At 39.8% G+C, this 144179-nt stretch overlaps 1 protein-coding gene across 1 annotated transcript; it reads right to left on the reverse strand.

Moving 5' to 3' along the window:
• Positions 1–45566: 45566 nt before the first annotated feature.
• On the reverse strand, positions 45567–90807 carry MALSU1 (mitochondrial assembly of ribosomal large subunit 1). Its single transcript, XM_044064619.1, has 4 exons — positions 90188–90807; positions 75344–75525; positions 70567–70648; positions 45567–45791 (listed from the first exon to the last, which is right to left on the reverse strand). The coding sequence occupies exons 1-4, from the start codon at positions 90483–90485 to the stop codon at positions 45631–45633; spliced, it is 723 nt and encodes a 240-aa protein (XP_043920554.1). The 5' UTR covers positions 90486–90807; the 3' UTR covers positions 45567–45630.
• Positions 90808–144179: the final 53372 nt, after the last annotated feature.

Below are 144179 nucleotides of genomic sequence, written 5' to 3' on the forward strand. Positions count from 1 at the left end.
TATATGGGCAGGGAATCAAGGCATTGATACCATCATTGTTTCCATTTCTGTAATCCTTCAATTCTTATCAGATTTATTCAATGCTGGTTTAAGTTACTCTGCAGTCAAGGTACAAGCAGGATCAATTTCCAACTTCATAATGGCATTGACACATTTCATTGCCTCTCACAAGTTATGCAAGCCTGTATTCACAGGATCGTTTCTCCTAGGCCCTCCAGTAAGGACCCATTTCCACCTTGGAACCTGAATTTTGTCCTAGAAGTGTTGACAAAAACCTTTTAAGCCAGCATCTCTGGCATAACTAATTAATTTCCTGGAAAACTGTTCTTAACAGCCATTACATCTCAAAGAAGAATTTCAGAACTACAAGCCTTGTCTATGAGTCCTCCATAATTTATCTTTTACACAGAGGGAGTATTCTTCAGGACTAATCTTTTTATTCCCAAGATTGCTTTGAAGAACAAAAAACAGTATATACACTTGTCTGTCTTCTCTCTCAATTGTTTTAGGAAAGCACATTCTTCATATCTTAGATTTTCATAGACAGCTGAGACTGTCTCCACAGAACAGAGTCCTTCAGAAAAGAAAGAATTTGCATCTAACAAACTAGATTGAAATCTGTCTAAGATATGAAATTTGTGCTGCAGCAACATGGTCTACATCTTTGTCAAACCAATCACGAAAAAGTAGATATAATTTCCAGACCCAGAGCTTCCTTTAGAGATAAATTTATTAGGGGTATTCTGTTATAATGCCACACAGAATTTCAGTTAGCTTGTGTTTCTGATCCATCAGACTGGAAGGACTGGGTGAATAGTATACAGAAGTTATGTACTTAACACTGGATCCTTTTTATGTTGGCATGTCTGATAGGACTTCCTTTCCACTGTCCTCTTCCAAATGGTCAGTTCTTCCTGCGGATCTGCCAGGCTATCCTGAAGCTCTTCTGCCCAATGCTTTTATATACCTCTAATATTTTGTAATCACATAGCATTAGTCAGCAAACTTGATCTGAATCTAATTAATCTTAAAGGAGCTTGAGGCATTGTGCACTAACAGGGCAGTACTGGATCTGACAAGTGGCCTGGTATCCATCAGTCATCCTGAAAGGGCCTGGATTAAAATGATCCAGTTATAGTAAGTACATAAGTTCTGTTTTCTAGTGCTTGCTGTGAGTATGTCTCCATCATGGATGTAAGTGTTGCAGCTGCTTAGTCATCATTTAATGTCTTCAAACATTGTTGCTTTATTCATGAGCCCTGAATTCTGGCATGTTTTAGCGTTATCAAGGTCAGACTTGTGAGCTTTCACGTTTTGTCTTGTCTTTGGCTTTGCCTTAATAGGATGTTTTTGTAGCGCTTGTGATTCTTTCCCCACTGATGCACTCAACAAGAAAGACTCTCAATATCCACACAACAGATGGGTTCAAAGCATATCACTTGATCTTTGAGGCTGTCATCTGTGAGTGCTAACTACTCCTGCCCACCTGTCTGTGTTTAGACAGTCTCTCTCTTCCCCCATCCCTGGCTTCTGTTGGAGTTTCCTGTTAAATGGGAAAGTGTATATTTTATATAGTCTTACAGCTTTTTTTTTTTTTTTAGTTCCTGTCTTGCATACTGATTATATGGTACAGACAGGCAAACTGGTAGGCACAGAAGCTTGGTCTCCTTTCCTAGTCCAGCATGTGCACCTCAAGTAGGTGATGTGGAAAAAGAGCCTGTCTGTATATAGAAAGAGAAACTATCTCAGCTGTACAACAGCAAAGGGGGCAACTGTTATACATCAGTTGATATGGTGAATTCATCTCTCTCTCTTACACTTCTTCTTTTTTTAGAATTTTGGATATTGATAAAAGCAATAACATTGGCCAAAAGTAGGGAACTGCTTAGGCAAGGCATAACTGGACTGACATCTGTCAGAAGTGAGTAAGGTTTATATCTGTGGAATTCCAGGTGTGTTCCATCAGACAGGACTGAGTTACAAAGTGTCATTATCTACTGGTAGCTCATTTGGAGGGGAGAATCAAAGCGGGTTGAAGAGGAACACCAAATTGACTGAGTGGAAACCTGAGGAGAGGATATTGTAGGGTCGAGTCAGACTGTAAATGGAGGAGGCAGGAAAGGAACAGTCATACTACAGGGATAGCTAAAATTGGCAGAATACAGTAGTTAGAAGTAAAGTAACTGGATTAGGGGCTAGCGCAACTGACAGGGAGTTGAACTTGGAATCTTTTTACAGACTGAATATAGATGAGATTTTTTTAGGGAGGGAGTTTAATTTTTATTGGAAGAGATCATGTAGCATTGAAGGGAGTTTCCATGCCATTCTGAATGTGAAAAAAAGTTGGTAATGTAGAGCAACAGAATACTAAAAGTGCAAAAAAGGACTGAAAAGAGGATGGGGGCTGGTAGACGCAAAGAAAACACTGGGATGAGAGAAATGAGTACATCTTTAAGGAATGATACTAAGCAGAATTGTTTATTTAATGGCTAGAGAGGTGTGTAGTTCTAATCAAAAGGGGAAAGAAGTGAAGCAGATGTGGTGGGATGGTATTAAGGTAGAATGGAGGAGAGAGATCATGCTCAAGGTAAGATGGAGCAAGAGTTAAGAGCCCTGGAATGGGAATTGGAGGAAGTGCAATGGGGAAGAAGGGTAGAGCATTAGAGGAACAGAGCTGCAGGCACAAATGAAATGATTAGCAACCACTTGAGCACATTCTGAATCTGGGGAGTAGAGTGGCAGAATGGTGGGTTAGAGAGGTTACGCAGGTAAAGCTCCTCATATTGAGGGAGAAGGGGTCATAGGGTTGAACAGATGTGTGCATGGGTTGATATGGAAAAGGGGATGTAGTGGAAGATCAAAAAAGCTATTTTGGCATGATTTGTGGACTTTTATTAGGATCTATACTGCTCCAGGAAACAGATTTGAGAAATTGGACAAGGAGAATAATGGTTTGAGAGGGGGTGTCAGCAGTCTACTCTGTATTTAGTTCATTTATTTTATTAGTCAAACTTCTAGCATTAGCATAATACACTTTTAGTAACCTGGTTGTAGCTAACCTTAATTCCTGGGTAAAATCTAAAAAATGTTTCACTATATCAACCAATTTCAATTTCAACAATTTACCACCTAAATAATTAAAATGATAGCTATCTTGCTCAAATAAACTTGTGTTATTCACAAAATCATCCCAGGAATTAATTAAATCATTTTTATTTTGAATACACCAGTTATGCAACCATTTGTTGAGGAATGTTGCTTTTGTGAATTAATAATCTAATAAGGCTAGTGAGGGGTAACATTTCTGAAAAGCAAACTTTGAGTTTGTTGTTTAAGCAAACCTCTGAAATACTTTCAACTGTTCCATAAGTGTGAAAGACTGGGGTCATTGACAGATCATTTACATCTGCATGCATAATTACTGAGCAAGAAGTAGATTTTTTTCTCTATTGGTTTGATAAGGTATGTGTAAATATCTTGGAATTTACATCCCCCCTAAACTAGAAACTGTTATTCTCTCTGTCAGTACAAATAAATGGTCTTATACTTTTCCTAATCATTGAGTCACCTATAACTAACACACCAGCAGAATGGCTCACCATACCCCCCTATAAAGTTATCCTTAATCCATGTGCTTGTTAAGCACTAAATAATATTGTACAAGAACATTTTCCAAGTCAGTCATTACAATCCAATGACCAAAAACTCCTGTCTGTCCACAAATCTATTGGACATTGTACTCGTACCATGTTCCTAAGGCCTGGAACTCCTTACTTCTATCTACCCGGTCAATACTCTCCCTCCCATCCTTCAAAACCATTCTGAAAGACTTCCTAGCCAAAGCTTGCACTGTTTTTGTTCAACACCAGGGCAAACTATATCCCTAAATGCAAACAAATACCTATTCATACCTTACATCTCTGTATTCTCCCTCCTTTCTTTTATCAGTTTCTCTCCTCTGGCTTTCTATCTAAATATACCATTAGCCTGCTTTTCTCTCACTTTGTATTGCAATTCTGTTTGTATTATACTAATGTACTTATGATCTTATGTAACATGTGAATGTCATTCTTAAAATGTTTTACAATACTTTGAAGCTTTGCTTCCCAGGACTCTGTTGAAAATGGTCTCCTACCCAGTCAGATTTCCTGGTAATCAAATGTCTAAATAAATAAATAACAAGTTTTACCTCTGTCTCACCCCCCCCCCTTTAAAGTAGTAGCAGGGAAAGAAACTTTGTAATGAATAAAATAAAATACAATGAAACTTAATGCGCGCACAGTCTATTGTGCTTTCCATTCTTTAGGCTAGAACATATCGATTCTTTTACATGTCGTGTGAAGGTTGTTATCTTTACATGCTCTTGTGGGTATCTGGCATATTGTAGTCCCTATTTTTTGGAGGGCGTCTGGAAAGATGGTCTCATTTTGCTCATTAGCCCTGAGGGGCACATGGGTAGACTGGATAGTGTTAGGTATTAGGTAAGTACTTTTAAAAGCTAAAGAGCTACTTTCACTGATTAGAATGTCATTTGGTAAACAGAACGTCCAGTGAACTCTGCTTTTAATATATGAAGTTTAGACTAAATTTGCTTATCTGTATATTTGCCTCCTGACATGATATGGTGTCAAAATGCGTGAAGTATGTGGTACAGTGAAGAAAGATGTCTACAGAAATGAAGAAATAATTTGCTGTCAAGAGTATTTTGAACAAGAGAACTACAATTCTCAGCAGAAGCGTCACTGCACCCTTCGTGGAATACTTGCGCTGCAAGCAGGGAAACTTGATTGGAAGCAGTAGCTGTGGGTCTAGAAATTTGATATCTCATTGCAAGCAGATTACCTTAGAAATATGAAGGGGGTTCAGTCTGCTGCAGTCGTGTTTATTACTGCAGAGGAAGCCTGTCTTATTTTACTTCACAAAGATACCAATTCCAGCCCAAAGAGACAAAACTTCATTATATGTTTTGCTGTGTAGCAGACAAGGTTATACAAAGACTATAGCGGCACATCATACTGAAATGAAGACCAGCCAGACTCTAAAATTCTTAAGGAGCTGCATGATTGTGGTTTAAGAAATGAAACTAGGGGTAAGTAGTTAGACCTAACTTTATCAACAAACTGGATGTGTGCAGAGCAAGTGAAATCACTAGTGTACAATTAAAATCAACTGATAAAAACAGAGACTTGACAAATATTAAGGGAAAAATGAGAGAGCAAAGCAAGATGTGTTGTAAAAGTAATGGAAATTAAAAAAGCAGTAGGGGAAAAGTACTGTAACAAAAGATCTAAGTTGAAGCCAAAGAAAGCATTGTCGCATTAAAATTCAACTTGACTGTGGATGTACCTATATTTATAAAAGGAACAGTTGTTGGGCTTTTAATTTTGCAAAATCTCTACTAGAAAAGTGGCAATCTAAAATGCGTAAATGGAAAAAACATGGTAAAATGAGCTTGCAGGTTAAAATAACATAAATGAACCATTTGTATTGTTGAAGGGAAGACCTACAGTGAAATCAGAAGGTACATCTGGAAGCAAGAGTGTAAGGCTCATTGATAAGACTTAATGGACAGTAGGTATTTCATTTAAATTGGATACAGAAGCAGAACACAATGTCATAAAGTACTTGATAAAGCTATAAGTCCATTGTTGGTCTTTTCTTGTCACCAGATAGTAACATTTAGGTCCGAAATGGCTGACATGCGTTTGCAAGAATAAAGTGTCCAGTCATCTTTATCAAATATTTGCCCTCAAATTCTAATTTTGGAGTCATGTAACTTATGCTTTTAAGAAGTTAGTAATAGTGAAAGAATTCACATGGTGAAAGCAAAGACGGTATTTGTGAATGATTTTAAACACATGCTAAGTGTAAAGAATCATTCAAACTGTCCCAGGGAAATATCAGGTATTGTGTGAAGCCGTTGTGGTGATATCCTGCATACCACTACTGATTTCTTCACAAGCCTAAGAAGCTTGCTAGAATGAATTTCATCTACAGGTTAAAGCTGGTGCTGAACCACTGACCCCTCCTTTCAGAAAAGTATCATGCAATAAGAGTCAAAAGACTTGGGGAATAACATGGTTTCTGTAAGAAAGAAAGAAAGAAAGAAAAACTTCACATTTGTATTGATCAAAAAAAGATCCAAAAACTGCAAAACCACATATCCTTAATTTTTCGCTCACAGTCTCTCCATTATTCAAGCATGCAGTCACTATTCCTTCACCTAAAGTCCATGCCTTATCTAATTTTAAAGACTACCAACCTATATTTAATCTCTACCCCTTTACTAAGGTATTTAAAATGTTATATCAGCAACTGTTCAAACATATAAATAGTTGTGGACCTCTCTGTGAAAAATATCATTTCAGGAACTCTTTCAGCACTCCGCCATCTTATCAGCTACTGATACCAGTTACACCAAGGTTGACAATGGAATCATAAGTGCTGGTCATAACTCTCAACTGTCCAGATTTTTGTCTCATATATTTGGTCTGTTCCTCGTAAATGTTTGGTTTTCTGGTAAATCATTGGCAAATCATGGAGGACTGAAGTCAGACAAAATGATATACTTTTGAGTTTCAGACTTAATTAATGATCTATTAATGAGGGCTCAAACAACAGAAGAGCATGACAGAGCTACTAAACAGACAAAAACAGTATAACTTTGAGTTAAATAAGAGCAACTGTGAAATCAGAATCACAAGCCTGAAAAAAAATGGTCTACTTTGTTTTGTTGAATCTCATTTCACTGAATTTCATTTCACCCCGACCACTTCACTGAAAACTCAAATTACTGAACTTAGTATATATGGCTCTGTGCAGAGTACATTAAGGCAAATAAAAGGTATATGCCCTTTTCCCCACTGTAGTGCAATCTTGGAGTTAGTATATATAGTTGGGGGGGGGGGTGGCATAGCACCCCACCTTGTTTGTTTTATATTGTATTTTACCAAAATCTTCATAACAATACATTTTATACAACAGACAGGCATAGTTTCAACACCAATGACTAACTCTCTCCAGAAGACAACACCCCTTAATTATATATACTGACTCTAGGATTGCACTACAGTGAGGAAAAGGGCATATACCTTTTATTTGCCTTACAGTACTCTACACAGTGCCATATATACTAACTGCAGTTCACTGAAATGAGATTCAGTGAAATGAGTTTTTAGTAATTTGAGTTTTCAGTGATGTGGTTGGGGTGGAATAAAATTTAGTGCAATGAGATTCAATGAAACAAAGTAGACCGGAAAAAACATGGGTCATATTTTAGTATCACAAGCTCTGAAACCTGATTCATTAAAAAAAAAAAAATTAAAAAATAATAGTTATGTAAATCCCAAGCTCAGAAGACAAGCAACGATTGTAAAAATATCTAAGAGTATTGGTATCTTGTAAAGTTTATACCTAGTAAGTCTGAGATAATGGCTATAAAAAAGTTGTTAGAGCAAGATGCAACCTGTAAATTGGGGTATGATTTAGATAAGTTTATGAACTTAGAAACACGTCTTTATTAACATGAACATACTGTGATGTGAATAAGCCACTTGATTAAAGTAGATGTATGTCAGAATGGTATTAGAGTTTGATCTTCCAAGAGAATAGACCAAGTGCTTATTGGTCAAGGGCATTTACAGATGCATGAATGAGATATGCTCATATAGAAATGGAGCTTCTAGCAGTAGTATGTAGGAATGAGAAATTATATGAATATGTTTATGGTAAAGAAGTTCAGGTGGAAACAGCCAAAAAAAAATCCTTGCAAGGCATATTAAGAAAGTCTGTACAAGACACCTAGAGATGGCAAAGAATGTTTTTTGGTCTTGCACCCATGACTATCTAGTCACCCAACCCACCATGTTCAATAAACATGTCCATTCCTCCTGTCATGTGCCAGGAGTGGTGATGTCAGAGAGGGTGGGTTTTTGGAATATGTCATTCTTTCCCATGTCTGTCAGTAATTCAAGGGCTGCAGGTGCAATTTGAATATGCTGATGTATCACCCCACCTCTGTGGAAGCTCTGGTCCACCCCTTCCCCTCCTTGGACTACACTACCTTCACGTCCATGTCCTCTACCACAGTTCATATGGCAGGAACATCCTGGTGAATGACATCCCCTGGAATAGGCGTATACATCCCTCCCTGCCAGTGCAACAGATACCCAAGCCACTAGTAGTTAGGGATTTATAGCTCTGTGCCACTATGGTGCACAACTGCAAAGGATGTTACTTAACCAACAGAAGTCTTCTCTTTAAGTGAGAGACAGACCAGGCAATAAACTACACATAGCAGATATACTGAGCAGAGCACATTTACCAGAGAAGCATAAAAATTGTTGGAAGAAAATATAAAAGAGCTACAGAAGTATATTGGTATCAATTTAGAAATACATCATCTAAGAGCTGTTGCAATGAAAGGATGACTTGAGGAAGAATCAAAAAAGAAAGGAATCATTCTTTACTTTCAAGAAGAAAACAAGTTTTGTCTAAGTCTTGAAATTAAAAGCTTATTAAGTACTTTCCAATTATCTGAGGAAACAGATGTTTCAGGTGATACATGCATCCCATCTGAGAATATTAAAGTACAAAGAAAATCAAGAGAGGGAATATTTTGGCCAGGTAAGGTAACGGGTTATGCCACCTACAATGTATACTGTAATAGTACAACTGAAGACATGCTAGTATACCAGTTTGTCCATGAGGTTGAACGGGAAAATTGTTTTTATCCCATGTCAAAGAAGCCACATATATCATGTGTGTGTGTATATGGAGTAATATTCTAAGTTATCTGAAATAAAATTACAAACACAATAATGAATTGCAGTGTATATTCTCAAGTTGAGAGAATGGATAACTGATGTTCTTATAAGCTGCAGCTTTCTACAATTGGCAAAGTCAGTAATTCAGGTTTGTGTATCTAGAAGATCTAGAAGTTTGTGTATCTAGGGAGATCTAATATGTTCTCGTGCAGTTGCCATTTTCCTCATTCCAAAGACCAGATGAAGAAAACTGTCCGACCATTGAAGAATCTCATAAGACAGTACTGTAGCAAATTCCTCAAGGTAAAAAACATGGGCTAGGCTAGACAGAAATGATATTTCATATGAAGACACGCATTTAATTGAAAGTTTTGATATGCATCCAATAACAATTTCAGCTAATGCACCAATAATAACTAAAATAAAAATGCAGGGTAATAAAATACAAATGAGACACTTGTGCCTTCCCAACAATCTGTTAAAATGAGAGGATTTTAAGGAATGGGGAGTAGAAATTATTTGGGAGTTTTTAGGGAATATAGAAATTTCTTCTGAAAATATAGCTAGAGAGTGGGATAAAATTAAAGTGGAGTTTAAAAATAGGGTGGAAATAAAAGAAAGACAAATATGGTTAGGAAATAAGAATTATTTAGAGAGACTGTCAAAGGTTAAAGTATTGCAGAATAATGTCACAGAACAAGAAGAGGAGCAATTGCAGAATGTTAAACAGAAAATAAGGGATTACCTTGATAATATGCATGAGTTTAAAAAAAAACTGCTATTAAGCAACTGTTTTTGATAACTTCAGAGTAAAAAAAATTTAGCACAACGATTGAAGCAACAGAAAACAGACAGGGTTGTCACCAAGCTTAGGGAGCTTATAACAAGGGAGATGAACAAAGATCCTGTAGTGGTACTAGAATATTTTGGAAATACTTTTATGAGACTCTGTATAAAGCAGAGAAATATGGAAAGCAATAAAAGGTAAAAATGGAAATGTTTATGGAAGAATTAAACATGCCAAGGTCAGAGGCAGTTGACACTCAATTACTAACGTGGGATAGGAGGAGATGAGATAAAAATGGAGAAGTATAACCAATCTACAGGAAAGACCTCAGAAATAGTGGGTATTCATGTGGAAGTCTAGAAGATAGGGAAGAAACTGATAAAGATCTGGAAAATTTTCTTTAATAGTATTTTAAAAGGAGGAGAAGCACCAACATCTCAGAAGAAAGTGGTGTGGCTGTAATAGCTAAAGATGCTAAAAACCCATCAAATCCAGCTTCATATAGGTTCATTTCAATTCTAAACCATGATTATAAAGTGTTTGTCTATAATGGCTAAAAGAATGGCAAAGGTGATGCTGAAATTAATAGATATGGATTAGTGTGAGTTTGTGGATGGGATGCAAACGTTTGGCAATATTAATAGATCAATGATGACCCAGAGGGAAGTAGAACGTAAGACGATACCACTGTTTTTGGTGGGTCTTGATCCAGAGAAAGCATTTGACAGAGTTGCTGGGATTTTATGAGTAGGGCAATGGAAGCATTTGCATTCCCTGATAAAATTATAAAGTTAATTAGGAGGATATATGAGAGATTGCAGGCAAAAATTAAATTGGGTGGGTTCCTCTCTGATAAGTTCTGATTCAGCAGAGGAACCAGGCAGGGTGTCCTCTTTCCCCTTTGCCAATGGTTCTAACTAGAATTGAAATAATGTTGTGTCTTTTGGCTTTTCCCGGTTAGGGGTTGCCATAACTAGAAGTGAAATAGCAAAGAAAATAAGGGGCTCAGAAATTCAAGGATATAACTGGTATGGTAGTCAAGAAAAGTTGGCTTTATCTGCAGGTATTATTTTATACCTGATAAAACCAGAAAAGGACATTTCGGTGTTGTAAAACATTTTGAGATAGTTTCAAGTCTTTTCTGGATACAAAGTTAATGAAAATAAACCAAAGGCAATAACTGTAAACTATGTGCCCACATATGATTTGATTCAATACCCATATTTATGAGGACATTATAAAATGAAGTACTTATGAGTATGGATTAAAAAGGATTCTGTTATGGCAGCTAAGGATATGTGGGAAAAGAGTAAAGAGAAGATAATACACAAGTTAATAAATTGGAAGCTGTTTTATGAACATAGATAGCAAAATAAATGCAGTCAAAATATTTTTAGTCCTGTTAGCTTTATACAGAGGTCAGGCTTATTTTTATCAACCAGAGGAGAAGTTGTGGATAGCAGTTAATAAAGAGCTGAAGTATTTTATTTGGGAGGGGAAGACGCCAAAAGTCAAGTGGGATAAGTTGATCCTTCCAGTAGAACAAAGTGGTTTGGGATTATCGTATTGAACAGGTATTTCATTGCTACACAGTTAAGGCTCCTATATTATAGCACAAGCAGAAAGCTATAATTCAAAGTAAAAACATATGATGATTTAATGGGGGGGCTCAAGAAATAAGGAGAGACTGGGATATTGGATGCAGATCCTTAAGGAGAGTAACAATAACCATATATAATATTATATTTATGAAGTAGCAGAAAGTATTCTAAAAACTAAGCCAAAAAGGAATGGAGAAAGGAGATTCTTCTGATAGGGATGACTGCGATTAAGGATACAGGCAATAGACAGGGGGGGGGGCTGGAATTTGCTTGAGAAAACTATCAAAGGAACCAATATATTGGGAGCAAATAATTAGAAAGGGAAATGCAATGGAATGGGAAGAGGCCAAGAATTTATTTGGACTGCAGGCTAGATATTGCCTTTCCTATCAAGGATTGCTATCAGAGTATAGGCAAAGATAAAGAAATAAGGAGATCTTAAGTGAAAGACCAGCACTGGTAGAATTTTTAGTAGACTCTAGAACAGAAGCTACTGTTAGAAAATGGATAATTAGTAGATCATATAAGAATCAATCAGAGGAGGTTAGAATGGATTGGGAAGATAGATTGGATAAGCAATTCAGAAAGAAACAATGGGGATATATATATGACTCCCAAATATGCAACATCTATGAGATTTAGGTTCTTTGCTTACATAGGTATTTTTATACCCCACATAAACTCCAAAGAATTTTTCCTCATAGCAAATGTTGGAGGTGTGATGAGGAGGAAAGAAGTAATCAGGAACATTTTTTGGGAGTGTAATGAGTTGGCAGACTTTAAAAACTGGCAAAAATGTCTTGTTTCTTCAGAGGTGCTTTGTCCTCATACTGCTGCAGTTTCACAGACTTTAACAATTCCCTACAGACTACTCTGTCAGAAATACTGGGTGATCAAATTGTTATAACTAAGGGAATGATTTCTGAACTATGATACAGAAGCAGAATTGCTTAGATATGGTAAGGCCTTGCTGAGTCTAATTATGGTGACTGCCAAAAAAGCAATTACTAGAAAATGGAAATCAGTCTAAACCAAGCCTACTAGTAGTGAATATAGTAACAAAGACAAAACAGCTGGAAATGGGATTTTTAGAAAAGGGCAGGAACAAATTACATGTAAATTATGGGAACAACACATGCAGAATAATATTTTGGAGGAGGAATGTTTAAAAGAAGGCAGGATTTGAATGAGCCATGTTATGTTTGGCTGTCAATGACTGGACAGCTTCTAAGTGATGTATAACGTTTGCAGCTAAAAATCTGTTACTATGGCTTGTTTTCCTTTTATATAAATGTATGATTGTCTATGTCATAAGTAATAATGTAATAAAGATGTTTCTTGTTTAAAAAAAGACAGTGCTATAGCAAAAGCTATAAGCATTGTCACCTTGCAGTTCTTGACTATAGGACTACTCCACTGCAAAGGATTTAGTTTCTCGCTCTTTCATCTGCTGTTGATTAGAACTGAAATAACAAATAATTTCAACATCATGGATATCTGAGAATGAGCATAATTAATGTAAAGAAAATATTGGAAAGAAGTCAGCAGTGATAGCCATGCTATTGTGATGGGAACTGCAGAAAACTGACAGCTTTATAGGTTGGAGACAGTAAAAATTCAAAAGCCATGGAAACATTGGCAGTTTAAGAATGCAGTAGTTGATAAAGCAACTGAACCAAGGTCTGGGTAATTTCAGAGGAAGATTACTGTAGCTATCTGTACTGGACAAGTATATTGAAGATTAATTTCCAGAAAGATGACTGTCAGGGATTCACCCTGCAAATGTCTAAGCATAATGTAATAAAAGTCACAGGATATGTAGATTACTTGTGTATCCAGAGAAACAGCTAATTTTATAAAGAAACTGCAGGACCTCCACAGAGATTTTCTTCAGTGGGGAGTATCAAAGTGGGACTATCAGACATATTTTTGATTCTATTAAGGACCTAAAAGCAAAGGAGGTCACTTCTTTATATGAACCACAAAGAAGTTTTTGACATGGTTTAAGTAGTCCCAACACTTAAAAAAGGAAAGATAAACTAAAAAGAAGTACAACCTTAACTTTCAGTAAAGATATGAGATTAAAATGATAATTTTTGACAACTGGTCCATTTTATCTAGGAATAAACTGGTGAGCAAGCTTTTGGATCATGGATCCTCATTTGTTTTCAAAAAAGGTAGGAATATTAGGTCTTATTTAGAAGGGATGCTCAACAAGGACAGTATGGGGAGGCTTGGTACCTCTAAATGTGGGCCCCCTTTCTGTACCTTTTGTGAGTTCATGAGCTGCAGAGATTTTTTTACATCTGCTGCAGTACAGGTTAGAAATTCCACAGTAAGGTGGCTGTGAACTATAACATTGAAAAGATTGATTACAGAGCCCAGTGCTCCAAGTGTCAGGTTTTATTTTATGTAGGGAAGACTATTTCTCAGTTTAAAAGGAGGATAGCCCAACACATCTCTGAAATTAGAAATAGACTAAGAAAGAATCTCTTGGAAAATGCAGCACTGAATCACCAGGTCATTCTTTTTTACTTTTCACATTTTTGACATGATTAGGATGGTTTCACTTAAGGGGAGCTATAATGCCATTCTCAAAAAGAAGCTGGAATTATAAATTTGCCTTAACACCTACAACCTGCCTGGACTCAATTCTGCTTGTTCGAGTAAATGCATTTTTCAGCTTAGGAAACTAGACTACAAATTATTTCATTAATGTTTTTTGACATGACATGTTTGCTCCTTTCTTCACTTTTCCTGGACAATTTTTATGCATGTGTTTTTGATGGTTTCTGCTTGTTTAAGGCTCCTATATACAGGACTACTGCTATGACATATGCATAGTCATTTGCATTGTTTCCACACATTTTCTTGACTGTTTTTTTCCCGTTTTTAGTCTGTGATTGTTTTTATGGATGCTCAGTTTTAACAGTGATCTGATGAAGCCCTATGGGTAGAAGCACTTTTGTTTGTTTTAATACACTTATAATTACACTTTTTATTTTGATTGTATTTTATCTATTGTTCTTTATATCACATTTTTTCCAAGGTTAATATAATGGGTGCTGTTTTCTTGATTCATGTGCCTGTTGTCACACACATACATGCACACACACAGACACCCTTTTTAACTTCAGCTCCCTGATTTTTATTTTTTTTAATAGTTTTTTTAGTTTATCACTCCTTTTCGAAGGATCTTGTCACCACCTTGGTGCTAAATAGCCTTTAGTGAAGGGAGGTTTGTGACACCTTGCCCTTGTTTGGAGACAGACTAGGAGCTAATTGCTTGTTCTGCACTTCATTTTATGTTGAACTTTGTTTTATTAGTACTCTTTCTGTTTCTTATTTTAGTTTGGATTGCAACAAATATCTTGTGTTACATCAGGCTAGATTTTAGTCCTAGGCTAGTCTCATTACTATGTATGAGGTTGCCAGTCGTGATTTATGATCATTTGTGCTTTTATGTATCAATATTAGTTTTCCACGTATTAAGCTGTTATTGAAAAATTGATCTGATGAAGTCCAGTTGGTGGATGAAAGTGCTTAACATGAATTAAAGCTGAATTATTCCAGTAACTAAGACTATTTGAGTTTGTTTTTTCAGTACCTTCATAGAAGACGTATTAGCATCTAAGGTTTTGAACTGTTTATTACTGTTGTTTAATACTGTAATGCTCAAGTGTTTTTACTTTTCATTTTTCACAAATAACAAGGAAGTGAAGTCAGTCTTCTGCCTTAACATTGGGATCAGCAATATCCTCACATCTGTATTCTGGTTCAACAGCTGCACAGAAAGATTTCTAAAGTCCTGTTTCCAAATAAAGCCGAAGAGCATATATCCAGTATATTTACGGGTCTATATTATAAGAACAAATGTTCACAACCGCGAACACCTAAATAGCGACACATAAATGCCGAACTCCAAAAATAGTGAAGTATGTCAACATCGAAATCCGGAACTCTGAATGTATTTCTATGGCCAGCAGAGTGATTGTGGGGACGAGGAAATATATCCTTTCCCCACTGTAGTGCGATCTTGGAGTTGCTATATTTAAGTAGAGGGGGTGTGGTGGGTGTAGGGGGGCTTACCCCCCTGCAAAAGTATGTTTAATGAAGTTTGTTTATGTAGGTTTTGCTTATCTGTATGGCACTGTTGTTGGAAATGCATTTGGTGTTCTGGATTTTGATGTTTATGTCCGTCGCTAATTTAGGAGTTTGGCGTTTATGTGTCACTGTTTAGGTGTTCGCAGTTGTGAACCTTCAGTCTTATCATATAGACCCATATTTGCAGATGTGGTAGACTTTATGTGGACAACAGGTATATGGTTTGTTGTAAATTTTAACATGATTCTGCGGACTGAATATCTATAAACCTGCAAAACTTTAGGAGCTACATGCTAAAAACATAGCCTGCTGAGTCTGCATATTCAAAATGCTTTAGAAAATAAGCATACTGCCACCAGTGGCAAATAGAACAAATGCATGCAACTGCAAAGCAAAAAAAAAAAAAAAAAAAAAAAAAAATGTTTGCTTTATTCACATTCGTTACCAGGAAAGTCTGACTGAGACAAAAAAATGTCAGTTTTAATTGGAGGCCCGGGGAGAAAAACTGCCACTACAGTAAATAATATACAATAAAAAAAATCAAAAACTTGTAAATACACAAATAAAGAAATTAAAAATAAGTATAAGAAAAACAAATTAAAAACATACAAGAATCAAAACGAAAATATACAAAAATCCAGAAATGAAGGTAATTTTCATTGTAGAACTATGGGATTTTACATAAGTAAGTTAAATCATGCAAATAATTTAGAAATGTACATCAAGTCCTAGATGAAAACGAGCCCTAAGAGTAATAATCCATCTTTGCTTTTTGGTACTTAGTATTTGTAGTTGATCCTGTTTTATGAATATCTTTGGTATGAACCTTATCAATACCATAAAAACTATGTCTTGCCCCCAGGATGTTAAAGAGAATGTTTTTATAGACATTAGTAATTATTTTACATCTGCTACCACTCACATGTCCAGATATTCATTATTCAATCATTCTAGAAGTCTTGTCTACATAAAATTTTCGGCATGCGCAGGAGTGATAAGGAAGTAAAGTACAATAAATAAGTTGACTTTTATGTCTCACGTCTACCAGTTTGTAGCCCTCTCTGATAAATTGATCCTTATTTCTTGAGAGCAAATATCACAATCTGCTTGTAATGAACAAAGAAGTTTGATTAAAAAAAAATGCAATTTTGGTATATTTTTAACGTAAAGGGGTGGATGGCAACTTATAGCCATTAATGAAGTCTTATTGAATGCTTTTAAAAATAAAGCATTATGAAGACATTTATCTGATTGCCACATTAAGAAAAGAAATCTCATTTAAATGATTAATCATAAATTCAGTACCCCACCTGTTTTGAACTTATGTAGCTCAGATAGATGAGAGGTCCATACTAGGCAGCAGTCATCTAAAAATCTATGTCCCATGTCCCTGGCATAGAGAAAAAGATTATGGGTGGTATTATATATTAGCTGTTCTTCAATATACCCCATGAAAAAATGTGCATACATGGGTGCAAATGTAGCATCTATAGTTAGATCACATACTTGTAAGGGACATTGCTGGTCAAAGCTGATCTAATATATATATATATATATATAAACTCTGTGGAGTCTTTTATCCTAGCTCTCATTAAGCCTATTAATGGAGACATAAATGTAGCTAGAAAAATAGAGGGGGTGGGGGCTCTGTCAAAAATCCATTTCCAAGCATAATACATGGTCTTTATGAATTTTAGAAAGAATGTAAAAATGCTGACAGTTGGCTGCAGTAACCATTAGTTCTGGCTGTGCAGTAAGAAATAATACCTTCATCAACTGCCAATGACAAAGAAGATCAGTTTCTGTGTTGAATTTACTAATATAATCTAATCATCAACATCCAGTTGGTTCATATTGCCCCCCCCCCCATAACAGTCTTAGTAGTAACTATACCTCTCTTCTCTGACTGGGGGATATATAGTCCTTATCATTATCTATATCGGCCAAGGACAAAGCAATGCTAATAAAATTATCAGATGAAGCACCATGTTTGGAGCTCACATATCCAGAATTTCTTTTTTATTTTACTTATATTTTCTTGTCATTTTTTGCTGCCAGATGAAATATGTTTTCTCTATGTAAACTGTTGGTTACATTTATAGTTATTCAAGTCTCAGTAATATTTTTAATTTAACCAGAGAGTGTAACCAAGTTTTACAAGTAGCATCTTCTATGCTGGCACAGTTGCTTAAAGACATTTATGATAAACTTGTTACTAAATGACCACACCTTGGCTGGATTAGGTTAAATTCTACTTGTAAATTCAAAAAGAAATTATTTTTTGTCATTCACAGTTGGTAAAAACATTGTTTCTCAATCCATGGCTATTGAACTAATGGATCCAATGTTGTCCATTTTTGTCTGATTTAACCTTTGGGATTTGGATCCGACTCGGATCCAGCCTTGGCAACTTCAAACCTTTGTCTCTGACTCCTCCCCTACCCATAATTCTTTCACCACTGTCAAATTACATCAAATCTCCTAAGTGCAGATATCCTAAGGCCATGTTGCATAATATGTATAATATGTACACACATTGTGTTTCCTCTACCAATGTTAAAATACTGATTTTCTGTCTCATTACATGTATCTGTAACAATTTCTTGTATACTGTTGAATTCACTGTTATATTGCTTGTATATTAAAGTACGTAACTTGGAGAGTTTCTCCCCAGGCGTCCACTGAAAATTTGTTATTTTGACCCAAATGGACCATCCTGGTAAACAAATGTCAAATAAAGTAAAATCTCGTTTGCAGCTTCAATCGAACAGTCACAGAGGCTCTGAGCTCGTGTTTGGGGATACGTGATTTTTTGCTTTCTCTATTTCCAATACCATTAGGAATGTATTTCTTATTTTTATTATAACCTTTTATCTTCTGTATTTGTTCTCCCGTAACATAAAAACAAAATTTATTCCATTTACTTTAATAACTTTCTTATCATAGTTTTTTTATAGGCCAACTTTAGCTGTAGCTTTTTGTGCTTACAGTTAGAGTAGGTACTAATATTTGAAATTTGTAGCATGTCTAGACTTTCTTAGAATGTTGGGTAAGTTTTAAGAAGTGTGGAAAACTTGGCCACAAAATCTCTCCACAGGACCCCATTCCCTGTGCATATACTGTTTGGGAGTGGAGCACTTAAATATTGAAAGTGAAGCCTGCATTTTATTTGGCCATAAAGCTCTTTAAGAGCAGAAGAGGAAAACTAATTTTAAAGAGACTAATTCCTTCTACATCACGGTCTTCAGTAGTTTCTACCACATCTTTGACTCCAAGGGAGAAAGATAAGGAAGCTTCAAAGTCAAATGAGTCCGTTAAAGATAAGACTCTCAAAAAGGGTATTGAGACAGCCAGAAAATAGTTACCAGATCCCACAGCCTCAACAACTCCAGCACTGAAAATACCAGGCACTTTGAATCCAAGGCCTCAGATCTGCTCTCCATCTAGGCTTTTCACTCTGGATTTGATCACTCCTTGGCTCCAACCCGCTATTCTGCAACAACTATCCAGGGATTCTTAAATTGCTTCTTCCAAGTCTGCCTATTCTTTCAGGAGTGTCACTATCAACATCGACAAGATGATGTGGAAATTCCTCAGGACACAGATACAGTTGGGGGCCCTCACAGCTCCATCTCCTCTGACAGAGATGGGAACATCGCCATTGACCCTTACCTGTTTGACTGTGTTGCAGGTCTGTCCTTTTGAACCAAAGTCTTGGATCTGAAAAATCTCAGGAGCACCTTTGTCAATGCCGATAGAGCCATCCACTTTGGCCCCAACTATGACCCAGTCTCTATCAACTGTGGGGCTCTCAGATTGAGGCATGAGTCACAGCAAAAGCTTTGGAACCAATATCTGGGGAGAGGCTTCAACTCCAAAGTCGTCAGAGCTGTCTCTTCTTCTCAGAGTTCTCAATAGCAAGGCTCCAATGTCAGCCTCGGAGCCAGGGAGGGTTGGGGCTTCAGGGTATCTCTCTGTACCAGCTTTTAAAGAGACTTCCTCAGCTCCTATCTCTTCCTTGGACTTTGAGGCTTTCCACTGGGCCATTCCGCATTTAATAGAACAGGTGACTCCATCCCTTTTGGATCCAACCTGACCTCAAACATATTCTTCTCTGAAATCCACTCCTCCTCATTGACAGGGATAGTCAGTCTCCAAAAGTCTTATGCAAGGAAGAGCTCTCATTCTGATTCACACCCATCATGAGATATTCCCCAATGACAGGTGCATAGAAAGCAGACATGCAAATGGAAGCACTTGGATTCATCACCAGAATCTATCACATAAGACATGGATTTGGAGGAAGGGGAAGGTTCCCTGAAATTTCCCTTTGGAGAAATTTTAGAATTGGTCAAACAGAAAGGGGGTTAGTTTACAGGTATGCCTTCCGAGGTAGAATCCATGTTCCTGGAGGCTTTTGGCACTGGCTCTTCTACATCCTGTGTGGTCCCTCCCCCAACACTCTTATTGATCTAGTGGCTCAGAGAGCCTGTAAGGAACCTGATACAGCAGAGTCTATACCAAAGAAATCTGATAGGGCTCTGGTGGCAACAAAAAGACTTTACTGGAGCAAGGGTTCCCCCATGGATGCCATGGTTGTAACAGCTGCTACAAAGAAGGAACTCTCAGGGGAGAGTTTGTCTGCCCATCCCCTCTAAAAGGGAGTCCAGGGCCTTGGACAGATTTGGAAAATGGACATATGCTTCAGCAACCTTTTCACTGAGAGAGCTGAACTTCATGGCCCATATTATTTAGATCCAAAGAGAACTAACAAAGGAGATTACCAATTCTCTTTCAGGTAATTTGCCAATGGTTATCCAGAACATAGTGGAATATTAGCTTTCTACCTTATCATCTATTTCAAATGTCTCCTTGCATCTGTTTTCAAATGCAACTGATAGGACAGTCAGGGCAGCAGATACTGATATAGCTTTACAAATTCATGCCTGGATACAATTGTGTGATTTTGTAGAGGGATTTAAGATGACCTTCATTATACTTCTTTTGATGGTACTACATTGTTTGGCCTGAAAGTTAAGGTGACACTGATGAGAAGCAAATAAGATGGTAAGACTCTTTCTGTCATTGGAATCCATTTCTCCACTCCTCAGAGAACCTTCTCCATGAATCAGGAGGGAAATTGTAGTTCCAAAAATTCTAAGGTCCTACCCAGGATACTTCTTCAGGCAGACCTCCCCATGGCAGAGGAGGTAATTTCAATGAATGTCATCCAAGAGGCAGAAATGCACCACAAAACCATGGATTTTGTTGACTCTTTTTAGTAATCCTTCTATCACCCCTGAAGGCTTGTCTGACTGCCGCATTCTGGAGGCAGTTAGGGACACCTATCCCTACACCCTCAAACCTGATAGGCCATCACTTCAGATTCTTGCGTGTTAAGGATAATAACCAGAGGATACTCAGTCTCATTTCTAACAATGCCTCAGGCAAAATCAATGATTCACCACCATCCAATCAGCTGGAGTCCACAACAGCAGGAGGCGGCAATATGTTGGAAACACGTGTCATCCAGCAGCTCCCACCAGACTAAACAGAAGCTGGTGTTTACTCCAGGTTATTTTTAGTTCCAAAAATGACAGGGGACCTAAGGCCAGTGCTGGACCTATCATTTAATCAATATGTGAAACAGACAAAATTCTGGATGATTACAGTTCAGTCCATTTTGCCACTACTCAGAAAGGACAAGTGGATGTGTTCCATCGATCTCTAGGATCTAGGACTTACCACATACAGACACTCCAAGAGATTTCTCCTTTTCATGCTGGGAGCGAATCATTTTCAGTTCAGAGCTCTTGCCCTTTGTACTCATCACAGGCCCCCAGTGTTTATCAAATGTATGGCAGCAGCAGTAACAGCTTATCTCAGACTGAAAGGGCTCCAGGTGTTTTTGTACTTAGACGATGAGCTCCTCACTGCTCTGGCCAAGGAGCTGTTGCTTCTCCAAAAGGACCTCTTATGCCAACTACTACACCTTCTGGGGATTATGGGCTCCTTGCTCCCAACTCAGAATTTAGAATTTATTGGATGACACCCCACTTCCACACACAATTCTTTCAATCTGACTAGTAGCATCACAAATATTAAACAATCCTTCCTCTCCAGCATCTAGGGCTGATGGCTTCAGCCAGAAGTCTTGTTTCTGTGTCCAGATTTTATATGAAGATTCTGCAGTGGACCCTCTTAGTCCAGTGGTCACAACATCATCACCCCGTCAACACCCCAAATCAAATTAACTTCAGTTTGCAGAACTCATGTAAAATAGTGGATCACATCATCAGCACTGACAACTGGTCATTTATTTTCTCCAGTAGTTACCACACATGGTTCTGTTTTAGGGTGGGAGAGGCATTATTAGGAAAAAATGTTTCAAGATCCATTGACAGTGTTAGAAACCAATCTTCACATTAATGTCCTGGAAATGAGAGCAGTCCTATTAGCATTGCAGGCATTTCATGACTCTCTTCCAGTGGGTGTGATTGCAATCCACATATACAATATGTCAGTGGTCTGGTACATCAACAAAAAGGGGGAACCAAGATCTTACTCATTGTGTCAAGAGGCCATGAGTTTGGCAATGAGTGATGTTTTCCCATTGCTTTCTGATGGTAAAGCACATCCAGGGAATTACCAATGTACAAGCTAACAAATTGAGTAGGTGTATTCTCTTGCCTCGTGTGTGGTCCCTTAATACTTAAGTAGTGAATGAAATCTTCAGTCACTGGGGCCAACCTTGCTGTGACCTGTTTGTTTCCTACCGGAGCAATAAATGCAGCAGTTGCTTTGCCCTGATCCTTCCAGAGAATTAGACACTGAGGGATGCTCTGAACTACAGTTGCCCCATCTCCTTTATGCATTCCCTCTAATTATGAAATTCAGTCAGAATGCTAGGTGGATCAAGGCCAAGGTGATCCTCATTGTCCCATACCGGCCTGGGCAAGTCTGGTTCACATATCATTGGTCTCAACTGCTCAGTCCACCCTGGACTCTAGCTCACAGGCCAGATTTGATCTCAACCTTCCAGGTATCCTCTCTCAGACCTAGACTCCCTGAAATTAACCACATGCTTACTCCAATTCTAATGATGGCAGGGATGCCAGATTTTTAGAAAAATGTTTATATTCTTTCTGCTTCATAAAAATCTAGCACTAGTAAAGTGTATCAAACAAATGGAAATGGTTTTCTTTCTGAGCTATGGAGAAAGGAGTAGAACCTTTCTCAGCTCACCTTCCCTGTATTCTAGAAATGCTCTATGAGCTATTCCAAAAAGGTTATAGTTTTTCAACAATCAAAGTTCAACTGGCATCCATTTCCAGTTTTCACATAGGCTATAACAAAACTCCTATAGCTTCATTAAAGGTATCTAAGGCTTTCTTTAAGGGATTGTTTCTTCTTTGCCCTCCAATTTGAGATCCTGTTCCTCCATGGGACATCACAGTGATGTTTCAGGCTATCACACAGTCCCCCCCTTAAGACAGCAGGTTCAGTGACTCTTGAGTTCTTGACATTGAAAATTATCTTTTTGGTGGCAATCACTTCTAAAAGGATTTCAGAACTTCAAGCTCTCTCATATAAACCCCCTCACTTGGTTTCTCATAAGGACAGGGTTTTTCTAAAACCAAATCCATCTTTTATCCCTAAGGTGAATCAAGAGTCCAACATAAATTAGACCATCAGTTTGCCAGTATTATTTCCAAAATACTCTAATAAAGAAGACAATGCATTGCATTTCCCTGATGTTCATAGACAACTTGGATTTTATTTACATAGAACTAAGGACACTAGAAAATCAGACCAATTAGTTATTGGATTCTCTAAATCTAAGCAGGGACAAGGAGTTGGAGTTTTCAAAATCACCCTTTCAAGATGGCTATCAAACTCTATATACTTTGTTTATGAAAGATTGGGTCTAAGCCTTTAAAAATGACAACTCATTCCACAAAAGCAGTAGCAACTTCTGCAGTTTTTCAACATCAATTTCCAACTAATGAGATATGTGCAGCTGCTAAATGGTCTACAGTGCATACTTTTGTGTCACACTATAAACTAGATGCTCAATCTGGAGCTCGTTCCTCCTTTGAAGCTACTATTCTCAAGAGCATTCTTCCATAAGTCCACTCAGGAAATCATGTAGCTAGATATTCTGTCACAAAAGTTGAATCAGATGAAAATGGGTAACGGATATGAAAGTTATGTACTTCTTATGATAGAAAATATATAAAAGAAGAATCCAGGCCACCATTTTAAGGTGAAAAGTTCTTTTATAACAACCACAGATGAGCACTTTCGTCTACTAACAAGACTTCTTCAGATAAATACACAAGTGTTACTAATTATATATATATATATTTGTATAAATACATACTAATTAGTATTTAAAGAGACCACATATCTTTAAAAATATTACACATCACTATGTTCGTTACTTAAAACAAGACATATACATGTTATTCATGCTTAGTAACCAAATACATTATAACAAAATATGTTTTAACTACATTTCTCATAACACCAAAATTTATTCAACATATGCATTATAAAAGTATTTAAAAATTGTAAAAAACTGTGTAAATTAGTATATCAATGCAGAAAATCAAACATTTTCTGCTTTAGCTATTAAAACTGGTTTGATTGTTACATATTCATTTAGGCCAGGTGCAATAAAGGATTTCAACCTAAGCTGCCATTTTAAGTCTCTGTTCAACAAAGAATTTTTAATATCCCCACCTTTGAAATTATTTTTTACAATAGTGTCAATAATACCAAATTTAAATCCTTTAAAGGAAGGGCATGGTAGAGAATGCTTAAACAAGGCACTGGTCTCTTTTCTAGTTCTTATACTGATGTTCATACATTCTATCTTTAAGTGCTGTTTTAGTTTTTCCTATATAGAATGCATGACATCCTCCACACATGGCCATATATACTAACATCCTAGTTTTACAATTACCCTTACGAAATCTAACTAGACTGCTCAAACCATTATTTAATCTTACCCACTCTTCTTTGAAAATAAGATGACATAAACTACAATTACCACACAAAGTGGTAGCTTTATAAATTGTAGTTGCTTTGTCAGCCTGTTCAAACATTCTTTTGAAATTTTTCAACAGGATACCCTCTTTCCAAAAAGCTTTTTCCCAAGAAAATCAACTCACTAATCAAGTCACTAAACTCAGAGGTCATTCTTGCTACTCTAACAGCCTGACCCTTAATAAGGCTTCTTTTTTGTACCTGGGGATGGTGACTGGTGTAATGCAGGTAACTGTTGCACCAAGTATTTTTTTCGATAAATTTTGGATTGTGGTTGTTATAAAATAACTTTTCACCTTAAAACGGTGGCCTGGATTCTTCTTTTATATATTTTTTACTTGGTTTGATTTATTCCTTTGCGGTCTGTACTTCTAATGATAGAGCCATGTTGTCCTGTTTTCATCTGGTTCAACATTCTTTCCACCATCCCCCTTCCAGATTATCACTGACAGCTCTTGGGAGAACAGGTAGCATGTATAGGAGTTTACTTGTCTCTAACCTCATCAGGTGGGTTAGCATATTTTCCATTTGGCATCCTTTTTCTTTCCTTCTTATTGACCTGTGTTTATCTATCTGTAATTTTATTACTTATTAGGTATATTTTTACATGGGGCAAACTTGATCTGAGGTAATTTGACAGTGGCAAGGGAAGTATGGGTGGGGGAGGAGTCAGAGCCCTCGATCTGAAGGTTCGAAGTTGCCAAAGCTGGATCCGAGTCATAAAGGCCAAACCAGACAGAAATAGTACAACACAAATCTTTCTTTATGGTAAGTACATAACTTTTATTTACTGCACCCAAATGGGACTACTTTCTCATTCCTTCCTAAAATTCATAATAGCACGACAAGTCCCCCCAGGCGTATCTATTATGTCTGGCCTTTTCCAGCTAAATTTCTGCCTCCATTATTAGGCTTACTGAGAGCTACTTTAAGGAATCTACACTGTTTTTATGTGTATTAAAACAGAGCCAGATTGGTTAATTTGCACATTGGATGTGAAGTCCCTTTATTGATTTATTATTTATTTTACATTTGTCAACCAGGAGTGTTTGGGCTAAAGCCCTTTTTCAGCAGAGGCCTGGGGAGAAAAGCTCCACGTAGTTTGGGCTATACCACATTGGACTGGTTTAGATTTTTAACATATAACAAAACAACGCTGGAAAATAGCCACCAATAAACAAAATTGGCTCCATACTCCTAGAAAAGCATATATTCTGTATAAAAAAAAAACAGACGTCCAGGCAAATAAAATGACAAACAGAACTTTAAAAAATACGTACCTACCACAAACTTGGAACTTCTTCAGAACAATGTCATACCCAGAGTCACTTGCTTAAATGGTTAAAAATGACTTAATCAGCTATTAAGTAAAGGAAATTAAGATGGCAATTAAAATGAATCTTATTACCTTTATATTTTCTTAAAGGCCAAAGTACCCCATTTACCTTTACACACAGAAAAATATTCTTTTATACAATATCAGGTATACACTTAGATATACATACAAAAAAAAATATATAAGCACATATTATAAAACAACTTATGTAACAAGTTATGCAAGATAAAATTTCCAACAAAATAATGCAACTAAAAATGCAGTTAGTTTAGAAATTCAAAGTCCTCCAAGTCATTAATACCTGGTGGTAAGTGGGATTTTAACTTAATTATCCAGTAAAATTCCTTAAGTTCAAGAAAAAGTTCCCACTACCCTCCTCTTGAATTCAAAGGTATTACTTCTAAAATACCAAATCTAAACTTTGTAAAACCTGGACATTGTAAAGAATACTTAAATAGAGAGTTATTGATGTTCTTTTTAGAAATTGCAATATAAATCAGTCTTTTAATATTACAGTTGCCTTTAGTCATTTTAACTGTGCAACCTACATCTTTTAAGAACATACTGTCCTTGCCCAAAATGTAGGGACATTGTCTACAAGTCCCACATTTTGTTGTGCCCTTAATATTTAAAGTGCGGTGCAAATTGATATTCTTGAATAAAGTTCTTTCCGGTCTTATACACAAAATGAGGTTCAACACCTAAGGTCTTAAATGCATTGGAATTGCTTTTAAAACTAGCCAATTTCTCAAAATAATGTTTCTAATCTCCCTCTCCCCTTGACCACATGAAATAACCATGTTGTTGGTATGATTGGGGCATCTGTTTTTGGTGCACGAGTCCCAATACTTAATATCACCTTATAATGGTTTAAATTTCATTCCCCAACCCACTAATATTTCCACTTTTATGTTACTAAGCAGATCAATAGAATAGCCCAGGGGAAACATTAGTAATTTTCTCCATCATCATGTTCAAAACACATTCTTGCCACTAATTGCCCTTTAAAAATATTCCTTTTGGTGTGCTTAGGATGAAAGCTCTTAAAATCTAAATAGTTGTTAGAAAAAGTGGGTTTCCTAAATATTTTTGAACCAAAGGAATGGTTAGCATAATCTTTATATATCGTGACATCTAAATAATCAATAGAATGTTCAGAAGCAGTTGTGGTAAATTTAAAAAATGGACACAAACTATTCAAAATAATCCACAAATAACAGGGGTTAATTAGACAATTCTCTCCATAAAACAAAAATACCATCCGGGTATCTAAAATAACATAGCCATTGTGAAGACAGAACTGAGGACATGCTAGAGATTTAACATGCTAAGAATTTTATAGCCCCGGCTTTAATACTTTTTTATGCCTGATAGAACATGTACTAGCAACACTTTTTTTTTTACTTTAACCAGCAATGTTACTTACAAGTACATGGCACAGCTACAGGTGCTACATGTTTCTTCTATTTAAGCAGATTAGTTCATGGAGTATTTCGAAGATGAAGTAATATAGGACACTAGTGATAATTCACTTCTCTACATCATGGAAATGTGTAGATTTCTAAATAACTACTAGCTGCTATGGACCTCTCATCTAAAAGTTACAGGAGTTTGTTCTTTACCGAAATAACAAGAGAGCTATTGAATTTGCAGTCAACTATCATTTGAATGAGATTGTTTCTGGACATGACAAACAGAAAACAAATCAGATGGATGTCTATACTATTTTATTAAAAAAACCCATAAGAATTCATTATAAGCTACAAGCTGCCATCCACTCCACTATGTGTTTATCAAAACTGCAGTTTCTTAGAATCATACTTATTACCAACAGATTATGATATTTGCTGTCAAGAAATGAGGATCAATTTATCAGGAGATACAAATTGGTAGACATGGCACGTGGTAAACAACATGCTGATACGAGACCCAGATGTCAACTTATTCAGTAAACTTCACATTTAAAAAATGATAACTTTGAACTGTCTTTTCTTACTACTTTTGGTAACAGTTCTTATGTCAAAAGTCTGTTAATTATTCTTGGTTAATGCCCCAAGATGAAGCTGAAATTAGTAAGTTGTTACCCCAGTTCTGCCATTGTGTGTATAAGAGAAGTGACAGTGGAAGAATTTCTTAGTTCACATAAGATATTTCATTGGCACCAAAAAAAAAAACATAAGCAGCATATTAAATGACTGTTTTCTATGTGGAAATTGTGCTTTCTGCCAAAATGTTTTTAAAACTAAAGAATTCACTTTTATGAATTCTCACAAAATGAGCATGCATACTTCTCAACTGTCCAGATTTTTGGTCTGTTCCAATTGTTCTTTTCTGGCTAATCACAAAGGACTGAAGTCACTAAATAATAACATTTCAGACATTATACCATTCAGAAAATGCATGCTAGTACAAATCCTGTCATTCCAGCAGCTTTCTAAGTTTATAAGAACAATATTTAAAATATGTCCCTATTTGTGGGCCTTTGTCCCACCATTATTTTAGGTTTTGTCCAGATTTCTTGTGCTAATAGGTTGAGAGGCATAATATTGCAAGTTTCATTACATGTAGAAGTGAAAATATTATTTAGCAGTCTGCACATACCTGGCATTTTATGTGGTTACAACTTCTAAATTTCCTATGACCCAAAGACAGATTATTACTCATGCCCCCCCCCCCCAAGACTTAATTAGTATTTCTAAACTTTTTGTTTTGCAGTTGCATGCAATTCTTTCCATTCACCACTAGATAGGAATACACTTATTTGTTTAGGTTATACTTTGACAATAGGAATCATTTATATTTTTTAAAGCATTTTGAATGTGTTAAATTTTGTACATCTTTGCAACAACAAACTGAGGAACCAAACCAGCAAATAGAGCAAGCTTAACTTGTGGAATATTGTTCAACATGTGGTTTTTGAACTAGTAAAATGTATTTGTACATTGTGCTTGCTTGTTCCATTTGCTGGTTTGGTTCTTCAATGTGTTGAATTTTGCAGGCTGGTTTTTAACATATGCATCTTCTGTTTTTAGTTAACATGGTTTCTAAAGTTATGCAGATTCCAAGTACTATCATTAGTATAAATGCATATTTCCTATTTATTTAGTAATGTCATTTTTATCATATAATATGCAACTCTATTAATTTGTTGTTGCCTATTTTCTGGTTTGGTTTAAAAAGTTCAGGGTACAGCCCAATAAACTCAATATAGAAAGGATCATTCTGAGGTATATACAAGTGCATGAGGGAAGGAAGCTCATCAAAAGAAACTAAGAGTAATGCTACCCAACGCCAGAAGTCTAAACCTCAAGATGCACGCACTCGAAACTCTCCTTAGCATGGAGAACATCGATATCTGTGCAGTAACAGAAACCTGGTTCAAGGCTCCCGAGAACACCCCAGCACTACCAGGTTATACCTCACACCATGCTTTTTGGCCCCAAAACTTGGACCAAACCACAAAAGGAGGGGGAGTATCAATATTCGTCAAAGATACCCACACCTCCAGGTTGGTAGCACAGCACAAAGCATCAGAGATTATCCATGTGCAACTAACTGTGGGTAAAACTGCCTTCCAGTTTATAGCCTGCTACAGACCACCCTCCCAAACACAGGAACCCCACTTGGCCTTCCTGAGAATACTGGAAAATATGAAGGTCTCTCCAAACACCATTATATTGGGCGACTTCAACTACCCAAACATAGACTGGGAGCATTATTCTAGCTTCAACACCCTAGCCCAAAGGTTCCTAGAATTTATAAACTCAAATGCTATGGAACAACTTGTTACCACTCCCACAAGAGGGGAAAACATACTGGACCTGATCATCACCAACATGGGGACACTATGCTCCAGACCAGAAGTGTATCCCTCACTGGTAAGATCAGACCATAAACTAATCTCACTGGATATTCACATCCTGACCCCACCCCCTGCCCAGAAAACCACAGTGAAAAACTTCTCTAAAGCAAATTTCACATGCCTCAAAACCGAGGCGAAATCCTTCAAAGCCCCCGGGCCTGTGGAAAATATGGCCCAGACCACGGAATCCTTTATAAACGCATTCTATGAACACCTTCAGGAATGCATGGATCATGCAATCCCAAATAAAACCAAGACCCAATCCTCCAAAGGCAGACATCCTGTCTGGTGGACCCCAGCCATAAACAAACTATACAATAGAAGGAGGAAGCTACTACATGATAGAGCAAAATCCCAAAAAGGGAAGGCATCTCTGATCAGTATTAGCAAAAGAACTACGAGCACTCATAAAATCGTCTCTAAGACCAGCTTTGAGAGAAAATTGCACAGGACACTAAGGATAATCACAAGGCTTTCTTTAGTTATGTTAGGAACCTGGGTAGGAATTCCCAGATATGCTCAGAATTAGTCCAAAATGACAAAAAAAAAAAAAAAAACACCGAGCCCACAGACATTGCCAACATCCTAGCTGACAGGTTCAGTGCAAACTTCTCCCCCCCTCCCCACCAAAAGGGCAAATATCTATCCCAACAGAGTGCTGCCCCCCTGACATCTCAGATGCTCAGGTAAGAGCCGCCCTCTCCAAAGCAAAAAACACAGCATCAATGGGACCAGATGGTGTCCCGGGCTGCATCCTACATGAACTCCAAGAAGAGCTAAACCCAAACATAAAACTACTGTTCAATCTTAGCCTTACTACAGGATATGTACCCAAAGAGTGGCGTACAGCAACAGTGGTCCCTCTCCACAAAGGTGGTGTCTCAACGGATCCTGGAAACTATCGCCCCATAAGCCTGACTAGCTTGGTCTGCAAAGCTATGGAAAGGATCATCATGGACCTCATAAATAAAGATATTGGGGACCTACAGTCACTGGATCCTACCCAGTTTGGCTTTGTTAAGGGCAGATCCTGCCTCTTAAACCTGGTTGATTTCTTTGAAACAGTCACCAAGGCCATTGATGAGGGGAAGGTGGTCCACACAGCCTACCTGGACCTCGCAAAAGCCTTCGATACAATACCCCACTCGGGCATTATAGATGAGCTCACCAGCTTAAATATAAACCCCTATGTCACTAGATGGGTTGCAAACTGGCTCAAGGACAGAACCCACATGGTTAGAATTGCTGGAGCGATGTCAGACTCCAAACCAGTTACAAGTGGCATCCCACAAGGCTCAGTCCTGGGACATCTCTTGTTCGGTATATATTTCTCGGCGGTACAGGCCAACACGGAAGGACTATGGCTGACCAAGTTCGCAGATGACTGCAAACTGGGCGCCATAATCAACTCTCCAGCCGACACAAGCATCCTCCAAAAGGGCCTCATAGAAACAGACAACTGGTGCCAGAGCCATAGCCTCAAGCTAAACGCCAAAAAGTGTATAGTCATCCCCTTTGGCAAAAACAAAGTGCCCACAAATTACCACATAGGTGGTAATCCATTAAGTACAGAAGTCATTAGGGACCCATGTTGATAGCAATCTCTCATTTGACAACCACATGGCCAAAGTGGTTAGAAAAACATTTTATATAGCCCACCTAATCATGAAGGGATTCACATCTAGATCAGGGGAGGTCATCGTGCCTCTTTACTCATCCCTCATCAGGCCCATAATTGAGTACAATGCCCCTTTTGGGATGTACCTTACCAGACACCTGCAGCAACTGGAAAGACCCCAAAAGTACCTCACCAAGAGGATCAAAGGGCTCAAACAGATGCCATATGCTGCCCAGTTAAAGAAACGCCAGCTCTACTCAGTGGCATACCGCCTGCTCAGAGGCGATCTGTGCCTGACGTATAAAGCCATGTCCAACCCGGAATTAATGGACATGCTGCACCTCAGAAAATCCAAATCCCATCGAGCTACGCACTCGAGAGACTTGAACCTCAGCACTGAAATAAATAGGACATGCTGGAGGGACAGATTCATAACCCAGAGGCTCCCTTCACTCTGGAATAAAATCCCAGTCCAGGTTAGGCAGAGTCCCACATTGACTCTCTTCAAGAGGAATCTTGATGAGTGGATGGGAGATTGTAGGTTTACCCCAGCTATCACTTCTGTGTCACTGTTAGACAGAGGCACAGTATACTAACCTCAAAAAAAGGCATAGCAAAATTAATTTAAAATGGGTGGCAAAAGCCAAACACACTCTGGCTAGGCTTATAAATGCCCTAGGGTAGATAGCCTAGTATGAACCTATGAACGAGCCCAACATATCCTTTTCCAATACTGCTACAGGCGGTCATTCAACAGTTTGAAAAATCAAGGAGCACTTCCACATAATCCCAGTATTCTGAGTAGTCTACTATAGGGGGTTTAGTCTAAACTACCAAAATAAGAAACTCCTGGGTTCAGAAGGAAGAAAGTGCATTACCATTCATTTACATTTTATTAGAAACTAAACTGTAAAACCTTTGAATTTATATGATTACATACACACAACATATATACTTTTGAGGACATAAAATGAAATATTTAGATTTATGGATTAAAAAGGATTGTTATGGCAAGGGATATATGGGAAGAAAGTAAACAAAAGAGGATACAAAAATTGAGAAACTGGAAGCTACTGATTATGGATATGGGATGGTAAGATATCAGCAGTGACAGGCCCTTCCCATTCCACTCTGCAACTCAGGTTTTCCACTGACTGGGTTTGGCTTTACTATTGGTCACTCTTTCCAGGTGTTTTCCAACAGCTTAGAAGCTCTGGATGGGCTTGCAATTTTTGAACTGTAGGCAGTCTGCAAGAAATCTCTTTCCATTTCAACAACATTGCAATCTTTGCTAAGTTAGAATGCTATAAATTATATATTTACCACTCTGGGTAGCAGTTGGCTAGCTCTTACACAGCATGAATGCATGCACTGATCGAGTAACACACCTTTTCTGTTTGTAGCCTGCTTTGCTCCCCCATTGCCCCTTATTCCCCAGCCACCTCCTGGACTGTCTAACTTTACACAGTAATAACAGATGATGCAAATGCTGACTGGGCCTACATCTGTCCCCTTAGTATAAACAATCTCTTTTGGTTTACACAACTTATACTAAAACCACTGGAATCTCCATGTTTGGTTGGTTACTTACAACATATGCTGATTATAAAAATTCTTTGTGCACTTCTATAGCTGGGTACATTTTAAATGAACATTTCAACTACACACCTTTAACAGCTTAAAGTAACTGGACCCCACTAAAAGTATTACGACTGGATGACACCTTTACTTAACTGGACCCCACTAAAAGTATTATGACTGGATGACACCTTTACTTAACTTTAATAATATATTTCTGTCAGTTCTTAACTCAACAGCTCCAACCCAGAGAAATAAAATACTCTGAAGCACCTTAGTTGATCTAAGTGATTAGACAGCTAACGCATAGCAGACAAAATGATGGAAATAATAAATCTATAAACAACTCAAAGTTTAAAACATTCTGCAGAAAAATAAACCATCCTTCTTTCATAATATTCAAATTAAAAAGAGACTTAGTCCTGAATACTGTGCTGCAACAATAAACTTAGTAAACCTGGCAAGAAAGCCATCCCTAATACACTCCCCTAGGAGACCGACTTTAATGCAACCTGCACACTTAATACAGTTTACAAAATGAACTACCGCCCATATAAAATAATTCAGGCAAAAAGTATTAAATGCCATCAAAAGCAACTGCAATGGTAGCTTTAATCTAAAGCTTATCAATGTAAGCCACAGAAGAAAACTTGTACTGAAAAATAAAGCCTGCCTCCTTTGCACCTGATCAAATTCCTCTGAATATCCCCAATAGCAACAGATGCTACATCCTACCCATTTGCAAAACTAATCAACATATCTGTTTCTGAACAATACATCCCCAAACTATGGAAACAGTTCTATATTATTCCTCTCTACAAAGGTGGAACACAGACTGGACCTGTCAAAACTACAGACCAATTGCTATCCTACTGTCCCCTCCAAAATCTTAAAAGTGCTCATTGATAGATCACACAATAACTTTCTGTCACAAACATAACAGGGATCCGAGTCAGATCACTGTACAGAAATTTCTATTAAACATACGAACAACCTAAAAATAAATACAGAGCTCCTTATCTTCTATTTCTAGATCTGTCCACAGCCTTTGATACAATCTTCATACCTTACTGCTTCAAAAACTAGCAGAAATGGATATTAGTCCCAACACCACTTAACTGGCTCAAAAACTATCTTCATAACAGATAAACTGTAATATATAAGGGGGTTGGCTCTGAGGCCGATGTAGGAGCCAAGCTCACCTCCACCAAAGCCCAGAGAGCCAAGTTTGGATACAACAACTGACCAGAAAGTGTCTGCTCCTAGACTCCTCAACTTCAGACTGAGCAGAGGACATTGGGGCCGAAGATCCTGGGATAGGTGTCAGTTCCAGACATTCTGGCTCAAAATCCAGGATTGGCTTGGAGGAGGAATCGATGGTGAAAGTGTAGGCTTGGTCAGTTCCAAAGCCCTCTGGGTTGGATCAAAAAATAATTTGGCAAGCACTGGTGTCTTCAATAGCATCCACACCATGCGATCCACATCATCATCAAAGAGGCCCCTGGAGGATTGAGAGGAAGGAGCAGATCATCTAGATTCCTGTAGTAAAGGTGATCTTAAGGTTGGAGATACCAGCTCCATACCTGAAAACCCAACAGTTCTGAAACAAAAGGAGTCGGGGTGGAAGGCTTCTCAGGCCTGACACTCTCTAGGTCCGAAGATGAAATTTTTTGTCAGCTCCAACTGAGCCTCCGAAGATGAGCTTTTTCCCAATTTGTCTGATTTAGACGATAGAGAATGGCCTAATTTTGAAGGACCCTGACCTTCATCAATAGCCTCTGAAAAAGATGTCTTCAAGAGTACTTTGATAATTTATTCTCTCTCTAGCAGTACCCTATGGCTAAAGGAGTGGTATATGAAGGTATACTGCTCTGTATGACCCATCAGTAATGGACATCTTTTGACTGCATTTTTCACATTTTTTAAACCCTGAGGCTTTACTATCTTTAGAATGCTTAGTAGAAGTCTCCAAAAAAAGGCAACAACAAGAAGGTAATAAACTACTAGAAGTACTACTTTTTTTTTTTTTAATCAACAAGCACGTATAAAGGAGACAAAAAAATGCCTTCTAAATTAAACAGGCAAAGGCAGCCCTCTAACTCAAATGGAGCTTGCCTAGTAAATTACAGAGGAATGAAAAGATAACATCTAAAGTCAAACTGCTCTCCCACTTAAACGAGCCTACAAGTTAAGATAAGGGAATCGCTCTAGAGAAGATAAGATCTACAGTCAAACAGGCTCTCTAACTTTAATGAGCCTAAAAAATTAAACAGAAAGGAGCCATCTAACTAAAAACGAGCTTCGGAGAGGAGAATTTAAGCTGGGATAGGGGGAGAGAAAAAAGGCTTGAGAGGAAAACGAAGGCCAACAACAGAAACAAATACACTTAACTACTCAAATACTGCCTATATAATAAAAGTAATTAAAGCACAATTATTCCAAAAATTGAACAAGAGTCAGTATGAAAGCACCCAATCTTTTTTAGCGGCAAACGAGATCTGGGTAGCTTTCTTAGGGGATGATGCGATAAGGTTACAGCCACTAACTAATGGAAGACCTCGAGCTTTTGTACAGGGCCGAGTTGGAACCGAAGATTGGTTCTGAACCCAACCAGTTAAGAATGAAGGCGAGATAGGAGAACATCACATCAGATCTTTTCCTCCTTTGAATCTACCATCAGTGGCATTCCTCAATATTACATCTTAGGATCAATGCTGTTTAACATAGTTATTAAAAAAAACACACACCACACTCCAAAATGGCCACTCGGTCCAATAGGCTAATGGCTCCAGATTTATCTGTACATCTATCATCATCTATGACCTCCAACAAATTACACAGCCAAAATCTCTACAGGTTAAAAAAATGGGTTCCTATCACATAGTCGAACTTGTACAAGTTCAAATCCCATATTGTCAAGACCATAAGTTCGAACTTGTACATGTTCAAGCATTTAAACAGAAATCTCCATAAGGGGAGGTTTCCATTCATTTCAAAGTGGTGCGATCTCAGAGTTGGTATATTTAAGTAGCAGGGGGTGCAGGGGGGCTTGCCCCCCTGCTTACAACAGTTTATTTTTTTACTTTTTTTTACCACTAGTCAAAGTTTTGTAACTTGGAATGGAATGATTCGAACATTCTGTGTTCGAAGTTATAAAACTTTGATTATGTGATATAGACCCTAGAAAAATAGCTAACTCATATTTACTTCTAAACCCCTCCCCCCAAAAAATATTAATGTATTTTGATGCTGGCACATCATTAACACTAAGTTCACCCTTACAAATTACCTCTTTTGCCAGTACCCCTTGAACAGGTAACCCATGCTAAGTTACTGGAAATAACCATAGCTAACAAACTTAAATCTGGCAAGCACATTATAATATATCTAAACCTAACAAGACGTGGTAACTTTAATGCAAGGATGCACTATTAGTTATCAAAGCAAAGTTACATCATAACCAATAAATGCAATAAAAGAGTTAGTGCCCACTTAGAATTTTTTGTTCTATGACAGAGTACCTTCTTGCTTGGATAACAGACTAGGTGCTCCTCAACCCCTACTTGCTAACACAAGATAGTTCCAGACCCTTCTTCTGATGCACTGTGATCATAATAAAATGTTTAGTAAAGTCAGGAGCAACCAATACTGAATCTGAACATATGGTAGCTTTCAGCAGATTGAAAGGTTCATCTCCTTCTACAAATTTACTGCATGCTTGCAGTCATTTCATGTACTGAGAAAATGTGTTACAGAATAGGAATTAGCCAAGCCATTGTGATAAAGCATACAGTAACAAAAGTGTATGCTACTGTATAAATGTTTCAACAATAAAATGTACAGCACTTTGCAGGGAAAGTATTTACTGGCAATGTTATTATGAAATGTACATTTTTCTCCACTCTTGAATATAGCATTCATATACCAGCATGTAACACATTGTAAATGTGTAATAATCAGGGATTAAAAATATGTTAACTATATTGAAACTGGATGTCAGTTGGGTAAAGAAGTCTGGGCTTTATCCCATCATGCCAAAGATAATACTCATAGGAAAAAAATGGTTGCCACAAAAAAGCATGAAGTCAGAATATATAGCCACCATTACCTCTATAAGTGACAAGACCAGTCTATAGGCAGAGGTTATATTATCAAACTGCCAGGTCAGACTGAATAGGTATTTGAGATAAATAGTAGAATGTATAGGGAGAATATTCAACCGTCCGTTCAACTGTTACTGTGAAAACATGAACAGCCATTATTTTTGGTTTGCTTACATACAGTGGAAATAAAAAGTTTACACATCCCTGTTAAAATGCCAGGTTTTTGAGAAATAAAAAAATGAGACCACAATAAATCATTTCAAAACTTTTCCCACCTTTAATGTGACCTATAACCTGTACAATTCAACTGAAAAACAAACAAATCTGTTAAGGGGAAAAATATATATATATATATATATATATATATAAAAAAGGTACAATAAGCTGGTTGCAGAAGTGTGCACACCCTTAAACCAAGGGTCTATATCATGTGGTCAAAAGCTAATAGCGAACGACCACAACTTCGAAAAACACCAGAACTCTAAGTTTATTGTGGGGTTGCACAACAGTTTAGATAGGAGTAGTTGCCCTTTCCTCACTGCAGTACAATCTCGGAGTTGGTATATTTATTTAGCAGGGAGTGTGGGGGGCAATTGCAACTTTTGAGTTCCAGTGTTTTTGAAGTTGTGGTCATTCGCTATTAGCTTTCGACCACGTGATATAGACCCTTAAAACCAATACTTTGTTGAAGCACCTTCTGATTTAATTACAGCATTGTCTTCTTGGGTACATACCTGCCATCAATTAAAGAGACTGATTAATCCCAAATAAAGTTCAGCTGTCCTAGAAGGATTTTCCTGACATTTACTCAGTTGCCTGGTACAGCAAAAGCCATGGTTCACAGACAGCTTACAAAGCATCAAAGGTATCTCATTGTTGAAAGGTATAAAGCATCAAAGGGATCTCATTGTTGAAAGGTATCAATCAGGAGAAGGGTACAAAAACATTTCACATTGGATATACCATGGAACACAGTGAAGACAGTCATCAAAAAGTGGAGAAAATATGGGACAACAGTGACATTGCAAAGAACTGGACACCCCTCCAATATTGATGAAAAGACGAGATGAAAACTGGCCAGGGAGGTGGTCAAGAGACCTACAGCAACACTGAAGAAGCTGCAGGAATTTCTGACAATTACTGGTTATGTACTACATGTGACAACAATCTCCCGTATTCTCCACGTCTGGGGTAGGGTTGCAAGACAGAAGCCTTTTCTTACACAGAAAAACATCCAGGCCAGGCTACAATTTGCAAAACAATACATCAAGTCTCCCAAAAGCATGTGGGAAAATGTGTTATGGTCTGATAAGACTAAGGTTGAACTTTCTGGCCACAATTCCAAAAGGTACGTTTGGTGCAAAAACAACACTTTGCATCACCAAAAGAACACAGTCCCCACGGTGAAGCATGGTGGTGGCAGAATCATGCTTTGTGGTTGCTTTTCTTCAGCTAGAACTAAGGCTTTTGTCAAGGTAGAGGGAATTATGAAGAGTTCCAAATACCAGTCACTTTTGGCCCAAAATCTTCAGCCATCTGCTAGAAAGCTGAAGATAAATTTCACCTTTCAACATGACAATGACCCCAAATGTACATCCAAATCAACAAAAGGAATGGCTTCACCGGAAGAAAATTAAAGTTTTGGAGGCCCAGCCAGAGCACAGACTTAAATCCAATAGAAAATCTGTGGGGTGATCTGAAGAAGTTCGTGCATAACAATCTTGACAGATTTGGAGTGCTTTTGCAAGGAACAGTGGGCAAATATTGCCAAGTCAAGATGTGACATGCTGACAGACTTCTACCCAAGAAGACTGAATGATTTAATTAAATCAAAAGTTGCTTCAATGAAGTATTAGTTTAAGGGTGTACACACTTATGCAACCAGCTTATTGTACATTTTTAATTTTTTATATTTTTTCCCGTAACAGATTTGTTTGTTTTTCAACTGAATTGTACAAGTTATAGGTCACATTAAAGGTGGGAAAAGTTTTGAAATGATTTATTATGGTCTCATTTTCTTTATATCACAAAAAACTGGCATTTTAATGGGTGTGTAAACTTTTTATATCCGCTGTAACTAAAGGAAATAAGACCAAAAATAAACCATTCACTTTTATGAATTTTATTCAAATAACTTATTTTGCACATCCATTTGAAGTCTTTGTTTACTCTGCAAATGTAATATCTGTGCTTGTGACTGAGCATCAATTTTCTTGCACAAAGATTCCAGGGTAAATCAAGCCACAACCATTCCCCAATATCATTAGCTAAAACCCTAGCAAATCAGCGGAGGATATAAAGTAAAGGCATGCTGGATTCTGCTCACTTAAAATAAAAATCCACTTGACTGGCTCTGAGACACAGAGGGATGGAGCACTGACTTTCACAAGGTCGATCTAGGTTCAGGTAGAGCACTGTCTTTTATAAGATCAATCTAGGTTCAAGTAGCAACTCAAGTGCTATACAAGACAGGCGAAGAAGGAGACAAGAGAAGAGGTGGTGTCTGCTCAACTCCCCAAGATTTCCATTAATGAATATCCAGTGAAGTCCAGGGATCTACCAGAAGCCATGTACTCAAGCTGGGAGGGTGGGACTGAGGGGGGGAGTTATGTCACCTGGTGAAGATAACACAGCCTCACACTGCACTTAGTGCAGGCTCCTTCCCTGACTGCCTGCAAGATACACACACGCGCAAACACAAGAAGATGCGAGGGCTGCATAAAAAAACACCATTCCCATTATGTAAAAGACAGCAGCACTCACGGTATTGGACTTTCACCCAGAAAAGCCACAGGACTTGTATCCACGGCGGAAAGAATGGGCCGAATGACTGACTGGTGCAGGATTGGGTAGAGTGGCAGCAAAACCAAAAAAACCAAAAAAAATCTTGTTTGACTTCACGAGTAACAGTGGAAAAATGCAGAAAGACTTCCAGAGAAATGAGTTAAAAACAAAATTAAATATATTATGACCTAAAATTTAATTTGACTTCAACACTTGTCTAATGTAATATTCATTTCATATAGAACAGAGTATCCAATAAGTTCTGTACACTGTATTTAAAATAAGAACACTTATGTGGCTTCCAGCAAAAAAGAGGAAAGTGACATAACCTGGCTGTCAGAGGATTTAAAAGGAAAAGATCACATTATTATGCAGCATGGTGTTTGTGTAACATAAAACAATGTATTTCAGAAGAATAAATTTAAAGAACCACCATTGTCAGAAACTGAAAAATGTGGTTATTAATACAAAACTAACATCCTCATATCATTCTGGATGGTCACTATTATAACATTTGCTTTATGTTAAAACTGCCTGATGGGGCTGTTGTACTGATACATTTTATTAGTCAATTAAGCTTTTTTCTCCCACAATGAAATTTCCCCGCTTTTGCATCAGACCATTCATTTTGTACTATGAAGGCTGCTTTATTTAAGAATTTCTGGAGATGGTATTTGAAAGGTTTTTTTTTTAAATCATTGCATCTTTTAGTGTAGATTTGCCATCTTCTAAACAGATTTACACGAGCCTTGTTCAGCTACAGACGGAGATTGCTGCAGTCCTTACATATGGGTAGAATCCCAAAGCAGAGGTAAGGGAGGATGGTAAAACTATAAAGCATTAGGAGCTGCCAACATGCCCTGTAAAATTGCAGTGGCAAATCCAGCCCTAGATTTAGAGTAAAGTGGAAGGTGGTAATGCTTAGAGAAAGTATGCACTGAACTCCAAGTAGCTGCTTCCAAAATATCTTTAGTAGCCACCCCTTAAAAAGCTGTAGAAGTGGCAGTAGCCCTAGTGGAATGAGGCCTAATCCCAGCTGGAATCTCCTTACCATGATGGGAATAACAGAAAGCAATACAAAACCAATCCACTTAGAAATAGTTTGTTTTGAAACAGGTTTGCCCTGAGAACCCAAAGCAAAAGAAACAAACAACTGCTGAGACTGCCTGAACCCTTTAGTTCTGCTCAAATAATATCGCAACTGTCTGTGTATATCCAAAGTGTGCAAAATCCTTTCCCTTTATTTTGGGGTTTGCATAAAAAGTAGGCAAATGAATAGTTTGGTTTAAAGCCACACTAGAAACCACTTTAGGCATAAAAGAAGGGTTAGTACGCAAAGACACCCTATCCTTGTGGAAAATTAAGAAAGGCTCAACTGCCATAAGGGCCTGTAATTCAGAAACCCTTCTCAGAGGTAATGGCCAACAAAAAAGCAGTCTTCCATGATAAATATTTCAACTCTGCCGATGCTGCAGGCTCAAAAGGTTGTAGAGTGAGTTCCTCCAACACAAAATTGAGATCCCAAGCAGGAGTAGGAGCTCTACGTGGGGGTCTTATATTCTTTGCCCCTCTAAGGAATTGCTTAAACAAAGGCTGAGAAAATAATGGTGGGTCACAGTCATAGTGAGCAGAAATTGCTGCAGCATAAACCTTTATAGAGGAGAAGGACAAACCTTTGTCCAATAACTCAGTAAGGTATTGAAGCGCAACACTTAAATTAGGTTTAGAAACATCAAAGTCCTTTGCTGTACTCCAAAATAAAAATCTCCTCCATTTATCTGCGTAAACTTTCCTTGTACTAGGCCTTCTGGCCTCCAAAATAACATTCAAAACTTGTTGTGGAAGCTGAGACCCTCCAGGGTTTAAAACAGAATATGCCAGGCTGTCAGATGTAGAGAATGAAGTTTGACATTGAGTAAATGACTGTTCTCCTGAGACAGCAGGTGAGGAATCAAGGCAAAGGCCATGGAGGCTCCTGTACCAGACTTCTCAGTAATGGGTACCAGTGATGTCGAGGCCAATCTGGAGCTATTAAAATCATGTTTGGCTTGTCCTGTCTGACCTTCAGCAGTACCTTTGGGAGGAGAGGCAGAGGTGGAAAGGCATACACGTGAAGATTGCTCCAATTGAATGAGAGAGCATCCACTTTCCAAGCTGTGGGATGAAACCTTTTGTGCAAAACTTTGGCAGCTGGTAATTTAGTGGAGAAGCGAACAGATCTATGTCTGGAGTTCCCCATAACACTGTCAATCTCTGAAATACATGAGGATCCAATTTCCACTCGTGGGGATCCATAATTTGTCTGCTCAACACATCTGCTAAGGAGTTCTGTGCTCCTGGCAGAAACCTTGCCTGAAGATTTAGCTGTAAACTGAGAGCAGTCTCCCACAAAATCATTGCTTGTCTGCATAGAGGATAAGAATGCGTTCCCCTTGCTTGTTGATGTACCACATGACAGTTGTGTTGTCTGTTTGAATCAACACCTGTCCTGGAAGAAGTAAATCCTTGAAAGCTATCAATGCAAATTGGACTGCTAACATCTCCTTCAAGTTGATATGTAGATGTTGAAGTCTGGCAGGCCACGTGTCTTGTACCCATTTTCCATTTAGATGAGCTCCCCAAGCTTTGTCTGAGGCATCTGTCGTTAAAATCTGACTCGCCTCTGGCCGGGTCACAGAGAGTCCCTTGTTTAGGTGACATTCCTGAGCCCACCACAAAAATTCCTTTTGAATGCAAGGTATTATCTGAATGACAGTGTCCAAATCTTGGCAGTGCTGTGTCCATACATTCTTGAGATACCATTGTAGCTTCCTCATATGCAGTTTGGCATTGGGAAGTACCAGAATACAAGATGCCATGAACCCCAAGGCTTGAAGGACTGTCCTTGCAGTCAGCCTGGACTGACGAGACAACTGGTGGAAGTAAAGAGAAAGATTCTTTTGTTTGTCCGGGGTGAAAAAAGCCATCTGGGATGCTGTATTCAGTCTCACACGCAGAAAGCACATGTCCGGAGAGGGTACTAGACTGGACTTTATTTCGTTCACAGAATACCCCAGGCATCTTAACACTGCCATCACATACTGTAAATGATGAAGAAGTTCATCCTTTTCTTGGGCCAGAATCAGGCAATCGTCCAAATAAGGATAGATCTGTATTCCTCTTAGCCTGAAGAAAGCTACCACTGGAGCCAGAACCTTCGTGAACACTCTGGGCGCAGTAGATAAGCCAAAGGGCAATGCAGAGAACTGATAATGTGAAGTCCCAGCCCGAAAACGCAGATACTTCCTGCAACTGGGCCTGATAGGAACATGAAGGTAAGCCTCCTTGAGATCCAGAGTCACCATCCAGTGATCTTTGCCCAGCAGAGGTAAAAGCTGTTGTAACGTCAACATTTTGAACTTGGGAATGTCCAGATATGTGTTGAGGATAGATAAATCCAAAATTGGTCTCCACGTGTTTCCTTTCTTTGGTACTAGAAACAGGCGAGAATAAAATCCTAGGCCCACTTCTGGCAGAGGGACCGGTTGTATGGCCCCTATTTGAAGTAGTAGAGAAATTTGTTTGCAAGCCTCTAGTCCTTGCTGAGGAGGAACGTCCGGCATGCCTTTGAAAGGAGGCAAGGTATGGAAATAAAACTTGTAACCCTGGTGTATGATATCCAATACCCATTTGTCTTGGGTAATCAACATCCAATTTTCCTTGAAGAGTGCTAACCTTCCTCCCAAAGGTGCTGCCAGGCAAGAAGGATCTGGCAGCTGAAAAAGTAGGTCATTGGGCCTGTTTACGAAAGGACTGGCCCCTGCCCTCACCAAGATTGTGCAGGTGAACTCCTGTTCTAGGCCTGAAAGAACTCTGAGCTCTGCTCCTACCACGTCTTCTAGATCTACCCCTAGACTGAGAATCATAAGAAGGATACGCCCACCTCTTAGCAGGCCAATTCCTACTAAACTTCGGAGGCTGAACTTGCAAAAAATCTTTAACAGCCTGCATAGACTTAGCCTTGTCTTCCATTTTCTTCAAGACTGACTCCACAGGTGAACCAAACAACACATCAGACTGCAAAGGAGCATCCAAAATCCTTGTCTTAACATGGTCAGATAAATTCTGATCCTTCAGCCAGGCGTGCCTGCGAAGAACTGAGCCAGTGACAGCCACCCTAGACGAGGCCTGCACAGCATCAAAACCACACTGTAATGAATGCTTACCCACCTGTTCAGAGACATGCACCAAATCTTGTAATTCTTTACACTCAATGCCTTCCGTATGAGCATCCACCTTAGACTTCAATTGAGAAAGAAGAAAGTTTTGATATTTCAACATATGAAACTGGCAATTCAAAGCCCTCATAGCTAAGGTAGAAGATGTATAGACCTTCTTTCCCCATCTATCCAAAGCTCTGGCTTCTTTATCTAGAGGAACCGGATTTTTTACAACAGAGGCCTTGACACCCTTAGGTCCCTGACTAATAGTTTCTGGGTCCGCCCTAGGACTCTTATAAAGATATTTATGAGCCACAGGCACCCTGTAATACCTATCCGGTTTAACAGGAGCAGGAGGCAGAGAATCAGGATTAAGTGAAGCCTCTGCAAACACATCTTCCACAACATCCAGAACAGGGGTATAGCCAAGAGCCTATGCTGGGGTAATAGCAAAATCTCCCTAAGCCTTTTCCTAGAATCAGAGAAGTCCTGACCTTCCCACTTAAAATGTTCCCTCATAGAATGAAGTGTCTCTGAAAAAGAAAAATCCTCTGGAGGAGAAGCAGAAGGAGTGGAATCATCTGCATCAGAATCAGAATAAGGAGAGTACTCCTGCAAGTCTTCAGCTGAAGACTCTGAAACATCCAAGCCTGCTCAAAACTTCCCAACTCTGGCTCCACCCTAGGCCTCTTATCAGGAGGGGGCAAAGAACCTCTAATCAGAGTAATCAAATCTTCTGCCATTTTAAGCATGTGCTTCTTAGGCACAGACCCTGCTGAACTAGGAGTGACACCAACAGAAGCTAAAACTGGCCTGCCTCTGGGAGAAGCCTTGGAAACAGAAGGAGAAGGCCTAACCACCCTAGGAAGGGAGGGGATTACAGTAACTTGAGAAGCCCCTTCAGCCTGACCTGCCTCCCGAGAGACCACCTCCTGCAAAATCAAAGTCTCCCCCTGAGACTCCAGAGAAGTCTCTGTCGGAACCACCGGTTCCACTGAAGCCTCTAAAAAACCGGCGTCCGGAACGGACGACTCATCTTGCCTGGGTTTAACTGCTTTGTCTTTGCGCTTCTTCGCAGAAGCGGGCGCCGGAGAATCCGACGGCATATTATAATTGCACCGCTTCCCAAAGACCAGCCTAGCACAATCTAACCTTCGCTTAATAGTGCGTTTATTGAACCTAGCACAAAAGCGACACCCAACAACGACGTGCTCAGGCCCCAAACAAGGAATACACAAAGAATGATAATCCCTATGCGGTATCTGTTTCCCACAAGAAATACAGTTATTCACTTTTTCTGACATCCGGTAAAACACTGAGGCAAGAAAAAAACCGAAATATTCCCCAACGGGGTACTTAGCCAACTTGGATTCGGTCTGAAACTCTGAATTCGAAAAATTTCAGAACGCCGAACGGCACTTGCAACGCTGCTTCTGCATCGGACCATGCGGCAAAAAAGACTGAGGAAATGACGTCGGTCATACGCTTTTGTACCCTGACGTCCTGATGTCAGTTTTAAGCGCCTTGACCGACGTCAGCCTAATACTTTGGTATTCGGGCCGACCGAGGACAGCGGACTACCCATATGTAAGGACTGCAGCAATGTGAGATGAAGAACATCTTACTGTTTATGAAAAAGTCACTTAAAGATTAGCTTAAGTAAATTACACAAAGATTAAACAAGGCTGTTTTGTTTTACTTACTTCAGAACTGAGTACATGTACACTAACATCCAACATAAGTTTATTGTCTTCCTGGGTTAAAAAAAAAATCAATACTTCCGTGCGTTCTTTTTATTTGTTTGTACAGTAAAAAAGCATATGCAATAACATTCATGGTGCCTTATTCTTTCTGCGCTGTTTGGAGTTCATACATAAAATCTGTGGGCAAGGTTTCAGGAGTTATCTTTGCCAGCTGATCATCATATGAGTGTAGAGTCCATAACTTCTCCAATTCGTAAACCTCTCTTGTTTCTGGAAGCATGAAATGCACTACAATGTTTCCTGAAATAAACAGGAAATGAAACAGTTTATTTCACAAAAATAATATTGTCTCTGTCTATCAAATTCTACACTACTTCAGAAGGCAGCCAGTTGCCTTTATCTATCTGTAAAATCTAAATCAAAAATCACATGGACTACATATACAAAATTAATTTTCATAATGGTGGTTGTTCAAGCAAGCCTCCGACAATGATGTGTGTATGACAGGAAGAAATTATGGGGTTATGTGCTCACTTTGAGTAACAGTTTTTAGTTACTGTTTTATGTTTCTTACCTGCATTTTACACCCTCATGCACACAATACTGAAATAAGAATACAAACCAAAAAAAAAAAAAAAAAATTTGCAATAAGACAATAAATAAATAAATAAATAATGCAGACAGTAATACGAGTGATTAACAATGGTTAAAATAGTGCTTCTGCTTAAATTTATGAGGCTAGTCTACCATATTATCATTAAATGTCAACTCAAATAAAAATGCCTTAAGAAATCTGCAGAAGCAGGCCAAAGTACAGCACTCCTGTAGCCCACCATGGTAGCAGATTCTGCAGGTACACAGCTCGATAAATAGAACAGTGACAGGTAGACGTCTCCAAACACAATTGTGGAACCACTAGCAGTCCTTGGAAGGCACAGTGCGATGGACTGGATGGCCAGTATGACACTACAAGCTCCTTTAGATAAGTGGGATCCAAATCATGGATGGACAAGCATACCAACACTAACATTTTAAAAACTATGTAATAAGGAACCAGGAACCAGTGTGAGCTCTGCAGAGTAGGCACAGTATGTTGGTAAAGGGACATACAAGTAACTAGCCTGACTGCAGAGTTTTGCACCAATAGCAAATTGTCAATCTGGGTGTCAGAAGTCCCAGACAGAAGGCATTGCAGTAGTTAAGGTGAGAACAGGCAAGAGCATGGACAGTTATCAAGAGATTCATCTACCAAGACTAATTAGCTTGACTCTGGAAATATTCCAAAGATAGAAAGAAGATGATTTAACTAAGAAACCACAGAGTTCACGATTCCAGAAAACCAAACTAAGAAAACACCACTGGAATAGCCAAAGACAAAGGTCGACCAAACTTTAGCATAAACTTGTGTTTATTGCTCGCTTTCGTCAGAGACTTCTTCAGAAAAAAACAAACAGATACATTAACTCTCTAGAGATACAAGTTTAAGTAGGCAAAATCAATAAAAACTGCACTTCAGTTATGACATCATTAAAATCAATTAAAGTAAAAACAACCAGTATCACAAAATCTTTTTTTAACATACACCCTACGGTGTTTTAGAAAACATTTTATATTCACAGCCTCATTCAATCCTGGTTCCTGATCAAAATTTAATGTAATTTGCCACAAAGCTTCTCTTTGTTCTAAATGAGTTTTAAAATCACCACCCTCATATCCAGTTCCTTTTGTTCCAATACTGAAAAGAAAAATTTGTTATAGTGAGGGCATCTTAATGTATGCTTATAAAAAGCACTTTTAACATCATCTTTTTTATATCATAATAATACTCCCTAATTCTAGTATGTAATGTACGAGTGGTCATCCCAATATAAAAGGCACCACAATGGGAACAACCCCCAATATAAATCAACCCTTTGCTTTTACAATTAAAATGACCGGGAACTTTAATAGTGTAAGGCAAGTGTGCTAGACTAATATTTGGTCCTTTCAATATATACTTACAGGTATTACAGCAACCACGTTTAAACATACCTAAGGCTCTATTAATCTTAGCTGACCAATTACAAGTTAGTACTTCATTTTTTTCAAATAGAAATTTTAAATTACAATGTTTCTTAAACACATAAAAAGGTCTAATACCAACGACCTTAAAAAGATCTTGGTTTCCTTCCAAACTTTTCCAATTTTCCTTAATATTTTGAATGAGCCCTGAAATCACCTGTCATGTCCAAATTACAATATGTGTGCTTTTCATTGGTTTTATTACTAGTATTATTAACAAATGGAACAATAAGAATAGGGGAATAATGTGACATCCTTTTGGTAATAAACTCAGCTGTGTTTCTTAGCTGTACCTCTTGATAACCCCTTTCAAGAAATAAACGAATAATGAACTCTCTATATCTAAAAAAATGTGAATTTTCACTTGTCATATGGTTTGCTCTTATAAACCGTCCCTTTGGAATATTTTTCTTCATAAAAGAAGGGTGTAGACTCTGGTAATGTAAGTAACTATTTGTAAATCTGTCCTTAAGATGTATTCGACTGACAAACCTATTCAAACACAAATCCCATTCAAAGTTAACATCTAAAAAATTAACTTTCAACCCCACATCTCCAAGAGTGAATTTCAAAAACTCAGAGCCCTGATACAAGGCTCCTACAAACTCATGGACCCTATCTAAATTACCTTCTACTACAAAAATTAGATCGTCCACGAATCTTTTGTAAAACAATAGGGATGAAATAATTGTACAAAATCTGGTACTCCCACCAACCCATTCCCATGAGTTTGTAGGAGCCTTGAATCAGGGCTCTGAGTTTTTGAAATTCACTCTTGGAGATGTGGGGTTGAAAGTTAATTGTTTAGATGTCAACTCAGAATGGGATTTGTGTTTGTATAGGTTTGTCAGTCGAATGCATCATAAGGACAGATTTACAAACAGTTACTTACATTACCAAAGTCTACACCCTTCTTTTATGAAGAAAAATATTCAAAAGGGACAGTTTATAAGAGCAAGCCGTATGACAAGTGAAAATTCACATTTTTTAGATGAAGTAGAGTTCATTATTTGTTTATTTCTTGAAAGGGGAAGAGGTACAGCTAAGAAACACAGCTGAGTTTTGTTATTACCAAAAGGATGTCACATTATCACCCTATTTTTATTGTTCCATTTGTTAATAATACTAGTAATAAAACCAACGAAAGACACACATATTGTAATTTGGACATGACAGTTGATTCAGGGCTCATTCAAAATATCAAGGAAAATTTTTGGAAGGAAACAAAGATCTTTTTAAGGTCGTTGGTATTAGACTTTTTTTGTGTTTAAGAAACATTGTAATTTAAAAATTGTATTTGAAAAAAATGAAGTATTAACTTGTAATAGGTCAACTAACATTAATAGAGTCTTAGGTATATGTTTAAATGTGGTTGCTATAATACCTGTAAGTATACATTGAAAGGACCATACATTAGTCTAGCACACTTGCCCTACACTTTAAAAGTTCCCGGTCATTTTAATTGTAAAAGCAAAGGGTTGATTTATATTGGGGTTTGTTCCCATTGTGGTGCGTTTTACATTGGGATGACCACTCGTACATTACATACTAGAATTAGGGAGCATTATTATGATATAAAAAAGAAAGATGTTAAAAATGCTTTTTGTAAGCATACATTAAGATGCCCTCAGTATAACAAATTTTTCTTTTCAGTATTGGAACAAAAGGAACTGGATGTGAGGGGTAGTGATTTTAAAACTCAATTAGAACAAAGAGAAGCTTTGTGGCAAATTACATTAAATTCTGATCAGGAACCAGGATTGAATGAGGATGAGACTATAAAATGTTTTCTAAAACACTGTAGGGTGTATGTTAAAAATGATTTTTTGATACTGGTTGTTTTTACTTTGTTAATTAATTTTAATGTCATAATTGAAGTGCATTTTTATTGGTTTATTTTGACTATTTAAACTTGTATTGTCTAGAGAGTTAATGTATCTGTTTTCTTCTGAAGAAGTCTCCGACGAAAGCGAGTAATAAATGTAAGTTTACGCTAAATTTTGGTCTACCTTTGTCTTTGGCTATTCCAGAGGTGTTTTCTCATGATTTAACTAAGGCTGAAACCAGGTCTCTGAATGTCAGTTTGTTAACCATTAACACAAGTAGATCATGCACTTTATTTACAAACTCAAGCCTGTTGCCATCATAAAGGATAACATTTTTTTAAAGTAGCAAGAAATGACAAGGCCTTGGTTTTAGAAATTCCAGGTTTCAACTAATGTTTAGCCATTGATGAACAACCATTATACCACTGGTAAGAGAATACACACTTGCTGTCTTATCCTGAGGGACAAGAGGAGAGGTACAGCAGTGTGTCACCAATAAAGCAATGGTATGTAAACTTCTCTCTCTCTCTCTCTCTGTAATAAGGTCTCCTAATAGAAACAAACAACATGAAAAACACAAGACGCAAGACCTGCTGTATCCCAAAGAGTATGGGGCTGAGGACCACAGACCACACTCTGAATATGACTTAAGAGGTAGAAGATAAACCATTCATGGTCTATACAGGATAAACACTAGGTGGATCCTTACCCATCTGATCAAGATTTCATTATCAGTAATGCTAAATGTATCAGACACAGCCTGAAGAAGTAGAACAGAGTAATGACACTGGTTACTAGCCAACAGGAGCTTATTCATCAATCTAATCAGAGCAGTCTCATTATTTGTTGAGAGTGACAGAACAAAAGCCAGTGTGACATGGATCCATAAGCCCACTGATCATAGATAACGCTCTTAATAATTTTACTCAAGAAAACGTTTCAACATTGGATAGAAATTACCAAAGACATTGCAGAGTCCAAGGATGGTTTCTTTGGGATTTGGGCTGCTAAAACCTCTCAATATATACGAAAAAACCCACACCACCAGAAGAACACCAACATTCAATAAATTATTGGACTCAGTACATCCAGGCTAACTAAAACCAGCCTAGGTGAGCATGGGCCAAACCTGGAAGTCATGGAGAACATGCTTGAAATCACAGTCAATAAGATACCACAGTCAGCAATATAAATAATTCCTAATGACTTTATTAACTTTACATATTGCAGTTACTGATTATGGAATTATTAATGACTGAGAACTAAGCATGCCACTGCCTTCTGAAGTTCCACCACTGCAGTATAGCAGTCAGCATGACAGTTCTATTGCTCGCCAAAGAACAGAAATAAATCTGCTCTGCAGGCTACAGGGCTGAGATGAATGAAGTGAACACCACTACTCTACTGACATATCCTCCACGCCTCGCATGCCTCCAAGACCAGTGTGATGGGCTTCACATCACAACTACAATTCTTAGGTAAAAAAAAAATGCAAATATTGACCTAGAACAGACTAGTGCCCACCAACACCACCGTTAACAAAAATTTGCTCCCTACTCACCTCTTGCAGTTCACCACCCCCTCACAGTACAAATAATCAGTGCAGACTGATACAGGGAAATGCCCAGTTCTATAGTAAAAGTTACATGCACATCCAGGACAGCCAAAAGGAGCATGCAACTAAACCAAAGGTGCTACACACAGCAATGGTGGATCTAAAAGTAGAGCAGTAGGAATACATTGGTCTTCTTTCCTCTCCTGTGCTTACCAAATCCCACCCACATTACATAAAGTAGAGACCAATACACAATTATATTCAGTAGTGCAGAAAGGTACACGTTACTGGACCTTACTGCCCATGACTGCAGCTGAAGTTAAGTGTAAGAGTGACAATAACAATAATAAAAAATCTCTGTCCACCTACTGTAGTTATCACCTGCACCATTAAGACCATTATTCCACAACATAACACAAGCAAAAGCATTGTATTTAGGACAGCCAAAAGGTACATGCTCCTTGATCCAAACATTGTCATCTTTTTCCCAAACACATCTCCTATACATCCTCCAGACCTTCCCTCTGCAGGCCTCCTGTCCAACATGAACCGTTCTCATACCAATACATAAACATGCAGTTAAGTTTCCCTCCCTGGATCAAGGACTGTTCTCTTTCTTTGGGAGCCAGATGCATACTGACAAACACACCCACACACTCACACTCTTATTTGTTTTGTAATTATATTATATATGACTATGAACAAATGCAGAGCTCATAATATTTACTTATACAACTTAACTGCGGTAGACATTATGATTCCAAGTTTTCAGTGTAGCACTTGTGCATCTGAGAGAATGGGATTCTGTCAGCCAACAAGATTTTGCACAGTAAAAGTGATTTTTACAATACTTGGAATAAAACACTTAAAATGAGTACTAAAAGTTTTGTCTCAAAATATTATGATCTGCTAAACTCATAATTTCTGTGTTTAATCTGATGAGCATTTCCTAAACTACAACATTTTTATATCAAGTTTGCAAAATCAATGCCCACTCCTTAACTCAACATGTAAACTTGGGGCAGGAAACGTCATTTTGCTTAGTGACTGCAAAATCACCTTTAAAGCTGTGAAATGACACAAGTTCATGTAATTTCATGCCACAGACCTAAAAATGAGCTGAAAAGCTCTGCCATAAAATATTATTGACAGCTAAATGTATTTAAATCTGGATTTAATTGAAAAACTCTACCTCATAACTATTAAAAGTTGAACATTTCTTCACCAACAAAATGCTGTTGATGGAATCTCATGAACTTCATGATATAAACCCCAAGATGTATATTCTGAAAGTTTGCTTCAAAATACTGCTGACAGCCAAAGTTATGAATTTGCTTTTATATGTTGAATAGTTCACCACAACCTTTATTGAAATTACATCCTGCACCACATTTAAAAAATGCCATTAGTGGGATCTTACTTCATGAATATCTTGCACTCTCCTCACAAAGTTCTATCGCAAAAGGTAGTTTCATGCAGAAAATGTAAATTTGCACAGCAAATGCAGAATTAACTTTTTAGGATGGAAAGTACAATTGTGTAAAATCTTACCTTAATAGTAGATGTCCCTCTCTTCACTGTTGCAGTACTCTTCACCTTGGGGATCTCCTGCAAAGGATGGCCCCAACATCTGGCCAGTATAACAAGGCCTTTAGATCTTGTATGCACCATACATCACACACATGCTCCCCATACAGGACGTGGGGCATAAAGGTGATGCACAGACACAGTTACCCAGAAATTAATTGCCCCAGTACAGAACAGTTTCCCATAGGACAAAAGGAGGTTATGCACATTTCAAGGGAAAAAAGTAGATGGAAAAGGAGGATCCATTGGCCAGGAGGGTAACCAAATCAAAACCGAAAAGAGAAAAGAGGGACGGAGGGAGGGACCGAATATTGCAACAGTGAAGAGAAGAACATCTACTATTATGGTAAAATTTTACATAATTGTACAAAGTCCTTCTGTACCACTGTTGCAGTATTCTTCACAGTAGGGAGAGTGCAAAAGCTCAAGAAAAGGAGTGGAAGGTGGAAGGCTGGGAGGACCCCTCAACAAACTCATGCAGGATAGCCCTAGCAAAACCTGCTCTGTCCCTAGCAATCATATCTAACCTATAATGTTTAGTAAAAGTATGCACAGAGGACCAAGTAGCAACTTCAAGGATGAAATTGGAGTCCAAACCCTTGAAGAAAGCACCAGAAAAGGCAGCAGCCCTAGTGGAATACGCTCTAACTGAAAAGAAGACAGACACTTGCCATGAAAAGAATAACAAAATGAAATGGACTTGGATATCTAGGAAGAGATGGTTTGCTTGGAAAACAGCCAAACCCAAAGTCCTGGGATGAAAAGAAACAGCTGGTCAAACTTACAAATGGTCCTAGTTTTATCCAAATAATACCAGAGTTATCTGTGCAAATCCAAGGTATGTAGGACCTTCTCAGTAGCAGACTGTGGAGAAGGAAAAACTGAAGGGAGTTGTACTGCCTAACTTAAGAACAACTCATTAGCAACCCTGGGCATAAAAGGATTAGTGTGAAGAGATGCACTTTCTCTATGAGAAACGCAAAAAGGAGGAATATCTACAAGGGCCTGAAGCTCAGAAACTCTCAGAGCAGAATGAGTAAACAACAAGACAGTCTTCCAGGAACAGTGTTGCAAAGAAGCTGAAACTGCAGGCTCAAAAGGAGCCAGAGTAAATTTTTTTTCAACACAAAACTAAAGGTCCCAAAGAGAGGAAGCGGCTTCCTTGGGGACCTAAGCTGTAGGATGCCTTTAAGAAACTGTTTGACCTCAAAACAAGAAGCCAAAGGAGGATTCAAGGGCAGACAGGCAGAAATAGCCAAAAAATGGGCCATCACAGAAGAATAGGCCAAGCCAGATTGGAGCAACTCGCACAAATATAGGAAAGAACCAGAAGGACCCCCACTGAAAAAGAGTCCTGCCTACAAGCTTGGCACTAGACAGAAAATCTTTTACATCTGGATATACAAGACTTTCTGGTTGTGGGTTTTCTTGCTTCTTGTAAAAAATGCAGATCCTCAGAAAGATGTGCCTAAAAGGGATTAAAACCCAATCATCCACAGTGTCAACTGAATAGTGGACAAGTGAGGAATGATGAGTTACCCCTTGTTCTGTTTGAGGAGGTCCAACTGATGAGGTAACTTGTGGCGATTTCCCTGGCTAGATGCATTAACAGGGGGAAATCAGTGCTGCCTTGGCCAAAAGGGAGTCACTAGTAAGATTTTCAGGGAGTCCAGCTGAATCTTCTGCAGGACTCTTGGAAGTAGAGGAAGAGGAGGGAAGGCATACAGAAAGATCCCCCTCCAAGGAAAAGAAAGGGCATCAGTCTTCCATATCAGATGGCTGGCACTCTGAAATAGAAAAGAAGGAGCTGGCTGTTCAGATGGAGGCAAAGAGATCTACCTGAGGAATACTCCACTGATGGGCTATGTCCCGAAACACATCTGTAAAGCATCCACTCGTGAGCCTGTGTTTTCGACCTGCTCAAAGTGTGTGCAACTAGAATGTGCACTGAAGGAATATACACTACCTTAAGAGTTAGCTGACAACTGATGTTCAGACCCCAGGCCTGAAGAACCAACCTGCAAAGAAGGTAAGACTTTGTTCAACACTGCTTCTTGACAAACCACATCATTGTGGTGTTGTCTGTGTATACCTTCAGGGGGCTGGAGACAGCATGGGGTGAAAAGCCTGAACAGCCAAAATCAGAACTCTCATCTCTTTGATGTTGAGTGGTCTGACCTCTGATGGTGGTCGGGGCCAAGAGACCCTAAACTTTCATGAGACCACAGGAGGCCCCACACACAAGTCTGAAGCATCAATGAACAGTTTTTTTTTTAAAGCAAGAAGCATCTTTATTAAACCATCACTTTCGACATAAGCAATCATACATTAATATAAATAAAAATGAACCACACCGACACAATCCAAGTTGCAAGCATTTTACATCAAAAACTATAATGACACACTCCCAGTTGCAAACATTTTACATCACTTATAATACCCAATCATTTCCATTTTCTAGTTATTGCTTTTTTGGCAGCCACCATAATTAGACATAGCAAGGCCTTACCATGTCTAGGCAACTGAGATTCTGTATCACAGCCTCATAAAAATCATCTCCCTCGTCAAACCAATCTGCCCACCCAGCATCTCTGACAGTGCATTCCGCAGGGAATCTTTAAAATCCGCCAACTCACTGCACTCCCAGAAAATATGTTCCCAATTACCTCTTTCTTCCCTGTCACACCTCCAACATTTGCTGTCTGAGGAAAAATTCTCTGGAGTCTACTTGAAGTATAAAAATATCTATGTAAACATTTCCAAGCAAAAATTCTAAATAGTCTAGATTTTGTTGCATATTTGGGAGACAATATATCCTCCCATTGTTTCTTTGTGAATTTCTCATCCAATCTCTCTTCCCAAGCCGTTCTAACCTCCTGTGATGGATTCTTATAGTTATTATGCAATATTTTATATGCTATACTAATTATTCCTTTTTTTAATGGTAGCTTCTGTTCTACATTCTACTAAAACTTTTACCAGTGCTGGTATTTCATTTAGGACCCCCCATTTCTTTTTGTCTATACTCTTGATATCAGTCCTTGACAGGGAAAGCAATCTCTAACCTGCAGTCCAAATAGATTCTTGGTGTCCTCCCATTTTATCATCTTTCCCTCTCTAGTTATTTGCTCCCAATACCTTGGCTCCTTTGCCAGTTTTCTCCAATAAATTCCAGCCCCCTCCTTCCCACTATTTATATCCCTTAATTGCAGTCATCCCTATCAGCAGAATCTCCTTTCTCCATTCCAGTGTTGTCTTAGTTCTTAGGATACTTTCTTCTACTTTATAGATATAATATTCTGTATGATTACTTTATTCTGCTTAAAGGCCTGCATCCAAAATCCCAGCCTCTCCTTGTTTCTTGAGCTTCCCCCCGGTTTCATCATCCCTTTCCACTTTGGAATATAGCTTTCGGCTTGTGCTATGTATAGGAGCCTTAACTGTGCAACTCTGAATTACCCCTTCAAATTGGGTAATCCCAGTCTGCCCTGTTCTACTGGAAGAATCAGCTTATCCCACTTGACTCTTGCCATCTTCTGCTCCCAGATAAAGTCCTTCAACTCTTTATTAACTACTATACACAAGTTCTCCTCTGGTTGATAAAAATATGCCTGACCTGTGTATAATGGGACTAAAAACATTTTAACTGTTTGCATCTTACTATCCATATCCATATAACAAAGCTTCCATTTTCTCAGCTTTTGCATTATCTTTTGTTTAATCTCTTCCCACATATCCTTAACTGCCACACCAGAATCATTTTTAATCCATGCTCCTAAGTACTTCATTTCATCATGTTCCCCAAAACATGGACATTGCTGAACAATTCATATGTGGGTACATAATTTACCATTATCAGCTTTGTTAATTTTGTATCCTGAATATCTGAAACCATCTAAATGTTCCGCAACACTGTTATGTCTCTTTCTGGTTTTGTCAGGTATAAAATATCATCTGCAAATAGAGCCAACTTTTCTTGACTACCATATCAATTATATCCTTGAATTTCTGAGTCCCTTATTTTCTTAGACAATGGTTCTAAACATAATGGAAATAAAGGGGAAAGAGGACAACCCTACCTGATGCACCTGCTCAAGCAGAGATTATCAGAGGACCCCACCCACTTTAATTTTCACCTCTTATCCCTCATGTATCCTCCTAATCAACCTTATCATTTTTTTCAAGAAATGTAAATGCTTCCAGTCCTGCTCATAAAGTCCCAGCTTACTCTGTCAAATGCTCTCTCTGCATCAAGACCCACCACCAACAATGGTATTTTTTTTACATTCTGCTTCCCTCTGGATCATCAATGTTCTCTTAATGTTGTCAAATGTTTGTCCCCCCTTCCACAAAACCACACTGATCCATATCTATCAATTTTGGAATTACTTTTGCCATTACAGAAATTAACACTTTGTAATCATTGTTTAGTACTGAAATGGGCCTGTATGAAGCTGGATCTGATGGATCATTATCCTCTTTAGGTATTACAGCTATCACTGCTTTCTTCCAGGATGTTGGTACTTCTCCTCCTCTTAAAATACTGTTAAACAAAACCTTCCAGATATTTTAGTTTTTTCCCTCCTAGCTTCCAAACATTCACAGGAACAAATGAGCCTCATCTACCTCTAACCTCGGCATGTTTAATTCTCCTATAAACATTTCTATTTGTATCTTTTCTTGATTTCCATATTTCTCTGCTTTATACAAATTTTCATAGAATTTTCAAAATATTTCTAATACCTCTACAGGATCTCTTGTTACCTTTCTTGTTTTAGGGTCCCACAGCCCTTTCCACTTTCTGTTGCCCGAGTCGTACTAAAATATTTTGTGCTCTAGTGTTATCAAAAAACAGCTGTTTAACAGCAAGAGGTCTAAACTCATGTACATTATTGAGGTAATCCCCTTTTTCCCCCTTAACATTCTGCAGTCAATCTGCTTCTTATTCAGTGTGATTTCCCCTTACTCTGCAGTACTATGATTGTCAGTCCCTCTAAATAATTTGTTACTTCTTATCCATAGCTCCCTTTCTTTTGTTTCCACCCTATTTTTAAACTCCACCTTAATTTTATCCCACTCCCTAAATATATTTTCAGAAATAATTTCTATTCTTTTGAATAGCTCCTGAAAAATGTGCACTACCCATTCCTTAAATTCTTCTCTTTTCAACAAATAGGTGGGAAAGTACCAGTATCTCATTTTTATTTCATTATCCTGTGTTTTATTTTAGTTATTTTTGGTGCATGATCTGAAATAGTTAGTGTGTGTGTGTATCAAGGCCTTCAATTAAATGCACATGTTCCTTTGAAATGTAAATTGTCTAACCTAGCCCAGTTGTTATATCTTGGGGAATAATAAGTAAATTCACTCCAAATTCCTTTTACTGAATTCACATCTTCCATGCCAATTATTTTCAAAAATTTCTTCAAAACTCTACCCTCCTTTGTTATACTTTCCCTTCTGCCACACATCTTCACTGCAGAAAATCAAATTCCATTAGTTCTCCTAGAATTTTCTTAAGCTCCATTACAGCAGTTTTAGCTTGAATATAAATAAAGGCCAGTGTAATCCTTCTCCCTTGCCAGTAACCCCTTAGCACTACAAATTTGCCATTATTATCTTTTTTATCACATTCTTTCACTACTGGTTCTCCTCTTCAATTAATATAAATGCTCCTCTTTTCCTTTGTCCTAGACATTCAGCTGAATAACAATCCTGAAAACTTTTCTTTGTCAAATTCACATGTTCAGTTCTTTGTTTCCTGTAACATAGCTATTTGCACTCTACATTTTAATATTTTTTTTTGTATTTATCTGCGAGATCATTCACGTTTAAAGATATTACAGAAAACATCACTGTATTAAAAAAATTCTTCCCACCTTTTATGTACAACACCTTTTTTTGTTACATGTATACACTGTGTGGCAAGTTGAACTTTTATACAGTTATTTCTTGTCATATCCATTTGAGAGTATGTCACATCTTACAAAATGTTTTGTTTTACTGAAAGCACTCAAAAGAAAAACAAACCCTCAATAACCCCTAAAGCCTATTAATTGAATACTATCACACACAACTTAGTACATCTTCAAATATTGAAGTTTTACCCTTCTAGTAGGAACAAATGTCCCAAACTGACAGCTACATTCACACACTTGAGTTAACTTAAAAGAAAGGTTATCCATGTTATTATCCATGTTAAGACACATGGTGCTGTGCTTCTGCTAAGTGCTAACTGGTTTTGTCTTATCTTTACAGCTCTCCCAGCTGGGAAAAGCCCAGAGTGCTTTCAGAGAACATAATCTCCTAGCCAGTTTCTCTCCACCCCCCCCCCCACAGCAAATCACTCTCCACCAGATTATAACCAATTTCTCTTTATTAGCCTGTCACCATGGAGACATGAGAACCAGACAGTAAATTTCTCTTTATCAGACTGTTTCTATGGAGACATGAGGGCCAGATACAGAACTTCTACTACGTATACATTCACTTATTAGAAAAAAGCCTCATAATATTATTCAATATTCTTTTCCATTTACTTGCTTTCTCTTTTAACACTGGTTACTAAATCAATCTAAGGTCTTTAATTCAGTCATTTCGCATGCAAGAGTGAAAAAAAGCACATTAAGTTTTCTTTTGCCATGCTCTTTTAACCAGGCTTTTTTTTTTTTTTTTTTTACATTGCAGTACCTACATTTCTTAAAACTGAACAAAAAAGAAGAGAGAATGGAGAAAGAAAGGAAAAAAAAACAGCAGTAGCTATTTACAATCCACATTGCACTTAAAAATAACTGAGAAAACCATATTTTATAGCACCCACACAAAACCACACCACAAAAATAGTATTAAGAAAAAAATTAACTCCCCTTCCTGAAGAAACAAACTCCCCTTCCTGAAGCATTTTTCCAATATTAATGACATGAAGTAGGACATATATTTTAGAGTTCTCCAAAAGTCCAACAAATTCTGAAAAGGTCCAATATTTTCAGATTTTCTTATTCTGTCATATTTTCACAAATATGATTAATGCATTGTAATCCACATTAAGTTACTGGTTTACTGTTCATCTCCAAAGTACTCTCTATTCTTCTAGTACTCCTTTCCTTTCTCCATCCATTCATTCATGCTCCTTTCCTTTCTCCAACATTTTCCATTGAAACAGTGAAAAAGGTTTCAAAGGTACAGTCTTCTCTGTGTTTTTTATTACCAGAAGAACAAGCAGCAGAATATCCTCCTGTTTCACTGCTCGGTTTTTGTTGGACAAACTTTTGTATTTTCTCCTTGGCATGTACTTTTATCAAAAAATGATTTTGTCCCTCCAAGGAAGAATACTTTGAAAATAGCTGGGTATAGCATTTTAAATCTCACAGCTGTCTCGACAGTCCCTGAATAGTGAAATTAATTTACTTCTCTTCTGCCTGGTGTACAATGCATAATCCTTCTATACACACACACACACACACACACACACACACACACACACACACACACACACACACACACAGTCTCCCACTTTTAGTTTTTTCTCCTTCTGCCACAGTTTTGTCAGAATCAACTCCTGTTAGTAGGATTGGCATCTTTACTACTAAAGGTCTAGGTTGCTTTCTCATAACCAGGTTTGGAGAATACACATGATGTGCCCTGTCAACTAACAACAACTGCTGTGGAATACCAGTCCAGTTGCTTATTTCTGCTTTCATAAAATGAATGCAGTCTGTTCCTTCCAGCTTCTCTGGTATAGCTGAAAATCTCAGGTTTTCCTATGTGCTCTGTCCACTAATTATATTATTTTTTTGAAACATCTCTTATTGAGCAGTACATTCAGCCAGCTTTTTCTTCATTTCAACCTCTGATATTTGCAGCTTTTTCACCTCATCTGGATAGCTACAGCTTCTTCCATTTTTCCACCCATTTGTTGTTTTTGTTGATATACTCTATCAGTGTTTCCTTTATTTTAACCAGGTCTGTGTGCAGTTGTCTTGCATCTTCCTGTAGGCTACTGGAAGTCATGTTTGGAAGTTGCATTACTTTTTGCTGAACAGCTGCAGAACTTTCCCCAGTCAGTGTGTCTTCCTCACTTTTTTGTAGCCAGTTTTTTCCAGGTGCTCTGTATTTATTTTTCGTGGCATTCGGGAAGTACACTTATTAGTAAGTTACTGAAAGTTACCCATAAACACAAAGGTTTACTAGCCTTCTCCGTTGTATTTCTATTTTCACACTGGGAGAGCTAGAGTTAAGCTGTTACTCAGTGTGCAGCCATCCTGATGAACAGTTCTTGAGAAGGAAGGACAGGCCTGGGTTGAGGGTAAGTTGCTGAATCCACCACTTGAATTCCCGCCTGATACAATTTATTTATTTATGTACATTTGTTGACCGAGAGAGTCTGAATGGACACAGGTCCATTTTCAGCGGAGGCCCGGGGAGAAAAGCTCCACATCAAGTATTATTTGCATTATACAGTTAAAAAACATAACATTTAAATATAGACATTAGTCCAGTTAAGGAAGCAAGACAAGAAGAAAACAGATTTAAAACAGCTGTAGAACATAGTACAATTTTAAAATATGGTGACATATACTAAAGCCCGTGGTGGTGGTGGTGCTGTGGTAGCGTTGTTGCCTCACAGTAAGACGCTGTCCAGTTCGATTCTCAGCTAGAGCGTCTTCTGCGTAGAGACATGCGCGAATAGGCGTTCCTTTGTTGAAGGTTGTGCGTCAGGGCTGGTAACTCGGCACATAAAAAAATCAACTACTAATCATTAGTGGACCGGAGTTCCGCTGTGGCGACCCCTAACCGGGAAAAGCCGAAAGACACAAACAAATACTAAACATGGTAACAAATGTAGTTGAGATTCATCAGTGAACAATTGATACAATCTGTTTTTGTGGTACATAACAGCCATTAGCAGTTGCTGCTACAAGAAGTTAGTATTATGTGGTAGGTAGCCTCGGAACATGAGTAGCCAAGCTTGCTAAGAGTAGGTTGTAGGGGCTGAGAGAGATAGTGGGTGGGGGGAGTGGATGGTATTAGAGGGGGGGGGGTTGCAATGGCATATCTAGCAAGTTTTGAAGTGTGATTTTAGTAAGGATTTAAAGTGGGTGCAAGAAGTTACCGAGGTAATTGAGAATGGGAGGGAGCTCCAGAGTTTGGCTATAGTGCAGGAGATTAATGCTTCTCCAGCAGAGTTAATGGCTCTTGTGACCTGTAGGAGGTTTTTGTGGCTGGATTTTAGTGTTCTCGTGGTTATGTAGGGTTGGAGTAGATTCTGGAGGGATGGGACTTTTTGTGGTTGATTTATTAGTTTGTGGGCGAGTGTGAGTTGGTACCATTGAAGGAGGTGGGGCAGCTCTAGCCAGCCCAGTTCTGCTAGTGAGAGGCAGTGGTGAGTATGGTAGGAAGCCCCTGTGGCAAATTTGGCGATTTTGTTGTAGCAGGTTTCGAGCTTATTTAGATCGCATTGTCTAAGGTTAGCAAATATTGGATAGGCATAGAGTAGAGTAGAGATAAGATGGGAATTTGCTACCGAAATTTTAGCTGCTTTGGTAAGTAGTTGCCGATTTCTATATAATGCTCCTAGTTTTTTGTGCACTTTTTTAATGGTCATGGAAATGTGAATGTCAAAGTTCAGTTTATTGTCTATTTCTACTTCTAGTAATTCGGTGTGTTCTGTAGGATGGATGGTGGTGTCTTTTGCTGTGATGTTAAAGTGAGAGCTGTCTAGGGTACGTTTGGTGGGTTGGAAGATTAGTAATTTTGTTTTGATTGGGTTGAGTATTAGTTGGGCATCGGATAACCAAGTTTCAATAGAAGAAAATGCTTTCGTAAAAAACTTCCTCAGAATAAAATCATTTAATACAACTTCCTTGTTAAATACCAATACATAAGTCAGGTGATTAGTTAAACAATCAAATATTTAAATGCAAAGAAACGTGTAAGAAATATTTTAAAGACACAAAATACCAAATAATGTTTATTTTAAAGCAAAATGAAAATGAACTGACCCCCCATCTTTGTTAACATTTAATTTGCGTTGTTTCAAAAAACACTTGACATTGGTGGCTTCGTTAAGACCAGGGGCAATATCAGATTTAAGTTTAATCTGCCAATAGGTCTCCCTTTGTAAGAGGTAATTCTTGAAATCCCCTTCCCTCATGTCCTTATGACACACCTCTAATACAGAAAATAAAAATGTACTAAAAGAAGTACAAACCAAGGAATGCTTGAAAAGAGCATTGTTTTCATCTTTGGTTTTTATAGAATATACATGCTCCCTAATGCGGGTCTTTAACTCCCTGGTGGTCATCCCTATGTAAAATGCCGTACAGGAGGAGCATAAGGCAATGTAAATAACCCCACTAGTACAGCAATTCACATACCCAGGAACCGCCAGAGTCCTGTTGGATGTACTCACACAAATGTAAGGAACGATCGATATAAATCTGCACATATTGCATTGATTGCACCTGTACATACCTTTCTTATTAGACACAAAATTGGAAATCTTTCCCTGCTGATTTTCCAAAATCCGTTTTAAGTCAGTTCATTTTCATTTTGCTTTAAAATAAACATTATTTGGTATTTTGTGTCTTTAAAATATTTCTTACACGTTTCTTTGCATTTAAATATTTGATTGTTTAACTAATCACCTGACTTATGTATTGGTATTTAACAAGGAAGTTGTATTAAATGATTTTATTCTGAGGAAGTTTTTTACGAAAGCGGATAATAAACGGTTATACGCTATTTTGGTGCAGTGTCGTCTTGCCTGTTCTGTGGACTGGTTTTGGACTTTTCTTGGTTTTTAGAAGAAAATGCTTCCTGTGTGACTTTCTGCAGTTCTGGTAGGGAGTGGGCTGTGCAGATGATGGTTGAGTAATCTGCGTATTGTATGATTGTGCCATGTCTTGTGGCTGAGGCTAGATTATTGGTGAAAATAGAGAAGAGTAGGGGTCCCAGGATGGACCCTTGGGGAACTCCTATGGAGACTGGTAGTTGGGGGGATTGGTTGTCCTGTCAAACAACTGTTTGTTGGCAGTCAGATAGGTAACTCTGAAACCAGTTGACTGGTTGAGAGAAGGATAGATTATTGAGAAGAGAGATGAGTTGTTTGTGTGAGACCAAGGAATATAAGAGGCACTCTGAAATCTAGAGGGTGGCAATGCTGAAGCCAAAATGACATGAAGTACCACCGAAGCTTCCACATACACAGTCTGGCAACAGGAAGTATTGGAATAGAAAAGGCCTCGAATCCCAGGGCCAAAAGAAACTCCCTGACTGAAATGGCAGTCAGAAGAGACCGAAAGAAAGCTGCAAGAGAAAAAAACCTTTGGAGGTGAAAGAGAGGCCAGCATTGGCACTGTTTGAATCCTGCAGCCCAGATACACGTGATCCTGAAAGGTAAACAGAACAGACCTTTGGAAGTTGATAGTGAACCCCAGACTTTATAGGAGAGGTATGGTGAAATCTAGAGCCTGTAACAGGCTACTCAGAGAAGATGCCTAAATCAACAGGTTGTCCAAATAAGGAAAATTCTGAATGCCATAGAGCCTGCAAAAGGCAATCACAGGAGCTAGGCATTCTGTGAATACACTTGGGGCTGTAGATAGATCAAAGGGCAAAGCATAGAACTGAAAATGATACACTTGGGGCTGTAGATAGATCAAAGGGCAAAGCATAGAACTGAAAATGAAAAGAAGAAACAGAGAAACATAAAAACTTCCTGATAAGAGACAGAATAGAAATATAAAGGTAAGCATCCTTAAGATCCAAGGAGACCAAAAAAGCCTGGATCAGCAACAGAGGAAATAGTGTCTGAAGAGAAATCATCTGAAAGGAAGGAACTTGCAGAAAGGTGCTGAGCAAGGAGACATCGAAAATAGGACTCCAAGTGCCCTCCTTTTAAGGAACCAAGAACATTCTGGAGTAGAATCCCTTTCCTACTTGGGAAGGAGGGAGGGACAAGCTGACTAGTCTTCTAGTCCACCAGGGACCATAGAACCTCTAAGTAATGAGGAAGATGCTCTTTAGGAGGATGAGGAATCCCACAAAAACTATGGAGAGGCTTTCACACCATGAAGTAAACCTGATAGAAAGAACCCAAGAATCTGAAGTGATGAGTTGCTAGTTTGGAAGACAGATGGAGAGCCGAAGGGACAAAGGAACCTAGCCGAGGTTTGGGGAATGTCAAAGGGAAGCAGGCTTGTCAGATAAAGGAAGCTTTTGGGCCACCAAAAGCTGAGAAGACTTAGCAGGAGGAGCTGGCCTAATACCCTTCTTACCTTTAGTTACCTGACAACGCTGCCTGTGGGGGGGGGAAGCAGATCTAGTACGAAAGTTCCTCTGGAACTTAGGGACGGGGACACAAAAATATGTTTAAGGTTGTGCAAGGCTTTACCTTTTTCTTGAAGAGGGTTAAACATAGCAGTGGCAGTCCCGAAGAGATTTTTATTATCCAAAGGCGCATCCAGCAACTTAGCTTAATGTCTTCAGGTAATGACTGTAGATGAAGCAAAGAATAATACCATATGACAGACCCAAAGGAAGAGGCTTCAGCAGCATCATAGCTGCACCTGAAAGAGTGGTGAGCCACCTGAGAGGCAGAACCCAAAATAGAGACAGTAAAGGACTTTCCTTCAGAATCGGGGAGTTCAGACATAACCTGACAAGCCTGCACAATTAAGGCCAGAGTATATCTGGTCATGTGGGTCTGGGAATTAATGGCCTTAAAGGCCAAGGTGGAAGCAGTATAGACCTTCTTTCCAATCTTCTCCATAGCCCTACTATCTTTACCTGAAGGCAGGAGCTTGGTAGAGGGGAAAAAACTTAGAAGACATGTCAGGGAAGACAGACACCATAGCAGGATCAAAAGGAGATGACAATTCTCAGGAACCTTATAGAACCTGTCAGGTTTCTTAGGAGCAGGGGACTGAGAATCAGGAGTCTTACAGGCAGCTATGTCTAAACAAAGCAGCCGACAGGAGATACTGCGAAGGTTTAGGAGAGTCCACCTGCAGCAATTCATAATACCTCTACTGGATATCAGACACCTGAGAAGAATTCCAATTAAAGTTTTCCATTATTCTGGCTACTATGTCCCCAAAAGACAGCTCCTCAAAAGGAGATTCAGGGCTAATTGATTTCTATTCATCATAGCCATAAGCCAAGGCAGAAGGCATCTGGGAAGAGTAAGACAAAGAACCCTCATCAGATTCAGAATCCTCATCCGAGGAATCAGTTTCATTAGGCCTTTTAGAAGGTGCTGAAGTCGAAGAGGGAGTAGGCACAGAAACCCCTTGAAGAGGCTTCAGGGCCATTAAGACATTGAACAGGTCCTTAATAACCTCCTGCCATTCCATATGAGGGTCCTTGGGGTGTACAGAAGAATGTTTAGTCTTCTGTTTTTTTCTTGGGAGGGACATCAACCCTAATGGATATCTAAGGTTCTGACCCCTGATGAAACTCAATAAGGGTACCTGGAACCCCTTCCCTGACCAGAATCTGTGGAATCCCTCTAGGACTCTGAGATAAACTGTGGTTCACTCTCAATGTCTGAAGCAGACACCTGCAAAACCTCAAAGGACATGTGAAAAGAAGGATCCATGCCGGCTTCTAATGGGATTGTCGCACAGAAATCCAAAGTCAACACCAGATGGTCTACAGAGCTATCACCCACATCTAGTGAGATGTCTAGTGCAGGCTAGACAGCCAAAGAATCCAGACGAGATTTCTTGGCCGCCTTCTTGTTTAACGGAAGTACCTCAGGGTTAACCGATTCTGCCATGTTACCATAGGCTTTTTAAGCCGCTGGTTCTCGAAACAGATGGCCAGGGAAGACAACTGGCTTCAAAGAATCTTGGCAAAATGCTTTACAAATACTAAAGGAGGTATGGTTGTGGAAAGCACCCAAACAAAACAGATACTGTTTGTGACTATCCTTATGGGGAATTGGCCTCCCACACTGACATTTTCCCTTCCTGAGTGACACACTCCAGGTAACCAAAGGAAAACAAGACTAACAATAATAAGAAAAAAAAAAGACCCCCAAAAGGGGCACTTATCTGATGGCTAGGGATTTCAGCCCAGCAAAGGACACTCAGACTGGCGATAAAGAAGTTCTGAGTAACCGTGTCCATGTGTCACCTTTATGCCCTACATCCTGTGCGGGGAACATCAAAGTGTGATGCACTACACCATACAAGATCTAAAGGCTTTGGTATACTGGCTGAATGTTGGGCTATTCTTGGCAGGAAATCACCAAGGTGAAAAACACTGCAAGAGTGATACAGAAGGACATCTACACAATTGCTGCTTCATATTTTATAAACACATATTCCATAAGGTAAGAGCATTATGGAATTTTTTCTTCACCAGAAATTTTGCTAACTACTCAGGCTGAGTCTGGGTTTTTGCAACTTAAATACATGTCAACATTTTTATGCCAAATATACAAAAGGTCATCTACTTGGACCAAACCCCAAGATTAACAGTATTGTCCCTCTGCATGTCTTCCCACCTTCCAAAAATCCATTTGGTATTTGTCGTCCAGGATCACCATCTCCCACCTTCCAAATTCATAACTGTCTGTCTGCTGTCAGAGGTTGCCTCCCACGTCCTAAATTTTCTTACATTGCTTACTAAGGCTACCCTCCTCACCTCATGACTCCGTGTTAACTGCTCATCATTTAAAGTACCACAGAGGTTAGTGTTGGTGCCTCTCAGCTGCAAGTGCAGGGATTTGTCATTAATCCAGTAACGGTCTCTGCAGTTTTCATGTTCTCTTGCTGATCAAGCGGGATTCTTTGGACTACTCCTATTTTCCACCCATCTCCCACAGATATCCTGGTTGCCTAGCTGCTCTAAACTGTATGAATGTATCTCCCACGTTTGTCCTTGCCCTTACGGCCAGTGTCAAGTAGATGAAAGGAATCTACAAACTCAGTCTGACCACAAAAGTATCAAACATCTGTGCAAAATCCAAGTGTGTTAAGCTGTAGTACAAAGATTTCTTCTTAACAGTCTACTGCCAAACATTTAAGGAAAAATGACTAAAACATAATAATTGGCTGCAGTATTAGTAAACATTAGTTATAATGACAGTGCTTACTTACTAACTGGTGCAAATGTTTGTGATCCTGCTTTTCATTACTGATTCAAGCAGTACAACATTTTATTTGGGGGAGGGGGGGGCATGCGCAACTAGTACACAAACGTAAGGCACTACAACAAATGAATGCCATCTTCTATTGTTCACGTGACTGTAAAATGAAACTCATATCCAATTCTGCAGTACATAAAAATACATAACCAGTTTTACAACAAATTTTGGGATGTCACAGTGGCTCAATTCTGGTATAGCCTGTCTTGCCGTTAAACCTGTGACAGTTGAGCTTTCAGACAATCTATATGTACTCTGATGACATGCCTTGATATATATGTGCACTGTTAGAACACAAGTGACATTACAAAATTTAATATGGCCATGCCTTTGCTCCAGCGTACAGTATTTTTGTTTACACTTTACTACATGTTATGGACAAATGCACCAGCACACAGGAATAAAGCTTTTACAGAGTTTCTAAATAAGGATTTATGGCTGATGCTTCCTTCAGTAAGAGTAGAAATAATAAAAGTTCAGTTCATTTTTGTGTCTCTTTGAATAACTCAGTACTAGAATGCAGAGAGGTGTTGATGACGTATGGATACATTGTTACTTATTTACTAGTCTCTGCAATAATGGGTTATTTGCAGCTGTTATAAGCATTACTAGACGCAGAGTTTCTGCTGCAAGTACACTGCACAAAACACAGGGAAGTCTGTAACACTGTCATTTCACTCTGACAAGTGAAGCTTGTGTGTTTCCAGAAATATGAACACGGGGAGAGAAAAAGTTAAAACTATGGTCTGTTTTAGTGTGGCTTTTACTGACGTAACCTGCCATAAGCAGGCTGAATAATGCAGCACTTTACTGGAAAGCCAATGTGATTGATTCTCGCTAACAATACCATCATTTATCTCCCTCATTCACACCTACAGTTCTGCAGTTCCACACATTACAATTATGGCCCTCAGACTTTTAACAGGCACCAGCATACAATGCTGTATTACTGCAGGAAGCACTGTCTACAGTACGGATGTGCTGCTCGGTGTGCAATCAACACAAAAAGCAGTGATATAAATCTTTAGGTACAAAAATGACTCAGACATGACTTTGTCAGAAGAGACATAACACAGTACAATAGACAAATGTTAAATTATGCACACAAGGCAAATATTAAGTGTGCACAGATAATTTATGCATCATCAGTCTATTTTGATGCATATGGGCCTACACTATATCTTGCAAATCTTGGCAACCCAGGGACATATGCAAGGGATTCTGTCTGTGGACTTCAGCTCTGCATTTAATACAATTCTGGAATTTGGTTTCCGTTCCTGTTTCCACCTGTTAATGGATCACCAATTTTTTAACCAATAGGAAACAGGTGGTGAAACTCGGGAAATTTACATTAATACAGGTGGCCCCCAGGGATGTGTGCTCCACCACTGCTATTCTCCCTCTACACTGACTGCACCTCTAAGGACCCCTCTGTCAAACTAAATACGCAGATGATACAACTATCATTGGGCTCATCATGAATGGTGAGGAGTCTGCATACAGATGGGAGGTTGAGCAGCTGGCCCTATGGTGCAGTTAGAATAATCTGAACTGAGCACTCTTAAAACTGTGGAGATGACAGTGGACTTTAGGAGTGGTACTGCAATATTATCCTCCCTCTTTATATTTAATACTGCTGTGTCAGTTGTGGAATCCTTCAAGTTTTTGGGATCTATAATATCCCGGGACTTGAAGTGGGAGACCAGTGTAGGGTCGATCATAAAAAAGGCACATCAGCGAATGCGCTTTCTATGACAGCTGAGGAAGTTCAACTTCCCACAGGAACTCTTGATTCAGTTCTATACAGCAGTCAGAGTCTGTTCTTAGCTCATCCATAACAGTATGGTTTTGATCTTTGTCTAATCATGACAAAAATAGCTTACAGCGAATAGCCAGGTCTGCCGAAAATATCACTGGTGCTAGTTTGCCCTCCTTACTGGACCTGTACTATTTTAGAGTCATGAAAAGGTCAGGGAAAATCATCACTGACCCTTCACATTCAGGCCACCATCTTTTTGAACTACTGCCATCAGCCAAGCGTTATAGATTAATACACACCAAAACAAGCAGACATAAGAACAGTTTTTTCCACAGGGCATCAAGTTCATAAATGGTTAACTCAGCTTATTAAGCTGGAGTATTCTTTTTCCCAAGCCTATGAGGATTCTGCAGTATTGTTTATATATTGTTAATACTTGTTTCTTTCAGAGTTTATTTCAGTATTTCTTGCACTGAGCTGCACTTTGTACCTTGTATGTATATGTATATTTACTTGTTTTGTCTTGTTCATAACAGTTGCATGTATGTTGTTTGTCTTGTTCTTGGACAGTCACTGAAACCGGAGTCAAATTCCTTGTATGTGTGCATACTTGGCCAATAAATGTGATTCTGAAACAGATTCCCTGATGTCTGGAATGCCATATCTCTCATAATGTCAACATTTTACAGGATTCTCATGGCAAGGTAGTACCCTCATGGTATAAGACAGTTCTGGAAAGAAACATCAAACAGCAGAAGCCTGGCCTGCAGTAATAGACAATGTTCAAGACAGCAGTAATTCAATTAAGAATGCAGTATTTCTTTGGATAAGATGCCTTTCATTACCATACCAGGGAAAGACTACCTTGTAATACATACCTTCAAAACAGAAAAACTGTCAACATATTGCACCACTCTTACAGCTAATAGTGTTAGCTTTTCAAATACACACAGGTGAATAAATGACAACAAACGTATGAAAAAGCAGAAGACAGTGTCATAAAAAAAATCACAAGCAGGAAACAGAATAGTCACTACAATAGATATGTCTGCCCCTCAGGAGGCTGCATGCTTGCATGGGCTACAACAAATGGGATTTGTCTAACTACAACTTAGCATCAAAAACGACTTTACCAAAATCTATGCACATCCAATCATCAGAGTCCTTTCCTTCTATCTGCACATGACGTTCTTCTGGATTCTTCATGTATTTATACTACAATAAAGTAGAAAAACATTGTTTTTAAGTACTGTTTGAGTCGTACTACAATAAAGTAGAAAAACATTGTTTTTAAGTACTGTTTGAGTCAGGCTTGCTTTAATCACCCTTATAACTATTTTTCTTAAGGTGGGCATTGACATAGTGCAAATTAACTTACATTATTTTGTGCAAACCTTGTAATATGAGAGTACAAGCATGCGTCTCACAAACCTGCACAACAAGTGCCTCTTATTGAAAATCATCAGTAAATATAAAAATAATAGCACAAAGCAGTGGTGCGATCAGTACTACTGTGTGGTACAGAAACAAGAGCAGTAAAGGCAGAGCAGATGAAGAAACTAGAGCTGATGGAGATGAATTGCCTGAGATGGGTGGTAAGATGCACATTGTGGGACAGATGAAGAAATGAGGATATCAGAGCAGAAGCCTAAGTAGCTCCAGTTGCATAGCAGGTCAACGAGAACAGAGTACAGTAGTTTGGTGACATGGAGAAAAGCAGAAGACAATCTGGTGGGGAAGATTTGGGACATACAGGAAGGCAGCGAGAGGAAGCAAAGGCGTCCAGCAAAGCGATGGAGGGATTGTGTGACAGAAGACCTGTGACCGTCAGACATGACTTTTGAAAGAAGTTAGGAGAGTTGCATTGAATCAAGAGAAAGATGGGGACTGCTGACTCGGCACCCCAACCCCATGTAGAAAATTGCAAAAAATGGTTTGATTATGATGATGACTTTGGCAGAACTGTACACCGGTTCAGGGCTACAGTTGGTATAAAAGCACAAAAACATTAACTTTTACTAGACTACACTATTACATAGCCAGACAAAATAATTTAACAAGTGTCCACAGGTCAAATCCACTGTTAAAGACCATTTAGTCCAATATTCCATTCCCTGTCTCCAACCAACCTTTTTAGCTCCATAATATTCCAGAGTCCCACAGTTTTCTACTGAAGCCACAAACTGCTGGTGTGACTGGGGATGTTTGCTAGCTCCTTGGCAAACAGCTTAGAGTCTGTGTGGGATGACCCTTACTTTCCTAACCTTAAATTCATATGAGACATGTCCTTTTCCTAGCTTTAAATACAGGAGATAAAACACAGGCCCAGACAAACCATTCAAATGAAAACCATGCCAATATGGTTTTCAGTCTTACTTTAAAAAGTGTCTAAGCCATCCAACCACTTTTAATCTAGGGGACGTTGACCTTTAACTAGTGACCTCTAGATATGCTTCTTAACTAGTGACCTCTAGATATGCTTCTTTCTCAAGCAGTGACTTCCCAAGCCTCAGAGGTGGCACCTCCAATCTGTACATATGCTTCAACTGGCTGAAACAATGCATAACAGAATTTCACTTGGAACCCACACCATACAGGGGATGGATTACAGACAGCACCCCCACCCACCCTCTATAAACATGAGTCTATAATCATTTTTGGTCTTTTTCTTCATAAAAAGAGACAACCTGCAGGCATCTGTCAATGTGCCTTCGTATTTCCTGCAAAGCTATCAAAGGATCCTCATGAACTAGTTTCCTCTAGGACCCTAGTAAACACAAGCAGTTATAAATCCTCTGGTCCCCTCAGACTAAATAAAAACCCATTCAAACTCTTTACAAAGAAGGCAAGAGGTCTCACTTGGAGTGTCCCATGTAATGTAACACCATTTTCCATGATCTCAAATAAAACTAAGTATCCTTACCAAGGAGAATCTGGCATGGGAATACAGCAATCAAACAGGGAATCTTGAGCCCAACGCACACTTTCAACCATATAACTTTTATGTCCTTTTATACAGTCAGTACACCAGATTCATAATGTTCCTTAATTAGGTTGTTATACAGCAGACGTTAAAACCAGGGAGCACCAATTCATCCTTGCCTGCTATTGACTTACTCTGGCACCAGTTCCCCTTAGGACAGAATTGCCCCATATAAAGACATTTATCCGATTAACATAGCCACCCGTTCGGTCAGAAAGCACGGCATATGGGCCAGAGAAACACTGAATGCACACATCGTAAATGTCTACCTCAGATGACATGCACATTCAGTTGTAAAAAGGTCCCTTCTCCATTGGATTCTACCCCATGAAAAAAAGGAGATGAAAAAACAAAACAACTACTTTACACACAAAAACATGTTCTATGGAAGAAAACATGGTCCAAGCCAAGGGATACAAGACTAACGGTGTTTGATACACACAAGAATCAAAAGTCACATCTTATGAACAGAGGTAATGGCCAGCAGAAAGAGCACTTCCCAATAACCAACTTTAATACAACTGAGTTTACAGGCTCAATAGCAGATGAGAAAACAAGTCAGCCATGAAGTTCAAATCCAGTGGAACTGACGGATTCTTCAAAGTTGGATAGACATACAGAACTCCTTTAAGGAAGTGCCCGACCAGCCAGTGCTAGGCCATAAACTTGTCCTCCATATAGTCATGATGATGAGAAACAGCTACAACACATGCACCCTGACCATGAAAAGGTCCAAATTATAATAGGTGTCTAAGATAAGTCAAGATAATCAAAAAGCTGGCTGAGTAAGGGGGTACACGGTACTGACCTACTTATACTGAGACCTTATGTCTACTTCAAGCCACAGCCCTGCTGTAGAATGCTTCCTAGGAGCCTCTATAACATCAAAGAACCCAACAGGCAAATATGATGGCATTAAGCAGATACATTAGAAGCCAGGCTGTGACTGTGAAGTGAAGTTGACTGTTGCCTGAACTGTAGGGAACACCCTTGAGTAGGAGTGAGATTCTTCTGCTGCTGCCAAGTGCCTAAAACCTTGGGTCATTCTTCAATGACCTTTGCTACAAGATGTGTTATTAGTGAAAATGCATAGAGAAATGTTCTACACCACAGGATGGAAAATGCTCATACTACTACCTTCCTTGCCCTGCTTGACTGGACAGAAGGGAGAAAATGTTAAAACTTTCCGGCGTGCCCCAATTCTGGAAGACCTTAGCCAAAAACATCTCCAGGAAAGGACAGCAGGAATGGTTTGGAAAGTACACAAATTCATACATTTTAAGAACATGACTACAAAAAGATTGCTATACATCTCATGATAACTCCTGAACACAAGGTACAACCCTGTGACCCTTGTGTTTGACTAGACAAGGGTAGACCCAAAATGTATGCTTATTTTTTTAAGGCTATCAGGGCTAGGAAGAATGATATAAGCTTCAACTAAATGATATGGAGAATCTTCTCCAGTGGCTACAACTCAACCTACATTATGTGGAAGCTGAGATGAGCACCCCAGCCCATAAACACACCATCCTTTGTCACAGTCTGTGACATGTTAGGCTGCACAAAAAAAAAAAAAAAAAAAAAGCTAACAGAAGACTGCTGAGAAATGACCCCATTTCATGGGCCCAGGAAAATTGGTCTGGCAAGAGAAGACAGTATATGTGAGCACATAATGGGCCCGATGTCACTATTGCATCAAAATCCACTGTAACAACTGCATCCTCAGGAGTTCCAATGGCATAGTGAAGACTGTGGCAATCAAGCCCAGAAACATAGCACGATCTAAGTCCAGATGTTGGGCTGTATCCTCACGTAGGTAGCCAAAGATATGAATTCCTGGACCCTCACTAATGGCAAGGACGACTGACACTAGAGATTATCAAACTCTGTGTCTATAAAAGCAGTTTTATAAGCAACAGTGACCACCAAAAAACTGTAATCAAGGGAGTATTTATTGTAGGTATGTGTCCAGAAACCAGCCATCCAGGTAAGGGAACACACACATTTTTCTCCTGCATTGTTAAGCAACAACTCGGTAAATGATAGGTGCTGAAGGAAACCTAAATGGCAATATTTTGTAATGAGGTGATGCCTTTACAGACTGAACTGAAAAAAAATCTCTGCAGTTGCCACATCACATAATGATATACCAAAAGGCATCCCTTCAGTCTTCCTTGACTCTAGAGTCTGAGAGGTCCCCAAGCTTTTCTAAAACTTTGTTTGCCAAGTGACACGATCAGTGACTCAAACTACCAGGTGAGGAGCCTAGCATGGTAAAGTGTAAACTCTTGCAACATCTGTCCACAATACTAAACACCTTGTTATCTGGCAAAGTAGTGAAGTGTTGTGGTGACTGGGACCTATACAAATGAAACAAGTTATAAAATAGCAAGATATGCAAGCAGAAACTACAACAACGTGAAATACAGACACACGGATAGTTCCAAGAACAGTAGATGCAACAGGGCAATTAAAAAAAAAAATCACACATACTAAAATAAACCTACTACCAAATGCATTTAATTCTGTGCAAACTCGAGAAGGAAGCAGTTCTGGATTCGTTATGGGTGCTGACAACAGCACTCTTAGTAAACATCAAAGAATGAGGCAATACTAATTTCAAGAACTTCAACAGTATCCTGACTTAGGATTGTGGTGCATTCCTGCCAATATAATAGAAAACTTAACCATATGTAGATATTAAAATAGGAGCAGAAACAGCCAAAAACCAGTACTCTGAAGGGTGTTCCTCTAAAAAATTGTCAACAGTAAAGAGATTAAACCAACCATTTCTATGACATAATGTAACAGTCTCAGTCTACAGTTTATTAAAGACATCTGCTAATTTTAGGAAATTGACTTCTTTAAAACATATGCAAATTCAATGGCGTTTTCTCACTGCCTTAAAAATACTCAGAACCTACCATTTTTAATGTGTAGTGTGCCATAGCTTGTAGGTGTCTTGTTGATGTGCCACTCGCTATCACAAAATAATCTGTATACGTCATTTCAGGTGGCAATTTAATAACACAGATATCTTTAGCATTTTCTTGGCGCAACAGGGCAACCACAAGGTCAATGTTGAAAATATGACGCGGAATGGTACCTACAATAAGAACAGGTAAGTTTGGTAAACAACTTGCATCATATTCTAATTAACTCTGAAAAGTGAGCCAAGGCAAATATACACCAGCGTCAGTTTCATGTGAACTCTGCAAATACAACAGGAGCTACACTAGGTGGGCTAATTTACGTAAAATTACATACCTCAGTCAAACAGTAGCTGCAGGTTAATTACAGTACATAAACAATGTAATATAAAAGGACAATTAACCTATACATGTGCAATAGCAGCTTTTATAAGCCTGCCTTGTACACATTTTTCCTATACTTTACTACATGCACTTTCAATTACATTCAGTTTCTAAAGAGCAGCTTGATGTCACATTTAAATAGATACATGCTATACTCTAGCTCTTCTCTCTCTTTTTTATTTATTTTTGGGACTATCAAGTCTCTCTCAGTATGCTGAAATGATCTATTTATTCCTCCAGGTTGCAGACACTAACTGCTTTGTACTGCCTTCACTTGTCACTGGGAGTAGTGCTGTCATACTGAAGAGTTCAGGATTTTTTCTCAGCCCAAACATTCTGCCCACGTGCTGATATTATTGCATGTGATGCTAGGTGGACAATGGCAAGTAACCTCGAGTTTATGGCCTACAGGACAGTTTTATGTCTTCTACATCTTTCCTTCTCTGCAGACGGTCTTCTTTCTGAGCTTCAGTGAAACATTTCCACTAGGGAGATGAGCAACTACCCCCCGGGAAGGCATGCCCGTCTTCCCTGCCTGCGATGTCAAGCACCCAAATCAAGAATTTCACTCAGTTTACTTGAGTTGAAGCCCTCTATGCAATCAATTCAGCTCCATTACTTAATTTCTTAAAAAAACATAAAGGAAACTCTGTTACAGTCTGCATGGTTGGTCATCACTCAGTAAACTCAAGATTACAAAGCCCACTGCAAGACACACTTACGTTAAGCATATTCATCCAGCCTTTAGATATTCTACTGTCATATTGCTTCTTTCTACCGGACTTGAAAAGTTTGTTCAGGCAGAAAAAAACATATAGAATATACCCTAACTGTCATAAAACTGAGAAGGTATGCTGCAATGAAATAAGAAAATATGGAATTAAAAACATTTTATAGCAGCAAGCAAGCTTAATCCTGGAAGCAGCTTACCGAATCCACCTTTGGAGGCTTTTCTTTCTGCTAACAGCTGCCTACCACATAACTCTCCTTTAATCCATACCTTAATCCTACACCAAGTGCCACAATTATACTACAGATTTATGAAAAAATAACTTTAGATAATTTTTTCTGACTTACGGTGCTTACAGTTTAAGAATAGCACTGCTCATGTAAAATAATGACTTGACTGATCTCCCTCTCACTTTCACGCACACACACACGACACACTTCAACTTTTTATTTCTTTTAAATGTTTATGTTCACTAAACAGCAAAGTGAGCATAAGATAATAGTGGCCTTTACGTTCATTTCAGTCCAAGCTCCAAGGCACATTAATATCCTGCTGTGAAGCATCAGTTTAATTTGTCAGCAGGCATTAACTATAGATTAACATGCTGCTGGAGAGAGTTTGTTCTCCAGTCAGAGTTTAATATATGACTTGCCCGTTTCTCTGATGTTAAATGACCATGAGCCCCCCCCCCCCCCCCCAGAAATGCCTGTGGCTCCAGGTTTCACTGTTATTTTTTAATCATCTGAATTGAAACATCACTTATGACATATGCAAACATGCATTTATATAAATGAAAACAAATTACACTGACATATTCATCATCATCAACCTCATTCCCCCCCATAATCTACATGGGATTGGGGTGTCGTGTCAACTGTTGCCATCTCTCTCGATTCAATACCACTCTCCTGCCTTCTTCGACATTCGTGCCTGACTGTCACAGTCTTCTCTCACACAATCCATCCACCTCTTTGCTGGACACCCTTGTTTCCTCTTGCCTTCTTCTTGTCTGTCCCAAACCTTCTTCACCAGAATGTCTTCTGCTTTTCTGCACATGTACCCAAATCACCATAATCTGTTCTCTTTGATCTTTTCTTCAATTGGAGCTACTTTGGTTTCTGCTCTTATGTCCTCATTTCTTAGTCTGTCCCAGTGTGCATCCTACCACCAGTCTCAGGCACTTCATTTCCATCACCTTTAGCTTCCTCAACTGCTCTTCCTTTACTGCCTAGGTTTCTGTACCATACAGTAGTACTGGTCATACCATTGTTCTATACATCATACTTTTCAGCTTGTTTGGCATTTCTCTGTCACATACTACACGTGACACCCTCTGCCAGTTGGCTGCAGACCTTCTGATTCTAGCTTTGACCTCCTCATTCAGACCTTCCATCTCCTCAACCACCCCTCCCAGATACTTTAAAGCGGTTAACCTGTTCCTCAATCTTTCCTTCTATTTCCATTCTCATCTTCTTTTGAACTCCACCATTTCCTGTCATTACAGCTGTCTTATCTGCACTCAGTTTCATCCCATGTGCCTTCAGTTTTGCATTCCATTCCCCCAATCCTTTTTCTGAAGTTCTTGCTCAGTCTGCCTATAAATACCACATCGTCTGCATATAGCAACTTTGCTGATCTGTCCTCAATGACCAGTTTGCTAATGTAGTCCATCACCAGTATGACTAGTAGTGGGTTCACAGCTGAACCATGGTGCATATCCACTCCCTTTGGGAAACCCTCTGTGAGACCGAACATCGTTTGTACACTAGTCATTAGGTCCTTAATTCTACCAATGTTTCTGGGACTTTGAACCACCGCAGGGCTACCCAAATCAGCTTTCTTGGGACCGGTCATATGCTTTCTACTAGTCTAGGAATGCTCAGTTCGACTTTTTCCTCATCACTAACTTCTTCTTAGCTATCTGTGTCACTTCAAACATTGGGTCAGTTGAGCAGTTCCGATTCAGATCAGGGTGCAGCACATCTCCCATATTACTTTCTACTCTTCTGCATATTCATTTATCATTCACCCTCTCCAAAACTTTCATGCATCATTACAGGAGTCTGATACCTCTGTAGTGCCCACAGCTGTGAATCTCCCCTTTTGTTTTTGAACACTGATACTAGTATGCTTATTCTCCAGTCATCTGGAATACATACTTCTCTCCACGCTGCTAGGAATAACCTCAGGAGCCATTTATCCCCATCTCATTCAGCATCTTTATTACATCTGCTATGACCTCTTCTAAGCCTGCTGCTTTCCCTGACTTCATTTTCTGTAGTGCTATTCTTACTTCTACTATGGTGGGCTCCTCCTCTTCTCATTGTAGGCTGTTGTCTGGGGCGGTATAGCTTCTGTGGGGTTTTCTTCATTCAGAAACTAAAAGACCACAGTGAAGAACTTCTCAAAAGCCAACTTCACACTTCTTAAGACTGAAGTGGTATCCTTCAAGGTCCCTGGGCCAGTGGAAACCACAACCCACACTGCTGAATCCTTTACAAATGCCTTCTACGGACACATTCAAGAATGCATGGATCATGCAATCCCAAATAAAACCAAGACCCATTCCCCCAAAGGCAGAAGCCCGGTCTGGTGGACCCCAGCCATAAACAAACTTTACAACAGAAGAAGGAAGCTACTACATGACAGAGCAAAATCCCTAAAAGGGAAGGCATCTCTGATCAGTACTAGCAAAAAATTACAATCACTCATAAAATCATCCAAGGCCAACTTTGAGAGAAAAATCGCAAAAGACACAAAAGACAATCACAAGGCCTTCTTTAGCTATGTTAGAAACCTGGGTGGAAACTCCCAGATATGCTCAGAGTTAGTCCAAAATGACACAAAATACACTGAACCCACTGACATTGCCAACATTCTGGCAGACAGGTTCAGTGCAAATTTCTCCCACCAAAAGGAGAAATAACTATCCCAGCAGAGTGTAGCCTCCCTAACATCTCAGATGCCCATACACAAGCCTCTATTACTTACTTCTTTAAACTCCCAAAGCATAGTCAACAAAATAGCAACCCTCCATGCCTGGCTCACATATAATAAACCTGACATCCTATCTATCTCAGAAACATGGCTAAAACCCTCTATAAAAGACTCCGAAATAATTCCACCTAACTACTCTATCATTAGAAAAGACAGGTCCCATAAAAAAGGCGGTGGTGTAGCTCTCTTATTTTCAACATCCTTGTTAATTACTCCCTATGACAAACCTATTCCACAATTCAACAATGCTGAAATACTCCTCACCCTCCTACAAGTCAACAAGCATAAACACATATGTCTTGTATCTCTCTATATCCCCCCTGGTGACAATATCTCTATATTAGAAGACATCCTCTCTTGGCTCTCCAACAACATTAGTAATGAAACCATAATTTTAGGCGATGTAAATATCAGTTGGACCTCCATTCAATCTCCAACCAACCCCCTTAACATTAACCTATATAACTTCTCCCAGCTAATCAACGAAGTAACTCGTCCATCTAAAAACCTTTCCTGTGGCAGTATATTAGATTGGATCCTTGTCTCACACCCACACTATCACTCTGACAGCGGTACTCTTCCCGACGCTCTAAGTGATCATTTGCCCATCTTCACTTAGACTCCCCTGCATCTCTCAATTCCCCCACACTTATATTACTACCCGCAACCACAAAAATTTCAACCCAACAAACTTTTCAAATTCTCTAAAAGCGATTAATTGGAACAATCTAAAGACACTATCCTTAGATGATGCAGTCTCCCACTTTAACTCTACATTCTTAAAGATACTTGATTCCCAAGCCCCCTTAAGGACAAAGCGAATAAAAATAACTCTGCCCCTGGATTACCAAAAATACATTAGCAGCCATGCCTCAGAGATAAAGCCTGGGCACTTTTCCAGAGAATTAAGACCCCCAAATTCCCCATTGTATATTGAACACTGCGGAACAAAGTTAAAAAGCTTACTATCTCTGACAGACAAAATTATTTCTTTACCCTTCAAAACAATAATAAAACAAATCCACAGAGATTCTGGAAAGGAATCTCTACCCTCCTTAACCCTAGCAAACCACACACCCCACCCCTGATCCAAATGCCCCAGACCTAGACTTGGCTACTCAATTTAACTCCTTCTTCATTGACTCTATTAGCAAACTAACTTCCTCTTTTCTACTTCCACCTTATCATCCAATACCCCTCACCCTCTCCCGCAAAAACCACCATGCACTTCTCTTACTTCCCCATTCCCAGCTACTAACTCTTCACCTACTCTAACTTCCTCATCATCCTTACCAGTATCAAATACTTTCTCTCCCACTCTGCTCCCTTCTCATTAAAACCTATACCCATTTCTACAATAAAGAAACTCCTTCAAAATTGAAGCCCGGCACTAATGCACCTGATAACATCCCTCATACTTCCTAAGCATAGCTGCTGATGGAATTGCCTATCCCATAAGCATTCTCATCAACCGCTCAATCCTGGAATGTACAGTGCCCCAACTCTGGAAACAAGCCTTCATCATCCCTCCATAAAGGTGGAAAAACTGCAGTGTTAACAACTTCCGCCTAATTGCTATCCTGTCCCCATTTCTAAGCTACTAGAAAATGTGTCCAACTTCAACTACTACCATATCTTTTAGAAAATAACCTTCTTACATCTACACAACATGGCTTTAGGCCAAACCATAGCACCATGACAGCCCTCCTCTCCTTTCTTGAAACCATCAATAAAGCACGCGATTCCGGGAAAATTGTCTCCACCCTACTACTTGACCTTTCTAAGGCCTTTGATACTATCTCACACAGTCTGCTCCTAACTAAACTTTCCAACCTTAACCTTTCTCCCTCCTCTATAAACTGGTTCTCCAGCTACCTATCAAACAGACACCAAGCTGTAAAATGGAAAAAAGCCACTTCCTCTTTTCTCAATACCCCCACCGGAGTTCCCTAAGGCTCCATACTTGGTCCTCTTCTCTTTAACATATTTATAAATGATTTTCATAAATCTATCCCATATGCTGACGATTCTACCATTATTTGCTCTGCCTCATCTGTCCCTAAGCTTCTAAAGCTCACACAAGAAGCTTTCTCAATTACTGAGCATTGGATGAAAACAAACCACCTAGCTCTAAACGCCTCCAAAACCAAACTCATGGTATTTACCCCCTCTAAAACTACTCCCTTCAATACAAACAATTTCTTGATTATAAGTCAAAACAACTCAATTCTAGAACTAGTGTCCGAAACTTAAGTTACTTGGTGTCCAAATTGACAACCAGCTTAATTTCAACTCTCATCTTCAACTAAATATTAAAAAAACCCACCAAAAGCTGGGTATGCTCTACCGTCAAAACCATTACCTCACAAAGACCTCTAAAATCGCTCTCTCCTCTTCCTTTCTTATTCCCTCCCTGCTCTATGGCTCACCTCACCTAACAAATCTTCAGTCCTCTCTAAAGAAACAACTTTCCTCTTGCTACAATAAGATCGCCAAGTTCGCTAGCGGCCACAGGTCATCAACCCACCACTGTTCCTCTCTCCAAAAACTAAACTGGCTTGAACTTCCTCATCAGCTCAACTACATTCAGCTCACCCTAGCCCATAAGCTCACAAATAACCCTCTCTCTGTCCCTCCCTGTCTTCTGCTTTTAAGTTACATCTACCAGACAGAGTGTTAAGGTCTAACAACCAAAACCTACTAGAAGTACATAAACCAACACGTCCCCCAGGCAAATACCTTCTATCCTCTAACCTAGCCCGTCTCTGGAACTCACTCCCACCATCCATTCGTACCACCTCTAATCTTTATACATTCAAAAAATCTCTACACACACATCTAAAGTTGCAATGGGAATGTTCCTGTTCTCATCCATCATAAAAATATGGAACTCTTAATCCTTCATCCATTCTTAAGCTATTCAACAAAGCCTACTTAACTTATCATTCCCTTCATAACTACATTCATTTATAACAAAACAACTCTACCTCTCTAAAGTCATTACACAACTCACATCTATTTTACCTATTTCTATTACACTGTATTATATGAATGTTACCTCAAATGCAAAATCAATGACTGTATCCTATTTTACATTTGTATAAGTATCTAAGCTATCTATTGTTTATTCCTGCCCTCTGGTTTGCTTTAAGGGCTTTTTAAATTGTTTGTACCTATTTTGTGTGTCTGTTTTTTGGAGCTTTTCTCCCCAGGACTCCATTGAAAACGGGTTCTTTTAGGCCCAATGGACTATCCTGGTAAACCAACTGCAAATAAATAAATAAATAAATAAAATAAATAGGTGAGAGCCGCCCTCTCTAAAGCTAAAAACACAGCATCAATGGGACCAGATGGTGTCCCGGGCTGTGTGCTACATGAACTCCAAGAGGAACTAAACCCACACATAAGGCTGCTGTTTAATCTTAGCCTTACTACAAGATACGTACCCAAAGAGTGGTGTACGGCAACAGTGGTCCCACTTCACAAAGGCGGTGCTTCTACGGACCCTGGAAATTACCGTCCCATAAGCTTGACGAGCCTGGTCTGCAAAGCTATGGAGAGGATCATTATGGAACTCATAAACAAAGACATTGGGGACCTACAGACATTGGATCCTACCCAATTTGGGTTTGTCAAGGGCAGATCCTGCCTTTTGAACTTGGTCGACTTTTTTGAAACAGTCACTAAGGCCATTGACGAGGGTAAGGCAGTTCACACAGCCTACCTTGACCTTGCAAAAGCCTTTGACACAATACCCCACTCGGGCATCATAGACAAACTCACCAGCTTAAATGTAAACCCATATGTCACGAGATGGGTTGCAAACTGGCTCAAGGACAGAACCCACAGGGTCAGAGTTGCTGGAGCTACGTCAGACTCCAAGCCAGTCACATGCGGTGTCCCACAGGGCTCAGTCCTGGGACCCCTCTTGTTCTGCATTTATTTTTCCGAGGTACAGGCAAACATAGGAGGACTGTGGCTGACAAAGTTCGCAGATGACTGCAAACTGGGCACCATAATTGATACTCCAGCGGACACAAACATCCTTCAGAGAGGCCTCATAGAAATGGATAATTGGAGCCATGGCCTTAAGCTGAACGCCAAAAAATGTATAGTCATACCCTTTGGGAAAAACAAGGTACCCACAAATTACCACATAGGTGGTAATTCATTAAATACGGAAGAGGTAATCAGGGACCTAGGGACCCAGGTTGACAGTAACCTCTCATTTGACATTCACATTGCCAAAGTGGTTAGGAAGACCTTCTATATTGCCCACCTTATCAGTGCGGAATGGGGAAAATATGTTCCTAGTTACCTCTTTCTTCCCAGTCACACCTTCAATATTTTCAGTCTACCTTTAGAAAATCCTTTGGAGTTTGCTTGGGGTATAAAAATACCTAAGGAAACACTTCCAAGCAAAAATTCTACATCTTCTACACTTGGTTGCATATTCAGGAGCCATACACATATCCTCCCCCTTTGTTTCTTTGTTCATAGGTTGGTACTAGGCTATCAGCCCTAGGGCCTATACAAGCCTAGCCATAACAATTCCCTGGCTATTTCTTCCCACATTATTTACTTTCCTGGACCCCTGTCTAGCAGAGCGACTGACGTGATCCCTGGGGTGAATTTCCTTTCTCCCATCCAATCGTCAAGGTTCCTCTTGAAGAGGTCCAAAGAGGCACTCTGCTTGACATGTATGGGCAATCTATTCCAGAGTCTGGGGAGTCTCTGGGTCAGGAACCTATCCCTCCAGCATGTTTTGTTTATTGTGATGACAAGGTTTAGATCCCTGGAGCGTGTAGCTTTGAGGGATTGGGATTTCTTTAAGTGTAGCATGTCCAACAGCTCTGGGTTTGACATGGCCTTGTATGTTAAGCAGAGATCGCCTCTGAGTAGACGATATGCGACAGAGTATAGCTGGAGTTTTTAAGGCGGTCAGCGCAGAGCATCTGCTTTAGGCCTGTGATTCTTTTAGTGAGGTATTTCTGAGGCCTTTCCAGTTGTTGCAGATGTCTTGAGAGGTACATACCAAATGGGGCGTTGTATTCTATAATGGGTCTAATGAGGGATGAGTACAGTGGGACAATGACCTCCTTTTTTCTGGATGAAAAGCCCTTAGTGATGAGGTGTGCCACATAGAAGGATTTCCTGACTGTTGTGGCGATGCGGTTATCGAAGGTGAGACCACTGTCCACCTGTGTCCCTAAGTCTCTTATCACACTTTCTGTGTTTAGTGTACTGCCATCTATATGGTAATCCATGGATACATGTTTTTTCCCAAAGGGGATAACAATACATTTCTTGGCATTGAGCTTGAGCCCATGGCTCTGGCACCAAGCATCTGTTTCTGTAAGGCCCTTTTGTAGAGTATTCACATCATTTGGGGATTCAATAATGGATCCCAGTTTGCAGTCATTTGCAAACTTTGTTAGCCAGAGTCCCTTAGTGTTGACCTGTACTTCAGAGAAGTAGATGCCAAACAAGAGCGGCCCCAGGACTGAACCCTGAGGTACTCCACTTGTCACTTGTCTGGAGCTGGATTTGGAGTCGGCTACTTTTACAGTGTGGGTTCTATCAGTAAGCCATTTAGCAACCCACTGGGTGACATAGGGATTAATGCCCAACTTAGTAAGTTTATCTATGATTCCAGAGTGGGGGATGGTGTCAAAGGCCTTGGTAAGGTCTAGATAGGCGGTGTGGACCACCTTACCCTTGTCCATGGCTCTGGAGACTGATTTAAAGAAGTCAATCAGGTTCAGGAGACAAGATCGGCCCTTCACAAACCCAAACTGGGTGGGGTCCAGTGTTTGAACGTTGCCAATGTCTTTGTTTATAAGTTCCATGATAATACGCTCCATTGCCTTGCAGATAAGGCTTGTCAGACTGATGGGACGGTAGTTTCCGGGATCCAAGGTGGATCCCCCCTTGTGGATTGGGATAACTGTAGCTCTGCGCCACTCAGTGGGCACGAAACCTGAGGTGAGGCTATGATTAAACATGACACTTGGGTGAGGTGCCAGTTCATATTGTAGTTCATGTAGTACACAGCCCGGGATGTCATCTGGTCCCATGGATGCTGTATTCTTGGCTTTAGAGAGTGCGTTTTGTACCTGTGTGGCCGTTATTACTGGAATTTGTCAATCTTCCGGTATTGAGATGGGCCATTTAGGGGGTGAGAGGGGGGTGAAGTTGGCACTGAATCGATCTGCCAGGATACTGGCAATATCCTTCAGATCAGTATATTTAATGCCATTCTGTTTTAGCTCAGAGCAGATCTGAGCATTGCCATTTAGATTCTTGACATATTTATAGAATGCTTTGTGGTTGTCTTTGGAATCTTTGGCAATTTTATCTTCATAACTAGCTTTGGAGGATTTTATGAGGCATCTCAGTTTCTTACTGAGGCTAGTAAGGGAGTTTTTTGCATCCTGGGATTTTCCTCTTTTCTGCAAAAGTTTCTTCCTTTTGTTGTAAAGTTTGTTTATGGCGGGGGACCACCAGATTGGCTTCCTTTTTTTGGATGAGAGCATTTTGGTTCTATTTGGGATGGCACAATTCATGCATGAGTGGATGTGCTCGTACAGTGCCTTAGTGTAGGATTCAGCAGTTGAACTTTCAGTTCCCGTCTGCATGGGTGTCATGAAGTTTGTCACTTCTGGCTTGAGTAGCATGAACTTGGCTTTGGAGAAGTTTTTTATGGTGGTTTCTTTACTGGGGGGTGGGGGTGGGATGTGGATGTTAAGGGTGATTAGCTTATGGTTAGACCCGACTAACGAGGGGGTGACCATAGGTATGGAGCATTGATTTCCCATGTTGGTAATGACCAGGTCTAGGATATTGGAGCCCCTGGTGGGACTATGGATTAGTTGATCCAGGGCGTTGGAATTTATGAATTCCAAGAACCGCTGCAAAGGTGTTGGGACATGAGTAGTTTTCCCAGTTAATGGCAGGGTAGTTAAAATCACCCAGTATTAGGGTGTTTGGTTCTATCTTAATATTTTCCAGTATGTTTAGAAAGGTGTAGTGAGAATCTTGGGGTATGGTGGGGGATCTGTAGCAAGCTACAATTTGGATTGCAGTCTTACCTAGTGTTAGTTGCACTTGGAGAATTTCATACACATTGTGTTGGCCAACTAGCCTGGTGGTGTGAATATCCTAGGTGAATATTGACACCCCTCCACCTTTAGTGTTTAGGTCCTGGTTTGGTGGCCGAAAAGTGTGGTAAGAGTTGTAGCCTGGTATTGCAGGGGTGCTCTCTGGAGCCTTGAACCTGGTCTCAGTTACTGCACAGATATCGATGTTCTCCATTTTTAGGAGTGACTCGAGAGAGTGCATTTTGAGGTTTAGACTTCTAGCATTGAGTAGCATTACCTTCAAATTTTGCATGCTTGTATCGGTTACGGTGGTGGTTTTGTCCTTTGAAGTTTGCCTAAAAAAGGCACTATAGGGGTGGCAAGAGCCTTAGCCAGTAACCTGAATCCCAGGGGCGACAGGTGCAGACCATCTCTGGCAAAGCATCGTGGTCTGTCAATCATGTCATCCCAGGCAGACAGATACTGGATCCCCTTTGAATGACACCATAAGCTTAGCCAATTGTTGAAGTCAATCATTTTATCCTTATATTGTGGTATCATTCTGGGCGAAGGCAGGATGCTACTCAGGGCTAGGGTCATACCTGCCTGGGCCACATGATCCGAGAGCTCTTCCATGTCTCTTTTCTTGTAGTCCAGGGAGGTACGTCTCAAGTCATATTTGTACCTGTTGTGGAGTGACTTGAGTGCATGCGTTATGTGGCGGATCCTGGCACCAGACAGGCAGCTGACTGTAATTTTCTCCTTATTTAACCTGGTGAGAGGGACATCAGTGTGCCGGACTATAGAGTCACCTATGACTAAAGTGTTAGGTACATTGTCTTGCCTTAGGGGCTGTTGCTGGGTGGCACACTGGTGTTGTGAACTATGTGACACATTGGTTGTGATTGGTGTTTGTTTGCATTTCAGCTTCAGAGGTCTTTGTTGCTTGGGCAGGTTACAGTTAAGGGCCTCTGCATATGTGGATTTAGTGTTGCTATATGTGGGTGTTGGTGGTGCGGGTTTAGAAGGGCTATGTGTTGCTTGAGGTGTAGTGTGGGTGTTAACCTTCTCCTCTTGACTGTTTAGCACAATCTTGGGTGGAGAGAGCTTTGCTTCCATTTTGGCTATGTAAGTGCATCTCTCACAGGTTGTAGTGTTGGGTGGTAGGAGGAGAGGGTTGTCTGTGTACATGAGGCAATTGCTGCATTGCCCCAGTATGCCCAGATTCACCAGGTGGACAGGAGAAATCACCGGAAGCCGACCCTTGGACATGTCTGGTTTGGGGCTTTTTTTTTTTTATTTGTAAAGTATAAGAGCTGTTTCCTTAGCAAGGTACTTTGCAATTATAGGCTGTTTAGTGCCTACTATTAATGTATCCTTGTGAATTGCTTATTCAGTCTCTCTTCCCAATCTTTTCTAACCTCCTCCGATTTTAGTTGTTATGCAACATTTTACATTTCCTACTAATTTAGTTTTTATTGTTTAGTAATTCTGAGAACCTCTTGGCTGTGTAAACTACCATGGGTGGAGAAAAAATTTAACACTATCAAAAGATGATGATCACCCACTGACTGCAATGGTAGCAATAATTATGCTGGTAAGAGCAGTGAAGATCGGCAAAGACGGAGGTGGGGTGCTTGTGTTAGTGTATGCATGTTTGTGGAAGTATGTGCGTGAACATCCTTGTATGTAAGTGTCTAAACAAGTGTGCAAGTGTATTGGGGGGGGGGGGGTGCATAAGCCAACAGTATAAGCATTACCACAGTCACAGGTCTGGCAATGCTAATGGTTAAAAAAAAGCTTGATTCAGAGACATGCTATTGAACCAATAATGAGATCTTTCATATTAAGGCCATAGTGGATAATGTGATTCAGCAACAACTAATTGTATAAACTAGCCTACCTGTAGTTGGTAATTTACACAAGATGTAGGATTTGTTTTTTGAACCGCAGTTAGTGTCCATGGCAGTAATACCTATTGATTAGTGGTTACGTTATACATTAATCTTGCTCAAACTGCAAATTCATCCCTGGTTTATCACCAAGTTCTCAATGATAGAGGCAACAACTAAATGTCCCAACACATTTTTGTTGTTCTGCCTGTTATTTACACACAAAACATAACTAAAAACTACCATGGGAATGTAAAGCTAGACATCTTAAGAGCCTCAGAAATAATAGCCTAAGTACTTATGAACTATGTCTGAAGGTGAAACTATATATATATATATATATATATATATATATATATATATATATATGACACTGCTTAAAGAAGCTGAACAGAGAACTCTGTGCACTCTATTACCTGTAGGTGAAGCTATATACTTCTGAACAAGCACAGCCAACATAAACTCAATTTACTGTTTTGTAAATAAACACCCAGGTGTTTGGGCTAAAACCCACGCAAAATGCATCTAAAAAGGAACAGTCAGACTAGTGGCACAATTCAGAACTTCTAGATCTGTAGATCACTTTGGGAGAAGCCAAGAACAGCAGGTTGCATCCTACACTATTTAAATATGCATTAAAACAAAGAACTCTGGATCTGCAACGGCCAACTGAAGGATGAACAGTAAGGGAGATCTCTGAAAAACACAAATTGTAACTATAGTTTCCTGGCAGGGCTAAAGCTCTTTGCACAATTTTAAGTGTACAATCACAGTGACACCAGGAAAGACAATGCCACAGCCCATCAAATTCAAGCCAATCTTTTACTCCACCCCAGATCATGCAAGAGGTTCCACCCCTATAGAGCAGCTGCATTTGCCCAACACAGTAAAAAAGCAATTTTGAGGTACTATCCCCCCCACCAATCACTCAGACAAGCACACAGTCGAAAGGCTAAAATTTCCAGGGGGAGAGGAGGGGACGGGCGGGTAAATATTCTGGTAAGAAAGGTTACCATGTGAATACCACTACACATGTAGAAATTCACCTTCCTCTTCTACGAGGTAAATCAGTAATCTGAATGTAGTGTTATGTTGTTTTGTACTAAAGTGACGTTCAATTTACTTGCCCACCATTACAGAATTCTAAAATTATAGCGATGTTCAGTTTATCTTTCTACATACAGTTTACCTATAAACACGTAGTGTTATAGTGTTCTCTACTATAGTTTTAATTTACTTCTCAGCCTTGTAGGTTCAAACAATGACGCTTAAAATTAGATCGAGCAGTTATAAAATAGTGTATCACCGTTGCAAATTAGCAGAAGAAACAACAGTATGACTAAAGCACAAGACAAGAAATATGGCAACAACTTACAAAATAATACTTTTTCAGACAGTTATACAAACGTTGCTTGTTTGGAAAGTTTGCCATGTTAGCTAGCACTTGTATACAACTGTATTATAGAAAATGCATACATCAACATACCTCTGTAATATACCACTGCATTTTTACCTAGCACGTCGTTATCAGAAATGTTTCAACTTAAAAAAAAAAAAAAAAATGTTTCAACTTTAGTTTTGCTCTTTCAATAGCTTTCATTGTCGCTTTCTTCATACCTACCACGGGATGCCCCACATTAAACGATTGGTTAATAAACGCATAAACAGACACTTTAAGTTGTCCAGATAGTGGCTGCAAATTTCATCAACCTTGTAAACAAATGCAAAACAGGCAAACGGATGAACGTTCACCTACCTGCATTTTCATCTACGGATTCCAGTGCCTGCTCCTTGACTTCATCTACCTGCAAGTTGTTACTAGAGCCAGAAACCGGTCCATATGTTGTAGGAAACAATATGTGATTGACTGCAACTGGTAGAAAAACTGCTGGTTTACACATTCTAGTACTTAAGATGAAACTAGAATCATTTAATGATAAGCTGGAAAAAGATGTATTCATCCATTTGCGTACGCATCTCTGCCTGTACAAAGAAGACAACACGGTAGCTCCACAGGAGAATAACCGTTGTATTGGTTTTAGCAAACTCCTCATATTTAACTGAAATATTTTAATACATGTTTAATATAATGAAGGTCATACAATATGTCACTGCCTTCTATAACACAAACACAGCATGGTACTGAGTAATGTGGTCTTATAGTACGGGAAGGAAAACAATTCCACGTGACCAAAATATAAGGTTGAATAAGCAACTCTCTAAATGTAAGTTACGGAGTAGTTCATGAGAAGCATGATTCTGCAATAACAAAGAGATTGAAAATATTCAGATGACAAAAGCATTAACCTGTAGTACTCACGCTTAATAGTCCCTCCAAAATAAAATTAACCCCCTAATATATTACAGCTACCCCAGCAACCATCGGGCGAAAGGCAATAACCAACCCTGGACAGCATACGTCACGGGACATTTGCGTCTATTGGATAAAAGTTTCGCAGACTTTTCTTTGCTTAGGACGTGTGTGTCACGTGGCAAAACACCAGACTAACAGATATTCATTTTAAGGGGAAAAATACCACACAGATTTTGAGTGAGTGTTGGAACCTCAAACGGCTTAACATAAATCGAGAAACAGCGATAATAAAGGGGTTATGACTCGCTGTTTGCGGAGGAGGCTCGAGCTCCTTCTTTGACTAACTGCAGCAATATTTGCGTCAACTTAAAGGGCCAGTAATAACAATGTGAATATGTACCTATAATTAGGATTGTAGTCGCCATGTGGATGTGTAAAATAAATAAACTACCAACTTAATCACAATTTGCGTGGTAATTGACCCCAAAACGCCATCAGTAATTTAAAGAGCTGAAAAATAATAGAAATGATGTGCTATTAAGGCAGAACATTACATTGTCAGACAAGGCAGAGCAAGTTGTACTGTACTGTTTACGAATGGTATTTACTTCCTACATACGTTTTCATTTATTCAGGTTTGTTAACAGTGAAAGTGATGCGAGTGAGTCGTATTCCCCGGACCATAGTTCTCATGGGTATTCAATCACAAGCTGCTAAATAAATCTAACTTAAATGAGGGCTGTCTGCCCACAGTGCAATGAAAAAGTATTTGCCCCCTTCCTGATTTCTTTACATGTTTGTCGCACTTAAATGTTTGAGATCATCAAACAAATTTAAATATTAGACAAAGATAACCCAAGTAAACACAATATCCAAACTTACATGGTCCTATGTGAAGAAGTAATTGCCCTCCCTTGTTAAATCATGAAGTAACTGTGGTTATGCACAATTTCACTAGCCACACCCAGGCCTGATTACTGCCAGACTTGTTGAATTAAGAAATCTCTTAAATAGAATCTGACAAAATGAAGTAGGCCAAAAGATCCTAAAAATGAAGACATCATGCCACGATCTAAAGAAATTCCGGAATAGATGAGAAACAAAGTAATTGACATCTATCAGTCTGGAAAAGGTTACAAAACCACTTCGAAAGCTTTGGGACTCCAGCGAACCACGGTGAGAGCCATTATCCACAAATGGAGAAAACATGGAACAGTGGTGAACCTTCCCAAGAATGGCTGGCCTACAAAAAGTACGCCAAGAGCGCAGTGACTACAGCCAAGAGGTCACAAAAGGACACAGAACAACACCTAAAGAACTGCAGGCCTCACTTGCCTCAGTTAAGGTCAATGTTCATAACTCAACCATAAGAAAGAGACTGGGCAAAAATGGCAGAGTTCCAAGATGAAAACCACAGCTGACCAAAAAGAACAAAGGCTCGTCTCACTTTTGCCAAAAAACATCTTGATGATCCCCAAGACTTTTGGGTAAATATTCTGTGGACTGACGAAACAAAAGTTGAACTTTTTGGGAGGTGTGCATCCAATTACATCTAGCGTAAAAGTAACAGCATTTCAGAAAAATAACATAAATTCATAGGTAAGTACTAGGCTATCTGCCCGAGGGTATCTATCAGCCCAGCCAGAATGTGTTGGCTTTCGCCGCCCCCTTAGATTAGTTCCCTGTGCCTCTGTCCAACAGAGCCACTGCAGTGATAACCGGGGTAAATTTTCTGTTTCCCATCCACTTGTCAAGGTTTCTCTTGAAGAGTGTTAGTGAGGGGCTCTGCCTAATGTAGATTGGAATCCTGTTCCAAAGCATGGGGAGTCTCTGGGACAGGAATCTATCCCTCCAGCCCTTCCTATTTATTGTTGTGTTGTGGTGAGGTTTAGATCCCTAGAGCGTGTGGCTCTCGGGGATTTGTTTTTTTTTAGTGGAGCATGTCCATCAATTCTGGGTTGGACATGGCCTTGTATGTCAGGCAGAGATTACCTCTGAGTAAGTGGTATGCAACTGAGTACAGCTGGAGTTTCTTCAGTTGGGCTGTATAGGGCATCTATTTGAGGTCAGTAATCCTCTTGGTGAGGTACTTCTGTGGTGTTTCCAGCTGTTGCAGGTGTCTTGTAAGGTACATCCGAAATGGGGACGTTGTACTCTATGATGGGTCTGATGAGTGATGAGTAGAGGGGCACAGTAACCTCTTTTGTTCTAGATGCGAACCCTTTTGTGATTAGGTGGGCCACATAGAAGGATTTTCTAACCACCTTGGCAGTATGATTATCAAAGGAGAGATTACTATCTGCTTGGGTCCCCAGATCCCTTATTACATTTTCTGTATTTAGGGGACTACCACATATGTGGCAGTTCGCGGGTACTTTATTTTTCCAAAGGGGTTGACTGCATACTTTTTGGCATTTAGCTTGAGGCCATGATTTTGGCACCAGGTATCTGTCTCGGTGAGACCCTTCTGGAGGATGTCTGTATCAGCCGGAGAGTCAATTATGGCCCCCAGTTTGCAGTTGTCTGCGAACTTGGTCAGCCATAATCCTCCTGTACTTGCCTGTACCTCTGAGAAGTATATACCGAACAGGAGGGGTCCCAGGACTGAGCCCTGGAGGATGGACTTCTAACCAGTTTAGAGTCGGACCTAGAGCCTGCAACTCTCACCATGTGTGTTCTATCCATGAGCAAATTCGCAACCCATCTCATGACGTGGGGTTTATGTTCAGGCTGGTGAGCTTGTCTATAATACCAGAATGGGGAATGGTGTTGAAAGCCTTTGTGAGGTCTAAGTAGGCTGTGTGGACCTCCTTTCCCTTGTCCAAAGCCTTGGTAACTGTCTAAAAGAAGTCCACCAGGTTTAGGAGGCATGATCTGCCCTTACAAAGCCAACCTAGGTAGGGTCCAATGTTTGGAGGTTCCCAGTGTCTCTTTTAATGAGTTCCACGATGATGCGCTCCATAGCCTTGCAGACCAGGCTAGTCAGGCCTATAGGGTGATAGTTCCCGGGGTGTGTTGTGGCTCCACCTTTGTGGAGTGGGATAACTGTTGCTGTGCGCCACTCTATGGGTACGTAGCCTGTAGAGAGGCTGAGTTTGAACAGTGTATTTAGGTGAGGGGTTAGTTCATTTTGGAGCTTGTGTAAGACACAGCCTGAGACACTGTCCGGTCCTATTGAAGCTGTGTTTTTGGCTTTGGTAGGGCTGTTTTAACCTGTGTGTCAGTGATTACCGGGGATCTACATTCTTCTGGTATGATTATGGGCCCTTTAGGGGGTGAGAGGGGATGAAGTTTGCACTAAACCTGTCTGCCAGAATGTTGGCAATATCAGTTGGTTCTGTGCATTTTGTGCCATTCTGCACTAACTCAGAGCAGATCTGAGAGTTTCCACTTAGGTTCTTGACATAGCTAAAGAATGCTTTGTGGTTATCTTTGGTGTCCTTGGCAATCTTTCTTTCGAAGCTAGCCTTGGATGATTGTATGAGGGAATGTAGTTTCTTGCTGATACTGATCAGGGATGTCTTTCCTTCTTGGGATTTTACTCTTTTCTGTACTAGTTTCCTTCTTCTGTTGTATAGCTTGTTTATGGCAGGGATCCACCAGACTGGTTTCCTTTTCTTGGAGGAGTGAGTCTTGGTTTTGCTTAGGATAGCATGATCCATGCATTCTTGCAGGTGCTCATATAGTGCCTTTGTAAGGGATTCAGCAGCTTGGACAGCGTCGTCCTTTAGCATGTGGGCTGTGAACCTTTCCACCTTGGTCTTAAGTAATGTGAAGTTTGCTTTTGAAAAGTTTTTCCCGGTGGTTTCCTTGATTGGGGGTGGGGGGAGGAATGTGGATATCCAGAGTGATTAGTCTATGGTCTGATCTAACCAGTGAGGGGTTGACCTCCGGTGTGGAACACTGGTCACCCATGTTGGTGATGACCAGGTCCAATATGTTGTCACCTCTGGTGGGGGTGTTGAGCAGTTGAAGCAGGGCATTCAAGTTTATAAATTCTAGGAAGCGTTGGGACTTGAGTAATTCTCCCAGTTAATGTTTGGGTAATTGAAATCACCCAATATTAGGGCGTTTGGTAGGGCCTTCATATTTTCCAGTGTCTCCAGAAACGTGGAATGGGGGTCCTGGGTCATGATGGGTGATCTATAGCAAGCTACAATTTGAATTGCAGTTTTGCCCTTTGTTATTTGCACATGGATGATCTCTGAGGCATCATGCTTTGTCACTAACCTGGAGGTGTGTGTATCCTTAATGAATATGGATACACCCCCACCTTTTGTGTTTCGGTCCATGTTCTGTGGCCAAAAAGTATGGTATGAGTTATAGCCTGGTAGTGCTGAGGCACATAGATGATCTCTGAGGCATCATGCTTTGTCACTAACCTGGAGGTGTGTGTATCCTTAATGAATATGGATACAACCCCACCTTTTGTGTTTCGGTCCATGTTCTGTGGCCAAAAAGTATGGTATGAGTTATAGCCTGGTAGTGCTGAGGTGCTCTCTGGAGCCTTAAACCAGGTTTCTGTTACTGCACAGATATCGATATTCTCCATACTGAGGAGTGCCTCAAGTGCATGCATTTTGAGGTTAAGACTTCTGATGTTGAGTAGCATTACCCTCAGTTTTTGGTTACTTGTGCTATTTACGGTGGTGGGTTTGTCTTTTGAGCCTTGCCTAAAAAGGCACTATGGGGGCGGCAAAATCCTTGGCCAGTATTGGAAAGCCTAAGGGCGACAGGTGCAAGCCATCTCTTGCGAAGCAACGTGGCTTGTCGAGCATGTCATCCCAGGTGGACAGATACTGGATCCCCTTTGAATGACACCAGAAACTTAGCCAATTGTTAAAATTGATAATTTTTTTCTTTATACTGTGGCATCATTCTTGGTGAGGGCAGGATGCTACTCAGGGTCAGGGTCATACCAGCCTGGGTTATGTGATCAGAGAGCTCTTCCATGTCTCTCTTCATGTAGTCCAGGGAGGTATGTCTCGGGTCATTCACACCAACATGGACAATGACAGAGTCGTATTTGTACTTGTTCTGGGGAGACCTGAGTGCTTGTGTTATGTGGCGGTTCCTGGCGCCCGACCGGCAGCTAACTGTAACCTTCTCCTTGCCCAGCCTAGTTAGTGGGACATCAGTGTGCCTGACTATAGAGTCGCCTATTACTAGTGTGTTGGGTATGTTATTTTGCCTTAAGGGCTGTGATTGCGTGGCACACTGATTATGTGAAGTATGTGTTTCATGGTTTGTGAAGGGGTGCGGCGGTTGCTTGGATGTCTGCATTGGAGGTCTGTGTTGCTTTTGCAGATTTTTATTTAGAGCCTCCAAGTATGTTTTCATGTATTTATGTGTGTTATTTGCTGGTGTTGGTTTAGTAGGTCTATGTGAGACTGGTGGTGTGTTGCAAGTATTTCCCTTCTCCTCTTGACTGTCAGTTCCAGTCTTGGGTTGAGAGAGCTTTGCCTCCAGTTTGGCTGTATAATTGCATCTCTCACATATATTAGTGTTTGGTGGTAGGAGGAGAAGGTTGTCTATGTACATGAGGCAGTTGTAACATTGCCTCAAAATGCCCAGATTCACCAGTTGGACTGGAGAGTACACCTGAAACTGCCCTTTGGACATGCCTGAATAGGTAAAGTGAGCTGTTTTATTGATTGGCTGGTAAGGACGAATAGAGAGCCTTGTCCTTCTGGACAGTACAGGGGGGTCTTGTGCTAGGATTAATTAGTGCTTGCTATGAGTTTTGAGCAAGTGCTGGGCTGTGAAATGAATGGTTTGAGTGCTTAAGTTGAAAGTTTGTCTAGTTCCAAGGGAAAAATTGAAGAATACACTTCGTGGAGATAGTTTAACCCTAGCTAACCGGCGCGCAAATGCGGTTTTTATAGCAGGGAAATGAAAGAGAGAGAAATTAGCCCAAAATGGCCAATAAATTACTAACGTCTGGGCTGAAACCACTCCTCCAGGAACAGATAGGTTGCTCAAAGCTCCCCTCTCTCACAGGTGAACAGAGAAACTTCCTTCTATCCAAGTAAGGTATGGGCAACACAGAAACTTGTAACACAGCCCTGAATTCAGTAATAACCTGAAAACTGGACTATACTAGTTCAGAAAGGAGGGAGACAAGTATATTTTTTTTGTTCAGAAAATAAAGCAGATACAAAAAAAAACATTTTAAAGGCACAGAAATGGCTATCGCACTTTATCATCATGCCAACAGTCAAACATGGTGGTGGTAGTGTGATGGTCTGGGACTGCTTTGCTGCTTCTGGACTTGGACGATTTGCAGTGATTGATGGAACCATGAATTCTGCTGTCTACCAAAAAATTCCTGAAGGAGAATGTCCTACCATCAGTTCGTGACCTCAAGCTGAAGCCCACTTGGGTTCTGCAGCAGGACAATGATACGAAACACACCAGCAAGTCCACCTCTGAATAGCTCAAAAAAAACAAAATGAAGGTTTTGGAGTGGCCTAGTTAAAGTCCAGACTTGAATCCAATTGAGATGCTGTGGCATGACCTTAAAAAGGAGGTTCATGCTCGGAAACCCTCCAATATGGCTGAATTAAAACAATTCTGCAAAGAAGAGTGGGCCAAAAGTCCTCAGCAGCGATGTGAAAGACTCATTGCCAATTGTCACAAACGCTTGATTGATGCTATTGCTGCTAAGGGTGGCACAACCAGTTATTAGGTTTAGGGGGCAATTACTTTTTCACATAGGGCAATGTAGGTTTGAATTTCTTTTCCCTTAATAAATAAAATCATCACTCAAAAACTGCATTTTGTGTTTACTTGGGCTATCTTTGTCTAAAATTTATATTTGTTTGATGATCTGAAACATTTAAGTGTGACAAACATGAAAAAAAATAAGAAATCAGGAAGGGGGCAAATACTTTTCCATTGCACTGTACACTGAACAGCCTGCCGCAATCCATATTGAGTCAGATGGGGAGAGGACAACAGAGGAGATGATATGCCACCATGGAGGCAGATGATTGTCTCATAGGGTTAGATTACACACCTGCAGGGCGGGACCCCAAGACAGGTGCATAACCACAGTGTTGGGGACATTTGCCTCACAAGTTCAGATGCCCAAGTGAGCATGGAATTAGCATGTATGATTAGGGCTCAAAACCCATCAGTCTGCAGTATGAGTATTTCTCCAGTTAATACAACCTTTGTTCCTGGCAGCCACAGGGAATGAGTGGCCCAGCTGGGTAATGGGGAAGAGAGCTGACCCTCAGTGGAGGTGGTGGAAAGGCAAAAGCAAAAAGTCAAAAATGTTCCCTAAAGCTGGTAACATAACAAATATCTAATCTTTGGATTATCCAGCAGAGAGTTGCATGCATGTAGACATTGGATATAGTTAAAAGAGGATAAAGAGCCATCTAAAGCTATCGCTACTGACATAGTTAAAGCCCTTGCTGTGACCCCAGGTGACTCATGTTCAGTAAGGAGCTTGGACTTGCTGGAGCTGGTAGTGAGGCAAAGGAATGATCACTTATTGTGAGGAGTGGGTAGAAATTGCATGCTGTTGGAGGGGAGGTAGTTTTCCATTGCCTTAATAGAGTCTGGGGCTTCAAAGGGCTGCTGGTCTCAGTAAGTAGGGTGGACTTAGGAGACATTGCTGACCTAGAGCCTGGGCAAGTGTTTTTACAGTCATATCTGTGGTAACCAGCATCTGCTAATAACAGTGGCAGCTTTCCAGTTTATTTCACCTTTTTTTGGCAGGTACACTTAAGGGAGCTATGATTTCTGACACGCTCTGGTCCAGTGACCCAGACCTAGAAGTGTAATACAGCTGGGTGAAATAACAGTAGTCCTTGCAGATTGAGAGTAACAGGGTACAGGGAGGAACCACACTGCAGAAAGGCATGTGGCAAGCTTAACAAGCCCATGGAATTGTATTAAACATCTAAAGTCATATTGCCTCAGTTTCAAAATTTCCTCCTAACAAGTTTTAACTGAAATGGTTTATGCAGGCAGCTCAACCAATGTCTTTATAAAAGATGGGGAACCATTGAATGTACAACATAAATATGGACTTTAAGTGGACAGTTGTCTCAATCACAGTCAGAGCCAATGGTAACATTTTGAGGGCATCCAGCAAATGTCAAGTTGAGGGCCCTCAAGGCACTTCCATTCTAAGTATCATCCTGTCACTGCCACCCCTCCTAATCAACCTTTTAGCTCATGCTGCAAACCTTTAGAAGTAATATGCACAGACTGACCTGTAGCTACATTGCGGTTACTTTACAACAAGCCTATGTACCACACTATGCTTGCCCAGTTCACAAAGAGGCATTTACAGTTATTGGTATTTAGTTGCAACAATTATACATTGCAGTAGCTCTATGTACAGACTGAACTTAGCTGAAATGGTGCCCTCGGCAGTCCCTACTGTTTCAGCCCCGCAACACATCCTCCATTACTACCCCAGTTTCCTCTAATCTTGGGCTCCCCATACCCTGCAAATTACTTCATTTTTCCTTTTCACACATTTCTCCTTACTCTTCTTTTCATTTCAGGAAGCCATAATTTTCTATATGGTCTGTGTGAAGACTGATAGAGATGGGTGAAGGCTGCCAGCCTAGCCAGATAGAATTGTGCAGATAATTCTATCATTTGTAAATATGAAAGTTGAACTTAAAACAATGCTCTAAGTGTAAAATAATGTAAATGCAGTTTCTGTCAGCCTGGGAACACCAGGATGGTGTAAAAGATGACGTAATGTTTAGCAGAACTGGAGTTTCAATTTAAACTGAGAACCAGAGATTATTAAACATTTTTGTCTGATTATCCATCTCACAACACTGCCTGTTGCTCTATGTAAGTAAGTTATTTTAGAAGTGTGTTTTCTTGTAGCAATAGCTAGGAATTAGAACGTTTAGTCTGGGTAAAAGGGGGCACAGCTAGAGAACCTGTGCCAGCCTTCCCCAGAAGTGTCTGTGTGGTTGTGTAAACTCTTATCTCAAAGTGTGTGTGTGTCAGCTACTTGGGTAGGAACATGAAGCACTTTTGGATAGAGAGGGTGCTGGAGCTTTTAGCTTGCCCAGCTAGGCTGAGATCTGGACTCTATAGCTGTGCCAGTGGGGAGTCTTATTTGGGACCTGGGGAGCAAGTGAGCGACCAGCCCCAGACTGACTGTGATCTATGTGCGCTCTTAAGGGAAATTGCACTTTACTGTGTGTGTTTGTTATCCTTTCCTCATATATGAGACACCCCCTCTGGTGTTAGCTGTGAGGATTGAGGCTTCTTGATTATTGGGCCAGGGCACGGGGGTCACAGTCTGAAGTGCATTTTATTTGTTTTTTTTTTACACAACTTTTTCATCCAGTGATGGCTTGAACAGAAATTATGGTTAAGGTTCATAGATTCATAGGTTGGTACTAGGCTATTGGCCCTAGGGCCTATACAAGTCTAGCCATAACAATTCCCTGGCTATTTCTTCCCACAGTATTTACTTCCCTGGACCCCTGTCTAACAGGGTGACTGACATGATCCCCAGGGTGAAATTTCCTATCTCCCATCCAGTTATCAAGGTTCCTTTTGAAGAAGGCCAAAGAGGCGCTCTGCTTGACATGTATGGGCAGTCTATTCCAGAGTCTGGGGAGTCTCTGGGTCAGGAACCTATCCCTCCAGCATGTTTTGTTCATTGTGATGACAAGGTTTAGATGTCTTGAGCGTGTGTTTCTGAGGGATTGGGATTTCTTTAAGTGTAGCATGTCCAACAGCTCTGGGTTTGACATGGCCTTGTATGTTAAGCAGAGATCGCCTCTGAGTAGACGATATGCGACAGAGTATAGGTGGAGTTTTTTTAGATGGTCAGCATAGGGTATCTGCTTTAGGCCTGTGATTCTTTTAGTGAGGTATTTCTGTGGTGTTTCCAGTTGTTGCAGATGTCTTGAGAAGTACATACCAAACGGGGATTTGTATTCTATAATGGGTCTAATAAGGGATGAGTACAATGGGACAATGACCTCCTTTTTTCTGGCTGAAAAGCCCTTAGTGATGAGGTGTGCTGAATAGAAGGATTTCCTGACTGTTGTGGCAATGTGGTTATCGAAGGTGAGACCACTGTCCACCTGTGTCCCTAAGTCTCTTATCAAATGTTCAGTATTTAGTGTACTGCCACCTATGTGGCAACTCACGGGTACATGTTTTTTCCGAAAGGGAATAACTATACATTTCTTGGCATTGAGCTTGAGCCCATGGCTCTGGCACCAAGCATCTGTTTCTGTAAGGCCCTTTTGTAAAATATCCACATCATTTGGGAATTCAATAATGGCTCCCAGTTTGCAGTCATCTGTGAACTTTGTTAGCCAGAGTCCCTTAGTGTTGGCCTGCACTTCAGAGAAGTAAATGCCAAACAAGAGCGGTCCCAGGACTGAACCCTGAGGTACTCCACTTGTCACTTGTCTGGAGCTGGATTTGGAGTCAGCTACTTTTACAGTGTGGGTTCTGTCAGTAAGCCAGTTGGCAACCCATTGAGTGACGTAGGGATTAATGTCCAGCTTAGTAAGTTTATCTAAGATTCCAGAGTGGGGGATGGTGTTGAAGGCTTTGGCAAAGTCCAGATAGGCTGTGTGGACCACCTTACCCTTGTCCATGGCTCTGGAGACTAGTTCGAAGAAGTCAGTCAGGTTCAGGAGACAAGATCGGCCCTTCACGAACCCAAACTGTGTGGAGTCCAGTGTTTGAAGGTTGCCATTGTCTTTGTTTATAAGTTCCATAATAATACATTCCATGGCCTTGCAGATCAGGCTCGTCAGACTGATGGGATGGTAGTTCCCGGGATTCAAGGTGTCTCCCCCTTGTGGACTGGGATAAATGTAGCCATGCGCCACTCAGTGGGCATGAAGCCTGAGGTAAGGCTATGATTAAACATGACACTTAGGTGAGGTGCCAGTTCATTTTGTAGTTCATGTAGTACACAGCATGGGATGTCATCTGGTCCCATGAATGCTGTATTCTTATCTTTGGAGAGTGGGTTTTTTACCTGTGTGGTCATTATTACCGGAATTTGCCAATCTTTCGGTACTGAGATGGGCCCTTTAGGGGGTGAGAGGGGGGTGAAGTTTGCACTGAATCAATCTGCCAGGATATTGGCAATATCCTTGGGATCAATATATTTAATGCCATTCTGTTGTAGCTCAGAGCAGATCTGAGCATTGCCATTTAGATTCTTGACATAGCTATGGAATACCTTGTGGTTGTCTTTGGAATCTTTGGCAATTTTATTTTTGTAACTAGCTTTGGAGGATTTTATGAGGGATCTCAGCTTCTTACTGAGGCTGGTAAGGGAGTTTTTTGCATCCTGGCATTTTCCTCTTTTCTGCAACAGTTTCTTCCTTTTGTTGTAAAGTTTGTTTATGGCAAGGGACCACCAGATTGGCTTCGTTTTTTGGAGGAGAGCGTCTTGGTTCTATTGGGGATGGCATGATTCATGCACGGGTGGATGTGCTCATACAGTGCCTTAGTGTAGGATTCAGCAGTCAAACGTTCAGTTCCCGTCTGCATGGGTGTCATGAAGTTCGTCACTTCTGACTTGAGTAGCATGAAGCTGGCTTTGGAGAAGTTTTTTATGGAGGTTTCCTTACTGGGGGGTGGGGGTGGGATGTGGATGTCAAGGGTGATTAGCTTATGGTCAGACTTGACCAACGAGAGTGTGACCATAGGTGTGGAGCATCGATTTCCCATGTTGGTAATGATCAGGTCTAGGATATTGGAGCCCCTGGTGGGACTAAGGATTAGTTGATCCAGGTCAGTGGAATTTATGAATTCCAAGAACCGTTGGGTAAAGGTGTTGGTACACGAGTAGTTTTTCCAGTTAATGGCAGGGTAGTTGAAATCACCAAGTATTAGGGTGTTTGGCTGTATCTTAATATTTTCCACTATGTTTAGAAAGGTGTAGTGAGAATCTTGGGGCATGGTGGGGGATCTGTAGCAAGCTACAATTTGGATTGCAGTCTTTCCTAGTGTTAGGAAAGAAATTCACTGTTTCTTTTCAGGTTTATTTTCCCTTGCATTCTTTCAGCACACCTTTCCTGACCAAGACAGCACAGTAGTAACCATTTAAGAAATAATTCAATTAAGCCGGTCCCCCCAGATGTCATAGGGGTTGTAGATCCTCTGGGTTGCATCTTAGAGCATTTCCCAACTTTTTAATCCAACTGTGGCCTAAACAATAGTCATAAGTAAGAAAATAATTTCAGTCGTATTTATTTATTTTTTTCTTTCAAGGAAGACATAAGTTGTGCCCAAGGCTTAATGTTCATAGCTGACAAAATAATAGTTCACAGTAAACTAAAAAAGACAATTGTTGTGAGGATACACATGTCCTACTTGGAAATACTGCCTGCCTCCCTAACTTCCCAAAAACATCAGTTGGCCTATGCACCCTCTGGTCTTAGATTGGTATGAAAGCTGAGGTTCAAATTGTCAGTCATGCATTTCAAGCGACTGCTGACATACATATACATAGCATGCTTCCGCAGTCCTCACCCCTAATCCCCAGAGGCAGCCATCTGTGTACATTTGTTGTGTGATTGTGAGGAAAGTGGGGAAAAAATAATTACAGTAACGTACTCTACTTAGTTGCTCCTAGACAATACACTCCCCATGTACGAGCTATAGTAACTTTGTACACCTCTGAGATCTGTGAGAAAAGTAAATGAAAAAATTACTACACTGTCCCCAGCCCAACCACAAATTATAGTGATAAAAAACAACCTAGAAGAAAAAAACTATACCGCAAGATATAGCCAATGCCGAAAAAATCAACAGACCATAAGAAGCAAGGGTTTATTAAAACTTCTCTCTAGCGCTTCGGCAACCAATGCCTTCCATGAGTACAAAGTAGAATATTTACCACAGTCCTATATACAGTGGATATAAAAAGTTTACACACCCCTGTTAAAATGCCAGGTTTTTGTGATATAAAAAAAATGAGACCACAATAAATCATTTCAAAACTTTTCCCACCTTTAATGTGACCTATAACCTGTACAATTCAATTGAAAACAAGCAAATCTGTTGGGGGAAAAATATATAAAAAAAAACATACAATACTCTGGTTGCATAAGTGTGCACACCATTAAACTAATACTTTGTTGTGTGTGCACACCCTTAAACAAATACTTTGTTGAAGCACCTTTTGATTTCATTACAGCATTCAGTCTTCTTGGGTACACACTTGCCATCAATTAAAGAAACTCTGATTCACCCCAAATAAAGTTCAGCTGTCCTAGTAGGATTTTCCTGACATTTACTCAGTTGCCTGCTACAGCAAAAGCCATGGTTCGCAGAGAGCTTACAAAGCATCAAAGGGATGTCATTTTTGAAAGATATCAGTCAGGAGAAGGGTACAAAAAATGTCCACAGCATTGGATATACCATGGAACACAGTGAAGGCAGTCATCAAAAAGTGGAGAAAATATGGGACAACAGTGACATTGCAAAGAACTGGACGTCCCTCCAAAATTGATGAAAAGGCAAGATGAAAACTGGTCAGGGAGGCTGCCAAGAAACCTACAGCAACGTTGCAGGAATTTCTGGCACGTACTGGTTGTGTACTACATGTGACAACAATCTCCCATATCCTCCATATGTCTGGACTATGGGATAGGGTTGCAAGACGGAAGCCTTTTCTTACACAGATGAAGATCCAGGCCTGGCTAAAATTTGTAAAACAGTACATCGTCTCCAAAAAGCATGTGGGAAAATGTGTTATGGCTGATGAGACCAAGGTTGAACTTTTTGGCCACAATTCCAAAAGGTACATTTGGCGCAAAAACAATACTTTGCATCACCAAAAGAATACCATCTCCACAATGAAGCATGGTGGTGACAGTATCATGCTTTGGGGTTGCTTTTCTTCAGCTGGAACTGGGGCTTTAGTCAAGGTGGCGGGAATTATGGACAGTTCCAAATACCAGTCACTTTTGACCCAAAACCTTCATGCATCTGCTAGAAAGCTGAAGATGAAAAGGAATTTCACCTTTCAACAAGACAATGACTCCAAGCATACATCCAAATCAACAAAAGAATGGCTTCACCAGAAGAAAATTAAAGTTTTGGAATGGCCCAGCCAGAGCCCAGACATAAATCCAATATTAAATCTGTGGGGTGACCTGAAGAGGCTGTGCACAAGAGATGCCCTCGTAACCTGACAGATTTGGAGCACTTCTGTAAGGAAGAGTTGGCAATATTGACAAGTCAGGATGTGCCATGCTGATAGACCCCTACCCAAGAAGACTGAATGCTGTAATTAAATCAAAATCTGCTTCAACAAAGTATTAGTTTAAAGGTGTGCACCCACAACAAAGTATTAGTTTAAAGGTATGCACACTTATGCAACCAATGTATTGTACACTTTTTATTTTTTATATTTTTTCCCCTAACAGATTTGTTTTTCAATTGAATTTGTACAGGTTATAGGTAACATTAAAGGTGGGAAAAGTTTTGAAATGATTTATTGTGGTCTTATTTTTTATATCACAAAAACCTGGCATATTAACAGGGGTGTGTAAACTTTGTATATCCACTGTATACTCATTTAAAAACAAATATTCAATTAAACAGTTTAGTTAAATTACTAAATTAAATCCAATAAAACACAACATTACAAAAGCATTCTAAGGACACCTACAGAAATGCATGGAGCATGCTATCCCAAATAAAACTCACTCCTCCAAAGGCAGGGGACCTGTCTGGTGGACCCCGGCCATAAATAAGCTATACAACAGAAGGAGAAAGCTACTACATGATAGAGCAAAATCCCAAAAAGGGAAGGCGTCTCTGATCAGTACTAGCAAGATACTACGATCCCTCATAAAATCATCTAAGGCCAGCTCCGAAAGAAAAATTGCACAAGACACTAAAGATAATCACAAGGCCTTCTTTAGTTATGTCAGAAACCTGGCAGACAACTCCCAGATATGCTCTGAGTTAGTGCAAAATGACAAAAAATACACTGAACCCACAGACATTGCCAACATCCTGGCAGAAAGGTTCAGTGCAAACTTCTCCCCCCTTCCCCCCTAAAAGAGCAAATGTCTATCCCAACAGAGTGTAGCCTTCCTGTGATCACAGATGCACAGGTGAGAGCTGCCCTCTCCAAAGCAAAAAACACAGCATCAATGGGACCAGACGGTGCCCCGGGCTGCGTCTTACACGAGCTCCAAGAAGAACTAAACCCTCATATAAAGTCACTGTTCAATCTCAGCCTTACTACAGGATATGTACCCAAGGAATGGCGTACAGCAACAGTGGTCCCACTCCACAAAGGTGGTGCCACAACATACCCCAGAAACTATCGCCCTATAAGCCTGACTAGCCTGGTCTGCAAAGCTATGGAGCGTATCATCATGGAAATCATAAACAAAGACATTGGGAACCTCCAGACACTGGATCCTACACAATTCGGCTTTGTTAAGGGCAGATCTTGCCTCTTGAACCTGGTCGACTTCTTTGAAACAGTTACCAAAGCCATAGATGAAGGGAAGGTAGTCCACACAGCCTACCTGGACCTCACAAAGCCTTGACACAATACCCCACTTGGGCATCATAAATAAGCTCACCAGCTTAAATATCAACCCCTATGTCACAAGATGGGTTGCAAACTGGCTCAGGGATAGAACCCACATGGTCAGAATAGCAGGTGCCATGTCAGACTCTAAACCAGTTACAAGTGGCATCCCACAAGGCTCAGTCCTGGGACCTCTCTTGTTCGGTATATATTTCTCTGAGGTACAGGCTAACACGGGTGGACTATGGCTGACCAAGTTCGCAGATGACTGCAAACTGGGTGCCGTAATCGACTCTCTGGCTGACACAAGCACCCTCCAAAAGGGTCTCACAGAGATGGATAACTGGTGCCAGAGCCATGGCCTAAAGCTAAATGCCAAAAAGTGCATAGTCATCCCCTTTGGGAAAAACAAAGTGCCCACAAATTACCACATAGGTGGTAATCCATTAATCTGGAAGAAGTAATTAGGGACTTGGGGACCCAAGTAGATAGCAATCTCTCCTTTGACAATCACATTGCCAAAGTGGTTAGAAAGACCTTCTATATAGCCCACCTTATCATGAAAGCATTCACATCTAGATCAAGAGAGGTCATTGTGCCCCTCTACTCATCACTTATCAGGCCCATAATTGAATACAATGCCCCATTTGGGATGTACCTTACCTGACACCTGCAGCAACTGGAAAGACCCTAAAAGTACCTCACCAAGAGGATTAAGGGGCTCAAGCAGATGCCCTATGCAGTTCGGCTAAAGAAACTCCAGCTCTACTTAGTTGCGTACCGCCTACTCAGAGGCGATCTGTGTCTGACGTATAAAGCCATGTCCATCCCAGAATTAATGGACACGCTTCACCTCAGGAAATCCAAATCCCTTAGAGCTACACGCACCAGGGACATGAACCTGAGCACAGAAATAAATAGGACATGCTGGAGGGACAGATTCATATCCCAGAGGCTCCCCTCACTCTGGAACAAAATCCCAATCCATGTTAGGCAGAGCCCCTCACTGACCCCCTTCAAGAGAAATCTTGATGAGTGGATGGGAGATCATAAGTTTACCCCTGGCATCTCTTCTGTGTCCCTGCTTGACAGAGGTACAGTAAACTAACCTTAAAAGGGCTACCTTCTGTGACCTACTATACAGAGACACAGTCAACTAATCTAAAAGGGTGACGAAAGCCAAACACACTCTGGCTAGGCTTATAAATGCCCTAGGGCAGATAGCCTAGTATCAACCTATGAACCTATGAACCTATTACTTAAACCAAAAATACAAATCAAAATAATAATTAGATTAAATTAAGAGTTTCCATGTGTATTCAGCATTTAGCCCAGAAGGGCTTAAAGTACCATATTTTAAAATCTAAACACTTTCCTTGTACGGTCACCTAGCTTTAATGTTTGAATTGTCAACATCACAAATAACCTGCTCCAGAATACTTGCCTTAAGTAAGGCTGGATTACTGTTGTGAAACGTTTTAAAGTGCATGGCTGCAGGACTAGTAATTTTACCTGATCTTATATGTCTAATGTGTTCCTGCAGTCTAGTTTTGAAGGCTCTCTTTTTCTCATCTACATAAAAAAGACTGCAAGGACACTTCAAAATATAGATTACATTAGTGATGGAACAACAATAATGTCCTTTAGGATAAAATGTAATCCCATTAATATAATTAAAGAAACCAACCACATGACTGCATACTGAACATCTAGTGCAAATGCTAGTCCCTCTGGTTGCTAGTTCTTTAGATAAGTTATCCACAGGTTTAATACATTTACTATGAACTATTATTTCTTGAATGCTTCTTCCTCTAGAAAATGAAAAAATAGGATGAACACATAATGAATTTTTAAACTGTTTGAATTTAAGTAAAAAAGGCAAAAATGTTTAATAATATTTACTTCCTCATTTGAAAAAACTTTATATGAAGTAACTACATATATTTCCCTACATGCTAATTTTTCTTCCTTCCTTTCTTGTAATAGCAATTGTTACTACTTAGGTTCATACGTTCATACTAGGCTATCTGCCCTAGGGCATTTATAAGCCTAGCCAGAGTGTGTTTGGGTTTCGCCACCCATTTTAAATTTATTTTGCTATGCCCTTTTTTGAGGTTAGTATACTGTGCCTCTGTCTAACAGTGACATACCCGGGGTAAACCTATGATCTCCCATCCACTCATCAAGATTCCTCTTGAAGAGAGTCAATGAGGGACTCTGCCTAACCTGGACTGGGATTTTATTCCAGAGTGAAGGGAGCCTCTGGGTTATGAATCTGTCCCTCCAGCATGTCCTATTTATTTCAGTGCTGAGGTTCAAGTCTCTCGAGCACGTAGCTCAATGGGATTTGGATTTTCTGAGGTGCAGCATGTCCATTAATTCCGGGTTGGACATGGCTTTATACGTCAGGCACAGATCGCCTCTGAGCAGGCGGTATGCCACTGAGTAGAGCTGGAGTTTCTTTAACCGGGCAGCATATGGCATCTGTTTGAGCCCTTTGATCCTCTTGGTGAGGTACTTTTGGGGTCTTTCCAGTTGCTGCAGGTGTCTGGTAAGGTACATCCCAAAAGGGGCATTGTACTCATTATGGGCCTGATGAGGGATGAGTAAAGAGGCACTATGACCTCCCCTGATCTAGATGTGAATCCCTTCATGATTAGGTGGGCTATATAAAATGTTTTTCTAACCACTTTGGCCACGTGGTTGTCAAATGAGAGATTGCTATCAACTTGGGTCCCCAGGTCCTTAATTACTTCTTCTATACTTAATGGATTACCACCTATGTGGTAATTTGTGGGCACTTTGTTTTTGCCAAAAGGGATGACTATACACTTTTTGGCATTTAGCTTGAGGCCATGGCTCTGGCACCAGTTGTCTGTTTCTATGAGGCCCTTTTGGAGGATGCTTGTGTCGGCTGGAGAGTCGATTATGGCGCCCAATTTGCAGTCATCTGCGAACTTGGTCAGCCACAGTCCTTCTGTGTTGGCCTGTACCTCTGAGAAATATATACCGAACAAGAGAGGTCCCAGGACTGAGCCTTGTGGGACGTCACTTGTAACTGGTTTGGAGTCTGACATGGCTCCAGCAATTCTAACCATGTGGGTTCTGTCCTTGAGCCAGTTTGCAACCCATCTAGTGACATAGGGTTTATATTTAAGCTGGTGAGCTTATCTATAATGCCGGAGTGGGGTATTGTATCGAAGGCTTTTGTGAGGTCCAGGTAGGCTGTGTGGACCACCTTCCCCTCGTTAATGGCCTTGGTGACTGTTTCAAAGAAATCGACCAGGTTTAAGAGGCAGGATCTGCCCTTAACAAAGCCGAACTGGGTAGGATCCAATGTCTGTAGGTCCCCAATATCTTTATTTATGAGGTCCATGATGATCCTTTCCATAGCTTTGCAGACCAAGCTAGTCAGGCTTATGGGGCGATAGTTTCCAGGATCCGTTGAGGCACCACCTTTGTGGAGAAGGACCACTGTTGCTGTATGCCTCTCTTTGGGTACATATCCTGTAGTAAGGCTGAGATTGAACAGTAGTTTTATGTTTGGGTTTAGCTCTTCTTGGAGTTCATGTAGGACACAACCCGGGACACTGTCTGGTCCCATCGATGCTGTGTTTTTTGCTTTGAAGAGGGCGGCTCTTACCTGAGCATCTGAGATGTCAGGGGGGCAGCACTCTGCTGGGATAGATATTTGCCCTTTTGGTGGGGAGGGGGGGAGAAGTTTGCGCTGAACCTGTCAGCTAGGATGTTGGCAACGTCTGTGGGTACGGTGTATTTTTTGTCATTTTGGACTAATTCTGAGCATATCTGGGAATTCCCACACAGGTTCCTAACATAACTAAAAAAAGCCTTGTGATTATCCTTAGTGTCCTGTGCAGTTTTTCTCTCAAAGCTGGCCTTAGACGATTTTATGAGTGCCCGTAGTTTTTTGCTAATACTGATCAGAGATGCCTTCCCTTTTTGGGATTTTGCTCTACCATGTAGTAGCTTCCTCCTTCTATTGTATAGTTTGTTTATGGCTGAGGTCCACCAGACAGGACGTCTGCCTTTGGAGGATTGGGTCTTGGTTTTATTTGGGATTGCATGATCCATGCATTCCTGAAGGTGTTCATAGAATGCATTTATAAAGGATTCTGCGGTCTGGGCCATATTTTCCACAGGCCCAGGGGCTTTGAAGGATTCCACCTCGGTTTTGAGGAGTGTGAAATTTGCTTTAGAGAAGTTTTTCACTGTGGTTTTCTGGGCAGGGGGTTGGGTCGGGATGTGAATATCCAATGAGATTAGTTTATGGTCTGATCTTACCAGTGAGGGATACACGTCTGGTCTGGAGCATAGAGTCCCCATGTTGGTGATGATCAGGTCCAGTATGTTTTCCCCTCTTGTGGGAGTGGTAACAAGTTGTTCCATAGCATTTGAGTTTATAAATTCTAGGAACCTTTGGGCTAGGGTGTTGGAGCTAGAGGAATGCTCCCAGTCTATGTTTGGGTAGTTGAAGTCACCCAATATAATGGTGTTTGGAGAGACCTTCATAATTTCCAGTGTTCTCAGGAAGGCAGAGTGGGGTTCCTGGGTTTGGGAGGGTGGTCTGTAGCAGGCTATAAACTGGAAGGCAGTTTTACCCACTGTTAGTTGCACATGGATAGTCTGATGCTTCGTGCTGTGCCACCAACCTGGAGGTGTGGTTATCCTTGACGAATATTGATACTCCCCCTCCTTTTGTGGTTCGGTCCAAGTTTTGGGGCTGAAAAGCATGGTATGAGGTATAACCTGGTAGTGCTGGGGTGCTCTTGGGAGCCTTGAACCAAGTTTCTGTTACTGCACAGATATCGATGTTCTCCATGCTAAGGATAGTTTCGAGTGCATGCATCTTGAGGTTTAGACTTCTGGCGTTGAGTAGCATTACTCTTAGTTTCTTATCCCTTGTGATACCTATGGATGTGGGTTTGTCTTTTGAGCCTTGCCTAAAAAAGGCACTATGGGGGTAGCAAGAGCCTTTGCCAATATCCAAAAGCCCAGGGGTGACAGGTGCAAGCCGTCCCTAGCGAAGCATCGTGGCTTGTTGAGCATGTCATCCCAGGCTGACAGGCATTGGATCCCCTTTGAATGACACCAATACTTAAGCCAATTGTTGAAATCGATCATCTTGTCTTCATATTGTGGCATCATTCTTGGTGAGGGTAAGATGCTACTCAAGGTCAGGGTCATATCGGCCTGGGCTACATGCGCAGAGAGCTCCTCTATGTCTCTTTTCATGTAGTCCAGAGAGGTACGTCTCAGGTCATTCACATCAGCATGGACAATGACTGAGTCATATTTGTACTTGCCTTGGAGTGACCTGAGTGCTTGTGTTATGTGGCGGATCCTAGCGCCCGACAGGCAGCTCACCGTGACCTTCTCCTTGTTCAGCCTGGTGAGTAGGACGTCAGTGTGCCTGACGATAGAGTAACCTATTAAAAGTGTATCAGGTGTGTTGTTTAGCCTTAAGGGCTGTGACTGTTCGGCACACTGGCTTTGTGAGCTATGTGTTGCACGTGTTTTGTTTTGGGGTAGCAGTTGCTTGGGTGTCTGCTTTGGAGGTCTCTGCTGCTTAGGCAGATTTTTATTTAGAACCTCCGAGTATGTTTTTGTGTGTTTATGTGTTTGGTTTGCTGTCGTGGTAGGTCTATGTGAGACTGGAATTGTAGTGAGTGTGGTTTCCTTCTCCTCCTGACTGGTTACGCCAGTACTGAGTTGAGAGAGCTTAGCCTCCAGTTTGGCTGTATGGTTGCATCTCTCACATTTGTTGGAATTTGTTGTGAGGAGGAGAGGGTTGTCTGTGTACATGAGGCAGTTGTAACATTGCCTCAAGATTCCCAAATTCACCAGCTGGACCAGAGAGGAGATTGACAACTGACCTTTGGACATGCTAGAATAGTATTTGGAATTCCTTTATAATTGAAAAAAAAGGGCCAATGGGGAACAAGGTACTCAAGGGGGAGTTTGTGAGGGTGTAGTGCTTTTAATTTTTTAGTGCTGACTTATATAATTGCTTTAGTGAGCAAGTGCCAGGTAACTTAAATGCAATGTGTTACAGTTAACTTAAATGCAAAAATGACAAACAGTAACTTTCTTTCAAGTGAAACAAGGAAATAAGTACAGTAAGCAAGGCAGATATCACTAGGGATCCACAGAAGTGCTGAAAAGCCGCGTTTTAGGTGGAATTAGCATTTCAGGGAAATAACAAGCAAACAAACAACAAGCATACAAACAAAGCTAGATTCAGCAGGCCTGGATCTAGTCTATGCTACAGCAAACCAGGTGTACCAATTTCAGTAAGTAACAGTTCAAATATGCAGGCACTATAAGCCTTTAACCAGAAATTCCCAGCTCAGAAGGGCAGAGTCCAGCCTCTCCTCCCACAAGAGTGCAGACCACGAACCTTCTTAATGTAAAATAACTGGCCTGAAGCCCAAGTGCTTAAACCAGAACTAATACACTTTTAGAATAACAGACACTGAGTCCTCAATCAGCAGTTCCCAACTTAGAAGGATGTAAGCTACCTGTCCTACCACCACAGTGCAGGCCACAAACCTTCCTAATGTAAAACAACTGGTCTGAAGCCTAAGTGCTTAATCCAAAAGACTCAGAATGATAGCTACACTTTAATCAAGTTACTACCAAGCAGAAACAGTTCAAATATGCAGGCACTATAAGCCTTTAACCAGAAATTCCCAGCTCAGAAGGGCAGAGTCCAGCCTCTCCTCCCACAAGAGTGCAGACCATGAACCTTCTTAATGTAAAATAACTGGCCTGAAGCCCAAGTGCTTAAACCAGAACTAATACACTTTTAGAATAACAGACACTGAGCCCTCAATCAGCAGTTCCCAACTTAGAAGGATGTAAGCTACCTGTTCTGCCACTACAGTGCAGACCACAAACCTTCTTAATGTAAAACAACTGGTCTGAAGCCCAAGTGCTTAAACTAAAAGGCTTAGAATGAGTTACACCAAGCAGTAATAAATACAATTGAGTACTTTTAAGATGACGCAAAAGCAAACTAAAGTAGGAAGAAACACAAATATAGTAAAAGCAGATATTTTTTTTTTCACAACTGAACTTCTTAGGTAAAAGAAGGTTGAAACCTGAGACAGCTTTTAAGAAAGAAATCTCAAAAGAACCAATGAGGTGCTTAGTCTAAGCTGTAGTCCAGGTGACCTCAGTCAGCCAATGACCTCAAACAATTCTCTCTCACTGAAATGCCTGATGGCTTTGGCTAAACCAAGATGTCCCTGAATATGTGCTCAGACACACAGCCTCCACAAACACTAGGCCCAAATACAAGCCTGAATATGGAAATGCTACAAATATCCCCACTACTTAGAACAAACTGCAGAAATGTTTCTCACAGCTGAAAAGCAGCAGTGAGCCTTTAAATGAAAGTTTTAAACAGCTAAAGTAGCCTCTATAAAAAAGAGTTTAACTGCAACAAGTTATCAGAAACAAACAACCCAACAGATGCTTAATAAAAGTGGACAATTTCCAGTTAATACCTCACACAGTGAAACTAGCTAGAAAAATACACAGTACACAAAGTGCTATAAATAACAAAGACATAAAGAACAAAATAAACAAAAAACAGGATACTTAATGTTATATATTATAGCTCTGAGTTTCCTCAGTGTCCTCAGTTTCCTCAGTGTACTAATATTCTGTTCAATCTTATTCCTATTATTATTAAACATCATGTTATTCAATTTAACTAAAGGTTCTTTAATATCAAAAAGATGGTAGCTTCGTCTTAATAACATTTATTGTGATACACATTTCCTTATATAGCTCTTCAGTATTATTACATAGTCTATATATTCTTAATAATTCTCCATAAGGAGGAGAAGCCAATAGATGTGGTGGGTGACGACTAGTTCTATGTAAAAAATTATTACTATTTTCAAATTTCCTATGAATCTTATTTTTTACTCTCTCCCCAACACCTGTTAAACATACATCTAAAATATGATGGACTTTCCAAATTGTAATCCATTAAATTTTATATAATTATGTAATCAAATTATACAAACAAATTATAGTGATCTCTTGTGCACGCCTCTAAGGTTTGGCTGTGGTGAAAATTAAAGAAGTAATAACCACACAGCAAATAGCAATAGATTATGCAACACTGGTACTGCCATACCAGAGCAATGACTGTTTAACAGTTGTCAGACAACAGCAGGGGTAAGTCACTTTTATTTACCTCATTGAGGAGTAATGCATACCTGTCACCCCCCCCCCCGATTTCACAGACCTTCCTTGATTTTGTCTCTTAATTTTGCTCTGTACTTTGTAAAAAGTTTGATATGCTGGTTGATCATTCAGGATTACAAACAGTTAATAAGTCCAGTCAGTTTTATATTTCTTATTGTCCAAAAAATGCATGTTGATGCAAAAAGTGTTAATTAATTTTTAAAGTGAATTAGAGTTATATTTAAAATGTGTTCCTGATTTTCAGCCTTTATCCTGCTATTATTTTTGACATTTTGCAGAATTCTTCAGCAAAGAAGTTGAGAGTTATATCTGGTGTTCTGACAATATTTATAAAACTCCCTGAAAGAGAAAACCATCCCTGAAAATCAGAAGCATCAGCTGTTAAAATCCAACATTTCCACTGATATCAGTCACTCTGGGCTGCTATCTCTCTAGTGCTTACCTTGGTGATGTTCATTATCAGCTTTATCCTAATAGGATCGGCTCACAGCCCTATTCAGGTTAAAGGGCATAATCAGAATATTAAAAATAAAATTCTCCTCATTTTCCCCAATCAGCAGCAGCTTTTGTGGGCCCCCCACAGTCAAGGATGACTAAGACCCCCCCCTCTCAACTATGGGTATGCTATGTTGTTAGTTTTAGAGGCAAGAATGTCCACCAGCAGGGTTTAACTAAGCCAGGGGCACTATGTCAGTGGTAAATTTTTTTGTGGAATTATTAAGCACGTTACTCGATAAAACAGTGTTACTATAACCAGAGATTGCTTTAAATTTTAAAGGCAATATAAATAGGAGTTATTGTTACCTACCTAGTTTATTAAGTATGCAAGATTGCTGTATTAGGTTTTGTTGGTTTGACAGACATATTGCAAAATATCAAGATAAGGTAACTTGCTGTGGTTGGGGTCCCCCAAGGAACAGGGGGCCTCCAACGACTACAGGATTCGCTGGTGCATAAAGCCAACTATGATCATAGTAGAATGACATTCATTACTCAGCCTTCACAAAATAACATGGATAAAGCATCCATATTGCATAACATTGGTCAATACTGTCATGAGCTCTTGATGGTACTGACCAATTTTTTTTTTACCAGTCACAATATATACCAGAGATTTTAATGGTTTGAGTGAATATGAGCATTTTATTTTAAGTGCTCTTGCCAAAGATTGTTAACTGTGTTCTAAATGTACAAGAAAATTTATGTTAAATGCTAGAATATTGCCAGCTTGAAAAAGGTCTTTTAAATGTTAAACAATAGAAGTTGCATGCTACCTTTGAACAGCCAAGTAAATATGGATTGCTTCTTCAAAATTAATAATCACGCTAGCAGCAGTATTGAAAAAAAAGACAGTAAATAATGCGCTAAATGCAACTGATGAGCAAATATATATAAACACTCTGCACACGTTGAGAGATTTATAATCTTGTGCTGCTTGGAGACCCTGATTATATTCAAAATTGAGAAAAAGACAGGCTTGTTAAGCACCTTTCTGATGTCAGAAACATTTTTTTGTTCCCTCCCTCTTCGTTTCATACTTTCTGCTCTCTTACCTAGTGCCCCTGTCCATTGTTGGGTCTGCCAGCCTCTACTTTTTTTCATCCCCACAAACTAATACTGAATTTGGGCCTGGGCCAGATTGTAGCCTAAGGAGTCCTGGGGGTCTTGCCAACAACTGGTTCTGTGAAGGTGAAGAATTTTTGCATTATGACTCAACCTCTTGTCCCTCCCTCAACCCTATGCTAATTTCAGAAATAGTCCAAGGGACACTCACCTTAATGGACCACTCCTCCCCTCATGGGGCGTGGAGATGTTTCCCTCCTGCTCCTCTGTCAGTCACCAAGCCGCTAATCAAACCCAGATTGACTGGGTCATAGTCAAAGCTTTATTCTACTACACCACTTCAACAGCACCTTTTTGATGTCAGAAACTGGCCTAACACCCTTTTGTTAAGTACCTCTCAGCAGTTGTAAGCTGTAGTCTCATACTCCAGTGCAACAGTGGTCAGTGCTGGTCACCACAAAGCAGTGGCAGAAGCAAAAACAGCTCTGAAAGTTGTCAGATATTTCACTGTGACATGCCTTTTAATAAAAATGTGTAAAATGTGGCAAAGTGAAATGTCTAACATCTTTTAATAAAAATGTGTAAAATGTGGCAAAGTGAAATGTCTAACATCTTTTAAAGCTGTTAGTTTCTCTTAGTGGCACTTTACTTCTGCCCATTAGCTGTCTGGCAGTGCTAAGTATTTTATGGCTTTTAAAGCTATAAAACAGTTCATGCATCTATGCCTTTTTCTGTAGCTGATAGTTAATGGAGCAGATAAAGCTTCATGCACTAAAATATTATATTGGGTCTGTCTAGTCACAACTCTTTTTATGTTTTCTTGATATGGATGCCAAAATTTACCTCTCTAACTTTGCTTTGCATGCTGTTGAAGTCAAATTTTTGGCATCCTTGTCTCAACCCCAGAAATTGTCTATGAGCAGCAACGTGATCATTATCTTCTGTTTTGGTTTGGTAATTGGTATGTTTGCTGAAACAATTACATTAACTATGGGGTGTAAAAGCTGTAATTAAGAAGTGAGGACAGGAAGAACAAATAATTTGTACAACACCTCATGTGATTTGTGTACTTTAGAATTTTAATGAATGCGGTTTTTGTTTATACCCACAAGAATCTTTATACTGGATATGAAAAAGCATGTGCCATTTCTGGCAGAGGGAGCAAAAAAAAATTAGAGTTGAAGAACAGATCCATTGTTTTACTTAAAAAAGGAGGCTCAGATTTCTTAAGGTGTGTGTGTACATTTTTCCAAGAAGCAACATGCAGAGGATTATTTTGATCAATCTAATTGTTTTTTAATGATCAAATTTCCCACTTCCCCAGATGCCAGCTAAACAGGGAGACTATCCTGAAATGAAACGGAAAACAGTTATGGAAAATATACTTTAGTTTGCTGACTGTCATAATGATTCTACATAGCTAACAAGCTCTCCTAAAAAAAAAAAAAAAAAACATATTTCATGACAGATGCCCTTATTTCCAGAACAGAAGGAAAAATTCCTATCAGGCGGCAACTTTAGTTGTACCACTGTCACCTCAAAAGCAGGTAGATGCAAGGTCAGTTTGGGAGAGCTTTAGCTACACTCCCCACATATTGGGCATCAGATTACTATTTTTCCTATGTAAGTGCATGCGAGGGTGAGGATACTGCAAGCCCCCTGACCATGATATAAGCAACTTTACATATCATTACAAGATGGGAAGGACAAGGTACACTTCAGAGAATCCTGATCTCTGAACACATTCTCCTCCAAGACAGGTGTGTGTGAAAGTCTGTTTGTAATTTTTGTAGGAGGAGACTACTACACAATTTGCATGCAGTAACACATTTGAACTGACATTTGAAGCGTTAATTTTATAATGTATGATAAAGGCCAAGAATGCATATTAAGCTACTTCACAACCAGATGAGAATAAGCATGCAGGTGTGTGTGTGTGTGTGTGTGTGTGTGTGTGTGTGTGTGTGTGTGTGTGTGTGTGTGTGTGTGTGTGTGTGTGTGTCTGTGTATATAGGTTCATAGGTGTGTACTAGGTTAATGGCCCTGGAGCCTTTGCAAACCTGGCCCATAGGATTACCCTGACATCATGCCACCCGACCTTAGTTCCCAGTGCCTCTGCCGAGTAGAACCATTGGAGTGATCCCCGGGGTGAATTTTCTATTTCCCATCCACTCATCAAGGTTTCTCTTGAAGAGGGCCAGTGAGGTGCTCTGTTTGACATGTATGGGGAGTCTATTCCATAGCAAAGGCAGTCTCTGGGTTATGAACCTGTCCCTCCAGCACATTCTGTTGATTGTGGTAATGAGGTTGAGGTCACTGGAACATGTGGTGCAGAGGGATTGGGATTTCTTTAGATGTAGCATTTCTAAGAGAGCTGGGGCAGACATGGCTTTGTATGTCAAGCAGAGATCACCTCTAAGTAGGCGATATGAGACAGAGAATAGTTGAAGTTTTTTGAGTCTGTCCATATAGGACAAGTGTTTAAGGCCTAGGATCCTCTTTGTGAGGTACGTTTGTGGCCTCTCTATTTGCTGCAGGTGTCTAGTGAGGTACATGCCAAATGAGGCATTGTACTCGATGACTGGCCTAATGATGGAAGAGTAGAGGGAGACAAAGACCTCTTTCTTCCTGGATGCAAAACCCTTAGTAATGAGATGTGCCACATAGAAGGACTTTCTGACCACAGTGGCAATGTGGTGGTCAAAAGAGAGGCTGCTGTCAACCTGTGTTCCCAGATCTCTTATAACGCATTCTGTGTTTAGTGGACTACCATCAATGTGGTAATTCATGGGAACTGGGTTTTTCCCAAAGGGGATGACAACACATTTTTTGGCATTGAGCTTAAGGCCATGATTCTGACACCAGTCATTGGTCTCAGTGAAGCCTTTCTGTAGGATGTCAGCATCACTTGGGGAGTTAATTATAGCTCCCAACTTGCAATCATCTGCGAACTTTGTCAGCTAGAAATCCTTTGTGTTAGCCTGGACATCAGAGAAGTAGATACTAAACAGGAGAGGACCCTGGGCCGAACCCTGTGGGACTCCACTTGTGACTGGTCAGCAGTCTGACTTGGAGTTTGCTACTTTCACACTACGGGTTCTAGCTGTAAGCCAGTTTGCAACCCACTTAGTGATATAGGGGTTGATGCCTAGCTTAGTGATTTTTTCTATGATTCCTGAATGGGGAATGGTATCAAATGCCTTGGCCAGATCAAGGTAGGCTGTATGAACCACCTTGCCTTCATCCACAGCTCTGGTGACCGACTCAAAGAAGTCAACCAAGTTGAGCAGACATGATCTACCCTTCACAAAACCAAACTGTGTGGGATCCAGAGTTTGGAGATTCCCTATATCCTTGTTTATTAGCTCCATGATGATGCGTTCTATTGCTTTCCATATCAGGCTCGTCAGGCTAATGTGGCAATAGTTCCCAGGGTCTGTAGTCACTCCTCTTTTGTGGAGAGGGATGACTGTAGCATTGTGCCATTCAGTAAGGACAAATCCTGAGGTGAGGCTGTGATTGAACAGGGCAAACAGGTGAGGTGTTCACTCTGTAGTTCATGTAGAACACAGCCAGGGATATTGTCAGGTCCCATGCAAGCTGTATTCTTGGTCTTGGACAGTGCTGTTTTAACCTGTGCAGCAGTAATACTGGGTGCCTGGCAATCTACTGGTATTGTGATTGGTCCTTTTGGGGGGTAGAAGGGGTAAAGTTGGCATTGAATCTGTTGGCCAGTATACTGGCAATATCTGTTGGCTCTGTATAGGAGGTACCATTATGCAGTAGCTCAGAGCAAATCTGGATATTGCCATAGAGATTCTTTATATAACTATAGAAGGCCTTCTGGTTGTCTTTGCTATCTGCTCCAATTCTGTTTTCATACTTAGATTTAGAGGATTTGATGAGGGATCTCAATTTTTTTTGAGGCTGATAAGGGAGTTTTTCCAGTCTTGAAACTTCACCTTATTCCGCATCAGTTTCCTCCTTCTGTTGTAGAGTTTGTTTATGGCAGGGAACCACCAGATTGGCTTCCTTTTTGGGGGGAGAGTGTCTTGGTTCTATTGGGTATAGCAAGATCCATGCATTTGTGTACATGTTTTTACAGTGCATTGGTGTATGATTTGGCAGTCATGCAACTATTCTCCATTTGCATGGGTGCCATGAAGTTAGCCACCTCTGTTTTTAGGAGCCCAAAGTTAGCTTTGGAGAAGTTTTTCATGGTGGTTACCTTTGCGGGGGTGGGGGGTGGGAGGGATGTGGATGTCCAGGGTGATTAGTTTGTGGTCGGATCTAACCAGGGAGGAGTTAACTATTGGTGTAGAACAATGGTCGCCTATGTTAGTAATGACCAGGTCAAGGATGTTGCTACCTCTATGGGGGTAAGAATGAGCTGGTCCAGGGCATTTGAATTAATGAATTCCAGGAAACATTGGGCAAGTGTATTGGTACATGAATAGTTTTCCCAGTTAATGGAGGGGTAGTTGAAGTCGCCCAGTATGAGACTGTTAGGTTGGACCCTAATAAGCACACTGGAATGTGGAGTGTGAGTCTTGGGACATTGTTGAGGACTTATAGCATACTATGACCTGACTCGCTGTCTTACCCAATGTTAGCTGCATCTGAAGTATCTCAGATGCGTTATGTTGGGCTACCAGTCTGGAGGTGTGTGCATCCTTTATGAACATGGAAACCCCGCCACCTTTGGAGCTTTGGTCTAAGTTCTGGGGGCAAAAGCTGTGGAATGAGTTATAGCCTGGTAGTTCAGGAGTGCTTTCTGCTGCCTTGAACCAGGTCTCTGTTACAGCACAAATGTTGATATTATAAGGAGTGCTTCAAGCGAGTGCATTTTCAGATTTAGACTTCTAGCATTGAGCACCATGACCCTCAGTTTGCATTTGTTTGTAGCTGTTATGGTGGTAATTTGGTCTTTGGAACACCACCTAAAAAAGGCACTATAGGGGTGGCAAGAGCCTTGGCCAGTATCTGGAAGCCCAGGGGTGACAGATGCAGGCCATCTCTGGCAAAGCATCGAGGTCTGTTAATTATGTCATCAAAGGCAGACAGATACTGGATCCCCTTGGAATGACACTAGAAACTTAGCCAGTTGTTGAAATTGATCATTTTCTGCTTGTACTGTGGTATCATTCTGGGTGATGGTAGGATGCTGCTCAGGGCTAGGATTATACCTGCCTGGGCTACATAATCCGAGAGCTCCTCCATGACTCTTTTCATGTAGTTCAGGGAGGTACATCTCAGGTCATTCACACCCACATGTACAATGACAGAGTCATATTTGTACCTGTTGTTGAGGGACCTGAGTGCATGCGTTAAGTGGCAGATCCTGGCAACTGACAGACAGCTGACTGTTACTTTCTCCTTATTCAACCTAGTGAGTGGGACATCTGTGTACCTCACTATTGAGTCACCTATGACTAGTGTGTTGGGCATGCTGTTCTGCCTTAGGGACTTTGGTTGAGTGGCACACTGTTTAGAAGAGTTATGTGTCCATGATTAGGGTTGTGTTGTGGTGGTCAAGTGCATTTCTGCCTTGGAGGTCTCTGCTGTTTAGGTAGATTTTTATTGGAGCCACCACAAAGGTGGGTGTGTGGTTTGTGTTTTTATGTGAAGGCAGTGCTGGTGTGTGTTCTGTAGGGCTATGTGTTCCATGTGTTGCGGTGCAAGTGTTGACCTTCTCGTATTGATACCTATTCCGGTCTTGGCTGGAGAGTGTGTGGCTTCCAGTTTGGATATATAAGTGCATCTCTCGCAAGTCTGCGTGTTGGGAGGTAAGAGGAGAGGGTTGTTGGTGTACATGAGGCAGTTGCTACATTGCCTTAGGATCCCCAAGTTCATCAGGTTAATAGAAGAAAGCACAGGGAACTGATATTTACATGCGCCTGGATGTGTGGGTATTAATAATAAATACTGGAGCTGTTTCCTTGTAGAACATTTAGTGCTGGTAGCACTTTTGTGTGCTACAATAATTGCTACAAGAAGTCTGGTAAAGTGCTAGACTGATAAGATAGTAAAAGTGCAGGAGAGGAGAGAAGTAGCAGGTCTAAGGGAAAAATTGAAGAGCACACTGTGGCACTGCTCAGAAGCTACAAACAGTCCTGGATACAGCAAATCTGTATCTGGGCTAGACTAATTACAGGAGAGGTGGGAAACAAGTGCAAATGCAGGCTTTTAAACAGAAAGATGAAAGAGATGGAAAAATTGCCCAAATGGACAATAAACTACAATTTCTGGCCCAGAAACCACTCCTCTTGTGGTAGATAGGCTACCTAGTGCTTACCACTCCCATTGACATATATATATAGGTTTACCCCCTGCATATTATATATTCCAACTCTGAGATTACACTACAGTGAGGAAAAGGGTAAACTTCCTGAACCCCACTGTAGTGCGATCTGTTATCTGAATGTCAATCCCATATTAGTGAATGTACACTACCATTCACTAATGAGGATTCAAACATTTCCAGATTGGCATTACGGAAACTGGAAAACACACATTCAACTATCCCAGTTTTGCATAAGTGCCGTTCCACATTTTGATAGTAAACCTTATATTTGTTTTAAGCCCTGAATTCCTCATCAGGAATTATGGAAGGTGAGATTAGAGGAAAAGCAGACTAGTTGTGACCAACTCAGGTAATATAAAAATGGACTGATCAACTCAAGGGTTATGTTCCAACTGGCACCACACCTTACAGTGGCAGAAAAGGATGATTGTGGCCAGTCACCACTGACTTTATGAGAAAGGAGCTACAGGAATATAACCAGAGAATTCCTGGGAAGTAAAACATGGTTATCTTGTTAAACAATTTATAAAGCAGCTTTCTGGTCTATTTTCTCATAAACTGAGAAGTCTTGGTAATATACAAGGAAAGGCAAATGCTTAGGATCTGTAAATAATATAATTCAGTTCAGTGTAGGAGCACTCAAAAGACCAAATTAGTTCTTCACATTTTTTTTTTGTTCTGGTCCCCCTCTGGTCAGTGAGTTTGGTCCTTTGTTTCCCCTGGGGAGAGAGTCCTATTGTCCCTTCATTTCTCCTGAGCTAAGGGTCATTTCAACCAGGTGTGATGTCATCTATCGGTGGGATCAAGCTTGGTCATTGAGCTGTATCTCTACTACAGCTGAGTTGGCAATTTTGTCCAGAAAACTGATAATAAGACACCTGCCCAGTGTATTAGAAATGGCAAAGTTCATCCTTCAGTAGCTAATGCTATGTCTCCTCCTTCCGGACAGGCAAAAGCTGGTTTGGGTTTGGCTTGTTTAAGTCTAAGATTAGACCCCTTTTCAAAATGAACTACTCTATAATTGACTGAAAGAGAGAGAGAGCTACAATAAGATAATACAATTCTAGATACCTTGATAGCTTTGATGTTCATTTAGCGAATTGTTGGAAATGAGAAAAATGGGCTTACATCTGTCTGATGGCACAGTGATCCACCCATTACAAGAATGTATTTAAAATATATGTAGACTTTAGAAAAGGCAAACGTGCCAAGTCACACTTATTTAGAAAAAAGATCTTGCTTGGAGAAGCTGTAAACTAATTTGCAAGTCCTTCAGGGAATGGGAACGACTTTGCAAACTGCTTTTACTGGAGCAAGATTCCCAACTGTAGTCAGGGAGACAATTTGAAAAGCATTGGTGAAGCAGTTATATTTTGAAACTCTCTGACCCTGAAGTGTTGGGCATTATGGTGACCAGAAATAATGCAAACCAAGATGCTGATGATCATCAATGAGCAAGACTCATTCTCAAAACCTGGACAACAGATAAGCTTCCATTTCAAAGAGCTGTCTACTGAAAGGTCATCAAAGTGTTAAAATTTCAGGACAGCATCACCCGCAAATCTGAGCTCAATCCTAAACTTCTAAAAATGGCATCCTCTTTCTATAGGTGAACCTCCTTACCTACATTAAACCTCACTTCCAAATAGTTCCACCCTCCTGCATTTCATCCTTCCTTAGTTGAATGACTAATCATCAATATTCATGTTTGACAAAGGCTTCCAAATCACAGTTTGTCAAGCATGAACAGCAAGGATTAGTAAAAGAATCACCCCAGTTCCATCACAGTTTGTCAAACACACTTAGAAATGGTTAGTAAAAAAATCACCCTGATCCCCCCACACCCTGCTACTTGTACCAAATTAGACCACTGTACCTTAGAGTAAGGGTATTATGCAACACCTGCACTCACCTGAGTGTTGAGCACAAGTGCATCTAACATCTGTCTTTCTCTTTGCTTCTAATATATCCTTACCTAAAGTACCCCAATCCCTCTTCAGTTAATGACTTCAGAATAATCTCAGGCATGACAATCTTTGCCAATATCTTTGAAAATAGTCTTAGAAATTCTGGAGTAAGCTGCAAAGGACTGTTGGAAGGGGAATGATTTTGGAAATAATTTAGGATCAAATTTGTTCACGTTTATAGAATTATCAATGTGAAGTTGTTCTGTCTTGCAGTTCATTCTTTACTGATGGGTTCAGAGCCAATCCTCGGCTCCGAATCGGCCAACTGCAAAAGCTCAAGGTCTTCAACCAGCTCGAGGCCAACTCCCTAGCCCATGATGCACCCTGATCTTCCCCCATATCTCGTTTGCCACTGCAACTTGATCGAACGTTCACCAGCTCTGGCCAGTGAATAACTTTTCTTTTTTAAATATTATAGCTATAATATTAGCAAAAATGTAACCATTTAGCATTGATATAGTAGTTAGAGTATGTAGCTTGTTCTTGTAGTTAGACTTTTGAATATTTATATTAGATAATTAATCTTTAAGGCCATTTTTTTTTGTTAGGACTTCGCTTCTTCCTATCTCTCTTAAATTAGCTTAATTACAGGCAAATTAGTAGCCGCTTTTTTGGGCTCTTTATTTCTCTTTATTCTTTAGGTAAAAGTGTGTTGTTAGCTCTTCCATGGGGCATATAGTTATATAAATTCTAGCATAGTTTAGTGTGCTTGATAGTTTATAGTTCTTAATTTTCATAGGGCACAGAGTTTCTTTTCTCTTTCAGAGTGTGTTGTTTAGCCCTTCTTTTTTACAGGGCGTATAGTTACCTTTACTTCTTCCATAGTAAAGTTAGTGGCTGTGTTTTTAGGCCATTTTTTCTACTTCATTGTTAGTGTTAGTATACTGTGTGTGGTGTGTTAGAGTGCAATTGCAGCCCTTCTTTTTATACAGGGCATATAAATAATTTCTGTGTGTACTTATTTGTTAAAGCCTTTCCCTTTACAAGGCTTGAATAGTTAGTTGTGTGAATCTTATTGCTGTTGTTGAAGATGTATATGAAGAAACTGCCAGGAACCACCATGAAAAGTATAAAGCAGATTTATTGAATAAGCGCTTTCACGCACACACAGGTGCGCTTCATCAGGTTACAAATTACATAAGACCAATGCAGAATATATATACAAAACCACAATAATTAAGCAATTAATCAACGATCAATTACCTAGTTAAAAACAACAGTCATTCTACATTTAAAGAAACAAGTTCCAAGATCCATATAATATGAACCTTAGTGAATGTAATTTCTATGTCTGTATTGAAACACTAACATTCAATAAAGAACGTTTTTATAATGAAATATATCATTGGTGCTTACATCAAGTATATCTAAAAACTATCATATAAAAAAAACAATATATTATTTAAGACATTAATATATTTTTCATTCATTACTAACAAGTTAAGGCATAAGAATGCCTCACATTATATCATATACTAAAACTACCTTACATCCATTAAAATTAATTTAATTGCAGTATGGATGCATAATATTGCATACAAACTTATACCTTAAGCTTAAGCTTATACGCAGAATTGTTCATATTTGCATATGTGCCATTCATTATTCTCATACTGCTTGACGTCAAGTATCACATGGCAATTTCAATTGCAAAAACTCCAGTCTTACTATTAACAAATGAATAGCTATAATAATATTACATTTCAAAGACGCTATGAATGCGTCATACTGGCGCTATGTAATTAATGCATATTTACTCAAAGAACGCATATAAACATAGTTTATTGTTCTTAAACCACTTGTATCAGACATTGTTTAATAAATTCAGCTATAAAAGTCCAAGCTTTGATGAACATTCAGCCACCACTGATGATCCAAATATATTGGTATATAAAATAGACGTATTAAAATTCAGTATATAGCAAAATCATACATCTCATAAGGCTATATGCTAATAGATTATGTCGCAAATAGCAATTTAGCAATTCAAACGCCTCAAGTTATAAAATGTATAGCAATGACTTGCGAACCTTAACCATAGGCGGAGCAGCATAACACATACTTTATGATCAGGTAAATGTATCTGGGAGGGGTGTCAAGTGAACCAAGTCCTATAGAACTAGCCATATAGAAATGGGTAATTTAATGTAAATATTAAAAAATGAGAAAATATAATGGTATATAGAGAAGGACCATTTAAATATCAAACAGTGTGTCAAAACGATCCTAGCAGAGCAGGACGTATACTGACCACTGTGTTGAGTCCTGGTGGAATATGGGCCTTCAATTTCAGTATCCATCTCAGTTCAAGCAACTCAATACTGCTTGAAATATCACCTTCTCTCTTATTGGGATTTAATACTTGCAGAACCAAGAAACTAAAGCAATGTTGGGGTCTATCTTGACAGTGTACAGCTAGGGCATTAGCAGGGTTAGCCCTTCTAATGTCATAGACATGGTTGTAAATACGATCCCTGAGGCGACGCGATGTCATCCCTACATAAAACCCATCGCATTGATTGCAAACTGCGAGATAGATAACACCCCTGGTATTGCAGGTGGCATAGAAAGCAGGTTTGAATTCTAAATTAGTATTTAAAATACTAGGAATTTGTATTTTATGGATATACCTACATAATGAGCACTTGCTACATGCAAAAGTGCCTGTTTTTAAGTTTGCCCTTATATCAGTAATAGGTATATCTAATTTTTCTTTACAAAGTAATCTCTTTATATTTAGGCAGTTGGTAAATCTAAATGTAGGTTTCTTCCCTACTAATTGTGTGAGTCCGGGATCTAGAAATAAAATCTTCCAGTTTCCCCTAATAATTTTAGTTAGATTCTCAACATCATTGCTATATTTGATTTCATACGTTAGATCTTTGCATTTCTCATTCTTATAGTTAGCATAACGTACATTTAATGAATGATTAGGCATTCCAAGAAGGGTATTAATTATACCATTAACTAGTTCAACTGGGTAGCCTCTATCTATAAAATGCTGTTTTTGATCCTTTATTAGGTCCATAGCATCCAACTCATTACTGCATATTCTAAGTATCCTTGTCATCTGACCTTTCACAATGTTGCGGAAAATATAGCGTGGATGTAAACTATCATAGTGTAGGATGCTATTTTTCCAACAAGATTTTCTGAATAAGGTAGTAGTTATATTGCCACAGTTATCCTTCTTAATAGTAATATCCAGAAAGTTAGCATTTGTTAAAGAACTCTCATAAGTAAAACTGAAGAAGGAAGTAGATGAGTTCATATAACTAATAAATTCCCTCAACATCTCAATATTTCCATTCCATAGCATTAAAACGTCATCCACAAAACGTCTGTATAGGATGACGTTGGTGAATCTAGGATCATTGAATAGATGTTCTTTTTCCCATCTATGAACCACTAAATTCGCGTACGCATTGGCACAGGGAGTGCCCATTGCCACTCCCCATGTCTGTGCATACGCTTTATTATCGAACAAAAAGATGTTGTTATTAAGAACCAGATCTAATAGACAACAGATATTCATAATTTTATTATTCTCAATGGTACCAAGCTCAACCAGGTGAAACCTAATTGCGTCAAGACCATAGTCGTTAGGGATGCTGGTGAACAAATTCTTGATGTCTAAAGTAACCAGAAGAGTATTTTTATTTATGTTGTTAATAACAGAATCTGTCTTCAGATCATCAAGAAGTTCATATGAATTCTTTAAAATAGTAGGGACATTTTTAACCATATCTCCCAACTTAGATTGTATATACAATGAGGCATTTTCAGTGACCCAGCGTTCACCTGACACTATGGGTCTTAAGGGGGGGTGGATCTTCATTTTTATGGAGCTTGGGTAGCCCCTTAATCACAGGAATTAAGGGTGACTCAATCATTAAGAAATCATACAAAGTTTTGTCTATACATCTGGTCATGAGTAAATCGTATATAGTGTCATGTACATAGTTAATGGTTGATGTTATCTTACTTCTATCTAAAAGTTTATATGCCTTATCATTATTAAGCATGTTATGCATAAGTTCTTTATAAAAGGAAGTGTCCATTGCAACAATCCCCCCTCCCTTATCAGCTGGTTTAAAAACCAGACTCACATCATGACAAAGGTTATCCAAGCAACATCTTTGTGCATGATTCAAGTTAATAAATGTACCTTTATGTTTTTTCTGTTCATAATATGAGTAGAACTCACTCTCACAAGCACGTAAGAAACATTCAGCAGTTTGCGGTATTGGAGGCATAAAACAACTTTTCCTCTTATACAATATAGTTTTGTAATCAAATTCATTTGAAGATGAACTATTTTTGAAAAATACCTTCAATGATAATTTCCTAACAAACAAACGTAAGCCTATCAGCGTATCCGACAATATACTTCCCCTAGAGGGGATAAACGACAAACCTTTGTTCAAAATGAACTGTTCATCTGGAGAAAAAGTTCTCGATGTCAAGTTAAAGAACAGATTTTTTAGTTCCTTGCTCTCCTTCTCTGTTCTGGCATTTCCGCTGACATTTTCCTTTTCATTCTCCCCCGACTTACTGAGCGCTTGCGTGTTACGTTCTTTTAGGGGAGAGGAAAGTTTAAAGGTACCGGTACCACAAATGAGTTGTTAGGGTTGCTAGTCTTTGGTTTTGCACCCAAGTCAGTAGTTAAACCCTGTTGGTTACAGGGTAGGGAAATATTAGACTGGCCGGATTCTCGAAAAATGCCACTAGTCTGGCTATCAGTCATTGGCTGAGCTACCAAAACTTCTGCGGCCGTGGTAGCAAGTTCATCATGCATCGCCTGTGTACTTTCAGATGCATTAGAGGATCGAGTATCTTCTTGTTGATTAGTTTTTGGCCAAACAAAGATGCGACCTAGCTGGAAATCCTGATAGTCGCGTCTTAGTTTCTTTAGTTTGATTTGCTCTAGTTTGTTGCTGTAGACAGCTAGTTGCTTATTCATGTTGTGCACCTTAGACATACAAAAGTCAGCTGGATAGTTCGTTGTAAGGGACATGTATTGTTCCTCCACTTTGGTTATAAGTTCAGCCTCAATAGGTGCAAAGTAATCTATTAGTAAATGTAAATATTTATTGCCAAACTCAATATTAAGTTGTTGCCACTTTTGTAGCAACTCAGGATGGCTATCCCCATAACTCGGCATGCACAATACCCTCATGCCGCGGGGGATAACCTTAAAGTGGAGGCAAGCCTGTAGATGTCTCTTTTGCCAAATAAGTCTGTATAAGCGGTATAAATCATTCTCCAAGTTCCTTAATCGACTAAAAAAGTCATGCAGGTTTTCAACGCCACTATCTGTATTAATAGCAACATCACCTTTGATATCCAAACGCAGCAGCGGATTCTCCTTTTGGTATAGCAGACTATTCCAACTATCGGTTCCCATTGTACCTGTTGGGTTATAGTCCAACTCGATATTCGGCATTTCCATCATGTAACGATCGGCAAAACACAATAGGAATAAAACTAACAGCAAAAAACAAATGCCGATCATTCAAAGGCTCCTGCCACCACGAAAAAACCAAGCTGGATATGAAGAAACTGCCAGGAACCACCATGAAAAGTATAAAGCAGATTTATTGAACGAGCGCTTTCACGCACACACAGGTGCGCTTCATCAGGTTACAAATTACATAAGACCAATGCAGAATATATATACAAAACCACAATAATTAAGCAATTAATCAACGATCAATTACCTAGTTAAAAACAACAGTCATTCTACATTTAAAGAAACAAGTTCCAAGATCCATATAATATGAACCTTAGTGAATGTAATTTCTATATCTGTATTGAAACACTAACATTCAATAAAGAACGTTTTTATAATGAAATATATCATTGGTGCTTACATCAAGTATATCTAAAAACTATCATATAAAAAAACAGTATATTATTTAAGACATTAATATATTTGTCATTCATTACTAACAAGTTAAGGCATAAGAATGCCTCACATTATATCATATACTAAAACTACCTTACATCCATTAAAATTAATTTAATTGCAGTATGGATGCATAATATTACATACAAACTTATACCTTAAGCTTAAGCCTATACGCAGAATTGTTCATATTTGCATATGTGCCATTCATTATTCTCATACTGCTTGACGTCAAGTATCACATGGCAATTTCAATTGCAAAAACTCCAGTCTTACTATTAACAAATGAATAGCTATAATAATATTACATTTCAAAGACGCTATGAATGCGTCATACTGGCGCTATGTAATTAATGCATATTTACTCAAAGAACGCATATAAACATAGTTTATTGTTCTTAAACCACTTGTATCAGACATTGTTTAATAAATTCAGCTATAAAAGTCCAAGCTTTGATGAACATTCAGCCACCACTGATGATCCAAATATATTGGTATATAAAATAGACGTATTAAAATTCAGTATATAGCAAAATCATACATCTCATAAGGCTATATGCTAATAGATTATGTCGCAAATAGCAATTTTTTTTTTGTTAGGACTTCGCTTCTTCCTATCTCTCTTAAATTAGCTTAATTACAGGCAAATTAGTAGCCGCTTTTTTGGGCTCTTTATTTCTCTTTATTCTTTAGGTAAAAGTGTGTTGTTAGCTCTTCCATGGGGCATATAGTTATATAAATTCTAGCATAGTTTAGTGTGCTTGATAGTTTATAGTTCTTAATTTTCATAGGGCACAGAGTTTCTTTTCTCTTTCAGAGTGTGTTGTTTAGCCCTTCTTTTTTACAGGGCGTATAGTTACCTTTACTTCTTCCATAGTAAAGTTAGTGGCTGTGTTTTTAGGCCATTTTTTCTACTTCATTGTTAGTGTTAGTATACTGTGTGTGGTGTGTTAGAGTGCAATTGCAGCCCTTCTTTTTATACAGGGCATATAAATAATTTCTGTGTGTACTTATTTGTTAAAGCCTTTCCCTTTACAAGGCTTGAATAGTTAGTTGTGTGAATCTTATTGCTGTTGTTGAAGATGTCTCGGCAGGAAAAAGAGAAAGCCAAGTCTGGCTTCAAGAAATGCCCTAGATGTGGGTAAAAGATGTCCATAACTGAAGAACATATTGAATGTGTTTACTGCTTGGGTGAGGTTCACCTGCAAGAAAGCTGTTCTATATGCCACTCCTTCAGCTCAAGAGTATTGCATGAGAGAAAGAGAAAGTTGATGGACAAAGGTCTGCTTAAATCCTCCTTTCAAGAATCATTGGATAAGTCAGACAAATGCTCGAAGAAGATGGAATCGACAAAATCTCCATCTACATCGAAGTCAGCGTCCAGTAAAGCATCAACATAGGTTCCACAGCCTTCAGAACTGACTGTCATTATGGTTAGGAGCCATCCCTGACCTTGGAGTCAGCATCTCCTACCTTAAAGTCTCCAATACTGCAATCTGTGCCTTCATCACATTCCTCACGGGCCTCAAGTAGATTGTCTGATTTGGATCTGGACTGTGTGGTGAAGAAGCTCCTACAGATAGCGGTGCTTGCAAAAATGTTATCGGCAATGACCCAGGGGGCTTCAGAGCTGATCCTAGTTCCTCTTACAGCTTCTGTTCCCCCTCTGACTTGCATGGATGTTTTGGAGCCGGAGAGCACAGAACTGATGATTGTGGACCCTTTGGGTCCAACACCTTCTATAGGTTTTTCAGCATCAACTGCCTGATACCTTCGGGGCTGATACTCACCGGTCATGTCCGGGGAGGACAGTAGGACAGACTTGTTGGTGATGACTTTAACTCTCGGGGCTTGGCTTGAGTGAGCTCAGCCCTGGCCTCTGGCTTGGAGCCTTCTGTACCAGCACAGATGATTTCCATCGGTTCTTTAGATCCAAAGGATTCTTCTCATCGGGACTGAGGGGCCTTTGAGGCTATGAGGAGGGTTTTGTCCACCCTGACAGCCACTTCATCAGTTCGAGCAGCTCCCTCCCTGAAAGCACTGGTGTCTGCCTCTTCATCACATGCTCCATTGAAGTGTAGAGATCCTGAGCCTCAGGAAGCTCCATTGGGTGTGCTATGTTCTTCCGAGACCTCTCCAGAAGCCCCCACTGAAGAAGTACCTAGGAAGAGACTCTGCAAGAGGAAGCATTTGGACTCCCCACAGGAGTCAGTCACTTCAGATACTGACTTGGATGAGTCAGAAGAGTCCCCATGGTCCTCCTCAGAAGATATCTCCTTTGCAGATATCTTTGAGATTCTTAAACAGAAAGGTGGCTGGAAATCCCTTAACCCTTCTGATGATGAGTCAGTTCTCCTGAAGGCTTTTAGGTCTCAACCCTCCACCTCTTGGGTGTCTCCACCATTCGATGAGTTGCTGGAATTGCTCACTCCAAGGGCATGGGAGTCCCCAGACACCACGGTGCCTGTCCCTAGGCAGCCTAACAAATTTATTACTAGCCCACATGACAGATTTTACCTTACTAAAGGAGTACCTGTTGATGATATGGTGGTGGCAGCAGCCACTAGGAAGGAATTAATGGAGACTTCTTCATCTGTTCACCCTCCTAATAGAGAATCTAGGATTATGGACAGATATGGGAAGCAGTTCAGTGGCCTTCGTTCTTCGATTGCTGAACTACCTCACACATTTTACTAGGTTACAAAGGGATCTCCTGAATGAGCTAAGAGACATCCTACAGGATTCAGTAGCTGTGGGAGTTTCGGACAAGGTAACTTCCCAGCTCTCCACTCTTAATTCGATAGTGAACTCCTCCATGTGTCTGTTGCCTTATGCAGCTGATGGTACGAGCAGGGCAGCGGGTACAGGAATCGCTCTCAGGAGACATTCCTGGTTGCACTTATGTTCCTTTGTGGAATCCTTTAAATCTTCCTTCATTAACATCCCCTTTGACAGTTCATCTCTTTTCAGACCTAAGGTAAAGGAAACTCTTACCAGGAGTGAAAAAGATGGAAAGACTTTGTCTGCCATCGGAATATGTTTTTCTACCCTGAACAGACCTTACCCCAAAGGGAGGGGAGGGGAAAGATATGGTTCTATAAGTCTCAAAGATCTTTCCAAAACACTCGTGGTGACACCCCCTCTAGAGGCAGAGGAGGGGTAATAATGGAAGATTCCGCCCACGCAGCAGGGGGGTCCGCAGAAAGCGGATAGAAAGAACAGGGAGTATTAATAGAATGGAATCTAATCGACGTGTAGGTACATTCAAATGTGGGAGATGCTCACAATGTGCATTTATAATGAATAAACGAGAAATATATTTAGAATGCAGAAAAAGAATGATAACTAGTAACAACTGTTATACATGAGGAAAAAGTAGCGACAGTCATTTTCATGGATACTGTGTTGAAAAATAATTTCTTGATTTTTAACGGGGAATATTACCAACAGAAATCTGGAGTTTCCATGGGAGCAGCGTGTGCGCCCACATACACTAACATTGTATTATCAAAATGGGAAGAAAAATTTATTATAAATTCAAAGTTTAAAGAACATTGGGTACTATATCATAGGTTCTTGGATGATATAGTGATTTTTTGGATAGCGGGTGAAAGTATGTTTATGGAATTTATGGAATACATTAGTGCCACAACAAGTTTTTTGAAATTTACATACGTGTTGAATAGAAATGTTTTAAATTACTTGGATGTTGAAGTTTATAAGTTTGAAAATAATTTTGAAACAAGAGTATATAGGAAAGCAACATATGTGAATTCTTTTTTACATATCAACAGTGCACATCCCCTACACAGTAAGAAAAATATTGTAAAAGGACAGTTTGTGAGGGGATCAAGAATGACTAGTAGAAATGATGACTTTATTATTGAATGTGACAAATTGGAAAATATGTTTTTAGAGAGAGGTTATCCTACAGAATTCATTAAAGACATTAGATGTGAAGTGGAAGGAGGTAGAGAAGGGAGGTTTCATCCTATAAAAGGTGTAGAAGAGATTATTAGAAAGGAAGATGAATATGTAGGAAGTCCAAAGATAGGGGAAAACTTCCAAAGAAGTTTGGTAGTAGAGTATAATTCTTTCAATAAAAATATGAGGGGAATTCTAAATAAGGAATGGGAGAAATTCTCAGCTCTAACAGATATGGAAGAAATAAGGAATATTGCACCTAAAATAGTATTTAGAAATTCCCCAAATTTTCGCAATATGATAGAAAGAACAGGGAGTATTAATAGAATGGAATCTAATCGACGTGTAGGTACATTCAAATGTGGGAGATGCTCACAAAGTGCATTTATAATGAATAAACGAGAAATATATTTAGAATGTAGAAAAAGAATGATAACTAGTAACAACTGTTATAACTGTGAAACACAAAGAGTTGTTTATTTAGTGGTATGTCAGAAATGCCAATCATTCTACATCGGAAAAACTGAGAGATCTCTAAAAAAGAGAGTGTATGAACATATATACGATATTTCAAAAGAAAGAGAAACAAATGCATTATTTAAGCACACTAAGGTTTGCCAAGAAGCATCATTTTTATTTTTTGTATTGGAACAGATACAGGTCGATAGTAGAGGAGGTCCATGGGAAGATATACTCGAAAGTAAGGAATTATGGTGGCAGATCAACCTGGATGCAAGTAGGAATCCAGGTTTAAATGAATATTTATCTATAGGATCAATTTTAAGACTAAAATCAAACAAGATTTGATGTAATATAAATACATATTTTTAACACTAGATGGCACTACTGCACACTTTTTTAGGTTAGGTAGTATGTAAAGCCAACTTATATATTCGTAGTTATAAAGTTGCAATAAGTATATTGTTGTCAGTTTGGCAAGTTTGTCAAATGAATTAATATTTTTATAAATATTCAAAAAGGAAAGGATTTTGTACACTCTAATTGAGTCATGTTTTAAAGGTGGTCACAATCATTAAGCTGCTAGTATCATATGTTGCGATAAGCAATATATTTGTATTGTTAGTATTTTATAGGAATCTCAAGATATTTTTTCACTTATTTATTTATTTAATTATTTATAAGTTTATGGAGATATAAACAGAAAGGCACTCATGCACTTTATTTAGGTTAGGTTCAAATATGAAGTTGTCAATTATACAGTTGACAAGTAAAATATTTTTAATATTTCTTAACATATCTTAAAAATGGTTACACCCCCGTTATTTGGATTAATAAGTTTTTTGATTAAGCTAAATTAGAATACACTATCTGCATCCAGATTAGTTAGGTTCAACATAAAGATGTATATATAAATAAACGCTGCTTGTCACGAAGATAAAGATATATCCCTAAAACATATATGTGTATGCACACAGATGAGACCAATTTGATTAATTTTAGTAATGAATTTTAATAAAGATTTATGAATGTTCATTTATTTAATGTTTTTAAGTATTTAAATACGTTGTTTTTAACATGTGTAATATTCATTAGTATCATGAATATTAAGAAAGAACGAACCAAGCTGATTTGATAGTTTAAATTTTCATCAAGGTATCTTATTGGTAAAAGGTATTAATTGCAACACAATTATAGTATTTAAATGGAAAATGTATGAATTGACGTTATCTGATGAAGTATGGGCATGCCATTGCAACTACTGGCAGAACCATTTCTCATGGCTGGAGGCAATGACAATGAACTGATACCTCTACCATGCATGGCTCACACCTGTTCAGCATGCCAGGATGTAGAGCTAGCACACAGCTTGGCTGTGCTCATGCAGATAGTCACACATACATTTCACAACCAGCGTCCATTAAGACACCCACACATAACCTGTACATGAAGCATTCATGAGCCTTGCAGGTCATTCTGTCTCAATGGTCATTTGATAATTAGCTACATTTCTGCCTGCCAGTCTTTCTTACTGATACATGCTCACTACTTTTGTGTCAGCCTTGGCCATCTACTTCCACAAACCCCACCCTGTGCAAATGATGATAATTGTGCTATCACCTTGTTTCTATCTTTTGGATTCAGGGATACATATGTATTTTTGTGATGCACAGTGTGCATAGGTAACTGAGTGCTTAGTATATGTATTGGTGATTCTATTTTGAAACTTTTACTGATTTCTTACAGCCTTTTTATTGCTGCGATTACTACCCTAAAATCATTGATACATCAGTGACGCTTATTGCTCCACTTGTGAGAATTTAGGGATAACTAGACTTAAGACTGATTTTCCTATTGCGGGTATTTTAGATGGGTAAGGCATGTTAGCAGATAAATGGCAGAAATTTAATGGCATAAGTCAGTCCTGCCACATATTGATGTCATTGCTGGACAACCCACACACATTATACATAGGTACATTTTCAAGTAACAGTATGCAAGTATCTGCCTTTCATTTGTGTTCTTACTCATTTATTTTCCCCTTTCAGGTTAAACACTTACCTTGATAATCCTGCAGTTACAACTGTTGTAATTCAGGCCAGACTCTGTCTGATGCTAGCAGTACACAGCCATTGCATGGCTAAGTAAAGGTTCTGAGCATTTTCTGGCATAAATTTTACTGTATGTATGTGCAAAGGATGACAGTTGTATCCCTTAGTTGATCAGCATGTGTGGTATCTGTTGCCTCTTGACCAGGGCAAGGGCATATTGTGCATGCCTACATCTACCTACACCTATCACAGCTAGTGGTTCCCCCTCTGAATCCTCACCTATGTGCAGCTAGGGTGACCTTGCCAGTGGTGGTGGAATGTGTGCTCCTTCCCCTTGGTGTTCTTGTTGCGGCTATTTTCTTAGGATAATATTGTGTAGATAGCACAGAAGGTGATAATTTCAGCACAAGTACTGGGATTGTACTACAGGGCACCAAAACCTTGACTTCAGCAGCCCAAACACATGCTCTGTGATATTTCCTGTTTAAGTGTGTGCCTCATTATAGTGTTCTTCAGTGGGTGTGTGTGCATTTCTGATGTGCATCAGCTGTGGTTTGAGTGCATACTCTGCATTCCCCAGTGAATGGCCTTATGGGATATCCCCCCTGGAAAACCTCTGGTAGAGCTGTGAGTTGTGTCAGATATGGGAGTCATAGTAGCTGCCAGGATTACCAGCGCACACATTCAGGATGATTCCCTTAGCATTACATACAAGCTGGCAGTTAATAGAGTGGAAGCCCTTTCTGTTTATCTAGATACTTCCCTGTTCCCTGGGTGGTGCTTTGATGTCAATGTGCATGCAGTCTGTGGCACACAAGACTTCAGGGAATTGTACTATGGGGTAGAAATCCTGCATAGTTGTAGGGGTACGGGGAAAATATACATAGTCACTGGCATGCTGCAGCATAGCATTCAGACATTGATGAAGGATCCTGAATGCTGATGCCTGTGACACCCCCAGCATGTCCCCTGTTGGTCTCTGGAAGGTTCCTGTAGCTAAAATTCTGAGTACTACACATACCTTGGTCTCCACAGGTATTAGTTTCTCTCAGTTTGCCCTTGCTCTCATTTGAGGATGATGGCCTTTTGCAGGGTTCCTGGAGTGTGTTTCTATCTACCATGTAGTGCTCTACTGATTCCATCTTGTGTGGACCATGAAAAGTTAAATTGGGTCTAAACACCCTTCTCCTTCTTGCCTGAGGTCTATCAGCAACAGCAGCAGCAGCACAGACTTGAGTCTGTTGTACATACACATGCAGAACAGCAGCAGCCCCTAACAGTCTTTCCTCTGTAGCATAGTTTCAGTGGCTGCATTCCAATAGGTTTTGGAATTCAAGGCAAAAATCTATGCTAAGTGCACATGATTCTTTTATGGCTTGTCGAATAGCACTGCCATCTTGAATTGGTTGATTAGCATACAGTTCAGCTACTTATAGTGTAATTAGCATGCCACGATGTTTACCATGTTTGTGTGGCTCCACACTTTGTAGAGCTGCTTACAGAACACAAATCAGCAAACAAATGTATGAGCATCATGTCGTGATGTGCACATGGTTTTAGCAAGCCGTGTAGGGTTTATTGACTCTAGCCCTTTATCCCAAAAAAACTTGAAACTATCTCAGAATGTTCCCCAAAACTGACATGTAATTTTCTGGTTTTATCAGGTACAAAATAATATCATCAGTAAATAAAGCCAACATTTTTTGATTACCATACCAATTATATTCTTGAATTTCTGAGTCCCTTATTTTCTTTGCCAATAGCTCAATATAACACAAATAACAAATGAGAAAGAGGACACTCCTGCTTGGTTTTTCTGTTCAGACACATCTCTCCCACTTTAGTTTTGGCCTCTGGCCCCTCATATATCCTCCTACTTAACATTATTATTGCATCAGGAAATGCAAATGCTTCATTGCCCTATTTATAAAATCCCAACATACTCTGTCAAATGCTTTCTCTGCATTAAGACCCACCAACAAAAGTGACATTTTTTTGCATTCTGCTTCTCTCTGGATCATCATTGTAATATAGTCAAATGTTTGCCTCCTCTCCACAAAAAAAAAACATTGATCCATATCTATCAATTTTGGTAACACCTTTGCCACTCTTTTAGCTATTATAGACTTAAACAGTTTATAATCACGATTTAAAATTGAAATGGGACCAGAATCAAAAGGCATGCAAGTATGGCAACTGTGCATGGCCAATAAGTCCAAACTCAATATGGCCAGCACAAACACAAACAGCAGTGAAAAAATCAATTATTTAAATAAATATTGCAAAAAATCACAACCCAGCATACCAGTTTCAACACAAGCCTTCTTCAGTGCTGGTTTACAATACACACATACCCTCAATCAGGGTTGCCAGATTTCATATCAGCCAGGTAGGGACAAAAAAAGGTCTTTAATGCAGAACAGAGTTGCACATTAAAGATCTGCACTAAACACGGAGCATATACCAGCATACGGGCCAATCAAAAATCGCTAAACACGGAGCTACTTCTGTTTAATGCAGAACACAAGAAGCTCCATGTTTAGCGATTTTTGTTTGGCCTGTATGCCAGGTATACAGGCCAATCAAAAAAAAAAAAAAAACAAAGTGGAGGCTGGCTGGGATTTAAACCGGCAGGGCGGGACTCGGGATCAGGCTGCCCGCTCAAATAGGGACGTCTGGCAACCCTGCCCTCAATGCATATTTATATGCACACCCTCCTCCAATAAAAAAAAATACCACATATCATTTAAACCAGATGGGAATAATGCCTCTAATTTAATTATCCAAATACGTTCCTTTTTGTTCAGCAAATTAAGCCCTTCCCATTTTATTAGAACTGCCAATGCAAATATGATCAATAACAGTAAATCTAAATTTAGTTGTGGGATGCAAAATAACATGTTTGTACAATGCATTACACATGCATTTGTTTCTGACATCACTCAAGTGTTCAAATATACAAGACTTAAATTGTCTTGAAGTTTGTCTTACATAAAAAGCACTACAAGAACATTCAACTAAATAAATCACCCACTCTGAAACGCAATTAGCAAAACACCGGATGTCAAAAACAGAAGAAGTCCTTAAATCCCTGCTCTCCCATTTGGCTGCTGTGTGTCCCTGCTCTCAGAGTCTCTTCCACCTACCTCACTGCCCTACGCAGAAGGTAAATGTCAACCTACTGGACGTGGTAAAGAAGCCAGGTTTATGCTACCAAAGTCCTGCTAAACCTACTCCCTGAAAGAATTACCTCTGCAGTTCCAAGGGAATTTATACTAAACCTCCCTGCCCTATGCAGAAGGTACATTTCCACCTACTGGACGTGGTAAAGAAGCCAGGTTTATGCTGCCAAGGTCCTGCTAAACCTATCCCTTGAAAGAATTACCTCTGCAGTTCCAAGGGAATTTATACTAAACCTCCCTGCCCAACGCAGTAGGTAAATTTCAATCTATATCTGCCTGTATAATCAGTATCCCTGCCTTTTAACAGGCTGCACAAATTAAATGCTTGCCCTGCTGTACCCGCTCAGACATGTGAGGGCTTGGCGTTACAGTTAGACCTAATACCCATGGTTTTAACTCGGTAGCGCCCTAAAACCAAATAGCAAACAAATGCTGAGCTAGTGCTGCCTATTAACACCAGATTCAGTGTATCTGTAATTGATTCTTTGTAGAAGGAATTGGATAGCCACTAAATGTGAATCCACCATATTTTTGAACAGCGAATGATCCCAATGAAAGGAGTATTCACTTACCTAATTATTGGTTGTATTGTGCACTAGCTACCATTGAGTTGGACATATAAATAAGCTTTTAAACAGAAGGGTAGTGTTACCGGTCGCTAACATAGCATCCATTATATTCCTTAACTGAAGAATCACCCTGGCGTTAAGAAGAACAAGTAGTTTTTATAACTGTTCAGCTGCTACCTTAGTTATTACATTGTTACCCCTTTACTATTGCTAATGTCCCAGTACATGGTGGTTACAGCTCCTCAATTCATGGAGAGAAATGTTCAAGTAATGTTAGCCTACACAAAGGAGTTTACCACTACAACGAAGTAAATGTACTTTTGTTCCCAATTGTGAAGCATGTTTTAAACTGTTTTAATGTTACACATCCCTGTTTAACATTGCAGAATTGTAAAGTATTTTATTTGCTGCCCATACCAAGAAACTGGTATCTGTGACTGTCCTCTTTCTTATTGGCTCTCTTCTTCACATTCTCTCTAGCCTCCCTGCCCTATGCAGAAGGTAAATTTCAACCTACTGGACGTGGTAAAGAAGCCAGGTTTATGTTGCCAAGGTCCTGCTAAACCTACCCCCTGAAAGAATTAGCTCTGCAGTTCCAAGGGAATTTATACTAAAATATGTTTGTACACTATTGAGTTTTGTTAAACTTAGATGCTAGTCCCACAACCCTGCTAGGTGGTTAGAACTTGCTCTAACTGTGATATTGCAGCAGCCACCCTTCCCTTTTTTTGTAACTACTTACCCAGCCTTCTATTCCCTTCTCCAAGCCACGATAAAGCCACATTTCATAGGCTTCCCAGCCCCGGGCTCCACAAGGACTTTTGCTGTACTTACAAGATTTGGCCACTTGATGGTGACTTGAATTCACTTAATATCCCCTGCCTTATGAGTAGCTCCCAATCAACCATCTAGTGTATTTTACTCTTTACCTCTACTTTCTACCCCTCTCCCCCACAACCATATCTGCTTCCCCACCTCTAGTCCTCTCAGCCTATACCCTCCCTCTGTGCACTCTGGCTACTTGCCCTGCTATCTACATAGCTGATTGTTTCCAACCTAACTGGTCCTGAAAATCACCTTCTTTTGACTCTACCCACTCTGTTCGCCCTGCGGGCTCACTCCACTCCCCTATCCTGCTCTTAAATTCCACCTACCCCAGTACTCCTACATTTATACTCACAAAACCACACTCCCTCATTAACTACCACCCACACACATTACAACCGACCAACCAAAACACATTCTGCCTTTAAACCAACCCCCCCATTCCCAACCCACCACATTCCCACCATTCACTATTGTAGATCTCCCCACCTACACTCCATAACACAAATACTATTTACCCCACAATGTCTCCACTAACTCCCATCTTATCACCAAACACTAAACTACTTTACTACCTCATACCCTCACTTGTAATGCTTTATCTTCTCACTGCCTATGAACATCACTACCTACCTAGCCCACAGTATTCTACATCCAGTACCAACACTAACAACCAACCACACTACCCCACACCATTACTACACCTCCTTTTCTCTAAGTCCACTACTTCAAAACCTCTTCATCCCATACGAGCTACCTATATAAAGCCTAGCACTAAATACTACCACCAACACCTACTAAAAATCCACAAACTAATAAGGAAGTCACTACCAAGCCTTATAACCAAAGGCGATATTCACCCTAACCCAGGCCCAAACATACCTGATACCACTAACTCCACTAAGGGCAATGACACCAACCTACAGAGCTCATAAAATGCCCCTGAATCATTACTAGTCTGTTACCTAAACATCAGAAGTATAAAGAATAAGATTCACTATCTTCATGCTGTTCTGGACATGCACTCCCCTGACCTATTATGCCTTACAGAAGCCTGGCTCAAACCCATTATCCCTGATAATGAGATTCTACCCCCCAACTCCAATATAATACGACTTGACCAACAAGGCAGGAAAGGTGGTGGAGTAGCCATCATGTATAAATCCACTCTGGAGGTATCCACTACTAGTACCCCACAAAGCCTGATAACTAGCAGCTCTGAAACCCTCATCACAAAAGTCCAGCTTAACAACCACAAAGCTATAAACATAGCATGTATCTACATTCCCCCAGGTAACAACATAGACACCTTAGAAAGTACCCTCCAATGACTGTCCACTAACCACCCCCAAGAATTTATTATTCTTGGAGCCTTTAATATCGACTGGAAAACCTGTTCATCAAACTTCCCGACCACCCATATTAACTTATATGGCTTCTCCCAGATTATAACTTCCCCTACCAGAATCAATAAGCCCAACAATAAGGAAAGTATCCTAGATTGGATATTAATAAACAACGAACCCCAGTTATATAAATCAGGCACTGAGGACATGAGTGACCACTTCCTAACCTATATAATCAGAAAAAGGAATGATATGCCTCACCAAACCACCTTTAAGCCAAACTTAACTCATGCAAATGGTCCAGTCTGAAACTACTTCCCCTTGACGAAGCAGTCTCAGACTTCAATGCTAAATTCCTAGCCATCTTAGACAGGCATGCTCCTAAACAAACTATCAGAACCAAAAACAAAATAGCTCCATGGCTAACTAAAGGTACTAGATAAAAACTTATTGCTAGAAACGCAGCATGGACCTCTTGGAGATCAACCAAATCCCCACAAGTGCACATTAGATACAAACAATTAAGAAATGAGGCTAAAAAAATCCACTACGCTAGACAAACAAAACTACTATTCTAATTTACAGGAAAAGCACCAAAATCAACCACAAAAATTCTGGTCAGGCCTTAATAAACTGCTCCATCCAGGTAAATCCTCAACCCTCACCCCCTCAACTACCCTACATCTACCCACTAAAAGTGTAGCAATGACCTTTAATACTTTCTTTACAAAAACAGTCCAGTCCCTAGCTAAACATCTATCTCCCAACACCTCAACACTACCTCACCCACTCCAGAACATTTATTTCCATTCAAATTTGATCCTATCCCCACAGACTAACCCACCACCCTGGCAGCAGACTTACTCCCTGTAGAATTTCTACAAAAGGCCGCTAATGAAATAGCATACTCTATCTCCATCCTAATCAATCGGATTATCCACAAATCCTATGTCCCCTCCATCTGGAAAATCTCCCACATTATTCCACTCCACAAACGGGGCAGCTCAACTGAACTCTCAAACTATAGAGCTATAGCCATCCTATCTCCCTTAGCCAAAATAATGGAAAAATGTATACATAAGCAAATCCTAACTCACCTTATCCAAACACTCTCCTAGACTCATCCCAACATGGATTTAGACCTGCCCATAGTACCACCATAGCTCTTCTCTCCTTCTCTCACACAATAAATCATAACCATAATCACAACAAGCTCTCCTCAGCCCTCTTTCGTGACCTATCCAAAGCATTCGATATGGCTAACCACCACCTACTCCTAGACACACTAAAATCACTCTGCCTAGACAAGCCAGTAAACAACTGGTTCCACTCTTACCTGCACGGAAGACAACAAGCTGTTTTATGGAAAAACAGTCTAGCTCCCCTGCTACCAATCACCCTTGGTGTCCCCCAAGGATCTATATTAGGCCCCCTCCTTTTCTCCATATTCATCAATGACCTACCCAAAGTTATCCCAGATGCAACATGTATTCAGTATGAGTATGCAAATGACTCTACCCTTATCTGCTCTGCCACCACACACTCAGAACTACAATCCCTATCCCAAAT

The sequence above is a fragment of the Protopterus annectens genome, chromosome 3.part0, assembly GCF_019279795.1.
Source record: "Protopterus annectens isolate FY-2018-M chromosome 3.part0, PAN1.0, whole genome shotgun sequence".
Taxonomy (NCBI): Eukaryota; Metazoa; Chordata; order Ceratodontiformes; family Protopteridae; genus Protopterus; species Protopterus annectens.

What these genes read in the sequence shown, in the direction of transcription:
- MALSU1 (XM_044064619.1), bottom strand. Translation starts at nt 90,485, where the DNA reads ATGAGGAGTTTGCTAAAACCAATACAACGGTTATTCTCCTGTGGAGCT. An exon ending in CACACTACACATTAAAAATG is followed by an intron (nt 70,649 to 75,343) that starts GTAGGTTCTGAG and finishes ACTTTATTGTAG; the next exon opens with TATAAATACATGAAGAATCC. An exon ending in TTGGATGTGCATAGATTTTG is followed by an intron (nt 45,792 to 70,566) that starts GTAAAGTCGTTT and finishes TGTTTATTTCAG; the next exon opens with GAAACATTGTAGTGCATTTC.